The sequence below is a fragment of the Gobio gobio genome (assembly GCF_949357685.1).
Source record: "Gobio gobio genome assembly, chromosome: 19".
In the NCBI taxonomy this organism is placed as follows: domain Eukaryota; kingdom Metazoa; phylum Chordata; class Actinopteri; order Cypriniformes; family Gobionidae; genus Gobio; species Gobio gobio.
In genome coordinates this window covers 47,473,437-47,617,615 of record NC_137112.1, presented here as the reverse complement: position 1 = coordinate 47,617,615, position 144,179 = coordinate 47,473,437, and the positions used below count along the sequence as shown (strand labels likewise).

At 38.3% G+C, this 144,179-nt stretch overlaps 2 protein-coding genes across 3 annotated transcripts; one reads left to right on the top strand and one right to left on the bottom strand.

Moving 5' to 3' along the window:
* Window positions 1-33,068: 33,068 nt before the first annotated feature.
* mrps16 (mitochondrial ribosomal protein S16) lies at window positions 33,069-37,867 on the bottom strand. Its single transcript, XM_079843841.1, has 4 exons — window positions 37,669-37,867; window positions 37,498-37,518; window positions 35,397-35,657; window positions 33,069-34,167 (listed from the first exon to the last, which is right to left on the bottom strand). Exons 2-4 carry the CDS (start codon window positions 37,508-37,510, stop codon window positions 34,055-34,057), a joined length of 387 nt encoding a protein of 128 aa, XP_079699967.1. The 5' UTR covers window positions 37,511-37,518; window positions 37,669-37,867; the 3' UTR covers window positions 33,069-34,054.
* Window positions 37,868-56,336: 18,469 nt separating this feature from the next.
* Window positions 56,337-140,620, top strand: pax7a (paired box 7a). Of its 2 annotated transcripts, none has more exons than XM_079843728.1 (9): window positions 56,337-56,780; window positions 57,738-57,973; window positions 58,152-58,281; window positions 58,497-58,625; window positions 82,747-82,946; window positions 97,404-97,569; window positions 101,052-101,248; window positions 132,628-132,877; window positions 138,196-140,620. In XM_079843728.1, the coding sequence occupies exons 1-9, from the start codon at window positions 56,696-56,698 to the stop codon at window positions 138,309-138,311; spliced, it is 1,509 nt and encodes a 502-aa protein (XP_079699854.1). In that variant the 5' UTR covers window positions 56,337-56,695; the 3' UTR covers window positions 138,312-140,620. The 2 variants fall into 2 exon arrangements, with proteins under 2 accessions (XP_079699854.1, XP_079699853.1); XM_079843727.1 differs by having other exon boundaries at window positions 58,152-58,296.
* The last annotated feature ends 3,559 nt before the right edge of the window (window positions 140,621-144,179 follow it).

Below are 144,179 nucleotides of genomic sequence, written 5' to 3'. Positions count from 1 at the left end.
TGTCTGCTGGCTTGTTGTTTGTTCTACACTTGTTGAAGAGACTTCTGTTGTAGATGTAAATTCTGATGTACTTTCTGTTGTAGAGGATGGTGAAGATGGAGAGGTAACTGTTGTGAATAATGTAGTTTCCAGTGTTGAACCACTTTCACTTGTAGATGATTCTAATGCGGTTGTAGTCATAGGGGATATAGCTGTTGTAAATGTTGAGTGATCTGTCATTGTAGATTCTGTTTCTGTGCTGGAAATAACTGGAGTGGTTTCTGTTTGCTGGCTTGTTGTTTGTTCTACACTTGTTGACGAGACTTCTGTTGTAGAACTAAATTCGGATGTACTTTCTGTTGAAGAGGATGGCAAAGATGAAGAGGTACTTGTTGTGAATAATGTAGTTTCCAGTGTTGAACCACTTTCACTTGTAGATGAGTCTAATGTGGTTGTGCTCATAGGGGACATAGCTGTTGTAAATGTTGAGTGATCTGTCATTGTAGATTCTGTTTCTGTGTTAGAAGTATCTGGAGTGGTTTGTGTCTGCTGGCTTGTTGTTTTTTCTACACTTGTTAAAGAGACTTCTGTTGTAGATGTATATTCTGATGTACTTTCTTTTGTAGAGGATGGTGAAGATGGAGAGGAACCTGTCGTGAATAATGTAGTTTCCAGTGTGGAACCACTTTCACTTGTAGATGATTCTAATGTGGTTGTGCTCATAGGGGACATAGCTGTTGTAAATGTTGAGTGATCTGTCATTGTAGATTCTGTTTCCGTGCTGGAAGTAACTGGAGTGGTTTGTGTCTGCTGGCTTGTTGTTTGTTCTACACTTGTTGAGGAGACTTCTGCTGTAGGTGAAGTCACTTCTGATGTACTTTCTATCGTAGAAAACGATAAAGATGGAGAGGTACCTGTCGTGAATAATGTAGTTTCCAGTGTTGAACCACTTTCACTTGTAGATGATTCTAATGTGGTTGTGCTCATAGGGGACATAGCTGTTGTAAATGTTGAGTGATCTGTCATTGTAGATTCTGTTTCTGTGCTAGAAGTATCTGGAGTGGTTTGTGTCTGCTGGCTTGTTTTTTGTTCTACACTTGCTGAAGAGACTTCTGTTGTAGAACTAAATTCGGATGTACTTTCTGTTGTAGAAGAAGGTGAAGATGGAGAGGTAACTGTTGTGAATAATGTAGTTTCCAGTGTTGAACCACTTTCACTTGTAGATGATTCTAATGTGGTTGTGCTCATAGGGGATATAGCTGTTGTAAATGTTGAGTGATCTGTCATTGTAGATTCTGTTTCTGTGCTAGAAGTAACTAGAGTGGTTTGTGTCTGCTGGCTTGTTGTTTGTTCTACACTTGTTGAAGAGACTTCTGTTGTAGATGTATATTCTGATGTACTTTCTTTTGTAGAGGATGGTGAAGATGGAGAGGGACCTGTCGTAAATAATGTAGTTTCCAGTGTTGAACCACTTTCACTTGTAGATGATTCTAATGTGGTTGTGCTTATAGGGGACATAGCTGTTGTAAATGTTGAGTGATCTGTCATTGTAGATTCTGTTTCCGTGCTGGAAGTAACTGGAGTGGTTTGTGTCTGCTGGCTTGTTGTTTGTTCTACACTTGTTGAGGAGACTTCTGCTGTAGGTGAAGTCACTTCTGATGTACTTTCTATCGTAGAAAACGATAAAGATGGAGAGGTACCTGTCGTGAATAATGTCGTTTCCATTGTTGAACCACTTTCACTTGTAAATGATTCTAATGTGGTTGTGCTCATAGGGGACATAGCTGTTGTAAATGTTGAGTGATCTGTCATTGTAGATTCTGTTTCCGTGCTGGAAGTAACTGGAGTGGTTTGTGTCTGCTGGCTTGTTGTTTGTTCTACACTTGTTGAGGAGACTTCAGCTGTAGGTGAAGTCACTTCTGATGTACTTTCTGTCGTAGAGGATGGTGAAGATGGAGAGGTACCTGTCGTGAATAATGTAGTTTCCAGTGTTGAACCACTTTCACTTGTAGATGATTCTAATGTGGTTGTGCTCATAGGGGATATAGCTGTTGTAAATGTTGAGTGATCTGTCATTGTAGATTCTGTTTCTGTGCTGGAAGTAACTGGAGTGGTTTGTGTCTGCTGGCTTGTTGTTTGTTCTACACTTGTTGAAGAGACTTCTGTTGTAGATGTAAATTCTGATGTACTTTCTGTTGTAGAGGATGGTGAAGATGGAGAGGTACCTGTCGTGAATAATGTAGTTTCCAGTGTTGAACCACTTTCACTTGTAGATGATTCTAATGTGGTTGTGCTCATAGGGGACATAGCTGTTTTAAATGTTGAGTGATCTGTCATTGTAGATTCTGTTTCTGTGCTAGAAGTAACTGGAGTGGTTTGTGTCTGCTGGCTTGTTGTTTGTTCCACACTTGTTGAAGAGATTTCTGTTGTAGATGTAAATTCTGATGTACTTTCTTTTGTAGAGAATGGTGAAGATGGAGAGGTACCTGTCGTGAATAATGTAGTTTCCATTGTTGAACCACTTTCACTTGTAGATGATTCTAATGTGGTTGTGCTCATAGGGTATATTGCTGTTGTAAATGTTGAGTGATCTGCCATTGTAGATTCTGTTTCTGTGCTGGAAGTAACTGGAGTGGTTTGTGTCTGCTGGCTTGTTGTTTGTTCTACACTTGTTGAAGAGACTTCAGCTGTAGGTGAAGTCACTTCTGATGTACTTTCTGTCGTAGAGGATGGTGAAGATGGAGAGGTACCTGTCGTGAATAATGTAGTTTCCAGTGTTGAACCACTTTCACTAGTAGATGATTCTAATGTGGTTGTGCTTATAGGGGACATAGCTGTTGTAAATGTTGAGTGATCTGTCATTGTAGATTCTGTTTCTGTGCTGAAAGTAACTGGAGTGGTTTGTGTCTGCTGGCTTGTTGTTTGTTCTACACTTGTTGAAGAGACTTCTGTTGTAGATGTAAATTCTGATGTACTTTCTGTTGTAGAGGATGGTGAAGATGGAGAGGTAACTGTTGTGAATAATGTAGTTTCCAGTGTTGAACCACTTTCACTTGTAGATGATTCTAATGTGGTTGTGCTTATAGGGGACATAGCTGTTGTAAATGTTGATTGAGCTGTCATTGTAGATTCTGTTTCTGTGCTAGAAGTATCTGGAGTGGTTTGTGTCTGCTGGCTTGTTGTTTGTTCTACACTTGTTGAAGAGACTTCTGTTGTAGATGTAAATTCTGATGTACTTTCTGTTGTAGAGGATGGTGAAGATGGAGAGGTAACTGTTGTGAATAATGTAGTTTCCAGTGTTGAACCACTTTCACTTGTAGATGATTCTAATGCGGTTGTAGTCATAGGGGATATAGCTGTTGTAAATGTTGAGTGATCTGTCATTGTAGATTCTGTTTCTGTGCTTGACGTAACTGGAGTGGTTTGTGTTTGCTGGCTTGTTGTTTGTTCTACACTTGTTGAAGAGACTTCAGCTGTAGGTGAAGTCACTTCTGATGTACTTTCTGTCGTAGCGGATGGTGAAGATGGAGAGGTACCTGTCGTGAATAATGTCGTTTCCATTGTTGAACCACTTTCACTTGTAGATGATTCTAATGCGGTTGTAGTCATAGGGGATATAGCTGTTGTAAATGTTGAGTGATCTGTCATTGTAGATTCTGTTTCTGTGCTTGACGTAACTGGAGTGGTTTGTGTCTGCTGGCTTGTTGTTTGTTCTACACTTGCTGAAGAGACTTCTGTTGTAGAACTAAATTCGGATGTACTTTCTGTTGTAGAAGAAGGTGAAGATGGAGAGGTAGCTGTCATGAATAATGTAGTTTCCAGTGTTGAACCACTTTCACTTGTAGATGAGTCTAATGTGGTTGTGCTCATAGGGGACATAGCTGTTGTAAATGTTGAGTGATCTGTCATTGTAGATTCTGTTTCTGTGCTAGAAGTATCTGGAGTGGTTTGTGTCTGCTGGCTTGTTGTTTCTTCTACACTTGTTAAAGAGACTTCTGTTGTAGATGTATATTCTGATGTACTTTCTTTTGTAGAGGATGGTGAAGATGGAGAGGTACCTGTCGTGAATAATGTAGTTTCCAGTGTTGAACCACTTTCACTTGTAGATGATTCTAATGTGGTTGTGCTTATAGGGGACATAGCTGTTGTAAATGTTGAGTGATCTGTCATTGTAGATTCTGTTTCCGTGCTGGAAGTAACTGGAGTGGTTTGTGTTTGCTGGCTTGTTGTTTGTTCTACACTTGTTGAGGACACTTCTGCTGTAGGTGAAGTCACTTCTGATGTACTTTCTATCGTAGAAAACGATAAAGATGGAGAGGTACCTGTCGTGAATAATGTAGTTTCCAGTGTTGAGCCACTTTCACTAGTAGATGATTCTAATGTGGTTGTGCTCATAGGGGACATAGCTGTTGTAAATGTTGAGTGATCTGTCATTGTAGATTCTGTTTCTGTGCTAGAAGTAACTGGAGTGGTTTGTGTTTGCTGGCTTGTTGTTTGTTCTACACTTGTTGAAGAGACTTCTGTTGTAGATGTAAATTCTGATGTACTTTCTTTTGTAGAGGATGGTGAAGATGGAGAGGTACCTGTCGTGAATAATGTAGTTTCCAGTGTTGAACCACTTTCACTTGTAGATGATTCTAATGTGGTTGTGCTTATAGGGGACATAGCTGTTGTAAATGTTGAGTGATCTGTCATTGTAGATTCTGTTTCCGTGCTGGAAGTAACTGGAGTGGTTTGTGTCTGCTGGCTTGTTGTTTGTTCTACACTTGTTGAGGAGACTTCTGCTGTAGGTGAAGTCACTTCTGATGTACTTTCTATCGTAGAAAATGATAACGATGAAGAGGCACCTGTCATGAATAATGTAGTTTCCTTTGTTAAACCACTTTCACTTGTAGATGAGTTGACGATAGTTGACAATATTTCTGTTGTAGATGAAGGAAGATAATTATTTGGATTAGTTATCTGAACTAGACTTTGAACAACTTTTAGTTCGAAGTGGTTGTATCAAGGTTGCTTTCATGAAAAACATATATCATCTTTAATTTGTTTGTATTAATACTAAAGTGGGAATCAGATAGAAAGTGCATTTCATTGTCGTTATTGAAACTGGGTCTTTAATATTTAAATATTATTTTCCTATTATGTTTTCCATAGTTTGTAACTATTGTCTTTCATAATCTTAGTGTTTCAATGGTTTGATTTCATTTTCTAACATTACCATAATATACATGTATAATAAATTCACATTATAGAGCTTTGTCAATAAATACATTATTTTCATACCACTGTAAGAAAATATGTAGCATGTGTGCTATGAATATACATTAACGGTGTGATTCTCACGAAATCTTAGTTTCAAAGATCTCAAACAAGAAAATTTTAAAAATGTTTGAATCATTTGAAGTGTTTGTGATCATTCATTTTAAAATCTTTACTGACAATTTCACACCTTTTTGAACATATTTTCCAAGAAAAGTCCATAACAATCTCATTACCGCAACAGTCTGAAAATGTCAATACCATTAGGGAAGCTAATACATTTTCACATGTTTAAACAATGATTATTAACAGTCATGCACAACTACTTGAAGCTCTGAAATAATATTTATATATATATATATATATATATATATATATATATATATATATATATATATATATATATATATATATATATATATATATATCTTTTTTTCTAATTAACATTTTTGTTTAATTTTGACTGATTTTTCGCATTGCAGCAACACCTGCCGTTTCTATGAGAGTTGCATTAAAGAAAAGAGAAAATATCAGCTCAATATAAAAAAAATATGCCTGTGGAAAGTATTCATAATGATAGATGTGCCAACGTGTGTGTGAGCATCCACATTTGTGTAGACTTCCCAACACTGTATTTTTGGAAAAAAAATATGAAATGACCTTTTCTCTGAAATTTGTCACCCTAGCTTTTGCTAATGCTTTCCAACAGTTAGTAAATAATATTTAAATGAATAACTCATAATATATATTAAAAGTAGCCTGTATGATTACATTTTCATTACCGAAACAGAATTTTTTACTCAATGTACATAATTGGAAATTAATGAAGTAAATTTTTACAAAACAAATTGGTAATCTAGAGTTTTACATGCCTGGACGCATTGCGGTTATAAGAATTTCAGCTGAAAATGCAGCAAAATACAAAATTAATTCATTTCTATGTTGGAATTACCCTTTGTTCAATGTAGAGAACACTATTGCCTTTATTATATATATTTTTATATTACCAAAATGTTTAATATGTTTTAATGGTGTTTTAACATCAGCCTGCTGCCTTAATTTTTTAATTATATTAAACTGACTTAAAAAGTAGAATCTTGTATAACTTATTTTTAAAAAGTTGAAAATTGCTTATTTTGATGAGTTCAAGTAATGTAAAAACATATGTTGTCATGTCTTATTGATCATATAATTTTTCAACGGTGTTAATTTGGAGACATGGGAAAATTTGTTGTTAACTACTACTCATAAAACCTGTATTTGTGATAATTGTATATAATACAAATTCACTTCAGTCAACAATGGAAGCTTTATGGAAGCTTGTTTCTGCCTTTTTTTCACAATTGCAAGTTTACATTACACAATGAAATTTTTTAAGAATGAGGGATATAAACTCACAGTTGCGAGTTAAAAAGTCATAATTGTGAGATATAAACTTGAAATTGTGAGTTATAAAGTCAGAATATCATGATATAAACTTGAAATTACGAGTTATGTCAGAATATCGTGATATAAACTTGAAATTACGAGTTATGTCAGAATATCGTGATATAAACTTGAAATTGCAAGTTATAATGTCAGAATATCGTGATATAAACTTGAAATTGCGAGTTATAAAGTCAGAATTGCGAGATATAAACTTGAGATTGCGAGTTATAAAGTCAGAATATCGTTATATAAACTTGAGATTGCGAGTTATAAAGTCAGAATATCGTTATATAAACTTGAAATTGCGAGTTTTAAAGTCAGAATATCATGATATGAACTTGAAATTGTGAGTTATAATGTCAGAATTGCGAGATATAAACTTAAAATTGCGAGTTAAAAAGTCAGAATATCCTGATATAAACTTGAAATTGCAAGTTATAAAGTCAGAAATGTGTCATATAAAGTCACAATTTCGTTTTATATATATTGCAATTCTGAACTTTTTTCTCTCTCAAAATTGCGAGTTTATATCTTGCAATTTACTTTTTTTATACAATTGTGAGTTCTAACTTGCAAAGTTCTGTCACAATCTCACAATGTTTCACTATTCACTCACAAAAGTCAGTCTTTTTTTCTGAGAATTGGACTTTATAACTCGCAATTGTGAGTTTGTTAGAATGGAAACAGAATTGTGAGATATAAACTCGTAATTTTGAGAAAAAAAGTTGGAATTGTGAGAATGTCAGAATTGCGAAATATAAACTTGCGAGGAGGAAAAAAGTCAGAATTGCGAGATAAAAAGTCACAATTATCTTTTAAATCTGTGGCAGGAACAAGCTCCAATCTATTGGCATAATTTTTTTCACTAAAATTACATTTTGGTTTGAATTAATAAATTAGTAATAGTTGTGGGATAGAAAGAGTGCACTCAAAGTCCACTATGGTTTCAGACACCGCTACAAATGACTCTCAAATAGTGCCCTACACTGTACAAAAAAAAAAAAAATCAGATCTCCAATTGAAAATTTTCTAGTGATTGATCACATAAAATTTTTTTAGTTGGCCAAATTGAATTTCTGTTAATTAAATTGCATCAATTCATTTTGGCCAACTGAAAAATGTAGAAGTGATCAGTCACTGGAAAATTTTCAATTGGATACCTGATTTTTTTTTTTTTTACAGTGTATTTAAGGTCATAGGGAGCAATTTCAGACACAGCATAAAATAAATTAAATAATGATGATAATAATAATAATAATAGTGAGAGGCTTTTGAAACGTACCTGATTTTGTTCCAAGGCTCAAAAATACCAGCAGGATTGAGGCAATAAAGAACTTTCTTTTCAAGAAATACATGTTGAGATGGTTGTTTGTTTAAAATGAATAAATATTTATGAAATCTCTGCTTTGAGGTTTGCTTTATCCAGCAAAATTCATGTGCAAATAGTCAGCCGAATGCACCTGCCATCAGTCTCCTCAGTTAAACTTCAACACCAACCTGATGAAGATGATGTGTGCGTGTTCCCTGTAACCAATAAATGTAATCAGGTATGGGCACTTTCATGTAAAAAAAAAGGTAAGTTCACGCCTTGTGTAAACTAAACCGATTAGGAGCGCGTGGGCTTTTGAAATGCCCAAACAGCCATATGACCTTCACCTGCCGATCCCTTCCCAAGAAATTCTCAGTAGGACCTATTGCAATAAAAACAAGAGAGGAAAAACGAAACTTACTCCCTTTCATTTGTGTATCTTTTGACATATTGCATTTTGTTCTCAATTTTACTTGTTCTCTTTTTATAGGTATTTAAAGACAAGGGGAACTATGAAATATATCATTTCTGGTAATAATAATAATGTGTTTTATTTATATAGTGGCGCCTTTCCGTTGATCTAAGTACGCTTTACAAAGTAGATACAATAAGAAAAAGATAACAGACAATAGATAATTATAGACAATAGGATGCAGAGAAGAATATTACAAGATAGTAAAAGGGCATTTGCACACACAGCAGCATTGAATCACGTACAAACAAAAGAATGGTAACATTCAGAAAATACATTTGGGATTTGAATTCAGAAATAGTGTAGGTGTAGGTATAGTTTCAAGTTCATTGGCTATTCCAGTTCATACATTGCAATTAGAAAAAAAAAAAAAAACACTAACATTTTGTCTGTTTTAAGGTGAATAATAAATAAAGTGAATAGGTAGTTTATCACTCTAAACAAAGTCAAAGATTACCTGAAAGATTGGCCTTCTTAGATCCAAATCAAGTGGACTGGAAGCTTTGTTTTAAGTTGATGCTTTGTTATACTTTCAAAAATTTGTGTTATAGCCTAATAGGCGACAGAGTGTTAAATGACAGTTTCACACTATCATGTTACTCTCTTCGGAAACTCACAAGTTAACTTTTGATGTTGATATATGGTTGCTAGGCTGTGTTAAATATGACTTGCGTCACTCCTTCTAGTGTAGTGCTAGATTTTTACACCTTATCGTCTGTCTAAAGAGAAAAAAAGTCATAAAACAGCAATTGAGGAGAGTCATCTCACATTATTTGAGATATCATTATCTTTTCTGGTGTGATATCATATTTATTACACCAGAAATAAAGGACGGGTTATGTGTGAAATGTAATGCTTGATGTTAGTAACGCTGGTTGCTTCTTCCTTGTGACATTCTATAAAAAGCTACAGTCACGTTGTGTTAATCAATTTCATATGGCAACCACATGCAGGAAAACAATGACTCTAGGTGTATGTTCTTGACCTATGCTCATGTTCTCCACACCTACTATTTGCTATGTCTAAAAATGTTTTTGAGTCATAGATAATATCCTTTGTCATGTACTGCATAAAACCAAAGGGCATTACCACGGAAATCTCAAGCATATACAGTCGGGGAGACTCTGTATAACTCTTTGAAAGACATTGCATTGTTTATCCATCAGACGGGAGGTGAGCTCAAACAATGCATTAAAGCGCTCCGTATTCTCCGTCAATTAAAATTTTCAAGAACATACCAGTCTAAGGTGGATTGCTGGACTTAGCCGATTTAAAGAGGTCCTTGATTATGCTTTCACTTTTTTAACTTAATTTAGCACGTAATGTTGCTGTTTGAGCATAAACAACATCTGCAAAGTTCAATGCAAAGGGAGATAGGTTAGGTTTATAGAAATCACTTTTTAAGAGACGGCTGGTAGGGACTATTTTTCTTCTTTTTTTTATTATGCAAAAGAAGAACAACAAGTACACTTACAAAGAACAAAAAAATAATGAGGGTTACAAACAATACTCCAAAAGCAAACTATGTTAGCTTAAAGGACTTACACCATGAAAGAGTCTTACATGCAATAGAATTATTCGAGTTTCTTAACGAGTTTACATACATACATATCAAAATCTTTCCTGAAAATAAAAAAGTAGGGAGTTTTCTTTGAAAATGTACATTTATGAATGTAAAATTTAGCACAATAAAGCAGTAAATTAATAATAAATGTACAATGAGAAGGGTCTAAATTTAAAATTTTGGGGGTTATACAAAAGTTTGGATATAAATATTTTTTGAAAAATCAATCCAGAAGACTTTACAGTAAGTACAGTCCCAAAATAAGTGATTAATCGTCTCTTCATACTGAAGGCAAAAAGAGCAATTGGGTGAAATACTTTTGTTAAATTTAGCAAGTTTATCATTTATCGTATAACAATTATGGATCATTTTAATAGAAACTTCAACAACTTTATTAGATGAGAAGAATTTTTGTTGAAGAAGCCAAAACTCTTCCCATTCTATATCACTAAATATGTTATTCCAAAAACTCACACAAGCAGGTAAAGAAATTTGAGATCTATTAATAACTGAACGAATGTCTTTGTTTGACATGGTATTGAAAAGACTTTGGTCAACAAATACACTCACCTAAAGGATTATTAGGAACACCTGTTCAATTTCTCATTAATGCAATTATCTAATCAACCAATCACATGGCAGTTGATTCAATGCATTTAGGGGTGTGGTCCTGGTCAAGACAATCTCCTGAACTCCACACTGAATGTCGGAATGGGAAAGAAAGGTGATTTAAGCAATTTTGAGCGTGGCATGGTTGTTGGTGCCTTACGGGCCGGTCTGAGTATTTCACAACCTGCTCAGTTACTGGGATTTTCACACACAACCATTTCTAGGGGTTACAAAGAATGGCGTGAAAAGGGAAAAACATCCAGTATGTGGCAGTCCTGTGGGAGAAAATGCCTTGTTGATGCTAGAGGTCAGAGGAGAATGGGCCGACTGATTCAAGCTGATAGAAGAGCAACTTTGACTGAAATAACCACTCGTTACAACCGAGGTATGCAGCAAAGCATTTGTGAAGCCACAACACGCACAATCTTGAGGCGGATGGGCTACAACAGCAGAAGACCCCACCGGTACCACTCATCTCCACTACAAATAGGAAAAAGAACCGACAATTTGCACGAGCTCACCAAAATTGGACAGTTAAAGACTGGAAAAATGTTGCCAGGTCTGATGAGTCTCGATTTCTGTTGAGACATTCAGATGGTAGAGTCAGAATTTGGCGTAAACAGAATGAGAACATGGATCCATCATGCCTTGTTACCACTGTGCAGGCTGGTGGTGGCGGTGTAATGGTGTGGGGGATGTTTTCTTGGCACACTTTAGGCCCCTTAGGAACACACAATAAAGGGGGTGAGGCCTTGTTGCTTTAGAGAAGAGGAGTTGTTGTAGTCGAGCACATTTGAGAGTCTGCTCAAGCTGTCGCATCCGTCTTTTCACATTTATTGCGATACAGTACGAACACAAATGCAATAGCACGTCATAAAATCAAGATGACAACATAAGTTATAGCCGTAATTAAACTAAACTATACCTGTTCTCTCTTCATGCAGCAGATATTCTCTGGCTCTGTGCATCTCACAACAGTTCCAACATGAGCGGTTTATAGATTATCATGACAGAACATGCTAATCTATGACATGAAGATTGTTAAATCATTCAGAAACGTCTCATTCTACACGAGTCTCTATCATTGTCTGGTTTGAACATAAAAGGCTGAACAGTTTGACATTTTCAGTGCGTGTCTGTGTGAGGTAATCAGAGATGCTAACATAAGCTCCTGAAGCTCCGCCCTCTTCCTAAAAGGGGGCGGGGAGCTGCAGCTCATTTGCATTTAAAGGGAGGCACACACAAACAGCGCATTTTTGCTCACCCTCAAAGTGACAATTTTAACATGCTATAAAAATGATCTGTGGGGTATTTTGAGCTAAAACTTCACATACACACTCTGGGGACACCAGAGACTTATTTTACATCTTGTAAAAAGGGGCATACAGGACCCCTTTAAGATGTTCTCCCAGCCTGGCCAAACTGGTGTTTAGCTGAGCAGTCAACTGGTTCCCAGTCCAACCTGCCAACAGACCAGTCTGAGAAACTAGCTAAGGCCTGGTTTAAAGGATTAGTTTGCTTCAAAATGAACATTTCCTGATAATTTACTTACCCCAATGTCATCCAAGATGTTTATGTCTTTCTTTCTTCAGTCGAAAAGAAATTAAGTTTTTTGAGGAAAACATTTCAGGATTTTTCTCCATATAATGTATTTCAATGGCAACCGAAGGGCTTCAAAGGCTCTGCTTATCTAGCCTATTCCTCATCTGGGATTGTGCAGAGCACTTTAAAGCCTGCATGCAGCGCAACAGACTTTAGAATTCTTCATTTTTAATACCTTGTATTTTCTTTCTCATTTTTATGTAAAGCACTTCATTACTAGCCTGGATGCCAGCCGAACTTAGCCCGCCCACAACATTTTAGTTTGGGAAGTTTGGTCTGGACTTGATCCGTTGTGGAGCAACTATGCCCGAACAGAAGCTGTTCGGACCAATCAAATTGTCAGGGCTGGCTTTAGATGATGATGGTCAGATGATAAACAGTAGGCCTAACGTAAGCATAAACGTCACCAAAGAACGCTTGGGTTGAATTTGTTCTAATCCTAAACGGAGAACTTGTTTGTATGTGCATTCACCTTTACTATTTCTCTGTGTATCCTTAAATTCTTTTTTACAACACCGGCAAACATTGTTTACACTCACTTCTTCCAGCGTGCGTGCACAGGGTTGCCAAGTTTTCACAACAAAACCCGCCCAATTGCTACTCAAAACTAGCCCAATAGCTTTCCGCGGGGAAAAAATTGTATTTGGGAGGTAAAATGTGTTTTTTTGGCAGGGTTGCCTAGATTCCTGGGTCTAAACATCACATAATTGGGGTCGCTTCAACCCGCGGACATGGAAAAAGATCCCGCGGAAAAACTGCAGACTTGGAAACACTGTGTGCAGTTGAGTTCTGTTGACATTTGACAACTAACATTATGCGTCGCTCCGTTGCTCTGATTGGTTGTAGGTCTATCCAATTGAGGTCTTTCCTGGTTTGTGTCAGGCTACTTAATTACCATTGGGTATCTCAAACCCCGTTGCACACCGTTGTACACCATTTCCAGGAAACATGTCGTTCAACCCGGAAACCGTAGCAAAACATTGCGCACCGGTTTCAGCTTGAACGTACCCCAGATGTATGCTCAGCGGCTAGATAATGGCCATAATGCACTGCGCGAGTCGCGCGTAGGGGTGTTGAAATGAATCGTTTCTTCAATCCATCGCGATGCAGGCGAGGACGATTCGGTATCGGTTCAGTAATAGACCATAACCGATTATAAAGTATTGATTCTTTTCTGACGTCATTTGTCGCGGACATGCTTTGTAACGGTAGTAGGGCTGTAATGATACACTCAGCTTACGATTCGATGTGTATCACGATACTGGGCTCACGATACGATATGTATCACGATATTTTGAATAGTGTCATTCGCGGTGCCGCATTTGCGCGAATCGTGCCGCATAATGTCTATTCGTGTCTTTGCATTGACTTACCATGTAAATCACTCGTGTGCATCAATTAAAAAAAACATCAATTCTGGTACTACTACTGCTGCATTCGACACTGTTGACCACAACATACTTCTTGACGGGCTAGAAAATTGGGTTGGGCTTTCTGGAATGGTCCTCAAATGGTTCAGGTCATACTTAGAAGGGAGAGGCTATTATGTGAGTATAGGTGACCACAAGTCTGAGTGGACATCCATGACATGCGGAGTCCCACAAGGGTCAATTCTTGCACCACTCCTATTCAACCTGTATATGCTGCCACTCAGCCATATAATGAAAAATAACAAAATGGCTTACCACAGCTATGCTGATGACACCCAGATCTACTTAGCCCTATCACCTAATGACTACATTCCCATTGACTCTCTATGTAAATGCATTGATGAAGTTAACAGTTGGATGTGCCAAAACTTTCTTCAGTTAAACAAAGACAAAACTGAAATTACTACATATGGAAACAAAGATGAAATTCTCAAGGTGAACGCATATCTTGAGGCTAAAGGTCTGAAATCAAAAAATCAAGTCAGGAATCTTGGTGTGATTTTGGAGTCAGACCTGAGTTTCAGCAGTCATGTCAAAGCAATAACTAAATCAGCTGTGCTCCAACAGTAGCCACTTTCAAATCCAGACTCAAAACACATCTTTTTAGCTGTGCATTTACTGAATGAGCACTGTGCCACTGTACATGCTTTGTCCGAACTGCTTGCATTTTAATTTATATGTTTCAATTTAACCCTGTTTTTATTTTTAGTTTAAATTATACTCTTTATTTTTATCTTTCTATATTTTTATTTTGTAAAGGCTATCTGGGTGGAAGATGTTGAGAGACGGGGAGCGATAAATAAGTGGGGTGGATAAACCATAGGTGGATGACTGATTCTGTGGTAAATGCAATGTGATTTAAATTTTGTTTGAGATATCACGTGGGCAAGGAGGCCGTGCTGTGAGCCGGTTAAGACCACAGAAGCAGACAGCCAATATGGGGAAGTCCCAAAGTAAACCTGACTCTCCATTTTCTTCCACCACAGATAGGGGTTTTCATCTTTATTTTTTATTTATTTTCATTCCTATTATAACTGTTTTAATTCTCTTACGAATATTTTTATTTCATTTCTGTGTAAAGAACTTTGAATTGCCACTGTGTATGAAATGTGCTATACAAATAAACTTGCCTTGCCTTGCCTTGCGTGAAACGCTTAATTCGCGTCCGGTGTGAATGCACCATAAAAGAGAAATTCTTTAAGCAGTAAAAGTGCAACAACAACAAAAAACAAGTAGTGTTCTGTTCAAGTAAGTTCAACACAAACAGCTTTATGGTTTGCTTAGGTTACTTACAGTTTTTTTGCACGAAAAAAAAAACAGCACGTCTACATTTTATGGCAGTAGCTGGGATATTTGTGCATTTACAATACCCCCTGCAGTTGATAAAACGCGTTCACTGGGAACAGAAGTGGCTGGAACTGTGAGGTAAGCCTTAGGAAGAGGGGAAAGAAAGGGGTACATATGAGCAATTTCTTTCCAACATTTCAGTGGACAGTTAGTGGGTCTTTTTTGTACATGCAATCTCTAATTCTATCCTACTTCTGGACTGGGTGACTGGTGGTTCTCAAAGAGATCTTCCAGTGCTGTCTTTTTGCTAGGTGGCTGTTCTTGCTCAACTCTGTGTGCTGTATCTCTCTGATGGGCTGCATCACTGGCACCTCCCTCCCTCTTTTCTGTTTGCTCCACAGTGGCAGCCTTCGAAATATCCATCCCATCCATCCATCCATCTTCTTCCGCTTATCCGGGGCCGGGTCGCGGGGGCAGCAGTCTAAGCAGAGATGCCCAGACTTCCCTCTCCCTAGACACTTCCTCTAGCTCTTCCGGGGGGACACCGAGGCGTTCCAAGGCCAGCCGGGAGACATAGTCCCTCCAGCGTGTCCTTGGTCTTCCCCGGGGCCTCCTCCCGGTTGGACATGCCCGAAACACCTTCCCGGGAAGGCGTTCAGGAGGCATCCGGAACAGATGCCCGAGCCACCTCAGCTGTCCCCTCTCGATGTGGAGGAGCAGCGGCTCTACTCCGAGTTCCTCCCGAGTGACTGAGCTTCTCACCCTATCTCTAAGGGAGCGCCCAGCCACCCTGCGGAGAAAGCTCATTTCGGCCGCCTGTATCCGGGATCTTGTCCTTTCGGTCATGACCCAAAGCTCATGACCATAGGTGAGAGTAGGAACGTAGATTGACCGGTAAATCGAGAGCTTCGCCTTACGGCTTAGCTCTTTCTTCACCACGACAGACCGGTACATCGACCGCATTACTGCAGAAGCTGCACCGATCCGTCTGTCAATCTCCCGTTCCATCCTCCCCTCACTCGTGAACAAGACCCCTAGATACTTAAACTCCTCCACTTGGGGCAGGAACTCTCCACCAACCTGGAGTGGGCAAGCCACCCTTTTCCGACTGAGGACCATGGCCTCGGATTTGGAGGTGCTGATCCCCATCCCAGCCGCTTCACACTCGGCTGCAAACCGCCCCAATGCATGCTGAAGGTCCTGGTTAGAAGGGGCCAACACGACAACGTCATCCGCAAAGAGCAGAGACGAAACCGTGTGGTCCCCAAACCTGACACCCTCCGGCCCTTGGCTGCGCCTAGAAATTCTGTCCATAAAAATTATGAACAGAACCGGCGACAAAGGGCAGCCCTGCCGGAGTCCAACATGCACCGGGAACAAGTCTGACTTACTGCCGGCAATGCGGACCAAACTCCTGCTTCGGTCATACAGGGACCGGACAGCCCTCAGTAAAGGACCCCGGACCCCATATTCCCCCAGCACCCTCCACAGGACGCCGCGAGGGACACAGTCGAATGCCTTCTCCAAATCCACAAAACAAATGTGGACTGGTTGGGCAAACTCCCATGAACCCTCCAGCACCCTGTAGAGGGTATAGAGCTGGTCCAGTGTTCCGCGACCAGGACGAAAACCACACTGTTCCTCCTGAATCCGAGGTTCCACTATCGGCCGGATTCTCCTCTCCAGTACCCTGGCATAGACTTTCCCGGGGAGGCTGAGAAGTGTGATCCCCCTATAGTTGGAACACACCCTCCGGTCCCCCTTCTTAAAAAGAGGGACCACCACCCCGGTCTGCCATCCCAGAGGCACTGTCCCCGACCGCCACGCGATGCTGCAGAGGCGTGTCAGCCAAGACAGCCCCACAACATCCAGAGACTTGAGGTACTCAGGGCGGATCTCATCCACCCCCGGTGCCTTGCCACCGAGGAGTTTCTTGACCACCTCGGTGACTTCAGCCCGGGTGATGGACGAGTCCTCCTCTGAGCCCCCAGCCTCTGCTTCCTCAATGGAAGACGTGACGGCGGGATTGAGGAGATCCTCGAAGTATTCCTTCCACCGTCCGACAACATCCCCAGTCGAGGTCAACAGCCGCCCATCGCCACTGTAAACAGCGTTGGTAGGGCACTGCTTCCCCCTCCTGAGGCGCCGGACGATTTGCCAGAATCTCTTCGAGGCCAGCCGATAGTCTTTTTCCATGGCCTCACCGAACTCCTCCCAGGCCCGAGTTTTTGCCTCCACGACCACCCGGGCTGCAGTCCGTTTAGCCTGTCGGTACCTGTCAGCTGCCTCAGGAGTCCCACAAGCCAGCCAGGCCCGATAGGACTCCTTCTTCAGCTTGACAGCATCCCTTACTTCCGGTGTCCACCACCGGGTTCGGGGATTGCCGCCTCGACAGGCACCGGAGACCTTGCGTCCACAGCTCCGAGCAGCCGCTTTGACAATGGAGGTGGAGAACATGGTCCACTCGGACTCAATATCTCCAGCCTCCCTCGGGATCCGGTCGAAGCTCTGCCGGAGGCAGGAGTTGAAGATCTCTCTGACAGGAGACTCGGCCAAACGTTCCCAGCAGACCCTCACAGTACGTTTGGGTCTACCGAGTCTATCCAGCTTCCTCCCCCGCCATCGGATCCAACTCACCACCAGGTGGTGATCAGTTGACAGCTCCGCCCCTCTCTTCACCCGAGTGTCCAAGACATACGGCCGCAGATCAGATGAAACGACCACAAAGTCGATCATTGACCTACGACCTAGGGTGTCCTGGTGCCATGTGCACTGATGGACACCCTTATGCTTGAACATGGTGTTCGTTATGGACAACGAACTATAATAAAACTATAGGCCTTCGAAATATAATAAAATAAATAATCAAGGTATAGTAAATGTAATTTAAGTTACACACATAAAGGTCTGCACAAAGTAGGTTACACAAACAAACATGCAAATGGAGTGACAAACACACACAATGCAAATACACAGATTCTCACACAATTATTAATGCTGACATACCTGCTGTAACTGGTTTGATTTGTGCTTCAACCGGTGGAAAACCTCTTCACGTGTTCAGGGAATAACGACTGAAATTTGGGGTTAAGAGGGCTTCCGTTATAGCAGCTTGTTGCTTGAGATAGTGTTCCAGCATCTCCATTGAGCTGTTCCATCGTGTAACAACATCCATGATAAGCTTATGTGATGCAAGCATCTTTTGCTTTGTCACGAGCACAGCTGTTGCTGTCAGGCCCGGATTAAGAACATGTAGGGCCCTGGGGCTATGACAAACCCAAGGGCCCCCATTGTAGCCGATCTTGGTGCCACAACGTTTTCTACCACAGAAATAATTAGTTTTTTTTTTTTAACTAAATCTTCAAAGCACAGAGATACAATGAGTATATACTGTCTGAATTTTCCATTTTAATATTAAGTAGGCCTATATATAAATATTCCAGGCTGCAACATATTAACAGCATAAACGCATTAACTCCAGAAAAATTTGATTTCTCTGATCTATATATGTGCATTAAGATGTTTGAAGGCTAAAAAAAATTAAATAATAAATAGCTTTCAAAACCATGTTAGTGGGCAGTAGATTATCTTTCATTCCTGCTCTCTCCTCATTTCATCACTCTATCATTCTCATTTCCATCACTCTTTCACTCTTTCTTTCTCTCAGTCTCCTTCTCTTGCCCTGTCTCTTCCTCCTAAAGCTGAGCTCTGGCTGATAGTCTTCTCATTGTTTAACATTTCTATCCTAGAACAGCTGTCAAATATGAAATCTTTAGTTTAGCTACTTACATCTCACACCGTTGTTACTGAAGCGTCGCGCAACTCACGCAGCAGCTTCTGTGTACATAAAGCACTCTATTGGTCAATTATTTCACAACATTTATCATGTACACCTCGGAAAAATACAGAGGTCCGGACCTCAGAGACCTCATAGCTGACTACGGCCATCGTGTAGGCAGCCTATAGTTTACCTCAACACTTCAGTTGGTTGGAGCTTTTCAGTCTGGTTCAGCTAGTTTCGCCACAGAGCCTTTACTATACACATGTTGGGCTTGTATCAAATTAAAATGGATAAAGCGACTGCCTGGTGCTCGTTATGACTTCAATAGAGTGGCGAAACCACCGAACGAGTTCGTCAGCGCTGTGTGTGAGACGATCCAGCTGCTCTCGTGCTGCTACTGCTGGATGCGCGCGCGGTTTAATCAGGTAGTACCGTTTCTTCACCTGGCTTTTGATTTTCCCATGCACTCGCAGCACTCCAGTAGCGTAAATAACGCTGCTTAAAGCTACACTGTGTGATATTTTCCCCCATCTAGCGGTGAAAAGGTATATGACCATCCAGTGAATATTAATTTCTGTTCCTCTCAATTCCGATTTCGTTTTAACTCCTACGGTGGCCGATTTAGTCCAAGATTAACATGGCTTCCAGTTCGACCTCGTCCACATTCGACACGGTGCCATCGAGTGTTAAAACGCGAAAGGCGAAGCTTGAATTTACGGGTATGTCCCTCTTTGGCTAATGTACTTTCAAGATGGAGGGGCAACATGGCGACCCGCATTCAAACCCCTCACCGTATGTATTTTCAATGGCATATTACAAACTTACGAGAATACTTTATTACTTGAAAGAAGTAAATATACATTAATGAGCACATATATTTTTGAAAGAACTAAGTGTTTTTAAATAAGAATAAACTAAAAAAGTTACACAGTGTAGCTTTAAAGGAACACTCCACCGTTTTTAGAAATAGAGCTTATTCAACTTCTTTCTTACATTTAGATATGTTGGCAAATGCGGCTGCAGTTACTCCTATTCTTAAAAAAACTAATCTGGACCCAACTGAATACGCTAACTACCGCCCAATCTCCAATTTACCGTATGTCTCAAAAATCATGGAAAAGGTTGTCGCCACTCAATTGCAGTCATATCTATCTCTCAACAATAGTTTTGATTTATTTCAGTCTGGTTTTCGCCAAAACCACAGTACTGAAACTGCATTAGCAAGGGTTATCAACGACCTCTTACTCGCTGGTGACTCGGGAAACATTTCCTTACTTCTACTACTCGACCTCAGCTCAGCTTTTGACACTGTCTGTCATAAAGTCCTACTCATGCGCCTATCAGAGATTGGTATCTCAGGGGCCGCATTATCCTGGTTTTCCTCCTATCTAACAGATAGGAAATACTACATCACTATGCACAATTACAAATCTCCCACTGTCACTCTCAAACAAGGTGTTCCACAGGGTTCAGTTCTTGGCCCGTTACTATTTATTATTTACATTTTGCCTCTCGGACAAATTATTCGCCGCCATGGTTTTCAATATCACTGCTATGCCGACGATATCCAGATATATACTGCTTGCCGACCGGATTATATTTACCAGACCACATCACTATCATCATGTGTTAATGAGTTAAAGACCTGGCTCAACTCCAACTTTCTCAGTCTGAATCTGACTAAAACAAAAATATTAATCATTGGCCCTCCATCTCTAACAAAGAATGTAAGTGATATTCCCAGACTTGACCTTGAAGCTACATCAATAATTCCATCTGCCACTGTCAAAAATTTGGGTATCATTCTTGATCCTTCACTGACGTTCGACGCTTACATTAGTCAACTTTGTAAAGCGTCCTTTTTTCATCTGCGCCGTATTGCCAAACTCCGCCCCTATGTCAGCCCAAAAGACGCTGAAGCACTAGTCCACGCGTTCATCACATCTCGCCTCGACTACTGTAATGTTCTTTTTTCTGGACTACCAGCACACTCTATCTCACGTTTGCAATATATCCAAAACTCAGCCGCAAGACTACTAACTCACACTAAAAAAACTGCCCATATCACTCCAATTCTGTTCAAACTGCACTGGCTACCCGTGTTATCCCGTATCACTTACAAAATTCTTCTGCTTACCTTTAAGTCACTCAATGGTCTTGCTCCAGCCTATCTCTCTGAATTACTTTCTCCTTATATTCCCCCTCGAACTCTCCGATCTTCTGGCTGTGAACTCCTCTGTGAGCGGAGATTTCGCTTATCATCTATGGGTGGCAGGTCTTTCTTTGTTACAGCCCCTAAGCTATGGAACTCTCTCCCCCTGGCTCTCAGGACAACAACCACGTTAAATGAATTTAAAAGTAAACTCAAAACACATTTGTTTAATCAGTATTATCAGTCATGACAATGTTAACTTGACATAACACAATCACAATGTTAACTGACTACAAATAATCTGTTGCATCTTTACTCTAACTGCCCACCATGCTGTCTGTAATTAATGTTTGTTGCCTTTGTTTTTCATGTTGTATTGCAAATGTAGTGCGATTTGCAACTGCAATCGCTCATTACTTGGACTGGGCAAATGTCCACTGTCCGTCTATGTGTAAACTGCTTGTTATTTACTGTTATTGTGAAGCGTCCTTGAGCTTGGGAAAGGCGCTATATAAATTAAACTTATTATTATTATTATTATTATTATTATTATTAAATGCATTTTTGTCTCAGTGCATGCATTGTTAGTTTGGCACGGTCGAGTGTGCGACAACAGCACTGGGAAGATCATTCAGTTTCTTTACTTTTAATGAATATGATTGTATGTTGAGCACCTATGACTTTACTTTCGGTAGTTTGTGCGTTGGCTTGATGAAGAGATACGCAGCTGCTTGTCTGTGGCGATGTGTGCTTCAGTAGTGTGCTGTCATATCTGACTACAACACGTCACATAGCCCATAACACTCTCACATATAAATTTTTTTGCATTGTTGCGAGGATTAAAAATGTGGTTTCAACAACCAGATGATTTAGACTTTAGTTTTGAGTGTAATGCGGCCCAGACCACCTCCTGAAGTGGCTTTTAGTATTTTGTGTATTTGTTCTAAATGCTCCTGTTGTCTTCTGTGCCCAGACTTGAGTTTTGTTTGATACATTCAAGAAGCGCGTTTTCTTTGAGCAGGTAAAATTAAAGGTTCAGTTCAAAATTGTATACATGAGGATGCAGTGCATCGGCAATTAGGGGTGTAACGGTACACAAAACTGACGGTTGGGTACGTACCTCGGTTTTGAAGTCTCGGTTCGGTACAGCAGTTTCACAAAATTGCTTTTTATTTATTTTTATTAAACAGGGGTTTACTGAAAAAAAGTGTCTGTCCTTAAATGAACAAATAAATATTAAAGGTTAACAACAGAGCCCAAACTATTAGCAAATTTCAGTTGCTATTTATTTTTAGGTATAATTATCAACACTTAAATAACACAAAGTACGCAAACATGTAAACTTCACATAAGGCAATTTTTGCACTTCTAATGACAGGTTTATTTAAACATACATGTAATCAAGACATCAGTAACAGGTTAGGTAGAATATATAGGCTAATATAGTGCATATATTTAGTGAAAGAGTTGATTTCTCTAGTCAATAAAATGCTGTGGACACTGAATGACTGCCTGAGGTAAATGTGATGCTACATGACATTGTTTAGTTTACAGCAGTTATATTGACGTCTTTCCGCCGTTGAAACACTAATTGAGTGATTACACCACATATGATACGTGACAGTAAGATGTAATGTATCCTCAACATACCTTCAGATGTTCATTCATGTTTATTCTTTAGGAAGAGATGATCAATCGCCTTCACAGATGATCACGGCCGCTTGAACTGATCCGTCTATACAGTGATCAGTCACGCAACATTAAAGAGCGTCAAAACGGCATTTATTGTTTGAATTTCTTGATAAAATGGACTGAATACTTCAAATGTTCATGTGGGAACTCGGATTGATATGTTCCGCGCTTAAAACAAGCTGACTAACGGTTAAAGATTGTATTCGGGATTGTACACGCGTGCACCGAACCGAAAGCCCCGTACCGAAACGGTTCCGTACAAATACGTGTACCGTCACACCCCTATAGGCAGTGATGGGAATAATGGCGTTATAGATAAACGGCGTTACTAACGGAATTATTTTTTTCAGTAACGAGTAATCAAACTAATTACTGTTTCTCCCATTACAACGCCGTTAGCGTTACTGAGAATAAAATACGGCGTTACTATAATTGAGCTCACTGAAGCGGGTTTCATCCGAACAGGCTCTCTGTCAGTCGGACCTGCAATGTTTTTTTTTTCTCTGGTGTGTGTGTGTGTGTGTGTGTGTGTGGTTTGGTACTCATAACTGATGATGATTGGTGGGTGGGAGACAAGGTTGAGGTTGATAGGTTGAGTTCACACACACACACACACACACACACACACACACACACACACACACACACACACACACACACACACACACACACACATATGCACAGTCACACACACCAAGTCCAACGACTTCAAAGGTAGCTTTCGCTTACTGGAAGTATAAGTGCTTCTTTTTCCTCGTTGAGGTGAAAGGTCAGAATGTTTATGTAACGTGCAACTTATGCCCAGGAAGAAAGAGTCTCTCCTCGTCTGTGGCAAGTATTTCTAATCTAATGAAGCCTCACATCATCACATGCCGCCACAAAATTAGTGGCTATAAACCCAGGTGATAACGTGAGCTCCACTACCAAAGGAGTAGTATAGCCTCCTGGGACCCACGAATAGACTTTTGTCCACTGCAGTGGACGATATATTTTAGGGAATTTCTCTGACATTATACATGTCACAGTCTGGATGTCCTTTAAAGAGCACATTCGGGGCTTTGCAGAGATAATAAATGTTTGGAGGTTTCACCGCAACATGACATCATGACTTTGCGTAAACATACACGCCACTTTCTAAAGCCAAATGGCGTGTTATCTGTACGCATTTTGAGCTATCCGCATGTATGTGTACGCCGTGTGATTCCGCATGTATGTGTACGCCGTGTGATTCCGCATGTATGTGTACGCCGTGTGATTCCGCATGTATGTGTAAATGGATTTATAAACATACTAAATTATGCTTTTTTGAAAATGTAAAAATGCAGAATGTTTCTTGTGATGGGTAGGTTTAGGGGCAGGGGCAGTGTAGGTAGGATGAAACGGCGTTGATAAACACGCTAAAAAGCGATTATGCGTCTTGATAGCACGCCAATTGGCGAATTGGCGTGTCATACATACGCTATTTCATGAGATCAGTCTGTTCACCAGGACAACAACTTATTGATTTTTTAAAAATGGCTGACATTAATGTTTAGCACTCTTATGGAAATATGATAATATTTTTTAATTATAATTTACATCTGATTAATTTTCAAATTGTTTGTTATAAATCAACATCTCAGAAAAAAGTTATGGGGTTTCTGATCAAAATGTGACTTTCTGTTACAAAACAGGGCATTGATTTCATAAATGACCACTGTAGTGGACGCCAGGACTCAAATCATGTTTATCAGGGATTTTGGAGACACAACAAGTCAATAGGGAAAGAAATTACATAGCAATATTCCTATGAAATATTAGATATTATTATGAAAATGTTGCTAATTATTACTCCCATTATTACACTTCTATTTTCATTACATGTTGCACCAAAAACACATTAATATGCAAATTAGATGCAGCGTATAGATACATTGTATTGAATGGGAAAATCCAAGTATGGTCATTTTACCCTCAAATTTCATAAAGTATAATGGTATATAAATGCATTTCATTATATCTTTCATAACATAGTTCAGAATCATCTTTAAACCAAGTTTGTTTAAAAAAAAAACCCTGAAACCTAAAAATTGATTGGTGAATTAAAAATAAATGCCATTGTTTTTGCCTATACATGCAATTTCATGTCATTTTATTTTTTAAACAACTCAGTCCTGGTGTCAACTACAGAGGACATATCATAACATATGAATAAAATATAATTTTTCAAAATGTTTTTTTTTTTCCATTTGTTTCTTATGCTCTAAACCAGTGTTTCCCAACCACGATCCTGGAGGCACACCAACACTGCACATTTTGCATGTCTCCTTTATCTGCCACGCCCATTTCAGGTCTTTGAGTCTCCACTAATATGATGATCATTTGAATCAGGTGTGTTTGATTATAGGGACACATGCAAAATGTGCAGTGTTGGTGTGCCTCCAGGATCGTGGTTGGGAAACACTGCTCTAAACAATGTAATGACATGAAAAAATACTAAATTCAAAACAATTTTTTTTCTGGGTCCCAGGAGGATAGTACTGATAATATTTACACTATAGTAGGCCTACTGATAATATTTACAATAATGTATTGAATTTGATAGGTGTCTCTCACATTGTCCCACAGCAACATTACAATGGTGTCCATTAATGTACAATGTTTTATAATATTAATTTATTCTATTTAGTGTCCAATTCATTCATTTAACATATTTAATATTGGGGGCAACTTTTGAAAAAAAAAAAAAAAAAAAGTAACTCGGTACTTTCCCTGGTAATTAGTTACTTTTATAATGATGTAACTCAGTTACTATTTGTAAGAAGTAACTATAACTAATTACTTTTTTAAAGTAACGTGCCCAACACTGCCTATCGGCAATGCATCATGATATCGAATTGAACCGAATCGATGGCATGATAATCGTAATCGAACCGAACCGTGAGACCAGTGGGTTCACACCCTTTGTCGTACGCTAAATGAATTCCCGAGTCTCGCCAGGAGATAGCGCCCGCAACTGAATCAATCGCCTATTTTCCACGCTGATCCAGTGTAATATCATACAGGTATAAATTCCTTTATAATTATTAAATTGTTTAATTACAGTTTATACATTCTAGTTTCCATGGCAGAGTTCAAGATTGCTACTGGAGCTGCCAGATTGCTGAAGTGCATAAGTGGCTGCCCTTCCGGTTACTCAGTGTCAGAATTCACTCACTTGTTTTGATTTCGAACACGGCATAGGTTTTCTCTTTTTACCTCTAGTTAATGATTATACATATGAATAGTTTGATACACTAGTATTTATTACTTTTAATTTCACATTTCACGCGAAGTCAAGTCTTGCTTATATCTTTCAATAATTCCCAACCATTTTTTTCTTAAGGTATTTTTTGAAGTAGTGCAATTCATTTCATTTCTAGTTTCTATGTGACTGATAGAGATTTGTTATGACTTTCAATTGTCATTTACGAGATATTTATATTGAAGTCTGTAGCAATAAGTGACACAATTATGTAGCCTATAAATATTAATACAAGCTGACATCAATGGCTGTAAAAAAAACACAAAAAAAACAAAAAAAAAACAAGTTGATGCAGTTGTAATGTAGTGTAGTGTAATCTGATTCATGTTTCCTCATTCCATGTGATTATGTGGTCTATTTTAGGGTGTGGATTGACCTTATTGCTTCATGCTTTTTGAAGACCAGCTTTAGTAGGGGTTCTCATCGCTTTGCATGTTTGGCCAATACCAGTGTTATATTAAAATGATATATATATATATATATATATATATATATACATACAGCATAAACTCACAGTGCACAGCTTAAATGAGTACACCCCCTATGAAACATAACAAAGTCAGCAATTACTCTTTACTAAGAACACATGTTAGAGTTATTTAGAGATATAAGGTTCCAGGAAATCTGCTTGACCAATTACCAAAGAAGCATATTAAAATTATTCTGGAAAAAAGGATTTTCTTATCAAAGTGATAAAATGTTGTGTTGCAAAAATTAGTACACCCTCCTGAAAGTTAATAAATAAAAGTAAATATTTTTTCCTGGTGTAAGTTTAAAGGAACACTTTAAACACTCATTTTCCAGCTCCCTATATATATATATATATATATATATATATATATATATATATATATATATATATATATATATATATATATATATATATATATATATATATATATATATATATATATATTATATATATATATATATAATATTTTTATTTTATTTATTTTTTTATTATTATTATTTTTTTTTTGTTATCAATTTCTAAAGAGAACATTCTGATTCATTTGTGTTAGGCCAGGGGTTTTCAAACTTTATGATGCCAAGGACCACCAAATATGATGAACCTTTTTATGAGGGACCCCCTTCCGAAAATACATCCATATATTTTTATGTATGAAAAAAACATTTAAACTGTAGATAAATAGTAAGTGTGACATTATAAATACAACATATTTTTGTTCCAAACTTAAATCGGATATACTTAATGTTGGATGTATAAACCCGAAGAAGAACATTTTCAATTTAAAATTATTTGTATAAGCAACTTTCACAATAAATGTATGTAAGCAGTTTACATACTGTGTTAAGAAAACTGCCTTACAACCCCAGTGAGCGAGACAAAGGGGACTTTAGAGAGAAAAACTCACTAGAAAGATACAAAGCAAACAATTCTGGAAAGTATGTATACGGCAAGAAAGGAGAGAAAAATGTAGAATGTTCAGTAGACTTTAACCATTTTTGCTTTTGTCTTTTTATTCTCAGAAATTTTCTGGGGACCCCTTAAAACATCCTGGAGGACCCCTGGGGATCCCCAGACTCAAGTTTGAAAACCCCTGATGTAGGCCTACTATGTGTGTATTCTGGCTTGCCATCACGAGTAGAGCATCTGAAACGTCTCAGGTTATGACTATAACCATAGTTCCCTGAGAAGGGAACAAAACACTGCGTCCACTAGGGACAGCTCTGGGAACGCCCACAGCGTGATAGCGTCTGATGCACTATGTCAATTCAGCCAATGGCGAGAGTGAGCGTCACCGGCGGGTGATGTCATGTCCAGGAAAGGATAAATATACATCCGGTCCGATCGCACTTCAGCTAAACTGCCGAAACAAGGGATCACAGGGATGCAGGAAGTATGGCAAAGGGACGCAGTGTTTCCTTCCCTTCTCAGGGAACTATGGTTATAGTCATAACCTGAGACGTTCCCTTTCGAGGGAACTTCACACTGTGTCAAGTCCACTAGGGACAGCTCTGGGAACGAAATACCAAAACGCCATAATACCAAATACCTGTCGTGTGAAACTGTGGCACATTCAAGACAGGAGCACTGAAGAACCTGGAGCACATTCCAGGTCAAGATCATAGTATCTCACAAACGTAAGAGGCGAGGACCAACCGGCCGCATCGCAGACTTCTTTGAGGGAAACCCCCGATACCAAGGCCTTAGAGGCTGCCATACTCCTAGTAGAGTGGGCTCTGACAGCTAAGGGACACTGCTGACCAGAAGACCCATAAGCCAGTGAGATAGCCTTGACTATCCACTTGCTCATTGTATGTTTGGACTCAGGGAGACCCCTGTTCTGAGGTCCAAAACAAACAAACAATTGATCCGCTTTCCTCCACAGGGCAGCTCTGTGGACATAAGCATCCAATGCTTGCACTGGACATACAAGGTTCAATCTTTCCTGGTCTGGATTAACAAATGGAGGAGGACAGAGAGCTTGCAGCACTATAGGCCGTGGAACATTGGTTAACACCTACGGAACATACCCTAATCTAGGGTAAAGGAAAGCTTTAACCATCCCTGGTGCAAACTCCAAGCATGAAGGGGATATTGATAAGGCCTGAAGGTCTCCTACTCTCTTAATAGAAGAGATGGCAAGAAGTAAGATGGTTTTCAGAGTCAGAAACTTTTCTGAGATGATGTCAAGTGGCTCGAACGGAGCCGCAGATAAACCTTCCAACACTATAGCCAAATCCCAAGTAGGAACTCTAGTGCGCACCGCAGGCCTCAGCCTCCTAGTGCCATGAAGGAAACGAGTTACCAACGGGTTCCTCCCCACAGTAATACCATCCACATGGGCATGGTAAGCAGAAATAGCTGAAACATACAACTTTAGTGTAGCAGGGGACAACCCAGAAGAGAAACGCTCTTGTAGAAAATCTAGCACTGAACCAACAGGGCAGTTGACTGGATCTAACTGTCGTTCTTGACACCAAGAAGTGAACAACCTCCACTTCAGGGCATATAGTCTCCTCGTGGACGAAGCTCTGGAGCTGAGAATGGTCTCCCGCCTCGCCGCCTCAGCCACGTCTGTACCATGGCATCCAGTCCCAGAGGAGCTGGATGTGTCAACGAGAACCAGAGAACAAACGAGACAGTGCGTCGTATTCTGAGACGCAAACAGATCCACTTCCGCCTGGCCGTAAATCTCCCAAATGAGCTTCACCACCTCGGGGTGAAGTCTCCTTTCTCCTGGCCTTAGCCTCTGTCTTGACAGGATGTCCGCTCCTATTTTCTGGGCCCCCGGAATAAAGATTGCTCTCAAGGAGAGTAACTTCCCCAGAGACCACAGGAGGATCTGGTGCGCTAGCTTGAACAATGGGCGCGAACGCAGACCCCCCTGGCGATTTACATAGGAGACCACCGATGTTTTGTCCATATGGACCAACACATGATGGCCCCTCAGGTCCGGGAGGAAAAATGTCAATGCTTTGAAAACTGCCATCTCCAGGCAATTGATGTGCCACGAAAGATGATGGTCCCCCCACAGACCCTGAGCTGAGCGGCCTTCCATTACCGCTCCACAGCCCGTGAGAGAGGTATCTGTCGTCAGGGTGACTCGACGACATTGTGCACCCAACACAGGACCTTGGGACAGGAACCAGGCTTTCTTCCATATGACCAAGGCGCGGAGACACCGCCGCGTGATCTTGATCATACGAAAAGGGTTCCACCTCGGGGAAAACCCTCTGGTCCTGAGCCACCACTGTAAGGGTCTCATGTACAGCAGGCCAAAAGGAATCACGTTGGACGCCGCTGCCATTAACCCCAGCAACTTTTGAATTTGCTTCACAGTGAATGACTGGCCTATTTTCACTCTCTTTACAGCTGACAGAATCGCAGCAATGCGCGTGGGTGAAAGCACTGCCCGCATTGCTACGGAATCCCAAACTACGCCTAGAAAAGTGGTCCTCTGTACTGGAGAAAGCACACTCTTTTTCGCGTTCAGCCTCAACCCCAACTTTTAAATATGAGCGAGGACGACATCTCGATGCCGAACTGCCATCTCCTGCAACTGTGCCAGGATCAGCCAGTCTTCTATATAGTTCAGAATGCGTATGCCCTGCAGCCTGAGCGGGGCCAGAGCTGCATCTATGCATTTCGTGAACGTGCGGGGTGAAAGAGCTAGACCAAAATGGAAGAACCCGATACTGGTACGCTTTGCCCCCGAAAGCGAACCTCAGGAACTTCCTGTGTTGTGGAAGGATGGAGACATGGAAGTATGCGTCCTTCAGATCTATTGTGACAAACCAATCCTCGGATCTGATTTGGGTCACAATCTGACTTAGCATCAGCATCTTGAATTTTAGTTTTCTGACTGTACAATTCAGACGACGAAGATCTAATATAGGGCGCAACCCTTCATCCTATTTTGGAACTAAGAAGTACCGGCTGTAAAAACCTGACTCTCTGTTCTGTACAGGGACCTGTTCTATAGCCTCCTTTTTTAACAAGGTTTCCACTTCCTGTTCCATTATCAGAGCCTGCTCGGGACATACTGATGTTAACAGCACTCCGTTGAATCGAGGTGGGTGGAACCCAAACTGAATTCTCTACCCCTTTTCTACTGTCTGCAGGACCCATAGCGATATATTTGGTAGACGTTTCCATTCTGCCAGAAAATCTACTAAGGGAACCAGCCTCTTGAGGCTGGTCTCTGATATTTCCACTGCAACCATCTCTGTGGCCTGAAGCATACTGGCCGCACCTAACCAATCTGGCTGCATTTCTAACCTCCTTGGAGACTGCGAGTGTGACACCTTGTCCTGTGGACGCCGAGTCACAAGCTCGCTGGAAACCGCTGCGCCCCGAAGCACCAAGGGTGGCGGGGTTGGCAGAACGGTCCCCTGAGGGCAACGAAGTGGAGTGGGCACCGTATACTGAGGTGAACACCAATCCACCCCGCAGGGGGGCGCCCTCGGAGAGCTGACGCTGCTGGCATCAGGACCTCTTTTGGCCTGAAGCCTCACCGCCATCCAAATCCCCCAGCAGTTCAGCCTGGTACGCTTGCAAAATACTAATTGTATGCAAACACGCACCAGCCTGCCCTGCTGCCATATACGCTTTCCCCACCAGCCCTGATGTTGTTTTTAACGGCTTAGTGGGGAGCGTGGGGGCCTTCAGGGACGATGCCGAAGCAGGGGACAGATAACTCGCAAGTGTCTGATCTACTTTAGGCATCGCCCCATAACCATATTCCTTCAGCCCCCTTATATCACTATGGCCTGGTTACACAGACAAGACTTAGACTAAGCCAGGATTAGGCCTTAGTTCAATTAGGATATTTAAGTAACTTATATAAACGTGCCCAAGAAAAAAAACATTACTGGTGTGCATCTTGAGACAAAACAATGCCACTGACATATTTTAAGATTTGTCAGTGCAAGATTCTTTCAGTTAAAATAGCTCAAACACGCATTTTTGTCTAGGATTAGCTTAAGCATTGTCTGTGAAACCGGGGGTGTATGTTTTAACTTGAGGGCTGAAGAGACGTGATGAATATGGTTTCTTCCATGATCTACACAGCTCGCTTTTCGCGGGCAGCGCGGGCTTTCGACACCAGAGATTGAGCGACAGATCTCTCGGGTGAAGGCAGAGAAAGGGCGCTCGTGCCCGTCTCAAACCCCGCCGAGAGATCCACCTGCGATCCCCATGATGTCCTTCTCCGCTGTGCCTCGGCAGCAGCGGGTCCAGAACCAGAGGGAACGCGATCCTGATCACCCTTCTCGAAGAGTGACAGGCGGGAGCGGAGCATGCGAAGCGGCAGCTTCTCACAATGCTCACACTCAGCCCCCTCGAAGGCTGATAGAGCATGCTCCACTCCCAAACACATCACACACAAATCATGAGTATCTCCACCCGTAAGTAAACGGGGACACGGAGGAGTACACTGTTTGAATACTGATGTGTTCGCCATTTTTAAACGGAGACTTATTGTGCTTTTGACGGACAACAATAAATAGACAGAGTCAGTTTTCACACAGATCGCTTAAGCTTCGGCAGTTTAGCTGAAGTGTGATCGGACCGGATGTATATTTATCCTTTCCTGGACGTGACGTCACCCGCCCGTGACACTCACTTTCGCCATTGGCTGAGTTGACATACGTGCATCAGACGCTATCACGCTGTGGGCGTTCCCAGAGCTGTCCCTAGTGGACGCAGTGTGAAGTTCCCTCGAAAGAGAACAATAGTGTTTTATAGAGTCTTATATAAAGCTATTGTATTTCAGACTCTATGAGACACTATTTTATTTAATCTGGGGTCCGTTCTTCGTACCTCGCTTAATACATCTGAGATGATTTGACAGATCCCATATCTTGACAGAACCAACATAAAAGTTATAATAGATAAATGAAATGTGCATTTTTTTAAGCACGATTCCCAATTATTTATATCCACGATTGTATAGTATTTGTACACCCTTTACATTTTTATTTCAATGTCAGCAATTCATTTAATATTTTAATTCAATTTGAAGCAGATTTGTTACATGACAGTATTAAAGTTTCTTAACCCCTTAAAAGGCCTGCCGCTCTTTTTTTGATCGCCTTTTTTCATATCGTATATTTTAGTAATTATCATAAATTAGGTATCAATCGAAAGCTTACAAACTCAAAATTCATCCTGTGAAACCCGTTTTGAAATCAGACGTTGCGTTACCATGGAAACGGTACTCTAAATTTTTCAACCGGGCTCTTCCCCCTAGTGGGCGGCGTCATGTTTCATATTACAAAATGTATTTTAACTACTTATAATCAAAATTTTGACCAAAAAAAAGTCTCAAGGTTCCATATTTGGTGATGGAAGTGATATTTGGACAGAAATTTATAGGAAAATGCATACATTTTTTAAGACACCCGGTGGCTATTTTTGGTATAGCGCTTGGTTCGGTTTTGTTTTTGTAGTAATTTTATATAAAACAAAAAACATTTAGGACAGTATTTTTCATTTACAGTAAATTTAAACTTCCATAACTTTCATATTTTGAAATAATCTGCTGAGTTTCTTCTTTAAAACGAGACCAAACTTAGGTATATATTCCAAAGCATTCTTGAATTACAGCTCTTTAAATTTGGATAGTGCATTTTCATGACTATTCTCAAAAAGAGGGTGACGGTTAAGATCAATGTAGCTGCATCAAGCATCCCATAATATACGTCATCTCTCAAGTTGTTGCAGGGCTCAGAGTAACTGTAGAACATGTGTGTAAACCTCCAAAAACATTATAAAGTACATTTTCCATCACAAATAAATCTTTCAATTAAGTCTATAGTACACAACATTATATTATTATTTTCAAATACATTTTTATTATTATTTAAAATTATTATTGCCCTTGGTTCAGTAATGAACTCTTGTAATATAGTAGCAGTGGCTAACTTGAGTTAATAACGTACGAAGAACGGACCCCAGATCCACTCATGCCGACAAGCCAGAATACACAGCCATTGGCACACCATTGACAAATTGAATAAAGCTATACATCCGCTTTACAACCCTCATAAAAGATTTCACAATGCTTGCGCAAACAATATCGCAACTACTATCAGATTCACTAGATTTACATTCAAACGTCATTAGTCTTAACAGTATGTTCTTCTAAAACATTTACATATAAAGTCATTGGCATGTCATTTATAAATCGAGCAAAATCAATAATTTTCACTAACATATGACAAAATAAGCTTGCTACTTCAGATGACAATGCGTATTTCATTAGCTGACCTCAGAAAGAATTTGACCCTCTTGACAAATTATAAAAATGATTTAATACCAGAACATGGGTGTATGCAGTTAGATGCATCAATACACTGTTTGCTATAAAGGAGTTACACCATTGGGTGTAGACGTTTATAGGTTCAGATCAGTTCAAGGAAGAATGTTCATCTTGACTTTCAGTGCAGGTTCCCCAGGCCGGCTCATTGATTCTTTTCTTTTGTTAGCCAATCATTGGTTCTCAGCGACAAGAGAGAGTTTACAGTAGTTAAATGATTACAGAATTCACTTTCAGTCTCCCAAACACTTTTCTATTTTATTGGATCATAAGATTTAAATCTTGTCTGGACTTTAAACCTGTACTGAAGCTTGTTGTCAAAACCTTTAAAATATCACAAGCTCAGTGCAAGATATCACTATTGAGATGCAAACAAAAATCATTAACACTTTATTTTGCCTTTCCAGTGCCCGTTTGGTTTCACTGCTCCACGAGGTCTTGACTGTCTGTTTTAACTTCTGTCGAAGCGGCTCTCCGACTCCTCTCTGCTTCTGTTATTGTCATTGGATGCAGTGGGAAAAATCCAGCCAATCCTACTCAGAGGGTGGGAAAAGAATCAGTGAAAGTAGGGAATGTGCTTCATGGGTAACTTGCCTTTTGTTGTTATTTAGTAGGGCTGCACGATTTGGGGAAAATTTATAATTGCGATTATTCTGGTTAAAATTGCGATTGCGATTTAAAATGCTATTATTATTTTTTTTTTTACAAATGAAAAGTGTATATAACATTGTTTATATATTAATATGGCTAATACTTATTATTATGATTATTATTATTGCTAAATAAAAAGAAGAAATATTACTATTACAATAACATTTTCATTAATACAAATTTAAAATAGCATTTAAAAATATATAACAGCATAATAGTAATAATAATTATATTTTACAGAAAACTTATTCTACAAAAAAAAAATTGGGGTTACCTGTTAGTATGGAGACAGCCTATGACTCAAAATAATTAGAAAGGTCTAAGGATTTATTGTAAAAAATATATACATTATAAAGATCTGTGATATCAATTTCTTAAAGTCTGTCTTTAATATGAAATATGAGCCTCTTATGCATCCACTGTGGGGATTAAAACTCCTGTACATTGAAGAAAAACATATAGATTGTCATATACATTTATTTAGAAGTATTATTTTTTCTTATTTTCTACCCAAAAGTTTCATTCATACTGGAGGCCAGAGGGCGCCCTCGAGCAGAAACTCATTTTTCTCAGAGAAGTAATCGGTTTCAGGAAATCCCTAATGTGAACTCGCTGAATAAAACGAAGATAGAAACGCTTTGACTGATTAAACATGAAGATAATACTTCTGCAACAAGATATGGTGTATTGAGTTCTTCAAGCCTTCTTGGGTATTTTCATAATAACAAAGTATTCAGGGCTGATTGACATTCTGTGATAAGAAGCCACATCAGCTCGACTGACGATATGAAGTGAGTTAAAACATGTTATTAAACGTATTTAGTTGGACAACAGGTTTATGAACGCTTCGCTTTACTAGTTTGTGAAGATGTTTGACGCGTGTTGCTTTTACAAACGCACGTTATAAGCGACTCAAACTCGCAGTCTTTCAGACGGAGCAGCGTTTACTGATCACAGATCAGCTCTTCACTGACACGCTGGGCATTTATTTATTACATTAAAATCGCAGCCTTTGCACTTTCATAACCCAAATCGCGATTGCGGTTCGATTAATCGTGCAGCCCTAGTCATCACTAAGCATTATTTCAGATGAAATGAGAATTCAACTTACCTAGAAGTTTTGCCACCGGATTTGTCGTATGGGCACCGCATCCGATCCAGTACTTGATTCTTTCGTAATTGAAGGCAACAAGTTTTTCATTGTGAATGTTCGGGAGAGGGTCATATGAGCCCAGCTGCTCGATATATTTACCGTCTCTCGCCCGTTTGTTATAAGCAGCCACAATTCGGTAGAAGGGTCTGTTAGTGACGCCTCCTAATGCCAGCCTGATGACCACATGCCCACCGTGATATGTCTTGAGCAGGAAAGATGCTAAGACAAAGACATAATGCATAAACATCCTGTGGCAGATGCTGTTTTATGTCACAAACATGAGGCTTTAATTCTTCAAGCGAGTTCACCCAAAAATGAAAATTCTAGAGTTCCGATACTAGCCCATAAGAACCCGGACCAATTTATCCTTATAGGAAAATTATGGGGCATATAAAAAAGGCTTAATGGACACTTGTAACATGTTTCTGCAGTTGTTTTTGAAATACAACCCCTCCTTGTGAAAGATCTGTAATGTTACTACACATGTGACATTGGGCGTTTATGATACATTTTTTATGTTACATATATGGCACATTGGGCATTTATTTCTCAGATTAAAAAAAAAAAAAAATTATATTTTTTTTGCTAAATAGCAGTTTTTTCTGTTTCTTTTCTTTTCCACAACATTTATCAGAATTATGCATATTATTAAAAAATTATTAACAAAACATATCAAGCCATAGACGGATCTTCCAACACTTATCCCCTGCTTGCTGATTTTAAGAATCATTGTTTTCAGTGAAATGTAGAGATGCTAGTAGAGTCTGAAAACAGTTGCGTAACATTGTCATTGATTACTGAACTAAGTAGTCGTCTTACTGCACTAATAATGTCAAATACACACAAAGTAAACATAAACACAGTCGGTTATGTCTAAAGTGAAAGTAAAATCGGCGTGTGTCTGTATATTAGATGCACGCAGGTCTTAAATTGACAGCAGCGCAGCCTATAGTGAACACGCTGTCCTTAAAGGGACAGTTCACCTCTAAAATTATGTCATTATTTACTCACTCTAATATTGTTTCAAACCTGTATTCATTTCTCGATGACAGAATTTTCATTTTTGAGTGAACTATCCCTTTAATGTTAATACAACAACAAAAGACAAAGAGAAAATCACTCGCTGCTCTTGACTGAAAAACTAATACAGTAGCTTTAATAAGAATCAGTGTATATTTTATAGAGAAGTCTATGTAGTGTTTTAGTTTTACATTTATTCATTAAATTAGTAAATATTTATATACATTTATTTTATATTATACAGTACACTAGGAATGTGTACAAGGTTTTTTTTTAAGTAAAGTTAAGTTTAAGTAAGGTTTTTCAATTCTTTTAAGTAAAATAGAGTATTGCAATAAAAAGTATTTTTTCTCCTTAACCTCTTGCTGTTCCTGTCGCCTAAGAATAGAATAGCAAAAAACTGATGTGATAAGCCATCAGAACCGAACCGAACCGAAAACCGTGGTTAAAAACCGAGGTATGTATTGAACCATGGACTAACTGTATTGTTGCATCCCTACTTTATACAGATAAACACACAGGTATCGGATCAGTACTCGGTATCGGAATCGCTATCGGGAAGGGAAAAAGGGTATCGGAACATCTCTAGAAAATTCTGTCATTTACTCACCCTCAAGTCGTTCCAAACTTGTATGAATTTCTTTGTTCCGCTGGGGGAAAAAAGCTGATGGACCCCATTGACTTCCATAGTAAGGAAGAAAAAAAACACTATGGAAGTCATTGGGGTCCATCAACTGTTTGGTTACCGACGTTCTTAAAAATATCTTCTTTTGTGTTCAGCAGAAAAAGGAAACTCATACAGGTTTGGAATGACTTGAGCGTGAGTAAATGACAGCATTTTCATTTTTGGGTGAAATATCCCTTTAATTAAGCAGTAAGACTCCCGGAGGCCACATTTTAGGCATCTTTTGTACTTGTCACGCATTTCAGAATATGGAGTTGTGTTAAATCTTGTGTGTTATATTAGGGAAACATCCCAAATGTGCATTACTTTGAGTCTCCAGGACCCAAATAGTCAGAGAGCCAAGAGTATACTTACATAAATGGACCATGATTGATTCTGTTGACAACAAAAGATAGCACGTAAATAGAACATATCTATAAAGCACTATGTAATAACATATGAACAACTTGCCATACAAATAAGGTCGTTACAATAATTGAGAGCATGCGCTATATGAACACATTTTCACGTAAAACCCACACATACCTTATAAATCCGGTTACTGTATGCAGGAACGTCTGTAATATTATGAAATATAAGCTTAACGTGTTTGTAGTAGCGCTCAAACACACATACTATACAAAGACAGCTAACAACATGACATTCGCAAGGGCGCCGACATGTTTTTCTACCCGACCGGAAGCGTGTTTCTCCTCGACCCTACTATGGCGAAGGGTTTGCTCATGAATAATAAGTATGTTACGTCAGTACGTTCTAGGAATGCAGCGAAACGTAGTTAATATTCATGTTCCTACGCCTCGCAGGTGTAATGTGATAAGTTCTGACACTAGGTGGCGGTTTTGTTCTGCTTTTTGAAGACACGAATGAGCAAATAGTTTATTTATTCAGACGTAGGCTTTATAATGTTCACACTTTTTGGGCTGTCAAACAACTAAAGTAGCATCACATCTGTTTAGACCAGAAAAGACCAGCTCTAAGTTGGTCTATTATGATGGTGTTGCTATTTTACCTTAACCCTCTATGGTATGCAATGCATTATTGTTCTAACCATGAAATATTGTTTTTTAAAATACGTTTAGTACATGAAAAATCGCTTCCGTTCATAAAAAAAATAATAATAATAATAATAATAATATTTAAGGACTTGGAAACGTTTCCACAACGGAAAATTAGCAGGAAATTTGTCATGCCCAGGAGTAAAACAAAAAGACATGAACTTTCCTTTATCCCACTTGCTCTTAAACTGCTTTACAAATAACTTTTAGGTGTTTGATTGTATGAAGTCTGTTTCTGCTGTTTATTTCTGTGGATTTGTGCTGTAGCTTCTACCTCACAGAAGTTAACGATAATATTATTATCATGTCAGAATTATTTAATTTTACTTGCTTTTTAGCTTTTTTAAACCAGGTATATAATTTTTCTGAGTATGTGTTATGTTTGACACATTTCAGGGTTTTGTGCTGCAACATCCTGCATTGTCAAACCTTAAATAAACCTAAACCTATCCTTTAACCTTCAAAATGTCTATGGCAAAATGTCATCACCTGGAAGAGCTAAATCTGCACGCTTCCTATTGCCCTTTTCATATTAGTTTATTCATTTTCTGAAAAGAAGACATCATTTACATACATACAACTAAACACTTCAAATAAATAACTGCAATGATATTATTGATGCTTCTATCTAAAAAAATCCCAATGGGGAAATACATTACTGCAACTTTCTCAATTTACAGTAAAAAAATATGTTAGTCAAAGTTGATTTGTGAATACAAATATCTAATTTACTTTCCAAAGATGCTGCAAAAAAAATCCCCCTGGAGATCATATATGTTTGGAAATTCGTTTTTTTAGCATTAGCATTTCAACAGATGTCTTCTGTGTGAGGGCAAAAATGCTGGGTTAAAAATAACCCAAGTTGGGTTGAAAATGGACTAACCCAGCAATTGGGTTGTTTTAACCCAACAGTTGGGTAAAATGTTTGCTTAAAACAACCCAATTGCTGGGTTAAAACAACCCAATTGCTGGGTTAAAACAACTCAATTGCTGGGTTAGTCCATTTTCAACCCAACTTGGGTTATTTTTAAGCCAGCACGTGGGAAAGAGAGTTTTGAAGGGACATTCAAATGTCATTTGACTTAAAAACAGCACATCATTGGCTATCTTAAGGTCTTCCCTTTTACAATATACTGGACATTTTTCTTAATAATGATACGTTGGATTTACTTAATTTTTTTTATGTCAACAGGTTCCACGTAATTGGGTTATGTTGAATTTAATTAACATTGTTTATCTCAGTAAACTTAAGTTTTTTACGTTAGGTTAATTCAATGCCATTTAGTTAAATCAGGTTAACCTTCTTAATTTTGTCCAAAACTATTAAATTGAATTATTCTAAAATGAATATAAAAAACAAACCAAAACAAGTAATCCAGTTTAATTGATTCTTTTTACTTAGTGAAATAGGCCTACTATTTTTTACAACATTTACAAAACCTTTTACAAGGTCTTATTGGCTTCACTCAAAAAAATTATTTGTTGAATTTACTTTAAAAAGCTGCGTCAAGTGGATCCACACAACTATATTGAGTCATTTTTACAAATAACAATTTAGTTAACAAAAGTAAGTCAAGTAAAGCTGACAAAACGTATTTATGTAAATACAAACCATTTGAATTTGTCACTGTTACATAATATTTATATTTGCAGTTTACTTAATAATGTTACATTTATAAAGGTTTATTATGTTAGGTGAATACATTTATTGATTTAATTTACCTTATTAAATTAACTACTTCCTCTACAAGTGTAAGTGGAAAACTATTAAATATTAAAAAAAGCATATTTTTAGAAACAAAATTCAAAAATAACTTAATTGAGTCCAATAAATGAGTGAATGAGTGCCCGCCACCTTAATACAGACACTCTTCTGCATGGAAACCACAAAATTACAGAAACTCCTCTAAATGTCCAACATAACTGCACATAACACTAACATAAACTAACAACATCTTTCCCTTTACACTGAAAAACATAAAATAACACTTTAATCCCTAAATGTACTCTCCTAATGCAGTCCCTTGCAAAGCATGCTGGGAACTACAGATCCACTGCCCAGTTTGTTCGTTTCACTCAGCGATGTTAAGTTGACTGAACAAACACTTATTAAGTAAATCTGACAATACTCATTTTTAGTAGAAACAACTCAGTAAATCTAAGTAAATTTAGTTACATGAGTCTTTTAAGTAATGTGAACAAGGATGATTTAAGTGCAACTAACAACAGTGAAAGTTCATTTTTTGGAGGTTTTGTTACATCCATGGCATGCCCAAAGTGGTTGTTTTTTTATTATTAAAACAACTTTAATTGTTATTAGCAGGTCCTCACCCCAAGCACATGCTCTACACCACAATGGTAACCTCCAAAACACTAACATAACACAAACTTTTTAACATTAAGCAAAATTCTCCATTTCTCATCTTGTTAAAAATGCATCAAATAGCACTTTATTTAAACATTTACTCTCTGAATTCAGCCCCTTTGCAAAGCATGATGGGAAGTGAAAGTCTTGTTTGATTGGGTTACTTGATTGAAACGAATGAAAACATCGTCATGTCAAAGAGTAACGGTTTTAAGTCAGTGTAACATGAATAAATTACATTTGAACCAGAAACCTGATATAATTGTGTTAAATCAAGATTTGTGAACAGCATCATAAAATCATTTTTTGAGTGTAGAAATGAATTCTTGCCATATGGCAATTCCATACCATAAAGGGTTAATGGAGTACTGAACATCACTGTTTTCTAAAGTTTATCATTATTAAACTTGCCCAGGAAAGTTAAAGCAAGTATTGAAATGAATAAATAGTGAATGAACAGATTCAGATGCAGAGCAAACCAAATGCATCTTCTATGGTGGATCAGCAGAGAAAGTTGAGCTGAAAACTCTCATTCTTTTGACTTGTGGCTGATGCTCTTGTGAAGATCTCATGCTCCTGTGGACCATAAGGCAAGCTTTTAAGGCCGTAATCACCCATGACTGTCCTTTCCAGCTTGTTCGGATGACCAGATAACGCACCAGAAAAAAGAGAATTCCTCACTTAAGGACAAGGTCTGTTTAAAACAGCAAGCAGGAAACAAGATTTTCATATTCCCTCTACTACTGTAGTATGTTTATACACGACAAGGGTTAAGTGGTTGAGCCAGTGTCAAATCATTTACATGTTTTGTAATGATTTGTTTAAGATGATAATCTTAGTTATTTGATAGTGAGACCCCAGCGGAGATAGAAAGTGTACCGGCTGATATTGTCTGAATAAACGCTTTTTAGTTTTCAAGTTTTCAACTGCACTTTTAATCCTATGTTTCTGTACCAAATATCAATTTAATATTTATTCATTTAATCATGTAAATATTAAAAAAATTAATATAAAATAACCAAATCAGTAATATTGATTTATATGCCATAATTTTACCATACCGTGTGGTGCAAGCTGGTTATGGATTATATTTTGGAAACTATAAGATTTTGACTTAAGCGCAACAATGCACAAATGTTTTGTTGTTTTCAGAAGTGCTTTTGTGTGTTGGATTCAAACACCTACTTCAAAACTGTTTTAAATGAGTATCATCATGTTATACACTCAAAAAATAACAAACTCATATGTGTAGCCCCAACTCATTAAAAAACGAATTCACATAAACACATTAAATCATAGCCTGGTCTTACCAGACACACATTTCATTTGTACAGAGAGTCTCGCTGCTCTCCATTGACAAGTGTTTACTTCCTTGAAGTTCCTCTGTTGAAGTTTAAAACTATTGGATCTGCCCAGAGCCGCTCTGGATCTGCCATAATCGATAACATTGGTCGTGACGTATGTCATGTGCTGTTCGCCTTTTGTTTCTCACATGGAAGTCCGTAAAAATAAATGTGCAGATTCTGCACGACAACAGGACCTTGGTGTTTGTCTAAAACAGTCGGTCATTCGGCCAGGGATTTTTACACAGGTGGTGGGAGACGGACGGAAATAAAATCACTGACTAGCCCCTGTAAATGATGACAATACCTTCCGACCGCACAAGAGACAATTACCGGGGCTTCAGCCACTCCTCCACCAATAACGGAGCGAGCTGGAAAATCAAACTTTTCCCGGGACACAACATCATGGCCACCAACAAAACTCAGCAAAGATTGTTCTTGCTCTGTCTATAACTTCTGGATATTTGGCAGCGGTGCCACAACAGAATGAATGGCTTCACTCGCATCTTTCTCCGCCGCCATTTCTGAACTACAACTCAAACTAGCGCACAACATCGTTCTCAGCTACTCCCTCTGTTCGCTGATTGGACCGGTTAAAATTTGTTCTGAGAAAACCTAAGAATATACCACAGTCTCAGACGGAGTACTGAAGGAAAATGAAAATTGAGCGGAAGTACGTAGGAGGGCGGAGCCAGGCTAATAAAATAACATATTAATCCCTAAATTTACTCTCCTAATGGAGAGCATGCTGGGAACTACAGATCAGTTAGTTATGTCAACACAAATATTGAATTTAGTTTTGCAACCCCAAATCAGAAAAAGTTGGGACAGTATGGAAAACGCAAAAAAAAAAAAGAAGTGATTTTTAAATTTACTTTGACTAGTATTTCATTGCAGACAATATGAACAAAAAATATTTCATGTTTTGTCTGGTCAACTTCATGTCATTTGTAAATATGCATCCTTTCCTGTCATTCAGACCTGCACCACATTTCAAAAAAAGTTGGGACAGGAAAGCATTTACCACTTTGTAATGTTGCCATTCCTTTTCACAACACTTAAAAGACGTTTAGGGACTGAAGACACCAAGTGATGAAGTGTTTCAGGTGTAATTTTGTCCCATTCTTCCTGCAAACAAGTCTTAAGGTGGGCAACAGTACGGGGTCTTCGTTGTCCACATTCTCTATTGGAGACAGGTCGGGACTGAGGCAGGCCAGTCAAGTACCCGAACCCTCTTCCTCCACAGCCAGGACTTTGTAATGTGTGCAGAATGTGGTTTTGCATTGTCTTGTTGAAATATGCATGGACGTCCCTGGAAAAGATGTCTTCTTGAAGGCAGCATATTATGCTCCAAAATCTCTATGTACTTTTCAGCATTAATAGTGCCTTCACAGAAGTGCAAGTTACCTTTGCCAAGGGCACTGACACAACCCCATACCATGACAGACCCTGGCTTCTGGACTTGTTGCTGGTAACAGTCTGGATGATCCTTTTCTTTTTTGGTCCGGAGCACACGGCGTCCATTCCTCCCAAAAAATACCTGAAATACTGATTCATCTGACCACAGTACACGTTTCCACTGTGTGATGGTCCATCCCAGACGCCTCCGAGCCCAGAGAAGTCGACGGCGCTTCTGGACACTGTTAACATAGGGCTTCCTTTTGGCACAGTACAGTTTTAACTGGCATTTGTGGATGTAACTACGTATTGTGGAACTTGACAAAGGTTTGCCAATGTAGTCCTGAGCCCATGTGGTGATATCGCTTCTAGATGAATGACGATTCTTGATGCAGTGCCGCCTGAGGGATCGGAGATCACGGTTGTTCAGCTTAGGCTTGCGCCCTTGTCCTTTACGCACTGAAATTCCTCCAGATTCCTTGAATCTTTTAATTATGTTACGCACTGTTGAATGTGAAATATCCAAATCTCTTCCTATCTTTCTTTGAGGAACATTGTTTTTAAACATTTCAATAATTTTCTCACGTATTTGTTGGCAAACTGGCGATCCTCGGCCCATCTTTGCTCCTAAAGGATTAGACCTTTCTTGGATGCTGCTTTTGTACCAAATCATAATTACAATCACCTGTTGACATCACCTGTTTCAAATCACATCATTATTTAACCATTTTACCTCATTACTAGCCCTAAATTGCTCCTGTCCCAACTTTTTTGTAAATGTGTTGCAGGTCTGAATGACAGGAAAGGATGCATATTTACAAATGACATGAAGTTGACCAGACAAAACATGAAATATTTTGTGTTCATATTGTCTGCAATGAAATACAAGTCAAAGTAAATTTAGAAATCACTTCTTTTTTTTTTTTTTGCGTTTTCCATACTGTCCCAACTTTTTCTGATTTGGGGTTGTAACACAACTAAAGTAAGTAAACTTCTTTTAAATATATTAGGTTGATTGAAAACAATTAGATTAAGTTGTGACAAAATTATAGATGTTTAAGTAAAGTGAACAGAATTTAAATGTCATATACACTCTAAAAAAGTTGCAAAAGTGCGAAGTTGGGTTGAAAATGGACTAACCCGGCAATTGGGTTGTTTTAACCCAGCGATTAGGTTGTTTTAACCCAGTGGTTGGGTTAAATGTTTTCTTAAAACAACCCAATTGTTGGGTTAAAAAAACAATAGCTGGGTTAGTCCATTTTCAACCCAACTTGGGTTATTTTTAACCCAGCATTTTTTTTTAGAGTGTATGAAGGCCCTGAATCATTTTTTGAGTGTAAAGCAAGTGAATTCAATAAATCCACAGTGACATATATACATTAAATCAATGTACTGTATGATTGAACTGACAAGGTCTGGTTGGGGCAAGTTGTCACTTGTGTTTTTCTTGTAATTGTTGTACTTACAATATCTTAGTTTTATAATAGTTTTTGTGTTTCATAATTGTGTTCTCATCATTTAATATAGATCCTACACAAGATTCTATTTTGGGCCAAGTTTTCACACATGTTCAGTAGCTTGACTGTGTCTATACCATAGACTGTAAAAAAATACACTTATACACTTATTTTGAAGGTCTTCTTTTAACCTTTGCTTTGATGACTCGAACCTGGAATAAGAATATCCAGTTAAGGGAACTGTTGTGGCGCTCCTCATGAGTCTAACTGATAATATATACCTGCATTCACTGTCTGTTTTAAGTGTGTGAGCATGTATCTTATAGGGTGAAGAGAGTTTAGATTCACGTGTCATGGATCAAATGATCTGTTTTATCTGTCATGGGCTTGTGGTCGGATTCACTGAAACTAATTCGGACTGCATGCAAAATGGATCCTGCCACTTTCATCATGGGCAAACAGAGAGTCGCCTTCATTCTGGTGAAAAGAGGGATGTCTTAACTGATTGAGACATGTCGGTATGTTTATCACATGTTATCAAGGTTTGTAAGAGTCTCATGACTCTTTTGTTTGAGAGCAAAACTTGATAAACTTACACGTTTAATGTTTGTAACCTTTTTTCGATTTCTTCAATATCCTTCTATATTTTCACACCAACTCTTGCTCTTATTGGTTGAAATATGCATTAATGTCATGTAAACCAAGCATTGGCATCGACTGAAATGCTCATGATATTACATTTTACAGCATAGCAAGTTTATTTAACAAACCAATTATTGCAATTATAAGTAAAATAATCTAGGTTAATCTAAAATCATTCAATCACAATAATGGCAACAAGAGTTGCATTGCAACCATTTTATATGTAATCTTACATTTATCTTAACATAAACTTTAGCAAATGGCCTTCATCAAGCAATTTGCATGTGAATGTGACAACCGTAAATGTTACAGTTATACAAAAAGATGATCAGATCAGTCTGAGTGGTCTGATATACGTAGATTTGTCCTGAAGGATGATGTAAAAATCATTCCCATTGACTATGGATGTAAAAGCCTTTTTTTTTTTTAGTTAGGCAGATTGGATGAGCTCTCCACTCCTCTTCATAACGTGCCTTTAGCTGAGGGGGCGGTCAGGCCAGACAGTGGCAGCGCAGGATAGTCACACTTCATTAAAGATAAGAGCTCTCACCCATTCGTTTAAGAAGGATACTTAACTCACTGTGACCTCCCTGCTGGGTCGCGACCTGATCACACTCTGGAGTGTCCAGACCCTGTTTGAGAGCGCAAGTTCAAGAGGTCAGGCTTCAGTTTGCAGGACGCAAGAGGATACGGCCCTATAGCCTGTCTGATCGTCTGAAGTTTCCGTGAGACCACAAAGACAGTTTTGTAGAAAACCAAGGTCGTATTCTTCAAAAACATTCATAAATCTGGCGAATGGAGTGCAATACATCTGAGGCATACTTCACATTTAAATGACAAATAAACTACCATGATAAAACGCTGAAAAAATAAAGGTTCTTTATCGCCATTGATGAACGTTCAACATCCATTCCACAAAAGGTTCTTTTTATAAATGTTCTTTGAGGAACCAAAACATTGTCTAAAAATCCAAAAAGGGAAAACCACCTTTAGGAACCTTTATTTATTTATTACCTTGTATAAGCGTCTAAATGCACAAATGTTTTGTTGTTTTAGGAGTGATTTTGTGTGTTGGAATCAAACACCAAGTTCAAAACTGTTTTAAATTTGTATCATCAAATTATAGTTCATGTTAGTTAAAAAACTGAATTCAGTAAATCCACAGTGACATACATTAAATCAATGTGCTGTATATAACAGGATTGAACTGACAAGGGCTGGTTGGGGCAAGTTGTCAAATGCGTTTTTCTTGTAATTTTATACACTTGGTTACTTACAATATCGGTTGTCCAAAACATTGGATTACATTTTTTTTGCTGTTTTGTGAATTGTTTTGTGTTTCATAAATGTGTTCTGATCATTTAATATAGATCCTACACAAGATTCTATTGGGGAAAGTTGTCACACGTGTTCAGTAGCTTGATTTTCCCAAAAAGGGAAAACCACCTTTATTTATTTATTTATTACCTTTAAGCGTGTATATGGTTATGGATTCAGAAGTCTCATTCTGCTTGTGAAAATGCTCATGTTTTTCTTCTTTGTTTAGTAGTAACCTTGAAATACAACAAGATGTTTTTTTCTTTTAAAAATGTCTTACTCATTTTATACTATAACATTTCTTGTTTAGGGATCATAAAATTTGACTAGATTTTAAATCTTTGTATATATCTGACACAACGGTGTTCTTATCAGACTACTTTTTTTGTTTGTTAAAAGATATACTGAATAGAATGGGTTCATTTTTAAGAAAATTGCAATTTTATCCCACCGCAAGGATGTCAAAAGGGGTAATCAGGAACACAGCAGGGTCTTAATTTGGGTCAATAGATCTTGATATCAGTTTAATTTCCATGGTGTTCTGGGCAGAGCAACGACTCCTTTACAGACGATTTGCCTGCAGCAATATGGTATATTTTGCAATCCTAAAGACCAACTTTGGATGGATTTAGATTTAGATTCAACTTGCCTCACAGCAAGAAGGTCCCTGGTTCGAGGAGCCCTTTCCCTGTGTCTGTGTGGTGCTCTGGTTTCCTGCACAATCCAAAGACATGTGGTATAGGTGAATTGGAGACGCTAAATTGTCTGTAGGTGTTTATGTCTGTGTGTGAGTCCCAAGTAATGGGGAGGGTCAGGAATCATCGCCCAGAAAATCATGGATGGCCCATAGAATCACCAAGAGTCAGATGTGACTGAAATGGTTGAATAAAACTGAACCAAATGTTTCATGCTTTTCATATTGTTTCATGTGTTTGATAGAATTCATAATTGGCACTTCATTTGCAAGATAAAATGCAATTAAAATATTCATGAGCATGTGGAAATGGAAACATGTACTTGGGTTGATCTCAGGTCATTTGAGTTGGTATAAATATTACTTAAAAAAAACCCTGATGAGTGATATTACTAAAAAAAAAAAACAAGCAAAGCTAAATTGTTCTTCTGTTGGGCACTTCTGGTAATGGAAGTTGCTTTTGATAGAGTTTAATATTGCCTTGGGCCGATAGGTCAATATCTGCGCTTCATGTCTTTGCGCATTTTGAGGATTATTAGTGCAGGGCATTGCCTTCATGACTTTTTAAAGCTATATTGGATTCTGCGGGTGAATTGCTACAATCACTTATAGCAAAATATATCATTGCTCACTCTAATCATGGTCTCAAGAAGCGCCCTGACGTTCCATTCAGATTTATACATATTAAAGCAAGATTCGTTTGAAATATCTTTGTATTTAAATGACAAAGACAGGTGACACGTCTGCTTTTAGATGATAAGGCATTTTGGCAATGCAGAGGACTATCTTTTCAACTGCTGTTTACCAATAAGTGTGTAAGACGTCTGCAGCTCGCCTTGATCGGCCCCCACATTCCTGTGTTCCTTAAGGAGTCCCCTTAAACACGAGGGGTTCTTCTCCTCTACTCCAATCCATCTCTCCAATCCAGCAGGCCTCCTACTGCGCCTCTCTAAAGCCTGTCAGAGGGCGGAGTCTCCAGCTGCATGTGCTTCCAGGCATGTGAGTATATAGTGCCTGCCTTTGCTTAGAAATTGCAACATCTACTTTTCAAAACTGCACTTGAGAAAAGTGAAACTGCAAAACAATGTGAGCATGATGAGATGTGATAATGCATGTTGCAACACAAATGGCTTCACTTTCATAGTTTTGTTTTCACAAACTGAAAATCTGATCATGGAGGGAGGGGCTTATCAAGATACCCTAAACAATATGTGACAGAAGAAGTATGTCCGAATTCACACTGAAAAAAAAGGTGTGTTGGATTTACATGATTTAATCATGTACATGGGTTCCACATGAATCCATTAAGTTAATCAAACATAATTTGTTCATATAATTTCAACATCATAGAATCAAGTATTTTTTAAGTAACTGAATTGAGTAATCTCGCAATGATTTTAATATGGCTCCCTAACAACAGCGAGGCACATGGGGGCTTGAGATCCTGCCTCTTTAACCAAATCACTAAACACAAGTTTAGTTTTGTATATTTTTGTTGTTACTTGACTGATTTATTAGAGTACTACATAGTGTCCATTCTATTAGCCAGCAATAATGAACATGCCAAGTGTTAAGTATGAAATGCTCTTTAATGACAGTCCACATCTTAAGTCATTTCTCCGCTCTTCTCCACTATGGTAACCCAGTGTAATTTAAATGGTTCTAATTCCAACATAATTAAACATTAAACACTAATAAACAATATAAAGTTTCCCCCTTTTTTCATTTTGCACCAAAAACACATAAAATAACACTTAATTTCAACACTTTTACTGTAGTCGTCAAGTCCTAAGCAAAGCATGCTGGGAACTACAGTTTCAGCAAAAATCATTTTCAAGCACTTAATTGGTTCACATTCACCCTAAATAATGTAATCTAGTAGATTGCACATTTTAGAGAATTACATTAATCGAAAGCAAAGAAATCATGTTTAGAAGAGAAACACAATTTTGTTGCATAAATCACAAATAATATGATTAAGTAAATTGGACAATATGTGTTTTCCTGTTTTTTCAGTGATGACCTAATAGATTCTGAGTGTGCACACAATGGACATTTTACTATCCCATGCAGCCACGGGAGAGTATTTTTGAAAGGCAGTGGCTGCATCCGAAATCACACTTCCCAACACTCAAAAAAATAACTCATTGGACAAACTCAGGGGTGGTAAAAGTACTCAAATGTTATACACAAGTAAAAGTATGTATACCTAAATAAAAAATGACTCCAGTAAAAGTAGAAAGTCCTCCATTCAAACATCACTTGAGTAAAAGTACAAAAGTATCCAATTTAAAACGTACAAGTACCGAAAGTAAAAAGTAAATATTCAAATTAACTGTAAATATCAATAATTAAGCAGATCAATTATTTTGGGAGTGATATGCAATGCTTTAATTGAACAAATGATAAGATTAGATACTGCAATTAAGAATTTGTTAGATTTGCAATCATAAGAGACAATGAAGTACCTTAACACAGTATAGGGGTTGAACTTAAAATAGACATGCTCCATAACATTAGCTGCATCAAACAGAAGATGTGCAAGATACTATTAACTCATTTAAAATTAATTCAAAAGCCATAACCACAATGACATATTACTTAACAATGAGTTAATAGTGATGTGCCTCAACAAGTAAAGTCATCATGACATAATGAAACCTTTGCAAATCATTATCGAATGATTCATTAAAGCAGACAACTGGAAGTTGAAATGCATGGCTTTGACTCATTGTGATAATTAACAGATTAATTTACATATTAGTTAATATAATATGTTATTAGGGAATTAATACATTGTCATATTTAATTAATAGAAATTCATGTACTTAATCTATTAATCATAGAATGTTCATTAGTTGCTGATGCAGTGATCATTAATAAATGATTTAGTTCTTCATGAGTCATACATTAACTCTTGATTATCTGTGCATTAGTTAAGCATTAATTAATGCATATTAGTGCACACGTATAGTAAAGTGCTACCGATGCTTTCATAGTAAATAGTGTGCCGCGAAAGAAACAAGTTTGGGAAACACTGAGCTAACGTTAGTGTGGCAAACCTAGTCAGCTTTTCCAAGTCTAGCCCCGACTGGATCATCCATGACCGATTGACAGCATGGAGGGAGACCAGCTTACTAGCTTGATTCTCTCCTGCACCCACGTTTTTTGTTGGTTTGGAAAGCAAGTGTAATAAATACTTGGAGTGGGCATGGGGAAATGTATTGGAGTAGAAACTTTATCTGTACTATTGTAGTGGAGTAAGAGTGAAAGTAGATGCAAACAAAACATACTCAAGTAAAGTACAGATCCCCGAAAAAAATACTTAAGTAAAGTAACAAAGTATTTTTACTTCATTACTTACCACCACTGGACAAACTCAATTTAATTGAGGGCAGGTTTTCCATCCAATAAATATGTGTAGCTCTAACAATAATTCATGCAATGACATGTAATTGAGCTGGTCCAACTCAATTTGATCAAATACAATTTAAATGATATTTATTATACTTATAACATGACTTTTTCTATACTTGTCAAATTTAAATTAAAACATTTAATTGGAAAATCAATTATAAGCAGTTTCATTCATCATTATTCACAATGTATATAATGAAAATGTAAGAAAAGAGGTGTCACTCCTGACATTAGCATAGATCACTGAGTGCCCACAGACTAAGCACAGACGCCACTCTTCAGCATAACGGTAACCACAAAATTAAAAAACATTACAGAAACTCCTTTAAATGTCCAACATAACTGAACACTAAAAACTACCATTAACTAACAACATCATTCCCTTTACAGAAAAACACATAAAATAACACTTGAATCCCTAAATTTACTCTCCTAATGGAGTCCCTTGTAAAGCATGCTGGGAACTACATATCCACTACCCAGTTAGTTATGTCAACACAAATATTGAATGTAGTTTTAACAGAACTTAATTAAGTAAATTTCAGTTTTAAATATATTAGGTTGATTGAACACAATTAAATTAAATTGTGACAAAATTAGATATGTTTAAGTAAAGTGAACATAATTTAAATGTCATATCTATGAAGGGCCTGAATAATTATTTTGAGTGTTCTATATAGTAGGCGAAAAACAGCATGTGACGGAAGAAGGATGTCCGAATTCACAGTACTCATAAAAGAGTAAGAAAAAAGTACCCAGACGTCCTACTTCTTCCTGTGAGATTCTGAAGTGTGCATACGATGGACACTTTACTATGAGGCCACGGGAGAGGAATTGTGAATGGAGGTGAAGTGACATAACTGACTCTGGTATAGGTCACATGTTAATGGCAGATTGCATTCATAATATATAGAACATACTTTTTTAGCAGCCATGAAATCATTATTAGTGCATATTCGAGCGGATGCGATTTCGGACACAGCCCATATCACCATAAATTAGCACTGTTTTGCATGCACTGATAAAAATGATTTTGTGGTGAAGTAAATACTACAGAAAAAACAAATGTAATTTCTACATGAAAAAGTTAGTTCAGGAAAGTAAAAAGTTCAGGAAATACACCTGATATTTGCAATATGGAATAGAAAAAATTAAGTTGGATTCAATCAAAAATACACATTTGGAACTCGTAAAGTTATGTAGATCACACACACAAAAAAATGTGTTTACTTTTTGCAAATTATCTTTGAACAGATAGAAAAATTAAAGAATTTGCATCATTTGATCTACATAATAAAAGTATGCAACAATCATATTTTTTTAGTAAATCAAGCAGAATTTTTTTATCAGTGTATCAGCATTATAAAATTAAGTAAAATTACTCTGATTTCTGATACTGGTGTTCCCATCATGCACTGGGGTTTGAATAATCAATTAGGTTGATTTTTTTGCTGTTTTCCAGCTGTATTTACTCCGTTTTATCATTGCTTTTTTGAAAGTTTTAGTAAAAGTTGCCATTTTGTGACATTTGGAGTTCATTTACTACTCAAAATGACACGTTCATACTCAAAAACGATCCGTTAAATGTTGCCGTCACTGTGTATTGTGTTACTTCTCATACGGCATCTACACAATATCTATTGTGTTATTCACTTAGATATTTCTAATTATAATTCAATGTTATATTTTTGACTTCAACTATATGTAGAAATTACTCAAACTTTTACTGGCCAAGTTAAAATGACTTATTTTCTTTATAAATTGTACTTAGTTAAGTAGAGTTTACTTAATTCCAAATGTGTGCACCAAATGTGTGCAAAAACTTGCCAAAGAAAAATTAAGTAAATCTTACTTATTGTTTTTTTTTTTCAGTGTGGACAAACACTTTTTCAGGTTATTCATTATCAACTAAAGCAAATGTTTAGTGTTTAAATTGTGGTTTATCATAACTTTTTGGTCCAATCTCTCTCTCTCTCTCTCTGTTTTTTCAACATTGGGTCAACACTTTAGATCCAATTCTCACTATTAACGACTTTTGCCTCAATTAACTCCTATTTACTGCTTATTAATAGTTGGTAAGGTAGTACTAATAAACAGCCAATGATATGCATGCTAATAAGCAATAGTGAGAATTGGACCCTAAACTAAAGTGTTATCCAATGTTGGCACTATCTGTAAATCTACAGTATAAAATCCAAGCTGAAATAGCTGTTTTTGAATCACTGGAGTAGGGTGGCTATCAAAAGTTGAATTTAAATGTAGTTTTTTTATATATAGTTTTCTCTGTAAGATTTTAATATTTCCTTATGTTTGATCTCTGTGCATGTCACGTGTCATTTCTCACATGGAGAGACAGCGGCGACCCTGTTCACACACAACTCAACACACTTTCACTCTCTTCGTCTGATAAAATAATTCTGCTAGGGAAGCAATAACACATTGTGATAATTCTCAGCAGATGTGAGCATGCCTTAGCAAGTTAACAAGAGTCCGTGGGGAGTGTGGACAGCGTGAAGGAGAGAGGAAGAGGCCTAGCAGGCTGCGGTTTGTGCAGGGTTCCCCAGCGTCTGGAGCTCGTCCAGTGGCTACACACACACACACACACACACACACACACACACACAACAGATCCAGCACAGGTTACCTACCTTTAAAACCAAAGATTCTTGGAGATGAGAAAATGACCACAAAACATTTTACACCCGAAGGAAAGTAATGTTCTGGTTTGATTTCAGGACTCAGAAATGCAAGTGGAAGGAATTAAAGATCAGGAAGGGGGAAGCATTTCATCCCCCAATGCGTTTGCCTTTAAAGGGATGGTTCATCCAAAGAGGACGATTTTGTCATCACTTAAACTCAATGGCTGCCGTCAACTGTCTGCTTATCTTCAAAATATCTTCTTTTGTGTTCAACAGAAGAAAGAAACTCACGCAGGTTTGGAACAACATGAGGGTGAGTAAATGATGACAAAACTGTCATTTTTCGGGTGAACTATCCCTTTAAGAAAGCTGCTTCATGGTCAAGGAACATCTAATGCACCAGTAACCAGGTGAACAAATAGTATGTGTTGTTCTCATCAAATGTTTCCATTGCAAGAAGGATGTAAAAACCGATGAGCAACAACATGTGACATATTTAACCTATATCGCCTGCTAGTGGACACACATTCATTTACACATGAAGTGAATTCCTCTTACTGTCAAGAGCGGTAAGAATATTGTGCAGGTGTTTTTTTGAATACTTAAATAATTAATGCAAAAATAATCCATATATTTTAGGCTTTATATTGGTAGTTCTAGTGGCGACACTCTCCATGCGATTAATGAGATGTGTTGGATATTCACTCTAGAACCTGCTGGGTTGCTTTAACCAAAATTTGGGTCAAATATGGATAAACCCAACCTTTGGGTTAAAAATGTAATGTGAAAATGTAACCCAACGGTTGGGTTTGTCCACATTTGACCTAAATTTGTGTTCAAATAACCCAGCATTTCTTAGAGTGTTCTTTCATTTTTCATGCATTGGGACTTTAGTTGCAATGGTGTTTCCATTTTTTTATGCCAGTTTACACACTCTTTAAATTGTGTAATGTTTAGATAGACAAAAAACTTTTTTTTTTGCACACTTTTAATCGAACAATTTTTTTTGGACAATATTCCAGGATGGTAATACGTTTAAATAAAAAACAGACATATAACGCCGAAATGTATTCTCTATAAATATATGTAACCTATAAATTATCCACGCTCAAGTCAACCGGATATTAACTTTAAAGTTTCATGTTTTCATAACGTTATCCATGACATCACTTTTGAGTGTCTCTGGAAAGAAATCTGAGCATTTTTACCTGCATATCGTTGCGTTTACTTATTCTAACTGGACGAACTAAAGATCTACAGTGTAAAGTTACAGAAATAAATGAAAAAGATGCTTATAACAAATGTGAGCACACACGCAATAATCATTATTTTATGATCATATTTCATTACATCAAAACGAGACGTGCGCTTTGGAGAGTCAAGTAGCCTATAATGTTGTAACAAAATGATGCAGGTAGTTTTTGTGATTTGTGAAATTTTGAAATTGTCTGACTAAATCCTAAAGTTGTGTTCTGATATTTATCGATATGCTGCGTCTCTGACCCCCGCGCGCGCAGCTCACCAGCCCCGGACACTGAGGGTTAGCGCTCCGCTGCCGGGCACCAGGTCCTTTCCTACCGGAACATCTGCATGTGAAATCGCCATTTCACCCCGCCACACTCCCTAATTGTTGTAAAAATTATTTGTGAAATTGCTTTCCACCAGGAGTGTTCGCCACGGCAATTTCCACACAATCTCCGCGCGCGGCGGTCCCACAGAGCTGAACACGCGCACAGCCATTCAACCTAAAGATTCTGCAGGATGGGTATCATATGTGCTGTTACGACTCCCACAAAACAGGTGAAGCACTCTTAGAATGAAGTTTCAGCTAGAGCTATCATAATGAACATTAGTTGTTCAGAAAAAGCATCTGAGGTTTTTCAAAGTAAACACTGACCCGAAGAGCCTCTGAAACATTCACTTTTCAAACCATACAGTCAACTCAACGACTCGATCAACGGAAAAGTTATTCTCTACATTCAAAAACCTTTATATTTTGTATATCAGATGTATATTATTATTATGAACTGTCTATGAACTATATTGAATATGTCAAATGTGTCTTCATCTCCATCAGCTCGTGTGCATCATCATGACCTCAGGTAAGGATGCTGAAGTTTTTAATGCACTCTTGTTCCTTCTGTTATTTATTTACTAAAAACACTGCAAATTGATGCATATCCGTCGTGTTTCTACTCAAAATCGCGCCCTCTAATTTAATAATGATAATAAACGTAATCCCACAATATTATACTAAAAATAGTAAGTTATGATAAAAGCAGAAATATGCACAATCGTTTTCCTGTATGTAATGCACACATAGATCACACAGAATTTTCCAACGATGGCATACAAATCTGTCCGTTTTTTTTATTTCTAGCCTTTTCTAAATAATAAGAGAGAGAGAGAGTGTGTGTGTGTGTGTGTGTGTGTGTGTGTGTGTGTGTGTGTGTGTGTGTGTGTGTGTGTGTGTGTGTGTGTGTCCCTATACAGAGAGAGTCCAGCGCATTAAACTGACGTTTCAGTTCAAATGAGAGATGAATGAAAACTCATTGTAACATTTCCTGTGTTGATTTAGAGAGAGAGTGGGAGGGTTGTGTGTGTGTGTGTGTGTGTGTGTGTGTGTGTGTGTGTGTGTGTGTGTGTGTGTGTGTGTGTGTGTGTGTGTGTGTGTGTGTGTGTGTGTGTGTGTGTGTGTGTGTGTGTGTGTGTGTGTGTGTGTGTGTGTGTGTGTGTGTGTGTGTGTGTGTGTGTGTGTGTGTGTGTGTGTGTTTTCTGCAAAGTTTCTCCCGATTGGACGGCATGTCTTGGGCATTACCCTTTCTCTCCATGCTGAATAAAAGAGTGCCGAAGAGCCTATCGCAGCGCGCGCTTCCTCCTCCCACTATGTGCGCCAAAGTTGGCCACTTAAACTCCTCTCAGGCTCCAAACAGCAGCTGTAATCAAAACTAGCAGATCCTCTCACTAATATTTACTCACAGTTGCTTCAGAGCACATTTCATGCTTTGCTCTGCTCTTGTTTTGGGGTATTCACTGTAAGAACAAATCTGACTTTTTCTCCTGCACACTGGGCATTGTCCACTGGTGTGTGTGTGTTTGTGTGTGTGTGTTTGGAATTCTTTGGATCCGTTACAGTTTCCACGGCGCAAACAACACTGGAGCTTTCTGTGTGATTGATTTCTTTCATTTATTAGTGCGAGTTTCAATAGTTTGGGAGTAGCTGGAATGGCTACTTTACCAGGAACAGTTCCTCGAATGATGCGGCCAGCTCCAGGCCAGAACTACCCCAGAACCGGATTCCCATTAGAAGGTACGAAAACTTCTTCTTATTATTAAAATACATTATTTATAAATCACATGTTTAAAAAATACTGCGTTTTTAATCATTTAAAACATAACTATTTTTTAAAACAAGTTAATGATGTCAAATGCGCTTTTACGCCATAGTTAAAAAGGAACGAAATTGTCGACTTGAATCGAATTCGCTTAGTAATAGCTAAAAAATAAAATCAATGATTTAATAATTGACAACAAAGAGTTTTTTGGCAGCATTACGAGTAGCCTAAAATGTTCCCTGGACGTATTATTTCCATACGCGTCTCGCGCGTGTAATGGGAACGTCTTTCCTAGATCGAGCGAATTCGTGCTTAAGAGCAGTTTGACGAAAGCCTTCCGACCCACGATTCCTGCAATCTGTGGGATTTACAGAAGTATCTCGCAGCAGCGAAGGGAAATAAAACTGGCTCAAAGCATCACACTAATATTTGTGTTGCATGACTGGGAATAATCGAGGTTTAAAGTGGCACATCTTTAGTGCCTCTTGAATGGCAATTAGTGTCCTCAAGTGTTACACACCAGATAGGCGGATGGCATAGAAGGATTCTTTCAGGGAAGAAAAAAAATCGTTTTATTGGGTTGATCCTGCAGGCTTTGATTAATCGTTATTCGCGTCTTCCAATAAACGCGAGGCATTACGCATGATAAATGATATCAGCCGATATGACATGATTCATCAGAATAGATGTTTTTGCGATAAGTTCTGTGCCTGGAGGACTCACCCCTCCAAACTCAGATAAATAAAAGTAAAGCGCTGTCGCACAACCAATGCGTAATTGCAAGCTGTTCAACAAAATGTATGTTTAATTTCACCAAATGAATTGCACAGTTAACATGATTATTTTAAAGTGTCACTTTCTTTATCTTGCAGAGTATGATGTTGCTTCCTTTTTTCAATCTCCTTTTTTTGGGCCTGAATGTTTTCCCGCAGTCTCGACGCCTTTGGGTCAAGGTCGCGTGAACCAGCTCGGTGGAGTTTTCATCAACGGAAGGCCACTGCCAAATCATATCCGACACAAAATAGTAGAAATGGCCCATCACGGCATCCGACCCTGCGTGATCTCCAGACAGCTGCGGGTCTCGCACGGCTGCGTGTCCAAAATCCTCTGCCGGTACCAGGAGACCGGTTCCATTCGCCCCGGAGCAATAGGTGGAAGCAAACCCAGGGTGAGCGAACCATTTCACTCAAACACACGCGTCTCTCGCACGTTTCGCAACGGGAAGTGTGTTTCCAAAAAGTTCTTACCTCTTTCTGGACTGTGAATGTTTTATATTAAACGAAATTTCCCCTGTGTTTTCTCCCCCCTCCACATGTTTTTGTTGTTGTTGCTGTTCTATACTAAAGCAAGTCGCAACACCCGACGTTGAAAAGAGAATCGAGGAATACAAACGCGAGAATCCAGGGATGTTCAGCTGGGAGATCCGGGATAAGTTGCTGAAGGACGGGGTGTGTGACAGAGGCACGGTTCCTTCAGGTGAGGCCTCTTCCGGTAAGCAGCATTTCTTTCTTACTGACATTTAGAGGACGTTACGCACGGCGTCTGTTTAAAAACATATGGAACATTCTCGGTTCTAATTACATTTTGGATTTCGAATTTCAGTGCGCTTTGATTTGTCTAAATGAAACAATCACATTACTGGTGTTCTGATTGTTACTGGGCGTTACAGTGATTATTATCTCTCTTTATAGTTAGCTCCATTAGTCGGGTTTTGAGAGCTCGTTTTGGCAAGAAAGATGACGATGACGACTGTGATAAAAAAGACGAAGACGGAGAAAAGAAAACCAAGCACAGCATCGATGGGATTCTCGGGGACAAAGGTCAGAGGCCTTTCAATTTCTCATTGTGTGCGAACAGATGCGAGGAAACGTGGCGCGTAAAAGTTGTGTGTTAAAACTCGAACTCTGCTTCTCGAGGTGTGGATCAGCCGCGCTGACAGATCATGATGGACTGGTGCTATAATTGCTGCTGTTGTTGCAATTGATATTTCATTAAGTAGTTATTTGAAAGGGACAGATGCTGCAGTCCTTCATTCTCGCCAGGGGGAATCTGTGCGCCCCCTTGGAGAAAGAAAAAAAAATGGCACAAATAGCTCTCATTATTCATGCTGCTAGCTGTTCGGTACTTACTCAATTATTTATGTGAGCCTTGACGTCAGGTATTTAGCCTGGTAAATTAATTTGTGTGGCACATTCCATTTCCCTCGCGTTTTAACGAGCCCCTAAACGACAACTGACAGTTTGACCCGTTTGAGAATCGATGTCAGTTTAAGCAACTGCATTACGCGCGACATGTGGATTCGCTTGTATTTATACGTATTATATTTTTGGAAAATATTTTATTATTAGCAACTTATTATAGGCTTTATATATTAGGGCAAAAATGTAATTTATTACATTTATGTTTGATTTTTAGGCCACATATTTAATATATGTACTATGTACCCATTTAAGCCTACTATTTTAATTTATAATTATTTTATATATACAACAGGTCACAATACCTTTTTTTCTAAACGTGGTTATGAGCAATCTCGTTTTAAGCCTTTGTAACCTTTAGACTGAGATACAAAAAGAGAAAAGGCACTGGAGCCGGGCAGCAAAAAGAGTAACTGGACCGGTGACCCCCCATTCAAAGAGCCCAGAAAAGAGGGGAAAACTTTGTACAAAGGGCAGCAAGAAAAGAAAGGCAGATAAATTATTCAGTGCTCCCTGCTGCTAGATAGTTTTGTAATATGAAGGAGCGTTTAGAATTGTAAGCTCAACATTTCATGGTGCAAAACGGCGTCTTTTGTGCGGGGTTAGTTGCGCGTAACTGCGCAGTTGGTTTAAAGCTTCTGCGTTTGCGCGTATCTGACAGATTGAGTTTCTTTAATTGCTCTAAAATGCTATTGATACATGCATTAATTCGTTCAATCAAATATCTGTGTTTCTGTTTTTGCTTGTCGTGAATACGCGCAGATTCATAAATATGCATTGAAACGCGGGGTCTCAAAACTGATATGCGTTATTAAACAAACGCATGCAAACTAACTCGATCTTTCCATGTTGCTGTCCGCTGGTTGTGGTTGTTAATTTGTTAGGAATGTTACGAGTGCGTCATCTCTGGGTTAATGATTCCATAAATCTGTCATATTCGGTGTCTCATCTTCGGCGCAAACACTGAACTCGCTGTTCAATTCTTTGAAGGGATTCTTTAAGTTTACCATCCGGATAACATTTAATAATGTTAAGACTTATTAGAGCTGCGGCGTGTTGAATGGGCGTCTGTGTCGCCGAGGAGTGTAACAGCTCGGAGGCACCGGTGAGAAACACACTGATCCTCCAGCAGCTCTTCGCGCACAAACCTAATGTAGAAGAGCTTTTAAGCCCTGATTAAACTGAGCCCCTTTATTTCTTTTCACTTTCATCTCTAAACGGCTCACAGTGACTCGCCCAGGGCGGAAATTCACGAGATTTGCTGTTTATTTTATTTGAATGTTATTTATTTATTCATTTATTTATTTATTTAAACTTTTTGGGGGTTATTTATTTATTGCTTGTGTTTATAAGGTGGCAGTCTAAATAAAAAAAGGGTCCGACCTCATCTTTTTAATATTTGTTGACATTTTTGGCATAAAGAAATACATGCAAACATTTATTTATTTATGTTTAGTTTCATGTTTACATCGATAGATTCTTGTTAACTTTTTTTGGGGATACAAAAAACATGATTTATTAATTTATTGCATGTGTTTATAAAGTGTTAAATTGATTAAATTAAAAAAGTCAGACCTCACTTTTTTCATTTTTGTTGATATTTTTGGCATATAAAACACATGCAAACATTTATTTATTTATGTTGAATTTCATGTTTACATTGATATATTCTTGTAAACATTTTTGGGTATACAAAATACATGATTTATTAATTTATTGCATGTGTTTATAAAGTCTTAAATTGATTACATAGACTAAATAAAAATGTCTGACCTCACTTTGTTCATTTTTGTTGATATTTTTGGTTGTATTGATAAAATACATGCAAATATTAGTTATTTATGTTTAATTTCATGTTTACATTGATAGATTCTTATTTTTGGATATACAAAATACAGTATTTATTTATTTATTGCGTAAGGTGTTAAATTGATTAGACTAAATTATTCCTATACATTTTTGTTGACATTTTTGGCATACAAAATACATGGAAACATTATTTATTACATAGATGGAATCTCGTAAACATGTTGGTGTATATATACACTATTTATTTTTTTATTCATGTGTTAAGAGTTAAATCAGACTTCACATTTTTTTTTATTTTGTTGACTTTTTGAGGCATATACAACGCATGCCAACATTTTATTTTAAAGTTAAAAAATGGCACACCACATAAACCTTTTTTAAAACGAACAAACAAACCACATAAACGTTGTCTATATCGCCTCCACCCTGAGCAGATCTCCAAGTGCCTGACCTTAATAGCCTTAACTATGACTTCCACATTTGGTTTAGTGGCCATTACAATAATAATAATCTTGTGCACCTGCCATCCTCGTTACGGAAATAAAAAATATGATGAGCGACAGCAGAGTTAGCACAAACCTGCCAAGCTTAATTAGTCTTTAATGGGTTCCGGCCCCGCGTCTGACAGTCACCTGGTGCTCTTTTTGTCTGGAGGAGCGTCAGTTCAACGCGAGCGCGCGTCCGTTCGTGAGAGTGGCACTGGACACTTCAGCAAATCTGCGGATTACCTGAGGTTTTCAGACTAATCAAACAGATTCAGTCAGGGGGTTAGGAGTGTTGTTACGGGGGAACGGCGGGATGGCTGTGAGCGTTGCGCGGCAGTGTTCACGAACTCAGCGATATTTAAAAGAAAACAGAAATAGATATGTTTAAAACGCAATATTTTCCTATGATATAGCACGACGAAAAGAGCGATATTCTGGAAAAGAGCGCCCTAGACGCGCACTAGCAGGGCTTTTTCACTCATTTATATGAAAATAAAGCAGATGCTTTCGAGCCTAAAGCCGCACTGAAAGAGAAGCATAGGGAGACATTTTAAACAAATCCATCTGGAATAGAATATGTTACAGCGACACAGAGAGAGAGAGAGGGGGGGGGGGGAGATTAAGTGAAAGTAAGGGGAAGTTATTTAGCTATTAATATTTTTTCTCCTCAGGCGTCGAGAGTGACTCCATCTGCACTTTCTTGCAGCTATTTTGGCTGGGCTGAAATTGTAGGAGACCCAAATGTTGGGCAGAGATAACATAACCATCAGAGTGTGGACCATCACTGCATTAAACACGGATTAACCTCTTCTCTCCCGTCACCCTGTCTCAACACAGCTCGAGAATTTGACTGGCGAGGGATTTTCTTTAGTGTATAGACTCCAGGGTTTCATGCGTAAAGGAACACTGTGTGTGTGTGTGTGTGTGTGTGTGTGCGTGCATGTATGTGTGCATGTATGTTTTGTGATTTTTTTTTCTGTTACTATTAGCCATTTTTTTGTTGACAGGCGTATTAATAAGAACAGATATAAGCTCATAATAATATTACACTGCAGTTAGTGATTATCGACGCTTGCGTCCGTTTGGCCATTACAGTGCTCATTACTTAAAATCCTGATAAAAGCTGTTCTAATTCCTAGAACCAATCAAATTTACCGAACCAGATGCAATTGACCATGAATCGGATTCAAGCATTAAAATAAAGCCAGAACAACTTGCTACAAGGTTTTTTCCCAAAGGCATTAGATGTTTGAATTGTATTATTTATAGTTATTTATTTAACATACTACTACTACTAATAATAAATATTCTGTTAAATAATAATATGATTATTGTATATAGCCTGTTGTTTCTTAATATATTATTTGGTTGCACTTTATTTTAAGGTGTAATTGTTACAGTATAATTATATATTTGTAATATTTTTAACAACATGTACTTACTATAGGGTTAGTTGCATGTACTTATGCATAATTTACTGTTATTACTATGGTAAGTACATGTAACATATGTAACAAGGACACTGTAAAATAAAGTGTTTATTATTTGTAATGGTTTTTAACGCTTTGACTTGATTGGACAGTATTTGGGAACATCTTACAAGCCCTTCAGAACAATGACCTTATCACCGGCATGACCATAAATGTAATGATATGTGAGGAAATGAACAATATTAATAATTCTTGCTTGCCTACTGTTGAATAAGTTGCAATCATGGCTGGTATTTTAATGATGCTTTTATTGACTATAGGGAGTCCAGTTAACAATGGCTGCTGGTGACCTGTGCACTCCAGACAGGGCTTGAATTTGTTCAAATGTGAGTTTTGATGTGTTGCAGAGATGTTTAAAAATAACCAAAAAGGGGTAAAGATTATGTGAATGAGGGCTCAGCCAGTTAAAGGAAATTGAGGAGCTTATGATCTTTGATCCGTGGATGTCTTTTGCTTATCAGAAACACTTGAGACTAGCGCAGTACAAAGCGACTTCTTATTAGCGCTTGACAAGTCTGCCTGACTCTTCATTAAATGCGGTTTGCCATCTGGGACGGTGCAAATCTCTGCACAGATGTTACGGAGAATATCACTCTCTTATATCTGAGAGAAGTCTTGTAATGGTGCGGGTTTCACACAATCCTGCAGCGCGCAGAAGACTTTTACGCGCATTATCTGCTCGTGCTAATAACCAGAGAGGATTTCATTTTTCAACTTTTGAAGTGCTTTGAACCCCGAATGTAATAGGTCTACACGAGTCGCACATAAAACTATTTATCTGCTTGGGTCTTTGTGCGTAATTCCGTCTCCGTTCGAGCAATTCTAATGGATATTGTATTCGGTGCGTTCGTATCTGGTTAATGTTTGTAATGGGGGCTTAAATACACAATTGATTCCGACATGTAAATTGTCATTTCCGTTTTAGCCATTTGATTTGCGAGGGCGGGTCACACTTGACACACACAAGCTGCGATACGGATGAGAACAGGCCTCGTTAAAATGTGTGTGTGTTTGAGGAGGGGGTCTGAAAATTAATCTAAAACATAAAGCACGCAATCGTGGTCATTTTGCTGTCGTTTTGAACAAATGAACCTTTAATATTTCGCAGATATATTTGTATTGAATAGCACATGGATATTATATGGATTGTGCTTCGGATCACACATTAGTTTTGTGTTCCAGAATCAGAGCGCAACATGTGCAGTGTACAAATTCTTAATTATGTGATAACAAAATCATAATGCCCATATCGAAGAAAGGCATGTTAGTTTTAGAATTATCATCAAAACATTTATTATGTTTGTGTTCGTGCATTCCAGAATATACAGTAGTATATTGACTGGATTAATAGTCAATATGGCAGAATTGTATTCGCAATCCGTTGTATTTTACGCATTTGTCTTAGCAATCATTTACGCACTCTTTTCCAGCGCGCGCGTGTGGATTTAACTAATGGAGCGTTTCAGTCCCGATGGTCGGTGTTTTAGAGATCCGTTCAAGTGGCTTTTAGGAACAATAGAGGATCCCGGGATGCGGTAAATGGCAGTGACCGGTAACCTCTCTCACACTTGGGCAGCTCCTCGCGCTTCAGTGCGCGCGGCTCATAGAGCTCAGAATCACCTCTGAGAAAGTCATCTCAGCAACAAGTGATATTGCAGAACGATTATTGAATAACAGCTAGGTTTAAATGAAGCCGCAGCAACATATAAATCCAATTAAACAAGAACAAAATCACAGTAATACAAATGCTTGATTAGCTATGATTAATTGTAACTATTGCAATGAAATTATTTACTGGCTATGTAGATAGTTATTATTATTATTAGGCTATTATTATTATTATTATTTGATAAACTGAGGTCGGCACTCAGAGCTCAAAACTTGACCAGGCTTTCAGAGACCGAGACAAACGCGTTGAACTTGTCAAATCGAATTAAACGCTTCCTTCAGCGATTATGTATTTGAGTATTTTCTTTTCTCTCCTGCATTGTTATTATTATATGGGTATTTATTGTATATACTACTTTAACGGCATTTTATTAAAAATATGAATTATTAATATGATTTTTTAATATTATATATATTTTAGATTAATATGAAGTATTATTATGAATGAATATAATAGTTGATTTGACTCCAGGAGCACGACAGGCGGAGTAGACTGCAGTTTTGGGCCTCGTATTTCATGGGTGCGCGCCCTGTTCATTTAGCAAGTTTGTGAATTTTTTGGAGTCGTTCCGGACCCCACAGGCGAAAAGGCGAGACGCAACTTGGACTCTGGCGATCCGTTCTAATTGGGGATGAAATTCATTAGAGAAGACACCCATTTAAGACCTTTAAGTTTTCCACACATTTTCAAGGTATGAGAATGGATTAATGGCTTATAGCCAATACTGAAATGTATTGCCTCTTTGAAATTTGTCCTGCCTGTCTAACGGGTGTCACAGGAAGCACTTATAAAAACGAACACAAATAAATAAATACAGATTCCTCGAGCGTAGAATGAAATCAAGCAGGTGATGGTTTATGCATCCTTACCCTAATACAATTTAAAACGATCTCTTTTTTTGTGCATTGTGAACATATTTACTCTCTGTTTGCATTCTCACGCGTTGTGTGCATTTGAATGTGTGTGTTTTTCTCTTTTGGAATAAGATATGAAGTGATGCTCGGATCATCCTCTCACTTTTGAATGGAGGAGAAATCAATTGTCTCCTTCCCCTTTATGGAAAGCATTTTGTTCTTTTAATTGAATGCTGCCTTTTTTTCTTGTGTTGGGCCTAAGACTCCTCTGAAGTCTAACAGCCTTCTCTCTCCATTGTCAGAGAAACTGCTCCTAAAAAGGAAAGAAAGAAAGAAAAGAGCAGGAGAAAAAAGATCTCTGTTATTTTCGGTCTTGAGATTCAGTGCACAGGCTATTCAGGCCAGTTGATGAACTCCTTCAAAAAGTTTATTAAGTGTATGAAAACAATGCGGACTAAAGCTTTTGGGCTCGCGGGCAGACAGTTTATAAACTAGCGGCCATTGTGCCTCGAAGGCAGATGCATGAATACTTTTGAATGGGGGCTTCAAACTGACACGATGGGGCTGGACAGCAGCCTGTTTGGTGAAGAGGGCTTGAGGAAGAGACGGGCTCAGTGTGTTGTCTGCATTAATGTACATCTGGGGGTGAATCCCCGCTCCAACACACGGAGATTATTTCAGTGTGAGTGAAGTCAGCTGTCCTAAAAGTCGGAGATGTTTTCTGGTGGTTGTACTGATCAATCATGGTTCATGTTAATTTTTTTAATGAGCAATCGTTTGGCAAAACTCCAAAAAATTGAGGTAATCAGTCGCAGAACTTGCATACTTTTTAAATGCTCTTAAAAGCTAATTCATATATTTAACTTAAAATTATCATGTAGCCTCGACTTAAATATTTTGGCTTGCTTTAAATGCTAACACTTTGCTGAATACAGCTATATAAAACATTGAACATGCATCTGTTCTCAAATGAAGCTCATGCCACTCGTCAGATGATGGTAACCCTACAAAAACAAACATAACAGAAACTCTTCTATAACAAACTAAATCTCTCACTTGACCTTAATCTAGCACCAAAAACATTGTATAACCCTTAATTTGAGCATTTACTCTCACTTTTGAGTATCATGCTGGGAAATAGAAATCCCAGTTTCAGTCTAAATTAAAAGGAACAAGTTCATAAAACTCAAAACAATGAAACCATTCGGGTTACTTAAAATGTGTCAGTTTTGTGAACTCAAAAGAAAAGAAAGTTCTAAACACTCATAAAATTTAAGTTGATTTAAACTAATTGGTTTAATTTGAGTTGGCTCTACTCAAACCAATGACTTAGTTTGAACGTTAGGGTTTACAGTGAACAGAAACTCTTCCAGACTAGCATAACAAACTAAATCTCTCACTTGACATTAATCTAGCACCGAAAATATTGTATGACCCTTAATTTGAGCATTTACTCTCACTTTTGAGTATCATAGCAAAGCGGAAATAGAAATCCCAGCCCAGTTTCAGTTCAATTTAAGTCAGTCATTTATTTAAAAGTCATTGGTTTAATTTGAGTTGGCTCTACTCAAACCAATGACTCATTTTGAGCGTTAGGGTTTACACCAAAAACATTATATAACACTTAATTTGAGCATTTACTATCCCTTATGAGTGTCATGGCAAAGAATGCTGGGAAATAGAAATCCCAGGACAGTTTTAGTTAAATTTAAAGTTAGTCTAAATGAAAAGAAACAAGTTTATAAAACTTGAAACAATGAAACCATTCGGATGACTGAAAATGTGTCAGTTTTGTGACAGTAAAAGAAAAGAAAGTTCTAAACACTCATAAAAGTTAAGTAACTAATTTGTTTAATTTGAGTTGGTTCTACTCAAACCAATGAATTATTTGAATTATAATTCAAATATTATAATTTGAATTAAAATTAAAATTATAATTTTGAATTAGAAAGAAAGTTACATGTGGTGGGTTACAACATTTTTACTTAGTATTTCCTGTGACAGAATTCACAGCGTCAGCGTATGTCCTCCACACTGTAAACAAAAAGGTGCTGCCTTAAATTTTTAAGTACAATCACGTCATTTAAACTTAAATTACATTAAACTGACTTAAAAATTAGTTGAATCTTTTATAACATAAAAAAGGGGCAAATCGCTTAACTTATTTTGATGAGTTAAAGGAACACGCCACTTTTTGTGAAAATAGGCTCAGAGTTAAACTGTTGAGTTTGACCATTTTCGAATCCATTCAGCCGATCTCCGGGTCTGGTGGTAGCACTTTTAGCATAGCTAAGCATAGATCATTGAATCTGATTAGACCGTTAGCATCTCGCTCAAAAAATGACCAAAGATATTTTTCCTATTTAAAACTTGACTCTTCTGTAGTTACATTGTGTACCAAGGGTGCGTTCAAACCGGACGCGAATGAAGCAAATAAATCGCAATATTCGCGCGAAGTTGGACGCTTGAACATTTTAAGTTTACTCGCTTCATACGCGCGTGACATTCACTTCACAACAGACGCGAAATTGCCTCATCGGAGGGGCTTCTGCCAGGCGGTTTGACTCGTTGAGAAATGGCTGACATGGGCTGTGTTTACACGTCTTTTTTGTTAAAATCTACTGTTAATGTGTGACAAAACGTAGTTTGAAGACTTTTTCAGGCGATAATGTAGTTGTTTAAAGCTCAAATCTGTGGTTTATTTATAAAGAGAGCGCCTATTTGAACATTTGATCTGGCGTTTTCGGAGTTGTGAGCTCCAGTGGATCAGCGGCGCTCATTAACCCCGGCGAGAGCAGCCTTTCCTCGGCCAGTCCTTCTGCCGTCTGCCACTGGCTCTGATGGCCTGTGGCGTCTCGAGCTATAATTCGTCTTGTGTAGATGTAACGGCCGATCTTTGCTCTCATGGATCTATAATTTGTTCCCTGGCAAATCGTTTATGCTGAGGGCAAAGTGAAGTTTCATTACTTTTTTATTTTTAGGCTATAACTTTATGTTGCCGTTGTAGCGGACTAGCACTGACTTTGAATGTTTAACTGCATTGTTTGCTTTATTTCATGTATAGCTTATTTTACCTTTTACTTATACTTTTGTATTATTGATCAAACATAAACTTGCATTTAACAAAAAGAGACTGGGTTGTGTTTCATGTCATTTAATGTTATCACAGTGATAATCATATTGTCTGAACCAGATATTCATATACAGATTTTCTCCTCATTGTTGTTACTACTAGAGCAAGCTCCTGATTGGTTAACGCGGCGCGAATATCCACCAAAATTCAACTCCATTCGCGTGAATCACGCGTCAAATGCTCAAAACGCTCAATTTGCACAGTTTCATTCGCACGAATCGTGCCACAGAATGTCTATTTGCGTCTTTGCATTGACTTAACATGTAAATCACTCGCGCAAAATGCTTCATTCGCGTCCGGTGTGAACGCACCATAGGACCGACGGAAAATTAAAAGTTGTGATTTTCTAGGCCGATATGGTTAGGAACTATTCTCTCATTCCTGCGTAATAATCAAGAGCTTTGAGCCGTCCCATGAGTACAACGGCGCAATGATATTACAGCGCCTGAAATTAGGCTAACTTCCGTCAACCAACGTGACAACCTGCTTGCAAAGGAGCGTGCTGGGGACTATTTTCAGAAAATCGCAACTTTTCATGTTCCTTTAAAGCAATGTAAAAACATATGCTGTCATAACTTATTGATCATATGTATTTTTTACAGTGCAGTATTATTAGAGATGTTCCGAAGAGCATCTTGCGCTTATACAGAGTCGCATGTTACTCATATGCTTATTTGATTAAAGACATATAAATAGCACACAATGTTAAATGTACTTAATTTCACGTCATTTCCCCCGCTTGCAAAATCCTAAAACTCCCTGTGCATTTCCAGGTTTAAATATTCTCAGTCTGTATATGGATGTCAAATAACTTTTTAGTGATAACATTTAGTGATATCGTCAGGTTTGCAACCCCACAATCTGATAGTCCGTCCAACTTTTCTTCCCCTGTCTTCCTTCTCTACCCGACTGTCGAGTAAAGCGTGTGGTTGGTGACCATAAAGCACTGGTAATCTTCCTGAAGAGAGCCCAGTTTAGAGATGATCTGCATCAGGCTGCAGTGAAGCACAAACAGCCCTCGCTCTGCTCCGCTCTGGCAGGTGTCAACATTAGCAACACAATTGGCTCTTGGAGCCTCACCGCAGAGAGGCGGCTAACTTTAACTGTGTGAGATGCCATGAAAAGAGGACCGTGAAGAGGTGGGGAGGGAGATTATGCTTTGAGACAGCTATTAGTGGGGATGAGGCTTTTCTAAACAAACAGCGGAGAGAAAGAAACCCGAGAAAAGATCAATAATGTGTTAGTTTTCTAGGCTAAGCCATGATGGATCTCAAGTACCCATTTTTCTTTTTCTTTTTTATTATTATTTTTTTTCATTCTCCTTAGAGATTCTGTTCTTGCTGATATTATATATATTGGCAATCCAATTTGGGGCGCAAATCACATTTGATATATTCAGCTGATTATTGACACCTGTAGGGCGAATACATTTTTTTTTTTTTTTAGAGTTTGCTCTTTCATAGCTCAGAAACATTCTGAGTTAACTTTGTTTACCCTCAAATATACACAAAGAAGTTCATTTTTGAGTAAGAGAGCTATAAAACAAATGTAATGTAGAAAAAAGCGTGATGAGAAATTAGTTCATACTGAAATTGCAACCAATACTCCAATAGGTCGTTTGTCACTTCCTTGAAATACGACCCATTGGAGCGTTTACTAAAGTTGCGCCCCTATCGACAAGAGGGCGCTTTCATTTTAATGCTTTGTTTCCTTTTATTTGCATCATATTTCGGGTTTTGCGTAGCTCAATTGGTAGAGCATTGCAAAATACAACATCATGTGATCATGGGTTCGATCCCAGGGAACACATGTGCTCATAAAGTGTGTATGCACTATAAATCATTGGGTGTAGTTGTTAATAAAAAAGGATTTTTGCTAAATGGAAATATGACAAATGGTGATTAAAAAGTCCACACATTGCATTTAAATGAACACGTAGTTAATAGTGAGATATGGACCCGATATGGATATGGAGATCTCATATTTTTCTTATTCCTATTGTGTATTCACCCACAGCAATGCCTTTTTGTACAGTGCAGGACTTTAAGGTTGGACAAATTCTGTAATCATAGGGCTAATCGGTCTTGGTCGGTGTCAAGAAAGTGTTCTTTCATTTTACAAAGGTTTTACTCAAAGGCGAGAGGAGATATCGGTAGAGGAATGAGTTGACATCAGGGTTGCATTCTCGTGTAAGTGCTTGTGTTGACAAGGCTTCCAAAAGCCATTTATCTATCTTTCTATCTATCCGTGCTCGTCTGGTCGATCTTGACCGTGCCATTGGAAAGGACAAGAGTGCTCAGGGCTCTATAGCAGTTCCCATGGGATTTTCACTCAATGTTTTTCCTAGAGAGAAGGCAATTTTGCTTTAATTGGTTGTTTTAGACTCCTTTCTTGTCAGGATAGCTCTCCAAAAACAAATAGAAAGGAAAAGTGTCTCTTGTTTTCTCCAGGGTTTTATGTGAAGCACATCATGAGGATTTTGATCGCAATGCTTCTTGTTGGATAGCAGAGCTACAGTATAAATATTCATCACAACACAGATCAAACGCAATGCATGATGGGCTTTGTTTTCACATGATTAGAAAAAGAGACTTTTCTCTTTGTTTTGTAATTTAGCTTCATTTTCAGCACATTTTAGACCTTATGAGACTGCATTGGTAAAACGGAGAAAGTTTGGTCCTCATGCTAAATAGCAGAATTAGAGTTATATCTGTGATATCCTCACTGTTCTACGAAGCTAAAACATCGGAAGATCTTTTCGCCCATCCTCCATCTGTCAACATCAGACGGTTTTTACCCTTATAAACAAAGCAGCATCTTTAAATATCTGGCTTTGTTTTGATTGGATCTGGTGTCTCTTCAGATCTGTGTGGTCTATTATATTTGTGGTTTATTTATATTCAACCACTGCTTGTGAAAACGTTGTTTTCTCGACAGATATATCAGTGGGGATTGGCTTGAAATGCATGCCATGTTCAGTGACAGACATAACATTGGGTGGGGGGATTGTGTGTTAAAGAGTTTCTGTTTCCTTCACTACCCATGTTAGAAGAAAACACAGGATCATAATAGCTAAATGTCTAACAAATGTCTAAATCCCCCCCTGCGTCTCTCCCCGTCTGCCATAGATGTCAAAGTTTTTGACAGTTGGCACGGACACTGGCGGATTATTGTCATCCCCCGTTACAGCAAGGCGTGTTAGAAAGTACAGCAAGCATTCTCTCTAATTTTATTACAATGGAGAAAATGCCCCACATAATGTGCAACACTAATTAAGTTTGGAGCCGTGTGCCCAGTCGCAGAGCTGATGAATTAGAGCCATTCACACCATGCTCGACTGCTTTAAAATCACCATTAGCCCATGCTACTTACGGCCATAACATCGCCCATTTTATGCTTTTGACCTGCTTTGCAAATGGAGCCTTCATTATTTTCGTGTAACGTGCGGCCGCTCGTTTTTAAGGCTGTGCAGAAAGACAATAAACACGTTCCTAGAGTGTTGCAAATCAGAAATGTGTTTCTTCTTTCCACCGAGTTAAAAAATACGCAAGTGTCGACCGGTGAGCTTGGAGACGGCGAGCGGCGAAGAGGAGCAATCCCTGTAACTTCAAAGGAAAAAGCCAAGCCTTCCATTTTTAACTAATGGGTTTATTTAAGGCGTCCCCTGTCGGACCCTCCCTAGGGGAATGCATGCTCTCATTTTGAAATGCCCTCACCGTCTAAAGACACAATATGGAGCGCTGATCTCTGACTTTACCGTCAGCTGCTGTGACTGTTCGCTGATGTAAACTCAAAAAACAGGAAATATTAAAGACCTCCTTATGTCCTGGAGAATGTCTTGGGAATTTCATGTAGTAGCGATATCCACTGAATCAAAGCGGAAAACTTTATAGTGAGGGATTGATGTTTGAAAAAAGTGAGACCTTTGCTGCAGTCTCCTGCTTCTCAGATGTTTTAAGTATGAAATCAAATGCGAAAGATCTCAATATGAACATTTCTCATTAAGTTCGTCTGCTATGCACGAGATACCACAGGCAAAACCATTGTTTTTTGTTCATGCACGGTCAAATTTGAGATTTTAGGCTTCCATAACATGTCTTATTTCAGGCTACTGGAAAGAAAACATCTAAAATAAACACATAAAGGGATAGTTCACCCAAAACATTTTAATTGGTGGTCCATGAAACTCATACAGGTTTGGAACAACTTAAGGGTTAGTAAATGATGACAGAATTCAAATTTTGGGAGTGAAATATCCCTTTGTTTATTGTATTACACATTATACATTTGCGGCAGTAGATTTAAAATACAATACATATTTTTAAAGGCGGTCAGAAATCTCCACTTCACTTTACATGCACTAAACCTTAGTTTTATTCCTATCTATATTCTTCTTTTTACGGAGGGGTTTGCTCATATAACATTTTATAGTAATACTTAAGTTTAGGGCCCGATTCTCATTATTAACTTTTGCTTATTAGCATGCATATTACTAGGATATTGGCTGTTTACTAATACCTGTAAAACACATATTAATGCCTTATTTTTCTACATCCCTTAATCCGACCCAATACCCAAATTTACTATACTAAGTAATAAACAGTAATTTATTGAGACAAAAGTTAATAGCTGAAAGTGAGAATTGGACCCTAATCAAAAGTGTGACCCATTTTATTTTTTGAAAAATGTGGTTAAAATGTGATTTTTTTTAGCATACGTAACAGAGATCTCCAGTACATCTCCTGAGCTTTGAAAGAGCAACCAATGGGTCATCCATGCAAGTTTATACCTTTCAGGAATAGCATCTTTCGATAAGGATAGATTAATAATTTTTTTTTTTTTCATAATATCTTTTTTTTATGGCGATATCCTCCTCCAGAGTGAACTCAAACTGAGTTTGACTGTACTATATAACCGCTTTATGATGAAAGAATTATATGCCTTGACTCCGAAGCCGTCCTTCAGGCACATATCTCAGTCCTTGAGTGCATTCTGTCTCCTACCTAAACTCCATCCTTTTACATTCTGGATAAAATAAACAGGCGCTTCTTAGAGCTCAGAGTTAGTATTTGATTTCCTGCATTGCTTTTTCCTTTCACAGCCCTCTGAAGGGGCTTCTGCGCTATTGGAACGCACCCCTTGGGTTCCCTTTTTCTCTTTGTGGTCCTTCTTAATTTCATTACTTTAGCTGTGACCTTAATTAGCAGGGACCTAACCCCAGGAAACGAAATCCCATTTTGGCAAAAAAGGAAGGATGTAGAGAAAACTAAGCCTCGCTCCCTCGGAACAGAGGTAGGTAGGGTGACCCTCAAGAAAGCGGCTCGGCGAAGCATCCTCCATTTCTCATTTCTCTCGCTCCCTGTGGTGACGGGAATTCAAAAGGAAATATTCCTGCTCGGACTGTGTGCACTGAAAAAAAAAAGGATTGGTCGAGGAACCCTAAAAATTCTATGCAGCCTCAGATTTTTAGGTTCTCTCGACTATTGTCTTAAAAATTGTTCTACTTCGTTTTATCCAGTTGAATTTGTTCATTCGCTAAATGCAAAAGGCCTCACTCAGCCAATACATTCATCAAGGAGAATACAGATTACATTACAAGTCAGCAAACAACAAAAAAATAATCGTATATTATTGGGATTATGCTCCGATGCATGCTGGGAACATTTGAGCAATATTGTTCAGTTTAATCTTTAGTTTGCTCAGACAATTGTTTGACTATTAGAGGAATTCTGTGTCTCGTAAACTGGAAAATATCTAGTTGCTTTCTTTATATGAAAAATGGCTTTGAATTTTCCTCCCCACTGCTGAAGTGAATCAAAATGGGAATCAAAATGCGATTACGACGTCAACCACTAAATAATGTGGAAACTATCACTTTTTTGTTTAAAATAGGGGTAACGACAGTATTTAGGAAGTTTTAGGAAAGTTTCTAAAACTGAGAAAAGTTGTTTTAAAGAAGAAATTCTACACTACACTGAAAAAATAATGGTGTAGGATGAACCTACACCATTGAAACTTCAGAAATTGCTAGTCATTTTCACAAATAATTACTTAAAGGGGTGGTTCCGTGCTTTTTTTCTAGGCTTGGTTGTGTTTATGGGGCGCAGTATAAATTTTTTTTAAAACGCCGTATTTTTCTTATATTTGACCTTTATTCCACACCGCTGTCTCCACTGTCGTTTGAACGGCTCGTTTGCTTCCTGCTTCTGTGAAGCCCATCCCTCGAAAAACTCAATGGTCTTAGATTGGTTAGATGGCCAAATGTAGTTTGTAGTTGTGCAACAGCTCTCTCTCTTTTGTAATGACTGCGACGTGGCCTCACACACTTTGTTGTGTGTTCGCGGGGGCAGTGTTTATGTTAATAGCAGGTGTTTATGATGTCACCAACCCGGGAAGAAGCTTGTTGTAGTCCAAACCGGCCGTTTTTGTAGGCAATAAACTGCCATAACTTTAAAAGACAATATCTCCGTTTGCATTGAACTTTCAGCGCGCTAACTTTGCAGATACTGTTTATGCTCAAGCAGCAACATTACTCACTAACTAAAGTTAAAAAAGTGAAATCGCATGCAACCACCCCTTTAAAATATTTGAATAATAGCATTTTATTGTAAAAAATACTCTACTAATCATTGCTTAAACCCAAGTCACTAATCCAATAGTCAAAGTTCATTTGTAAAACTGATGATGTGACACTGAAATTGTTATGCTTTCGGACCCCACTGTATATTTGTATCCATGTTTATGTATAAAATCCCGCCATTCAAGTCCTTCACGCTCATATTTTGGCACGCCTGTCCCCTGGCACTGGGGCATAGGGAGTCAATATGTCAGCATTTATCGATACCCCGCTGAGCTACGCGGGGTTGTCAGGGCCCTATTCAGGCTCTAATGGCCCCCTGAGGTGCAGCGTCTATGCAGGCTGAAAGCGCAAAGGGGCCCGGGGCCCAGCCTGTTGTTGGACGTTAGGCGTGTGTTCCTATGGCCGCCCTGCGCCTTCACCCACATGACAAGAGCTATAAAAGACCAACGCCTTAGCCGCTTCTTCTGCGCCTCTCTTAAACCTCTTTTTTCAACCTCTCTGAAAGAAAAAAAGGTCTAATTGTTTGTTGTGGGAGCCAAAGATTATAGACCCTCCCCTCCTTTTGCTCTTTTTCTTTGGACTCGTCTTTCTCTCCGCCGCTCTCGTCATTTCTAAAGGATGTGATTTTTATCCCGAATGTTGTGAAAAGGGAAGCAAAAGAGGAACGTTCCTGTGAGACCGCTTTTGACAATGGCAATGAGACACAAGAGACCGTTCAACTGAAGCTCAAAGTGGAATCTTTGACTTTCATAGGCCGTACCTTGCATAAATATGAACTTTTAACTCTGATTGCAGAAGTTTCGACTGCCTGAAAAAGTATAAATTGACTAGCATAACGGAAAAATTGATTGTTAACAAGCGCTTTTGGGTTGCAGGCTTATATTTATTTGGCTTAATAATGCAATGGAGTTACTTTTTTGAGTAGTCAAATAGTTATATTTTAAAAGCAAGTGCACAACGTCAACATTATCTAGGTCAGTCAATCATGACATTTTAAAATACTTTGTTGTTTTTATCCCAGCTAAAAAAGCATGTAAACGCCCTTGACTGGCATTGTTTCTTCCCAGTATCTCACATACGTATATATATTTAGTATCTGAATTGTTGAAAAGATGCAAATGTAGACGTCTCCTGCTTCTCAGACAGTTCTACTGGAGAAAAGTTTTAGAAGAATCAAATTTTACAAGTAGTCAGAGAGCTCGATATGAGCCTTTTTCATTCATTTTCCCAAGGCCAAATGATCTGAGCTGATCTTTTTTTAAGACATGCATTTCGGCAGAAACTTGAGGTGATTGATAACTGAACTAAGAATGAGCAACCTTCCTTTAGGGGTTCCCTTTTTATTGTGAGCGTGCAATATTGCATCATATTGTAAAATGATATGTATTTGTTAATCTTTTCATGGACTTTTTAAAGATGTTGCTGTTTGAACGTTTCGTCAGATTGCCTTAACCCTGTGGGGGCAGGACCGGAAAAGTACGTTCAAGCTCCGTCTTCGACAATGCAAATTTTTCTGTCAGTTATTTGATCTCGCTGCTTCTCCACCTCCCTCTCCCACCGTAGGCACACCAGTATCAAAGGTTCAATCCCTAAACAGACCTGAGGAAACACGCAGAGTTTTATATTCAGGCCGCCAGCCAGAGAGATTGCAAAGAGAGGCAGATGGATGTCAGAGATATCAAATCAGATCGCACTGCGAAAACTCGGCTCATTACGGGCTGGTTCGGCATTATGATTCCCCTCTCCTCCTCCTGGAGTGACAAAAAGTATAATTGCTCCAGTGGCTCTCACAAAGGCATGTACAAAATAAACATGTAAACAAAAAATTAAGCAGGGACGCTGTTATTTTTGTCCTGTGGGAATGTGGGGGGTTTAGGAAGATGCTGAAGGAAAAAAAAGGGGGAAGATGTGTTGTCAGTTACACTCAACTGGTGTCATTTGCAGCTCCGAGGCTGGTCCTATTGAATGCCTGTAAAATAGCAAGCGTAAGACTTGATTGTAATTATGCTGGAACTAATATGCTTTTCAAAATGAGCCATTATGAGCTAATGCCGCACTGCAAAAAGCCCTGTCTGTTTTTGTCACTCTGTCTTGGGTAGTTTGCAAGGTACAGCTGATATTGAGGACATTGGTTACGGTATGAAAAAAAAAGGCTGCATAGAATTTTGCCGTAATGTTGAGCTAATACTGATTCAAAGGCAATCTTAGCAGATGAGGTTGGAGACGCCTCTACCTCCTTCTCACTGTGTCATGGAGGCTTTTTATTATCCGCCATCCCTGACTAATTCCTGGGATTCTGATGATGTCAAAAGCTGCACTTTGAATTCTGGCTCAATCGTGCTTTTCAATTGTCTTTTTTTTCCCCCTATAAGGATCTTTGACATCCTTTTAGGATCTTAGGATTGGTAATGATGTATCGTACTCTATTTTCAGATGAGCTGCGCAAATCACTTTTGATGCTGTTGGGTGATATAATTAAAACCATATAGATAGATCATGAGGACAAAGAGACTGTTTTTAGCTGAGATTTAGTTACCCATGAATGTGTTTTGCTTACAAAAAAGTACTGTGGCATATAACATGGACCATGCTTAACATGGTACTTTTTTGTTAGTGTCATATCTCTTTTAGTAGCCGTTTGACCATATGAACTGTTTTCTCTTTGCAACCTCGCTGTTGGTCAGGTCTCTATTAAAGGGATAGTTCACCCAAAAATGCGAATTTTGTCATAATTTACTCACCCTTATTTTGTTCCAAGCCTGTTTGAGTTTCTTTGTTCTGTTGAACACAAAATAAGATATCAGATCTGACTTCCATAGTATTTTATCCTCAAAGTCAATGGCTACCGTCAACTGTTTGATTACCAACATTCGTTAAAATATCTCTTGTGTACTATCCCTTTAACTCACTGATCACTATTTTAAAAGCCATTAGAGAAGGGAAGGAATTCCGTCTTATGGCTATTTAACACTGAGGTTCTTTATTGGCATTGGTACACTCTCAAAAAGGCTGGGTTAAAAATAACTCAAGTTGGGTTGAAAATGGACTAACCCAGCAATTGGGTTGTTTTAACCCAGCATTTTGGGTTGTTTTAACCCAGTGGTTGGGATCAATGTTTGCTTAAAACAACCCAATTGCTGGGTTAGTCCATTTTCAACCCAACTTGGGTTATTTTTAACTCAGCATTTTTTAGAGTGTACTTTCATGATGAACCTTTAACATTCATGGAAGCTTTCCATTGGACAAAAGGTTCTTCATAGTGGAAAATGGTTCTTTTAAGAACTGTTAATTGAAAGATTCTTTGAGGAACCCAAAATGCTTCTTCTAATGCATTGATGCGAAAACCTCCTTATGCACTTTTGTTTTTAAAAGCGTATGTAAACTCCTTAAAATGGGAAATATAATACACAAGATAGTAATTCAACAGTTAAATAGATAGGACTTTTGTGATATGTCCACATTTCCGTGGACCCAATGTTCTTTAAAATATCTTTTGCGTTCCTCAGAAGAAAGAAATGCATACTTGTTTGGAACATGAGGGTTAGTAAATGACAGTATTTTAATTCTTGGGTGAATTATCCCTTTAAGCCAACGCAAGCTAACGTAAACGGTTGAGCTAAATGTGTATGTTGGCTTGACTGTTGCAGATAATGGGCCTTAAATGGATAATATTTGGCTTTAGTGATTCATCTATCCAAGAAGCAGAGAACCTTCTCGTAATGGTTTATCTGCTTCTAGCCCTCTGCTCCATAAGGGGTTGGTTTTTAAATGAAATACGATCTAAAATTCGCCAGAGCAATCTGTACGCACCTGATTTTGTTGCAAATTAAATACTCGGCACAAAGTCAACATTTCGTTAAAGATCACGTTGGGCCCTGGAGGAAAAACATTCAGGCTGTAGCACAGAATGAATGGAACATAATTAGGCTTTAATTGGCTGATAAATGAGCGGAGGACTTTATCAATATCCCCAGAACCCTCAAATAGAATTACAGCTCGGTTATTGTGTGGCGGATTAGTCAGGATGTACCTTATTGTTTTAAAACAGGGAAGAGTTCTTGTGAATTGACCTCACATCTTCTTGGGCTTAATTGTGTTTAAAGTGCAAATGAACTGCTGCTTTTTTTGTCCCCTGATTACGGTGGTTAAATGTAGTGCATTTCAAAGGAATGAAGCCGTATATATTACGAATGAATGGCGATAATTTCGTTTACTTTTTATATACTTTCAGCTCATTTTACACTTAAACCGTCAGCCTCCACGCTCACATTAGCAGCTAGCAGAGACCATATGCTTGTAGTACATTACATGACTGCCATAACCTATCTGAACCCATTTGGGGCTTCTGTTCCCTTGATAAAAGCTAGCATCCCAATCAGTGGATCTCTTCGGGACAGAGATGAGGCCTGTATCACTGCTCTATCTCTGCCAGCATCTGTTTCATTACCATAATCCTTGCTGTTGTCAGGGGGCCTGTTGACCTTCAGTCTTGGGCTCGTAAGACGGCTGAGCTAGAGCTTGTGAGACGGCAACAACAACCTGAGTTTTGTTCCTGAGTTTTGCCCATTGATTACATGTGTTTTGCACAAGTATTTCAGTACAAAAGACGTGCGGTGGGATTGGATACGGTTACAGTATGTTTGTGAGTAAAAGCGAAAAGTCTTTGATGTGTCCAACGTGTGGACAGAAAGAAAACAAAGAGACGCGAGGGCAGGGTACGCTGACAGAATCTTGCCTCATGAATCATGTGGCGAAACTGTGCAATGAAACAAAAATCACAGCGGCACGTCTCTCCCTCCCCCTCAGGATGCCGAGGTGACTTTGGAAAGTGATCCGTAGACCACTGCGCCAGTCTCAAGTGTTGTCATGGTGTGTTAGCAACAAATCGCTCTGGCGCATCCTCATGAAAACCAACAAAGGGATATCCGGGATATGTACATATTCAACTTTGTATATTCAAGATTTTTTTTTTTTTGTGCGCTGGAGTGCCAGGCAGCATTGTAAAAAAATCAATCTTTATTAAATGGGGGAAGATGGAGGAATTGATTTAATGAATGCGGACTCATGTCCTGCGGTCGCATGTAATCCATTGAGAATCATTGAGCCAGAGCTCGGGGAGACAAAAAGACATTCTGTGAAGACTGCTCGAGTGGTCTGTAATGATAGTCTCCATATAATCCGCTAATTCCTTGTTTAATTAAACTCCAGAGCCGGTCTGGAGACTGCAGCAGTTTGGTTCGTCTTGAAGCGGTTGCATCGCGGAAGGGTTTTTTTCTTTTATTGTTGGTGAAGTTGCACCAAATGCTTGCACATGCACCAAGAAGAATGCATGTGTGAATGCACAAAACCCTAGTTTGTTTTGTCTTTTATATTTATAATTTTCATGTACGTCCACATGACGTATGCACTAACATTGATAATTAGCAATTATGCTTCTTCTGCTATGCAAGTATTTGGTGCACTTAAACTTACACAAACCAGGACCATATTGCACAGAATGACTTGTACGCCTGCAGTTAGGTTCTTGATACACAAGTATGCACTAACATACTTGTAGGACCAGAGTTTGGTTCTTCTATTGTGCAAGTATTTGGTGCACCTAAACTTACATGCGCCAAGAATAATGCATGCATGGAGACCCAAGCATGCACAGAATTACCTGTACGCCTACAGTTTGGTTCTTTTTATTGTTATGGTTGCATTGTGTTAGGGGGTTGTTTTTCCTCTACTGTCCGTTTCAAGTGCACCCAATACTTGCACATGCACCGAGATGAATGCATGTGTAAATGCACAAAACCCTAGTTTGTTTTGTCTTTTATATTTATAATTCCCATGTATGTCCACATGTACCAGGAGGAATGTATTTCTTGATACACAAGTATGCATTAAGGTACAGTACTTGTAGGACCAGAGTTTGGTTCTTCTATTGTGCAAGTATTTGGTGCACCTAAACTTGCATGGGCCAAGAAGAATGCATGCATGGATACACACGCATGCACAGAATTACCTGTACGCCTGCAGTTTGGTTCTTTTTATTGTTATGGTTGCGTTGTGTTAGGGGGTTGTTTTTCCTCTACTGTCAGTTTCAAGTGCACCCAATACTTGCACATGCACTGAGACAAATGCATGTGTAAATGCACAAAACCCTAGTTTTATATTATAGTCTTTTCAATTTATAATTTCCATGTATGTCCACATGTACCTGGAAGAATGCATTTCTTGATATACAAGTATGCACTAACGTACATTACTTGTAGGACCAGAGTTTGGTTCTTCGATTGTGCAAGTATTTAGTGCACCTAGACGCACATGCACCAAGAAGAATGCATGCATGGATGCGCAAACATGCACAGAATTACTCGTACGCCTGCAGTTTGGTTCTTTTTATTGTTATGGTTGCGTTAGGGTTTGTTTTTCCTCTGTTGTTTCAAGTGCACCCGATACTCGCACATGCACCGTGAAGAATGCATTCGCGATACGCACGGACACACTCGCACGCCCATGCACATACTAATATACACACACTTTCGCACTCCCACAGGCCTTTTTGTAACCTCTTTTCCTGGCAGCCTATCAGCCACAGAAGAGGCCTGGCAGATGGGGGTTTGAGAGAGATGATCAGGCTCTGGTCTGGCAGAAGGAAACAGAGATGCAGGAGAACTCGTGTGAAGTGGTCCAGGGTGCAGGAACCTGCTGATCAGCAGTGGGCAGAGAGCGCGCACGATGGCTCAAAGGAGATTTGTCTCCGCCGTGGCAGCTGTGGCGTTGCGGGGGAAGGAGCTCGGAGCCCTTCTTTCTGTCTTTCCCCCGTGGATGATGCAAGACCAAAGGGCCTGGAGCAAGACTCACGCTACGCTGCTTGTTAGCACTCATGCGTTTTAAGAAAGCAAATGTAGAAGTGTGATTTTTGTGACAGGACCTTTCACGAGCTTTCTGCTGCCGTGAATAGATATACAGAGGTGGCTCACAAATAAAGTATGATGCAATTTTGGAATCAATTATCATGGTAATGTATTTCAGTAATATATCTTAACACACTCCATATCTCTCCTTACAAACGCTTCTCTTGGCTCGGTCGTAGTGGTGTTCGTCTTTGTGCCGGGGAAATGCTCCTCTGGCTAAAATGCAAACTGCCAACTGCGATCTGCACTTGTCTTTGACTGCATGCCTGGAAAAAAAGTAATGTAAAATATGTTGTAATATATTTTGAACACTAGCTTGAAACACAAAGGGAGGGATTCAATGGCCCAGAAGTCTCATACATTCTTATTTCAAACACTTGCTCTTAGGAGCTAGCCCCGGGCCACTACAGAGAGAATAAGGCGGACGTGCAAGAGCAAGGTGTCTGGTGTAGATTACCCTAACCCTCACAGTTACGTCCCCCAGGCCTCTCCAGGGCTCAGTGGCAGGATTATGTGTCTGAAGACTTCTCACATATGAATAAGACCCAATAAAACGGTATCTAGCACTCCATTGACACGTCGAGATAACGGAAGCATTAATATCGTCGTGATAGCCGGTCTTCGGCTTTCAGGATCGTTTTTTCCGTTGACAAATTTGGGGTATGCCGCTATACTGCCGCTTAACGATGACAGCTGAGATTTTCAATTGCTGTATGTATCAAATTTCTTTTTAAATAACGTGCCATTTTTTTTAAAGCCTCTGAAACTCGGTGCTGAGGTTCGAAGGCACTCAAAGACTTATTTCCAAACTGTGCACGCAGGTAACCGTACGGATGAAGGTTCAGATGTGGAGTCGGAACCGGACCTGCCCCTGAAGAGGAAACAGAGGCGCAGCCGTACCACCTTCACGGCAGAGCAGCTGGAGGAGCTCGAGAAGGCCTTCGAGAGGACGCACTACCCAGACATCTACACCAGAGAGGAGCTCGCACAGAGGACCAAACTGACCGAGGCTCGCGTACAGGTGAGCTTGCACAGATAGTTGTATTTCCCCTGGACTTGACTGGATTATGTTTGAGTACACATCTGATCGACTTGAGTCGTTTCGTCTCTTGTCATCCAGACACCTGTGTTTATTGCCGGTGTTTGTTATATTTATTTGCTCAGCAGAGACTAATTGTTTGACCTTCGGGAGTACATCACTCTTGGTCAGATGTCAGTTGGAGCCCTATTACTTTCACCCCAAGGCTTTCTGACGCTTCCTGACAGTTTGTGAACCCTGTAGTTTTATGTAACATCGCAAAGCAAATACAGTAGAATTATAGCAGCAGCTGCACTCCGAGCTAGTGGGAGACAAAAAGAGGGATGGGGGGGGAAAAGAGAAGGGAAGAAAGAAGAACAGACAAAATGCATTCCTGATGGATTTCTCATCTCTTCCCTTGGCTGGCGATCGCTTCCCAGCACTTGAAAGCTGGCCGCTACTTGTAAATCCCTCTACATATCAGAAAGGATCCCTCTTGTTCTCTCTGGGGACTCTGTTCCCTGACAACAACATTAATCAATCAAGCACTTGTAAAAGACTCTGCAAGGTGGGGGTAGGGAGTCTAGGTTTCTCCAAACTCTCATCCCTGTGTCGTCCTCCGTAGATCTCGACAATCTATACTTAGGTTCCTCACCAGAACGTACACCTAGGCAGGGTAACTGATTCAACATATGTCTTTGTCTGTCTCTTAGCATTCAAGGAAGAAGACATATGTGTCTAAATGGTTGCTTCCACACTCTTGGGAGAATGTTGAGAGATTTATGCTATGCCTGTTTTCTTGCAATATTTCACGCATGATGTATTTAGGGGACCGATTTGCATTGATTGTAGGTTTATGTCTGCTAAGCTCTAGTGTATGTAAAAGCATTCATTATTACTTAAACAGCATTGCAAAAGATAGCTGCGTCTTGGGGATTTCGAAAGGCTGAAAGGGAAAGTCCCGAGGTAAAAAACTAGAACTCTTGGTAGATCCATATTAGCAGTGATTGATAATGAGCGTAAGATTAAGAGTGTGAAAAAACACCTCTAATTGGTCAATGAAAAGCCACATGGTTGTCAAAGACAGGCGTCTTCTGTTCCAGCATGTTATGGCAAAGAATGAGCCATATTTGTAGGTCAATTGTGCATTTCTTGGCCCGCAAGAGTCCCCGGGGGTGCTTGGTGTATTTATGGTAACTGATGTAGATTACCAGAGATAGGACCAGAAGAAAACCTTGAACAAGACTGAGTAACGAAAAGGACACATCTCCTCCCTCTCACATAATAGGGCTAAAGGGATATCATGTGAAAAGCTGAGGTATTCGAGTCATGGATATAATTTGTTAATGCAATTTTTCTCATAATCTAATTCTGGAACACTTTGAAAATCTCCAAAGGTCAACTCAAACTGAATCTTCCGGAAAGGTCACCCTAAGAAAGTGACTCTGGTTAAGCGCAGTAAATAAAGTCCATGGGTCTTCAATGTTGTTCAGTGCTTGGTCCAGTGTTGAGAGGGGATTGTGCCATTTCTCTGTGGAGTCTATTGTGAAAGTTTTCCCCCTCCCCAAATCTGCCCCCCCCCCCCCCCCCTCCCAAAGGGGATTTCATGTGGTTTTGCCATTGACGTTTAACTGTTAAAGTCTGGTGGAGTACTCATGTAGATTTACTCAAGAAAGTGCAGTTCATCATTGCTCACACTTTGACCTCCCATTGGACTGACATTAAAGGGCGCTTGATGCGTTTAACCCACCCAAAACACTAATTCACCGAGGTGTGTGAGTTTGGCACGAGACCCGACAAGACATTCCCTGACTCGTACATGGCAAGTTATGGCAGCTGCATTGGCAGAGACTTTTTTAAGTGTTCTAATAAAATATGATGTGCTGTTTCATGGCAAGAATGTGGTCTTCTTCATGCAGTTACCATTAGGGGTGTTTCACAGAAGTTCCCACTGGTTTGGCTTCGGGTATGTCGGCAGGTTTCTGTGTAGAGATTCCTCCCAGGCCAGAGCGAGATCAGACCTTTGGCCCGGCTGGTGACCTGCTCCGCCACAGCTGTGCAGACCCATCCGGCAGATGTCAGTGTAGTGGGGAGTGGAGAAGAGGGCACTGGGGTGAGACAGGGGCCAAAAGAGGGGCCTCTCCACCCCTGGATCATCAACTCCAGAGCGTGTTAGAAAGCCCTCCTTCTGCAGTCTTGGGGGATGATATGCATGGCAAATAAAACTAGAAAAGTAAAGTTTGTTAACAAACTTTAAGTTGGCTTGAGAAAGCCTGACCAGAAAGTTTGAAGAGGTTTAATGTTAGATTGATAGATTAGTTGAAAGAATGATAGATAGATTAGTTTGAAAGAAAGGTAGATTACTTAGAAAGAGATAGATAAATAGATAGAAGATAGTTAGAAAGAAAGAAAAAAGAATGAAAGATAGATTAGTTCAAAAGAAAGAAAGAAAGATAGATTACTTAGAAATAGATAAAGTTTGAAGATAGATAGATAGATAGATAGATAGATAGATAGATAGATAGATAGATAGATAGATAGATAGATAGATAGATAGATAGATAGATAGATAGATAGATAGATAGATAGATAGATAGATAGATAGATAGATAGATAGATAGATAGATAGATAGATAGATAGATAGATAGATAGATAGATAGATAGATAGATAGATAGATAGATAGAGTTTGAAGATAGATAGATAGATAGAGTTTGAAGATAGATAGATAGATAGATAGATAGATAGATAGATAGATAGATAGATAGATAGATAGATAGATAGATAGATAGATAGATAGATAGATAGATAGATAGATAGATAGATAGATAGATAGATAGATAGATAGATAGATAGATAGATAGATAGATAGATAGATAGATAGATAGATAGATAGATAGATAGATAGAGTTTGAAGATAGATAGATAGATAGATAGATAGATAGATAGATAGATAGATAGATAGATAGATAGATAGATAGATAGATAGATAGATAGATAGATAGATAGATAGATAGATAGATAGATAGATAGATAGATAGATAGATAGATAGATAGATAGATAGATAGATAGATAGATAGATAGATAGATAGATATGTAGTTTAAAGCTTAATTGAGTATCAATGGCTTCTAGCAGTTTAAGTTAAACAGTTCAAACAGTCATGAACCTTTGGTCAATGAAAGTCTATGGGATTTTTATGATTTTGAATATTAATTTTTAAGAAAACCATTATTCAAATCAGTCTGAAAAGATATAGCACACCGAGTCAGACTAGTCCGAAGGTCTGTGCCAAGTTTGGAGTTTGTAGAGTTAAAGCTCTAGGAGGAGTAGCAGTTGGAAATTTGAGCATGGTTGCTGGGTTGTTTCAAAAATGGACACACCCAACTGTTGGTTGAATTTTTTTAATTACATTTTTAAATTAGGGGTTGCATCGACTAGTCGACTAATCGACTAGTCGACTTTAATGCTCTGCCATGACGCTTAAAGCTTGACGTCGACTAGTCGCTGGCCTGTAGAGGGCGCGACAGGATAAGCCATTTCCTGACATGCAGGCTGCCAAGCTCTGTTTCCAACAGTTAAAAATGACAAATAAATACATACTCAGAGAGCTCTCCACAAGACATGTTTGATTATACCATCTGGAAGCTCAAAATTGATCGGGAGAATGCACGCTTATTGTACAGGTCAGTTAATCACCGTTCTAAATGCGAGCTGCATTGTAACACACACACACACACATAGCTCGCACATCACACGGAGATCGCGCGAAACCATTCAGTAGCACATAAATGTATCAACACTGTTCTGTGATGTATCACTAAAATAGCTTAGAAACTGAAAAAAGTTATAACATATATTTCTTAGTAACTAAAACTCACAGCTTATTAGTAGAGAGACGCTGGCAAGTAGAATGAATTCACACGCAATCGCTCTCTCCACTAATGCATTCATATAGCCTACATAATCTTTATTGTGCAACTTTATCTGTATCTGATTCAGAACGAGCAGAAATCTGTGAGAAATATAACGACCCAAAGACAAAAGAACTAATACAGCTAGAACTAGCTGTTGTAGTGGTCGGCGTCGACTCGACTTCCATCACATAAATGTCGACTTGAAAAAATTGGAAGTCGTTCAACCCCTATTTTAAATCCAATGGTTGGGTTTGTCCATATTTGATCCAAACATGAATTTAAACAACCCAGCGTTTTTAGAGTTTATGCACCATTCAGAAGTAAACTAAAGGCCTGTTCACACCAAGGACGATAACTATAAAGATAACAATAAAGATATAGTTCTAAAAATCGTTCTCAATATGAATGAATGGCAGAGTTCACACCACAGCTGTAATGATAATGATATAGAGCAGTGGTTCCCAACCTTTTTTACTCGAAGGCCCCCCTCCTCTCCAAATCAAAACTGCAAGGACCACCAAAAGTCCCCCCACCTGCCGTTTATTTTGTTAAAACAAAACAAATTCAAGCTATATTAACCTTCAGTGTTCTTTTTTGCAAACATACTTTGCAGACATTCTTTACAACTGGGAAGTACTTAGTCTGCTCTGTTATACAGTACAATAAGTACAAATAAGCACAAGTCAACCCACCATACCAAACAAGAACACAGGGAGAAAGGACCGCATAAAACTACTATGCGGAGCCATTCATAATTAATAAACAGAACACACTGAAATACAAATGAAAAATAAAATCATTCTGAATGTGTGGAAACTTATCCATCTGAAGTCGATGTCATCAGTGAACATCCTCTGTTAGAACAAGCAATCACGTCTATGGAGCTGATGCCCATGTGTAAACCCCACTGATACTCACAAACTTCTCCAAAACACACTTTTTCGGCGAGAATCTGTTATAAAACACTCACAGTACATTCATTTTGACAACTACGTGAATATATTGAACTGTGTTCATGCAGAAATACGACGTTATAGCGATCAGTGAGGCGATTGTGGTTTGTTTGGTCATCAATAATAACACACTCGCTCATGCCTATAATGGATGACTCCTACATGCCACTGCAATCGTCTTTACCTTCATTACAACCGTCATCCATCAAAACTTTTTAGCAACAAAAACGTTTTGCTTTATCCAACTGAAATGTGTAGTTTGTGTATGCTGTGTTCATGAAGCGGTTGGGTGTTTTGAGAAGCCGTTCAGTCTGTATTTCACACAGCTCGATTAGAAACGCCTTGGGCTGCTCCGAATCCAAAACAATCATTTTGATTATCATATTCAAATTAATTTTAAGCGGCCCACCCGGAGGATCACTGAGGCTCCCTCATGGGCCGCGGCCCACAGGTTGGGAACCACTGATATAGAGAAACGATATCGTTGGAATCACATTCAGAATGATTTTATCCAGCTGATGAACGATAAAAACCTTGTCAGCCAATCAGAATCCATCCTGCTGTAATGAGCTTGAGCATTTAAAGCGGCAGACAAGAACGCGCTTAGAATATACAAACAATATCGTCCGCTGGTGTTGACGCTAATATAGTTATCTTTATAGTTATCGTTGTAGGTGTGAACGGGCCTTAAGATTGAAAGTTTTGAAAAAGGTTAAAATGCCTTGAATTTTGTCATTCCAACTTCCAGTGCCCAATTCAATTCAAATGCACACTCATGAATTTAAAGGAAGCCAATTCTTCAGTCCCCAATTTGGCACAACTCTTTAAAAGAGAATATGAACTGATCATGTTTTAGCTAACATGTTTGTTGTATTGGTGTGAATGTCATGAAGTTATTCCAAAAGCCGACAACAGATAATCAGAAATAACTGCACCGAATGAGATTTTCCAGTGATTTGAAGATCTCCATCCTGTCCATCTTCATCAAGACCTTAGCACATCCAGCTACCCAACCTTTCCTCAGATCCTCTGTGGTTTTATCTGTCAAATCAGGTAAACCAAACCCTATCTCATCTGGATCCGTTTCAGTTTGGTGTGGGGATGTTAAAGGGTTGTGACAGGGTTATGTAGCCGAGCAGAGTCTTCCTCCCTGTGGCTTCTCAGTCCTGCTGCTTTACTTCCATGAGGTGAATGAGCACCACATAAATGTCATGTGACATCTGAGGAAGCCAAGCCACTGCTCGGACCATTAGCAGAAGGAGACAATTTTGCAGGCCATTCTAAGCTAGGTTGGAGACTTTTCAACCATCAATAAAAACAAATGGAAGCGAGGCAGAAAGATTGTTATAAATCCTCTACGATTAAGTGAATTACATTCTGTTCTAATTCAGTCTGAAGTTTTTAAGAGTTAGCAGTCATAAGCTGGCTCCTGCTTCCTGACATAGATCTCCTTTCACAAGCAGTGCGCATTTTCCGTCCAGCCATTATAGTTAGTAGAATCTAATAAGGTGTAAGCATTCCTTTTATGAAGCGTAGAAATCAATTTGGCAGGAAGTTAGATGTTCTCTACCTGGGAGTTGTTGGTTTTAATGCTAGCATTTAATGCTAATGTGTTGAAGATATTTAGCATGTAAAGTGCATAGAATGTATTTATTGTAAAGGCATTATGTTTTGATGTTGTCTCTATATGGTTCCTCTACAGTTTTTATACATGCTGCATGCAAACTTCAGCATGAGACCCTGAGACTAGGAAAATACCAGCAATAAAATCCCATCCAGCCCAACAGGCAACTCTGTTTCTGAGAGTCTTAGCTCGTGCACCATAAAAGAATAAATAGGATTTATGAAGACTGTAGAGAGCAAAATTGTTGTGAGAATGTAGTGAGAATGTTCTAACAGTTTCGCATTATTAGAATTTAAATGACTTTCTTTTAGCCGCTTTGTGTTCGTTGATTCTTATCTAAGTAATCCCAGTCTCCTTTTTGCAATTCGCGTTCCCAGTAATGTTAATTAGCATAGCGCCAGACGGAGAGAAAGAGAGCGAGAGAATTCAAGCAGGCCACAGAAGAAAGAGAAAAAAGCGATTGCATGATGTAGTCAACACATTGCTTGTTAGACTCAATCGCATTTGTTGGTATAAAAACAGATGTCGCCCTTGTTTAATGTTTATTCCTTTGAAACACGAGGTGGACGGCCTGAAACCCTTTGAAAGTATCCCTTAACAACATTTTCCCAAAGAAGAAATTTCAGAGGAGACTGTTGTTGTATCCGAGTCTATCCTGGATTTACGGGCGACTGTTTGCGGTGACTTATTGAGCGCGCAGGTGTTTGTGTGTGTTTTGGTGGACAAACAAGGGAAACATCCTGTAAAAGACAGGAATATGAAACATTGTGCGTGTGCACACAGGTTGATCCCGTTTATCCGTGACAGGTGTGTGCAGTTAACACAAATCTCCACAGACACCCTCATTGGACACAGGGACAGTGTTGAGCCCAGACGCAGCTCTGTCTTTGGGTTTATAGACCGGAATGATTGAAACAAATGTGCACATGATCAGCCAGACACACACTTTAGCTTCTCACACACTTCACGATTTGAGGTGATTGATTGATTGAAGGGGTAGTGCTCTCAAAAATATAAATTCTGTCATCATTTACTCGCCCACATGTCATTTCAAACCTCTATTATTTACCTGCTGATATTGACTTTTATTGACATTAGGGTTTAAAAGACAATTAGGGCCAGATTTACTAAACAGAGAGCACAATCCCAAAGTGCAGATGGGAGTGGAAAACTCTGCGCTTGATCTACTGACAACGAACAAATGAAAGAACACAGACGCAGCCGGATCATTTCCATAATGACCAACACAATCTACCAATTAGCGTCTGGTTTTTGCTCTTTTGGGTGGTATATAATGGCACAAATACCAGTTGACGAGCGCAAACCTTAGCAGATCACCCTGCAGGATTCATTTAAATACTCTCCTCCCATGAATTTTGCATCTGAAAGGGAAACTCCAACAAATGCATATGGGCGGTTGACATGACATGGCCTTTTTTTGGTCCAATGCGTCAAAGATAAAAAAATGTCAAAAACTTTGGTGATATTGTTCCGAAAGTGCTGTTATATATGAACATACAGAGCATTCATGGGATGAATCGTAAATTTTTTTCACAATTTTCAGCCAAACCAGTAAAAGCTCATATGGCGTGACTGTCCCAAGCACATTTCACAAATTTTGATTTTGAATAAAAACAAGAAAATGAATTAATTAAATCATATATTGATAACCCACACTGTAAAAAAATCCAACTTATGTTTTGTATGACAAATTCAGCTTTTAAAGTTTATTCAACTATTTAACATGAAAAAAGTTTGTACAACTAATTGACCCTAAGTTGAGAAAACTCAAAAATGTTCTGCAGCTGGTTGCCTTAAACTTTTAAGTTTTCTCAACTTTTTTTTTTTTACAGTGCAGATGTCTACTTGTGAGTCTGCTTGACTAAAAGTTTAGGCATAATATTTGGAAGCCACCCTTAACTAAAACATTTTGTCCCAAAAATGTATATCATATGGTGTGACGCCATATTCCTATAATAAGTTCAGCCGCAAAAAAATTGTATCCACTAATTCTTCACTGTGTGTCTTTAGTAAATCCTGACGGTAGTTTTTAACGCCAAAAGAGGGTTTGTGCTGGCCATTAAATCTGGCCCTCAATATTCAGTAATATTATAACTGCATTAATGCTATCAGATGAGAACAAACCTGGATTGAACTGGATAGTGACAATAACGTTGCAACATTGGTTGAACTGAACTGAATCAACATTGATCTGACTTGAGCTGAATGCTGACACCATTGCCGTCTGTAGAGCTGCTTTACAGCTGAAATTGAATTTGTTTCATAATTTTGGGTAACTACTGAATATACTGAATTGAACTTTCATGAATTCATAATTAATGAACTTTGCATCACTTGAGACCAAGACGAGACCGAGTCCAGACCAGCACTCCTTAAATTCATAAAGATCCACATTACCGCCTGAGAAATGACTTATTTTTAATCAATAAATATAATTAGAAGACCTGTTACCAATCAAATGAAATTACCCAATTACATTAATGATGTTAATTAATAAATCAGACAATGCACTGGCAGTTTATTAATATCCCAGCAATTGTGGTCTTGACCGGTCTTGAAACAAAGACTAAGACTTGAGACTAAGACAAGACCAAGACCTTCAAAAAATGGTCTTAAGGCCGGTCTCGAGTACTACAACACTAACTGACAATGTTATTGAACTGAACTGAAACAACACTAACTAAATTGAGCAGAATTTTGTGTTCTGTAGAGCTGCTTTACAGCTGAATTTTACAACATTAACACTATTATTTTCCTGCTTATTCATGTGAAGCTGCTTTGAAATGATCTGTAGTATTGTATAAAGCGCTATATGAGACATTATTTTTAAATATTCATAGAATAAAAGTCATCCGTCATTAGATTTAAATAAGTATGAATACAATTTTTGGGGTGAAATATCCTTATAAATCAGATAAACCAAACTTTTTCATTTATTTATCATTATTTGAAGCGGTTTATCCTGCATCAGGCGAGAGTGTCATCACATCAGTGGACGCGGCTGAAGTCCTTCCTCATGTGGTTTTGTTGTGGGCTGGATGAAGACCGTCTCAGTGGAGGAATTAGGCTGGATTGCAGACAGCGAGAGGGGGAATCTGGGACTGTTCAAGGTGACTTTGTGATTGGGTTCCAAATCCAGCTCAGAGGGTCCGACTGGAGCAACCCAGAAAACACACTGGCACATAATCTCGGGTCAGCCACTATGCATGATGACGCATCTCTCCGTGCTATAAAACAGAACTGTATTTATTTAGGCATATTGGGCTCGATGTTTAACTTGATAAGAGATGACTTGTGTTACCTCTGTGACGCCACGCCGCTTTCAAAAGCAGCAAATTCACTTAGACAGATATGCTTCACAGGCTGCTGGTGTGATTAAGGCAGACGGGAGTCTTTGCCGAGCACATGGTAAAGCCACAAGATCTGCTGGCTGCGTCGCGAGTGCTCTGACCACTGGGATGCAGGCGGCTCGCATCCCAAATCTCTTTATGAACTGTCAAAGCATTATGCATCTTACAGATTGTGTGGTCTTGCATGTGCAGAGATTAGTTTGTGTGTGAGGATGAACGTAAAGCCAGAGAAAGAAGCAAGCCACTGTTTAAGCTTGCTTTTACATATTCCTGCAGAAAACAAAACCTCTCCGACTTTGATGAGATTAAATGACCTTTTGCTTAAAGTCTACGTGATTGAATTGACTTTCTCAGTAGATGTTCCTGGGGCTGGATTCATGAAAATCTTCTTAAGAAAGAATCTTTTTAGGCCAAGGCAAAACAGGCCTGGTCAAATTTGAGATTTTGGTAACATTTAAGTTTAGGGTCCAGTTCTCACGATTAACTAGTTGCTTATTAGCATGCATATTACTAGGATATTGGCTGTTTATTAGTACTTATAAAGCCTTATTCTGCATGACCATATTCTACATCCCTTAATCCTACACTGTAAAAACTAATATGATCAATAAGTTATTACAGCATATGTTTTTACATTGTTTTAACTCATCAAAATTTCAAAAGTCAGTTTAGCGTAAATTAAGCTGAAATTACTTAAACATCCAAGTTGATTGTACTCAAAAATGTCATGTGGTAACTTTTTTTTTTTTTTTACAGTGAACACAATACCTAAACTTATCAACTACCTTACTAACTATTAATAAGCAAAAATAAGGCGTTTATTGAGGCAATTTGTAGTGAATAGTTATTTAATAGTGAGAATTGGACCCTAATCTAAAGTGTGACTGAGATTTTGCTTGACTCTTTTGCTTCCATAACAAAGAAAACATCCAAAATACACATTTAAGTTTTATATTTAAAAATATATAACTAATAGATATCACCATACTTTAATCTCAGCGCATTTAGATAATTGCTTTGTATTACACTTTTTTTTGAAATGGTACGTTTAAATATGTACAAATGAGGCATTATCTAATTAAAAATGCACTCATTTTCATACATTTCCAGACCAGAAATCTGCACTCTAAAAAATGCTGTGTTAAAAATAACCCAAGTTGGGTTGAAAATAGACTAACCCAGCAATTGGGTTGTTTTAAGCAAACTTTTAACCCAACCGCTGGGTTAAAACAACCCAATTGCTGGGTTAGTCCATTTTCAACCTAACTTGGGTTGTTTTTAACCCAGCATTTTTTAGAGTGTGATCATTGGATAGTAATTCTTGCTAGAAAAATCATGTTTTTACTGGAATAAAAAAAAAAGTGATTAATTTAGAGAAAACAGCCTTGAAAGATATGTAATGTAATTTTAATCTACACACTCTAAAAAACTCTGGGATAAAAACAACCCAAATTGGGTTGAAAATGGACTAACCCAGCAATTGGGTTGTTTTAACTCAAAGCTTGGGTTGTTTTAACCCGGCAATTGGGATGTTTTATCCAAACATTTAACCCTACCGCTGGGTTAAAACAACCCATTTACTGGGTTAAAACAACTCAATTGCTGGGTTAGTCCCTTTTCAACCCAACTTGGGTTGTTTTTAACCCAGCGTTTTTTAGAGTGCAGATGCAAATAGTTAGTGTAATAAAATAAACACATAAAATGTACATTTGGATGTTTTCGTTCCACTAGTCTGATGTTAAGGATGCAAAATAGCCCAAATTTGACTAGCGCCTGACAAAACCAACGATAAAATGTTCCTTGCTGAAGTCAAAAAAGAAAGTGTCTGCACTTTGCGGCAGAAGAAAGAAGGTATAGAGGGATGAATCAAAGGATGAAGGGCTGGAGTGTGGGGTTCAGAGGTCATGGGTCAGGAGGCACAGCAGAACGGGACACTTGTGGGGGAAGGACACAGCGTTCTTCCATTCTCCGTAAACCGTTCGTCCGATTCCCAGTAGAAGAACCAAGTTTCTTCAGGACCGGCTCGTCCTTTATCTGTCTGGAACACCAGGTTTAGGCTCAAGACAGACGGACGGGGGTGAAGCGTCTCCTCCTAAACCCCTTGAGAGGATGACGGTCGGGTGGGGGCTTCACTTTCTGAGAGCGTAAAAAAGAAAGATTCGAATCCGACGCATGACAGATGGGTAAGAGTCATCTTTAGTGGCATCAAACGTTGGCGAGCCATTGAAGTCATCTGAATGAGATGCTAGCTGTTTCTGGCCTGACAGTTTTGCACATGGACAATGTAAGCAACGCTTTGTAAGAAAGAGCCAGTGTGTTTTGTAGAGTGTGTCTACGGTGTCGTTGCATCAGAATAGAGTGTGTCCTTGTGTGCGTACCATGAAAGTAGAGCTCTTAAAGGCACGTTTAAAAAGGGACGCCCACTCTTTGTGGACACTTTTCAGCCTGGTGTATTGAGAGGCCTTTGTCCCCACCTTTCATCTGGACGCACAATGGACCGGCCCGTTTTAAACACAACGGTAGATGAACTGCCCTGACAGTGTATTAAACGCGGATGAATTGCCAGTGCATGGCGTAGATCAATGTCCTCCAACCTTTCACATACGCAGGGCCGCGGTCTTGTTCCTGTGAAATAGAGCGGGCTGCTTTCAGAGACGCTAATTATATTCATGTTTTGATGGAGGAGAAGCTGTTTAAAATGTGCAAATTGTCTGAAGTCAGTCTGGTTTGAATGGAACTTTATTTTGGTCTGACTTAATGGTAAAGTGTGTCATTTTTTTCTTTCAATGTTAAAATAATATCTTGTTGTAAACCATTTGAAGACTGACTTCCTGAAACACTGTGACTCTTGGTGCTTTATAAACATTTGTTTGGATCTGTTGGATCGGCCCACATTTTCTTCTGCAAAAAAAGCTTTTTTATAGCCATTTTAGTGGCTCTGGGGATAAAATAGATCCTCCGTTTGCGTTCAAATTGACTGCAAATTATAAAATATGGATTTCATATTTGGCAAGCTACAATAAAGTCACGTCAATCAAGTCAGATTTAAATATCGCTTTTCACAATACGCATTGTTTCAAAGCTTTACGGAAAATAATCTGATTTATAGTCACATTTTTGCAAATCTATAATCGATAATATATTTTACATTTTGCAACGATACAAGCAATCAAGCAGTTGAGATATGCAATATTGTATATACACAAAAAACGGTAAAATTCCCAAAAAATCCCCATAAAATTTACGGTAAAATCCGGCTTTACTGTAAAAAATACAGTAGCAAAATTTTAGTTTTTAGAGATTTAAGCTAAATTTATAGTAAATAACCGTATTTCATTAACTGAAATAATGTTAAATGACCAACCTATTGAAATGCTAATATCTGTTATGTACCTTTGATTTATACGGACAACCACCAATCACAGTGGAGATGAGAGTCACATGATCAATCAAAGCTTTGAGGAGGACAGTACTAATATATAGAAGGTACACAGCGTCATTCACACAAACACTAAACACCATCATAGGAACACACATTAAATGTTAAAAACGCAATAAACATTAATTTAACAACATTAAATGTAACATATAACCATAATGTGGATAACTGATCAGAAAAAAAATAAGAAAAACTGTTATTTCAACGAAAATACATCAAATGCAAAGTGTCATGCAGGGAATTTACACAATTACACTTATATTTTTTAATATAAGGTTATATCTACAGTTATTCACCGTATATAGTACAGAAACTTTCTGTTAACCAGTTAACTGTTTTTCACCGTAGCATTTTTACAGTCTTTTACCGTTAAAATCACAATCATTTTTTTACAGTTACTAGATATATTCTATATAATATATCCAACTTTATGAAGTGTTGGTTTTTGGTAAATTTCCCGGAAACCAATTTGACGCCATCATAGGCAGAAAATGTGCTTTTTCCAAAATACACTGATGTGTCAAAACTTTGCAAGCACGTTCATGACAATAAATGTCTCGTCCTTTCAACACCAAATAAATAGTTTAACCAGTTTCAGTGAGGGTCAAATTGACCCCAAACACAAAAGGAAGTTCAATGTTTTTGTCCATAAAGTGCTTTCTAGGGAAGCTCATAACCACTTGATTTTTATCAGTTGTTAATTGACTTTATCTACATTAATTTAGTAAAGCCAAAACAAGTCGCTTAATAGCTTGATGTGAAGCAGTACTTGGTTAAATGTGAAATATGTGTTTGTTTGTGTGTGCTTTTCCATGTGTGTCTCAGATACACTGCTGCAAGAAAAGACTTTAAAGTGTCCGGCAGGTAGATAAACACACTCAAGATGTCTGTGGAGGAGATGTGTGGGCTACCTCTGACCTGTTTACGACCTCTGGTCTCTGATGGCAGCTCAAAGCGGCCTGTTTATACAGATCACAGCTTTAGCCACTTAACTAGAACAACAGGGACCTCGCCATGAGCTGAGAGACGCTTTCCCATGAGGATGCCACACACATGCCCATCAACCTGTCTGGAAGACTGCATGAAATCTAGTTTAACACAATTATCAGTCTAACTTGTTTATTTTTTCTAAAATGTACTTCCATTTTCTTTCATCAGGTCTGGTTCAGTAACCGAAGAGCAAGGTGGCGCAAACAAGCAGGAGCAAATCAGCTGGCAGCATTTAACCACTTGTTGCCCGGAGGGTTTCCGCCAACCGGCATGCCAACCTTACCCACCTATCAGCTTCCAGAGTCATCGTATCCCAGCACCACTCTCTCGCAAGGTAATGCGCAATAATCCACAACCCGCTATAGATACACGCCACAACGTTTGTGATCTGGAAGATTTTTATTGATCGGCTATTTTCTAATTGATCAAAAAGTGGCAGCAAAGAAATTGTTCCAAAAGATTTTTGATTCCAATAAATCCTGTTCTTTTGAACCTTCAAATAAAAGAAATAAATCCTGAAAATAATGTATCACTGCTTACAAATATTCATAAATGTTTCTTGAGCATCAAATCATCATATCAGAGAATGAGTTCTGAAGGATCATGTGACACTGAAGACTGGAGTAATGACAATAATGTTTTATTTGTTAACATGAATTAATGTATTAACTAACATGAACTAACAATGATCAATACATTTGTTACAGTATTTATTAATCTTTTCCTTAACTAATGTTAACTTTTGAGTTTAATAATGTATGAGTAAATGTTGAAATTACCATTAACAAAGATTAATAAATGCTGTAGTAATTCATCATAATAATATAATATAATTAAAAAGTTAAATATAACCTTTTTTGTTCAAATAAATAGAGACTTCTTTTAAAATCACTGAAAAACTCTTTTGAACAGTGGTGCAAAAACAACATGCTTACAAAAATGTATTACCGCTCTATTGGTATTATTATGGTATCAGATTATACTTAATGTTTACCATATTCATTGCAATACCAAAATAATATGGTTTTACCACAGTGGTCCAAAAATATTCTTGGTCCGTAATGTTAGATGATAACACAAATAACGGCAGCACTTTATTTTACAGTCCTGTTCCCCATGTACATACTATATGTTCAATGTTCAATTTATTTATAAAGCACATCATAATACAGCAAAAGTTGACCACTGTGCTGTACAAGGGCCAAAGACTACATAATTATAAAATCAGTTTCATAATTATAAAACAAAGCATATACACACTAGCACACACTCATGTATGATCGAACACCAAATAAAAAATAAAAAAAATATGATTTTAACTGTCGTTTAAACTCTCTAAGACTGGAGCACTATATACTATACACTTTTTATAGTAATTACAATAACTGAGTACCCTGAACTACCCCTAAACCTAACCGGTAACACTTTATTTTACAGTGTCCTTGTTACGTTACATTTACTTACAAGTAAGAACAGTAAAGTATGCATAATTACACGCAACTAACCCTCAACCAAACCCAAACCCTATGGTAAGTAGGGGAGAGCGGGTCACAACCTAACACTTTTTGACTTTCTCAGTTTCTGTAAATCCACTTGAGGTTCAGAGTATTTATTGTTTCCCACATTAATTGCACACGTCTAGTATAATTATGTGGTTTTGTTTCATTAATACAGTGTTTACTTTTTTCTTGATTTACCCCGAAAGAATGGAAGTGAAATGTGACAACATGCCCCATAGGTGGACCAAACATGACCAAATAACAGCTTAAAATGTCATCTGATATAATCAAACAAATATCCAAGACAAACTAAAATATTTTGTCAACAAAATACAATTATTAACTAAAATAAAATAATGGCATTTTTTAATCATTAAAAATATAAGCATTTTTGAGTTTTGATTTCTGTCATTATTCACCCTTTTCTCATGGTTTCTCAAAAGAATTCATAAAAGTATAGAATATAATGGCATATTTCTAATAGGGGCTGATTGTAACGCAGTGTTAACACACACACCATCTGCACAACTGGGATGTAACCCGCGGCTCGTGTCTTCTGATGGTTAGACCAGCATTAAAGAACCATCTCAACTGTTAAATAACAGATAAGATTACAATAATATCGGATTTGTCCAACCCGATCTCACAGCAATGCGTACATATTTTACGAGGTGGCTAATTCGTACGAATTTGTACAACCTCACTTGTACGAATGTGTACCATTTTTGCTAATTCGTACGTATTTGAAGAGTTGCCAAGAGTTGGCAAATTCGTATGAATTCATACGAATGACCTTCCTCAAACCCGCCCCTAAACCTACCCGTCACTGGGGTTTAGACAAATGTACAAATTCGTACGAGTGAGGTCGTACAAATTCGTACGAATTAGCCACCTCGTAAAATATGTACGAATTGGTCGTGAGATAGCGTTGCTCACGGTAATTCGTACATATTTTACGAGGTGGCTAATTCGTACGAATTTGTATGACCTCACTCGTACGAATGTGTACAATTTTTGCTAATTCGTACGTATTTGACGAGTTGCCAAGATTTGTCTTATTTTAAATAAACACTAAAAACAGAGATGAAAACTAAACTTAAGTAAGAAATGTACTTTTGCTATGGTTAAATACATGTTCAGTAATATCTTCCAGAGATTTTTTAATTTTGGGGCTATTTTTTTCTCTAAATAATGTTGAAATGGCAACTAGTAAGAGTTTCGTCATTCTGGCATGTGTGGAAAGGGTTAAAATATGCGTGTTATAACCAGTGTTGGGGGTAACGCATTACAAGTAACTTGAGTTACGTAATAATATTACTTTTTCAAGTAACTAGTAAAGTAACACATTACTTTTCAAATTTACAACAAAATATCTGAGTTACTTTTTCAAAAAAGTAACGCAAGTTACTTTTTCACATTTATTTGACTGACAGCTCTCCTGCCCCCATGTTGTGAAAAATAAGTGGAAAGGCGTGTGTGTGTAAACATGATGGTTATTGTAGTTCTAGACTAACTCGCACAATAAAGATTCTGTACTCCTCAAAATGAATAAAATCAGTCAAATGCAAAATCAGAGTACTCAAACCTCAAATATATAAATGTTAAATAGAACAAATATTTTTATGCATTTAATCTACCTTTATTGACCAATGTCGTGCTGCTGACCTTTGATGATTCAGTTAAGCCATGAGCAAAAATTACTAGATTTTTTGTTTTTATTGGTAAAACGTTTTTCTCCTGCGTCCTATTCTTCCATTATCCAGAATGGCAGCACATTTATACCTCAGCCTGAGGCCTATTATTTCAATTTTGGTATGAAGAGGTCTTTACATTAGCACAAAAAAGGACTTTTTTTGCTATTAAAAAACAAAACTAAAAAGCAAGCCCAGCCCAGGTGAGAAAAAGTAACGCAAAAGTAACGCAAAAGTAACGTAACGCATTACTTTTCTTAAAAAGTAACTAAGTAACTCAATTGGTTACTTTTTAAGGGAGTAACGCAATATTGTAATGCATTACTTTTCAAAGAAACTTTCCCCAACACTGGTTATAACTAACCCCGCGTTAGGTTGTGCCCCGCGCTCCCCTACATGTTGTTAATTACTCAGTACTTTGTAAATTTAAACAATAACACCCTATAATAATAAAGTGTAACCACCTAACCTTAACTCGTGTAGCAACCTTATATTACCCTGTACTTGCTCAGGTAAGTACACAGTTACTACATGTACTGTAAAATAAAGAGCAACCCAAATAGCTCTTCCAGTCTGATGGTGTGTGTGTGTGTGTGTGTGTGTGTGTGTGTGTGTGTGTGTGTCAGATGGCAGCAGTACGTTGCACCGGCCCCAGCCTCTGCCGCCCTCCTCCATGCATCAGGGCGGGCTTTCAGCCGACAGCAGCTCTGCCTACGGCCTCTCATCCAACCGCCACACCTTCTCCAGCTACTCCGAAACCTTCATGAGCCCGTCAGCTTCCAGCAACCACATGAATCCCGTGAGCAACGGCCTTTCGCCACAGGTTAGTGCAGACCATCAAGAACCTTGTTGAGTAAAGCTAGCTCATCATCAGCTCTTGTGAGGAATCATTTTGCACTGATAGGGAGAAACGAAAGCACAAACCCAGTTGAGTTTGCTTAGTTTCTTTAAACTTAATTAAATTTAAAGTCAGCTTTTAAATAGAGCTCACCTGCTTCATGCATGAAAACGTTATTATAATCATTCCCAAATCTTTCTATCAGGACCTAGGCTTCAAAGTCAGCATGAAATGACTTGTACTTTCGATATGGCTGATGGGAATCATCAAAAGTGTGATAAAACAATGTCTAAATAGCCATTTTATCACTGTGCGGCTTATGTGAGAAAAAGCCAGTAAATACGGTCATGTCCAAGTTGACTTTAAGATCAGATAAGGGTTTTGGGCTCTCCAGAAAATTGCCTTTCTCTCCAAAAATGTTTCTCTCCTTTCTTGCTGTACATACTTTCCAGAATTGTATATGTTTGCTTTGTGTCTGTTTTTCTCTCTGTAGTGCCCTTTATCTTGCTCACTAGGGTTTTCTTAACGCAGTGCGTGAGCTGCTTACATATATTTATTGTGAAAGTTGCTTATACAAATCATTTTTCATGGATAATTGACTTCTTGAGGTTTATACATCCAACGTTAAGTATAGCCGATTTAAGTTTGTATTTATAATGTCACACTTAGAGTAAATTCAGGGTATTTGGGACACTTTTTCCAAGTCATCTTAATGGCAAAAGGTGTCCCAATCACCCATACTATTTATCATACAAATATATAGATGGATTTTAGGAAGGGGGTCACTCATATTTGGGGGTCCTTGGCATCATAAAGTTTGAAAGCCCCTGAGAACGTCTGTGTATGTTTAAATCTAAAGACGTTGTTTGGGTTCTTCCTGTAAAGCATTGGAGAGTGTGTGTTTTTGCGGATCTCTTGTTGTGTCATGTCTGGATTGTTGTTGCTGTGGTTCTTTTTTTCGCAATCATTTCCCAGTTATCCTCTTTGGTTCCCATTAATGAGCATTTAGGGTGACTTTCTCCAGAAATGGTTCTGCCTTTAATACCCAGCATTAAAAAAAAGAATGCGTATTGATGCAAATCGCATGTAAGGAGTGAATTATACACAATTATCCATCAATACTGGGCAGTCTTGCCGACCCTCACCAACAAGATGTGGCTAACAAGCATAAAATAAGATTGAAATGGTGTGTAAAGAGTTGAAAATGAATTTCAATGCTGCATTTGTCCACAATTACCCTTTCGTTCACACATGTTTTATTGGGGGTTTCCTTTTCTCTTCCCCGCTCTCTCAAAGCAGATTGAGAAACATTCTCTGTATTACCCTCTCTTTTTTTTCCCAGAGAAGAAAGAATTAAGGATTTGGTGACAAAAAAGAGCTTTTCCCCTCGTAACTACAACGTCGGAAGGATAACATGGGCGTCTTACAGTGAGAGAGATTGTTAATCGTGGCACAGGGGCTTTGAGCACTAATGCCTTCGCTCCAAACCTCCGTCAATACCAGCAGACATGGAGGTCTTTTTCTATTAATGGGAGCGTTTAACACAGGCGCTTGCCTCTCGCTTCCTTCTCAGCTGCGATTAAACACTTGCTCTAAATAGTAAATGTTTCTTGTCTAATGCTGCGGATCAGGGCGGCAGGATTTAAATGGAGGAACAAAATAGATTTCAATTTTCTACAATGGCAATGTTTGGAATATTTCTAACACTCAAAAGTTTGATCGGTTGGTAACACTTCACAATAAGGTTTCTATTGGTGACATTAGTTAACTACATTAGTTATCATAAACTGAACAAGAACATTTTCATTATCTAACATTAATAAATGCTGTGAAACTATATTGCTGATTAGTTAATGCATGTTAACCGGTTAGACCTTATTGTGAAGTGTTACTGATCGTTTTATAGATTAATATAAATTGGACCTATATGATTATTTTTTTCTTTTTAAAATGGATAGTTCATTAGATACCTTTCAAAAGATAGCTTTCTTAGTTTAAATAACTATATATATATTTATGTTTTTTAATGAAACAACAATGTTGTTTTTAATATAATTTACATTATTTTAATGTAAAATAATTAAGAATGAGTCGAGTGTTCAAATGTTTAAATATATTAAAATATTTTTAAGGATGCCCTTCATACATTTTTAAAACACAAAAAATATATCATGTCATATATATAGGTGCAATTTATACAGCCAATTAGCTTTCTTAATTTTGATAACTATTATTTTATAAAATAATAATAATAATAATGATATCAATAATGTTGTTTTTAATACACTTTCCATTAATTTACTGTACAATAGTGAAGTCGATGTGTTCAAATTGTAAACTTTCAAAAGTAGTGTATATTATAATATTTTTAAGGATGCCCTTCATAAATACATACCTTTTTAAAACAAAACAAAAATCATATTTAGATTGCCAATTAGCTTTCTTAGTTTTAATAACTTTTTTTTATATTATAATGATGATATTTTGTAAATATATAATTATTATTAATAACAATAATAATGTTTTAACATATTTCCCTTATTTTAATGTAAAATAATTAAGAATGAGTCGATGTGTTCAAATGTTTGAATAATAGTGTATATTATAATATTTTTATGGATGCCCTTCATACATTTTTAAAACAAAAAAATATAGCCAATTAGCTTTCTTAATTTTAATAACTTAATAACTAATGATATTTTGTAAATATATTATATATTGTTATTATTATTAATAATAATATCAATAATGTTGTTTTCAATATAATTTCCATTAATTTAATTACTAAGTCGATGTGTTCAAACTTTAAACTTTCAATAGTAGTGTATATTATAATATTTTTAAGGATGCCCTTCATACATTCATACCTTTTTAAAACAAACGAAAATTAATATTTAGATGCAATTTATTTGTATACAGCCAATTAGCTTTCTTAGTTTTAATAATGATTTTTTATATAATAATGATGATGATGATATTTTGTGAATATATTATTATTATTAAGAACAATAATAATGTTTTAACATAAAAATAATGTAAAATAATTAAGAATGAGTCGATGTGTTCAAATGTTCGAATAATAGTGTATATTATAATATTTTTAAGGATGCCCTCATTTGTACATGTCAGTGTTTCTTATCAAGTATTAGAACCATTGACAAAAAGTGGATTTGAGCTATTTTTAATTTAATTATTCACTTTAAATTTCGTAATTTTTCTGATCTAGGATCCCTCTTTCTCTCTCTATGCGTCTCTCGTCCATATGGGAGAGCCATCAAGCTCTCATTGTGAGGAGATAAATGCAGTTTCTGACAGAGAGACAGAGTTCAGGCACAACTCAAACTGTCATGGCAGCTTCCACATGGAAAATCCTCATCTCTGTTTCACAAGAGCATCTGCTGAGGTCCTATCAGACATCACTTAACCTCATTGATACTCATTTCGGCGTATACGTTATATATTATATAGGTAACACTTTACTATAAGGTCCCATTAGTTAATGCATTGACTAACAATAAGCAATGCATTTTTAAAGTGATACCAATATTCAGACTTCAACATTTTCTCACATTATCACAGTTTGTTCGCTATAGTTTACAAAATAAAACATGACAAGAACTCAGAGTTAAACTCAGAACAAATGCAACTTTGATAGAATGGACTGCAATCAACCAATCAGCTGTTAAATTTGAGTACACAATTAGATAAAAGCCATTTAGCTCAACCAATGACCAAGCAATGCTTCATGGTGCAAAAGGTCACATTAGCAATTAAAGAAAAAACACTGAAGCAAAACATGATCAGCTCATTTGTATCAATTTTACTGGTGGTCACTGTATGAAGAATATTTGGGGAATATGTCACATTTGACTTTATTTTGCTATCTGCCCTTACATAAATGAACTATAGTGTCCTGCACACACTAGTGAAAAATGATATCTGAATCAGTTTTGGTTTGACTGTATTTATTGCTCTTGCGACACGTTTTTAAAGCACTAAGGCACTTGAGGTCGAATGCCAGTAGTTGTTTATTAAAATAAAGCAGTTTTTTCAATAAAAAAGAAAGTGGATGTGTTACTGCGGTAACCTTTTCCCTTTCAAAAACATCAGATGTCACCTTGCCTCCTGTGACAATGTCATAAATGCATTTATTTTTTAGATGAAAGATAACTCCCTCATATTGGAAGTTTGCAGACAACACCTGTCTGGCGGAGATAGGCGCATGTGCTCAGACGAAAGACCTATTTCTCCTAACGTCTGCTTTTGATGGGCTACTGGTTGCTGGTACAGATTGACCAAAATGTGGCGATTGGCTGTAAATGGGTTGCGGTGGCCGGTAATGGACCCCTGCTGATCTCAGCACAGGTCTTGGTGTAACCCATCCAGACAGCGCACATTTTCCCATTACAGGCCAGAGGAAAAGCCATCCACCAGCGGTTGTTGTTGTCGTAGTCCTTGATTAGAAGTTTAGGCTGCTCCGGGAGCGATGCGGTGTCAGATGGGCTCTATTAGGCATTAGTTGGCTGGTCCACAGGTAGGCTTTTGGGTTGAGGTGAGCCATATCGCCCCGTTTCATTTTGTCGCACAGCAGGCGGTGGATAAGAACATGTGCTCTTTTTCCTTTTCTTCCTTCGGGTAGAGGACATCTGAAACTATGTGGGAAAAATAAATCTCCAGCTGTGTTTATTTTACAAACAAATTGAATAATTTTATATTTTGTTCCGATGACCCTTCAAATATCCATAGTGATGTAGCTAATATGCCTCAATTGTCCAATAACCAAGCAGAAAATCTCTAATTGATGTTATCTAGAGAAAATAAGGCAGGAGTTTCCTGTTTTCCTGAACAGAGAACGGTAGCGCCAGAGATCGGCCTAGAGCTGAACATCATGTCAGATGCTCACTCTGGATATTATCCCTCTCTAAATGGGTTTTTAAGAGTGGTCCTGCGAGATGTGTTCCTTGGCAGAGCGGTTTGAGGTGGATTCCGCTTTTCTGCCTGACAGGGACACCTGCTGGGAGAGAGAGGAAAACGGCTCCACAGACCCAGCTGGGAAATGTTTATTTCCCTGTGAAAATGTACATTGAATTTCAATATTTATTTGGGTTTTATAAGATAAGCTTACAAAACAAAAAATGTACCATGGTAACCACAGGCTTTCTTTGAATTAATTTCACCCAGAATAACCATATTCAAATAGAATGGTATTTATATCCAACCAAAAACACCATGGCATTGTCATAATACTAGTTCAAAATACATGGTATTACTTTTATACACAACTACATTGTGTTTAAAGTGTTGCGATCAAATCATAAGTATAATATTTGTGGGTAAGTTTAAGGGTAAGGTTAGGGACAGGTGTGGTGGTGTGGGTAAGTTTAAGGGTAAAGTTAGGGACAGGTGTGGTGGTATGGGTAAGTTTAAGGGTAAAGTTAGGGACAGGTGTGGTGGTGTGGGTAAGTTTAAGGGTAAAGTTAGGGACAGGTGTGGTGGTGTGGGTAAGTTTAAGGGTAAAGTTAGGGACAGGTGTGGTGGTGTGGGTAAGTTTAAGGGTAAAGTTAGGGACAGGTGTGGTGGTGTGGGTAAGTTTAAGGGTAAAGTTAGGGACAGGTGTGGTGGTGTGGGTAAGTTTAAGGGTAAAGTTAGGGACAGGTGTGGTGGTGTGGGTAAGTTTAAGGGTAAAGTTAGGGACAGGTGTGGTGGTGTGGGTAAGTTTAAGGGTAAAGTTATGGACAGGTGTGTGGTATGGGTAAGTTTAAGGGTAAAGTTATGGACAGGTGTGTGGTGTGGGTAAGTTTAAGGGTAAAGTTAGGGACAGGTGTGATAGTATGAGTAAGTTTAAGGGTAAAGTTAGGGACAGGTGTGTGGTATGGGTAAGTTTAAGGGTAAAGTTAGGGAAAGGTGTGGTGGTATGGGTAAGTTTAAGGGTAAAGTTAGGGACAGGTGTGGTGGTGTGGGTAAGTTTAAGGGTAAAGTTAGGGACAGGTGTGGTGGTGTGGGTAAGTTTAAGGGTAGGGTTAGGGACAGGTGTGGTGGTGTGGGTAAGTTTAAGGGTAAAGTTATGGACAGGTGTGGTGGTGTGGGTAAGTTTAAGGGTAAAGTAAGGGACAGGTGTGGTGGTATGGGTAAGTTTAAGGGTAAAGTTATGGACAGGTGTTGTGGTATGAGTAAGTTAAAGGTAAAGTTAGGGACAGGTGTGGTGGTGTGGGTAAGTTTAAGGGTAAAGTTAGGGACAGGTGTGGTGTATGGGTAAGTTTAAGGGTAAAGTTGGGGACAGGTGTGGTGGTGTGGGTAAGTTTAAGGGTAAAGTTATGGACAGGTGTGGTGGTGTGGGTAAGTTTAAGGGTAAAGTTAGGGACAGGTGTGGTGGTGTGGGTAAGTTTAAGGGTAAAGTTATGGACAGGTGTGGTGGTGTGGGTAAGTTTAAGGGTAAAGTTAGGGACAGGTGTGGTGGTATGGGTAAGTTTAAGGGTAAAGTTAGGGACAGGTGTGATAGTATGAGTAAGTTTAAGGGTAAAGTTAGGGACAGGTGTGGTGGTGTGGGTAAGTTTAAGGGTAAAGTTATGGACAGGTGTGATAGTATGAGTAAGTTTAAGGGTAAAGTTAGGGACAGGTGTGGTGGTGTGGGTAAGTTTAAGGGTAAAGTTATGGACAGGTGTGTGGTATGGGTAAGTTTAAGGGTAAAGTTAGGGACAGGTGTGGTTGTATGGGTAAGTTTAAGGGTAAAGTTAGGGACAGGTGTGGTGGTGTGGGTAAGTTTAAGGGTAGGGTTAGGGACAGGTGTGGTGGTGTGGGTAAGTTTAAGGGTAAAGTTATGGACAGGTGTGGTGGTGTGGGTAAGTTTAAGGGTAAAGTAAGGGACAGGTGTGGTGGTATGGGTAAGTTTAAGGGTAAAGTTAGGGACAGGTGTGGTGGTGTGGGTAAGTTTAAGGGTAAAGTTAGGGACAGGTGTGGTGGTGTGGGTAAGTTTAAGGGTAGGGTTAGGGACAGGTGTGGTGTATGGGTAAGTTTAAGGGTAAAGTTGGGGACAGGTGTGGTGGTGTGGGTAAGTTTAAGGGTAAAGTTAGGGACAGGTGTGGTGGTATGGGTAAGTTTAAGGGTAGGGTTAGGTGTAAGGGAAGTGTCAATTGTGTAATTACAAATGTAACTACAGAAATTAATTACAGACGTAATTACATGCAGGTATTTTTTAAAATAAGTTTTTTGTACAATGTACAAAAAACGGGTGTGGTAGTATGAGTAAGTTTAAGGGTAAAGTTAGGGACAGGTGTGGTGGTATGAGTAAGTTTAAGGGTAAAGTTAGGGACAGGTGTGGTGGTGTGGGTAAGTTTAAGGGTAAAGTTAGGGACAGGTGTGGTGGTATGAGTAAGTTTAAGGGTAGGGTTAGGGACAGGTGTGGTGGTATGAGTAAGTTTAAGGGTAAAGTTAGGGACAGGTGTTGTGGTATGAGTAAGTTTAAGGGTAAAGTTAGGGACAGGTGTGGTGGTGTGGGTAAGTTTAAGGGTAAAGTTAGGGACAGGTGTGGTGTATGGGTAAGTTTAAGGGTAAAGTTGGGGACAGGTGTGGTGGTGTGGGTAAGTTTAAGGGTAAAGTTATGGACAGGTGTGGTGGTGTGGGTAAGTTTAAGGGTAAAGTTAGGGACAGGTGTGGTGGTATGGGTATGTTTAAGGGTAAAGTTAGGGACAGGTGTGGTGGTGTGGGTAAGTTTAAGGGTAAAGTTATGGACAGGTGTGTTGGTATGGGTAAGTTTAAGGGTAAAGTTAGGGACAGGTGTGGTAGTATGAGTAAGTTTAAGGGTAAAGTTAGGGACGGGTGTGGTAGTATGAGTAAGTTTAAGGGTAAAGTTAGGGACAGGTGTGGTGGTGTGGGTAAGTTTAAGGGTAAAGTTAGGGACAGGTGTGGTGGTGTGGGTAAGTTTAAGGGTAAAGTTAGGGACAGGTGTGATAGTATGAGTAAGTTTAAGGGTAAAGTTATGAACAGGTGTGGTGGTATGGGTAATGTTGGTAAAGTTGTGTGTGTGTGTGTGTGTGTGTGTGTGTGTGTGTGTGTGTGTGTGTGTGTGTGTGTGTGTGTGTGTGTGTGTGTGTGTGTGTGTGTGTGTGTGTGTGTGTGTGTGTGTGTGTGTGTGTGTGTGTGTGTGTGTGTGTGTGTGTGTGTGATGGCTAGGTTTAGGGGCAGGGGCAGTGTAAGGGGATAGAAAATACGGTTTGTACGGTATAAAAACCATTACGCCTATGGAATGTCCTCACATTTCACAAAAACAAACGTGTGTGTGTGTGTGTGTGTGTGTGTGTGTGCGTGCGTGCGTGCGTGCGTGCGTGCGTGCGTGCGTGCGTGCGTGTGTGTGTGTGTGTGTGTGTGTGGACTGGTAATCCCTACGTTATGGGGACAAAATGTCCCCACAAAGATGGCAATATCCGAAATCCTCGTCCTTGTGGGGACATTTTTAGGTCCCCATGAGGAAAACTACTTATAAATCAGACTAAGTGATGTTTTTTTTTTGAAAATGTAAAAATGCAGAATGTCTCCTGTTATGGGTAGGTTTAGGGGCAGGGGCAGTGTGTGTGTGTGTGTGTGTGTGTGTGTGTGTGTGTGTGTGTGTGTGTGTGTGTGTGTGTGTGTGTGTGTGTGTGTGTGTGTGTGTGTGTGTGTGTGTGTGTGTGTGTGTATGTGTTTGTGTGTGTGATGGGTAGGTTTAGGGGCAGGGGCAGTGTAGGGGGAGAATATACAGTTTATACAGTATAAAAACCATTACGCCTATGGAAAGTCCCCATAAAACATGAAAACCCAACATGTGTGTGTGCGTGTGTATGTGCGTGTGTAAACGAGAGCCGTGGGAGTGTGTTTGCGCTGTGGAATGAGGCTCTGCTCACGGACGGACGGACGGACGGGTGGGTGAGTGCGCACGGCAGCGCACGAGCGGGGTTGAGTCTCGCCACCGCAGGGATCAGAGAGAAAAACGGCGCTCACCCGAGCCTCCCTTTGATCCCTGTCCCCGGGCCTGCTCGCCTGCACCGCACCGCACAGCATCGCGCGCTAACACCAGCCCTCGCCAACCGCTGCTTGCGACTGTCAGACAGAGATAAGCGCGGAGAAGCTTCAACCCTCTCCCTCTTCCATTAGTCCTTCTCGGAAAAAGGGGATGAATTACGTCTAAGAACCCTGTGCTGGCGTTGACTAAAAAGGAAAGGAAACCTACCTCAGAAATTTAAAGTGCTCGCTTCTCTTGCCGTCTCCCTCGCCTCGCGGTTTTGACAAGACATTAGGCACGTGAATATCAATGAGCCGCGGAGAGGCATGTAGTCCCACACATTATTAAAAACTTGTGCATTAAGCCTCAGACTGGGCACCGTGTCAGCTGGCACGCTCTCCCGACGAACGAATCAAAGCGGATGAGCGCGCAGCATTCATCCGCACCCCGCGCGCGCTCGCTCGCTCGCTGCGAGAGGGGGGGAATTGATACTTAATAATTAGAAACCATATTAAAACAGATACTGTTTATATTTGGCAGTAATGGAAAATACCCATAAGAGGCTTTCCAAAAAAAAAAAAAAAGACCTGTTTGGCAGCTGCCAAGAACATCAGACAGCCAAAATCGTCGCCATGGGCAAAACAAAACTGTATTTTTGGTGTAAGGCTTACGGGTTCAGTGAGTGTGTAAGTATAGTCTTAGACCTGATGACAATGAAAGTGATTGTGCCAGTGTCAATCCTACCTGATTGAAGCCTAATATCTGTTCTTAACCTTTTGTTGGAGACTAGTTTGAGGGCCCTTGAACCCTTATGCATCTTTAGAAATACTGTAAACCGAAATTCTTCAGGTCGGTCTGATGATTTATGGGAAAGCATCATTGTTCTCTATAAAGTACTAACAAGTTTGGTAGCACTTTATTTTACAGTGTCCTTATGCATAATTACATGCAACTAACCCTCAACCAAACCCTACTCCTACCACAACCCTATAGTGTATGTAGTTCATTAATAATACTCAGTACTTAAATATATAATTACACTGTATCAATGACACCGGAAAATAAAGTGCAATCGTAATAATTATAAATAAAGCAATTAAGCCTCAACCAAACCCTATTCCTAATCCTAAACCTGTAGTAAGAACATGGAGTTAATTAGTACTCAAATGTATAATCACACTGTAACACGGACACCTAACCTAAAATAAAGTGTAACCAAAAGCTCTTTGTGGAAGCTAAAAGGGTTCTAGAGTGCAGAAAAACTCTTTTAGGTTCCAAATGTAACGTTTTTCTAAGATTAGCATCACTTATTCTGTTTCTCAAACGTAGCACTGATTTGTTCAGATCAATCATTTTAAGTTCAACTTTGGCACTGCCGTTCAACAGTTTGGGGTCACACTTTAGATTAGGGTCCAATTCTCGCTATTAACTATGACTTTTGCCTCAATAAACTCCTAATTACTGCTTATTAATAGTTTAGGTATAAGGGATGTAGAATATGATCATGCAGAATAAGGCATTAATATGTGCTTTATAAGTAATAAACAGCCAATATCCTAGTAATGCGCAAGGTAATAAGCTAAACTAAGCTAAAAAAAAATGTTACCAGTTATTTATTTATTTAAAGAAAATAATAATTTGATTCATCAAGGATGCATTAGATTGATCATAAGTGATTTCTATTTCGCATAAATGCTGTTCTTTTGAACTTTCTATTCGTCAAATAATCCTGATAGATTCAGTTTCCACAAACAAATTAAGCAGCACAACTGTTTTTTAACATTGATAATAATAATAAATGTTTCATGAGCATCAAATCCTCATATCAGAATGATTTCTGAAGGATCATGTGACACTGAAGATGATAAATTCAGCTTTACATCACAGGAATAAATTACTGTTTAAATGATATTCAAATAGAAAACAATTTTAAATTGTAAAAATATGTCAATGTTTATTGTGTTTTTGATCAAATAAATGCAGCTTTGGTGAGCATGAAAAAAAAAGCATTTTAAAAATCATATTATTGATTCAATAATTATAAATTATATTTAATTTGAATATTTGCTTGTCGGATGATTAAAAATCCCCATTAGATTCACACTGAAGGATAGACCTGAATGTCATGAGACCAGAAAGAACTCTTGCACAGACAAAACCACTCGCATTTACTATATATAGAGTGCAAAAAAAAAGAGTTTAAAGGTGTTTAATTCAAGATTCTAGTTCAGAAAATATGGCTTTGTATGATGCAACACACACACACTCACACACACACACCAGAGACGGTCCGGCGTTTTCAGAGCTGGTCATTCTCATGAGTTCAGGTCATGGATGCTCCACGCCTGTCTGTGTTCTTTAACCTCCATCTTTGGCTTCCCAGCAGTCGCCCGTCGAGTCCAATACTGACATACTCTCTCATCTCAAAGAAGAATTATTTATTTCTTTCGCTGCACTTTTCCTCCCCGACCGCTTCCTTTAAGGCTGCTCAAGACGACTCTGTGTTGGTCTCTCTGTTTCCCTCCCTCTCCTTCCCCTGGAGAGGAAGATGCTTTTCCCGCCGTTCAGATGAAAGGCTACGGCGGACAATAAAAATGCTATTTAAATGCAAGGCTGTTTGTATGCGGGTGAGAGATATTTTCCCCTGCCGAAAGTGAGCTGCCGCATCCTGATAAATAGCAAATATAAGGGAATGCGATTTACATTTATCTTGCAGAGGCAGCCAATATAAATTTCAGCAAATCCTAGGAGATAGGGATTTAAAGGAGGGAACGACTGAGACCAATTCATATGCCGTGTGTCCCACGCAACTGGAAATGCCCATAATATGGAGAATGGAGAGCGTATAGCCACATATACTCACACACACACACACCGATCGGATCTTATATGTCAATTACTTAGAGACTATAACATGCTGAACGACTTATTGTTTTGGCGCAGGCCAAATCTGTTATTTCATATAGCGTAATTGAAGTTTTCTATTTAAACAGAATTGTTAGTTGTAGCTTTTGAACACCTAAATCAATGTGTGAATGTCATTGCATTAGATAATATATCAAGGCCTGGTTTCACAGACAGGGCTTAGATTAAGTCAGGATTAGGCCTTAGTTCAATTTGGACATTTAAGTAGCTTTTATAAACATGCATTTGAGAAAAGAAAAAAAAACATTTCTGGGATGCATCTTGAGACAAAGTAATGGCACTGACATATAGAAAGATGCTTTCATTTGAACATGCTTTGAGTCTGGGACTCTAGACTTGAGCCTTGTCTGTGAAACCAGGAGCAAGTCTTTTATTTTAAAATTGGCTTGATCTGAAATGCTAAAACATCTGATGTAGTGTTGAAAATGAAGACATTGTGTTTGTTTGTGGATCATGTTGTGATGAACTTGAGGAGAACTGACTTCATCCATCCACTAAAAATAACCAAAACATCAGATGATTAGACATTATGCACATGTTTCTGCTACATAATAGAAATAAAAAAGGTAATTGCTACTTTCTCACAATTCCGACTTTATATCTCACAATTCCGACTTTATATCTCACAACTCTGACTATATATCTCACAACTCTGACTTTATATCTCACAATTCCGACTTTATATCTCACAACTCTGACTTTATATCTCACAACTCTGACTTTATATCTCACAATTCCGACTTTATATCACACAACTCCGACTTTATATCTCACAATTCCGACTTTATATCACACAATTCCGACTTTATATCTCACAATTCTGACTTTATATCTCACAATTCTGACTTTATATCTCACAATTCTGACTTTATATCTCACAATTCTGACTTTATATCTCACAAATCTCACAATTCCGACTTTATATCACACAACTCCGACTTTATATCTCACAATTCTGACTTTATATCACACAATTCCGACTTTATATCTCACAATTCTGACTTTATATCTCACAACTCTGACTTTATATCTCACAAATCTCACAATTCCGACTTTATATCACACAACTCCGACTTTATATCTCACAATTCCGACTTTATATCACACAATTCCGACTTTATATCTCACAATTCTGACTTTATATCTCACAATTCCGACTTTATATCTCACAATTCTGACTTTATGTCTCACAATTCCGACTTTATATCTCACAATTCCGACTTTATATCACACAACTCAGACTTTATATCTCACAAATCTCACAATTCCGACTTTATAACACACAACTCCGACTTTATATCTCACAATTCCGACTTTATATCTCAAAATTCCGACTTTATATCTCACAATTCTGACTTTATATCTCACAATTCCGACTTTATATCTCACAATTCCGACTTTATATCTCACAACTCTGACTTTATATCACACAACTCCGACTTTATATCTCACAAATCAAATCACTCAATTCCGACTTTATATCTCACAACTCTGACTTTATATCGCACAATTCCGACTTTATATCTAACATTTCCGACTTTATATCTCACAATTCTGACTTTATATCTCACAATTCTGACTTTATATCACACAACTCTGACTTTATATCACACAACTCTGACTTTATATCTCACAATTCCGACTTTATATCTCACAACTCAGACTTTATATCTCACAAATTTCACAATTCCGACTTTATATCTCACAATTTTGACTTTATATCTCACGATTCCGACTTTATATCACACAATTGTGAGAAAAAAAAGTCAGAATTGCGAGATGTAAACTCACATTTGTGAGATAAAAAGTCGCAATTATCTTTTAAAATGTTTTATTCTGTGACAGAAACTAGCCTCCATATTTAAGGGTGACTTAAGTGTCCAAAAAGTTTTGTAGCTACAAGTAAAACACTATTTACGATGCAGAGGCGTATCGAGTTCAGAGGCATGTTCGGTATCTTTTTGGTTGATGCCGCTGCAATTTATTGCCACTGTTGTAAAAGTGGATTTTAACACCTATTAGCAGGTGGAGGCGTTTTTTGCCAGGTAACCTTTGCCCGGAGAGGTTCTGCAGGGTCACCGTGGGGTCAAACGGACATAGATAAGCCTCCCTCGGTATCCCTTGGCTTTTTGTATGTCGTCTTTGTGAAATGTGCGTCCTGTTAGTTCCACATGCCGCTCTGACAGGTGCACTGATGTGATTAATACTCCAATGAGCAGCGCTGCTCTAACTTTCCCCAACTCAAACCCCCATCCGCCATGCCAACACCCGAACGCCGGCAGCCTGCGGTCTGAGGTCTCGGGTTGCCTTCGGACTGACCCTCGCTGGCTGAGCCGGGCAGCATCAGGGCACAGCTGTCGTCTCGGTCTCATGTGCGCTTCTGCTCTCACTCATTCAATGCAAGTTGTTTCTCATCCACTTTCTCATCCGCCAGATGAAAGGTGTGCGTGCGATCTTAAAAAGTAAACTATAATCATGTGTGTATAGCACAAACAGTTACACACCAAAGTTTAACCTTCTAAAACGTGAAATGAGTGATCTTTTTTTCTTTTCTTTTTTTTTAAAGGAACAGTTTTTTGAAGTATTAGACAAAATATATATATATTTTTAAAGTCTGCATATGTTGCCAATCATGTTTGATACATCAAGTCAAGTCAGGTCAACTTTATTTATATAGCGCTTTTAACAATGTAGATTGTTTCAAAGCAGCTTTATTTAGTGTTAAACAGAAAAATAATGCAGCACAATTTGATTCAGCCGTATAGCCATTCTGGAGAAAACGGTGATGTCATCAGTTCATTTCAATTATCATACAGTGACGATGTGGGCTTTAGATCAATAATTAGATCAGTAATTTAGTTTATATGGTTAATTTAGTTTAATAATCAGATTTATTTGGATATTTAGTTGAAAAATTTAGGAAAATGTAGTGTCCCCAGCTGAGCAAGCCAAGCCAGAGGCATCAGGCTTTTCACTCTAAAAAATAATGTGTTGGCTCAACAAAAAAATTTATGCAATAGTTTGCATATTGAGTTATTACAACTTTGAGTGAATTTACTTTGAACTAAAAAGCTACATTGAGTTAGAGGACCTTAAAAATGTGTGTTTATGCTGCAAATTATTAAAGGGTTAGTTCACCCAAAAATGTAAATTCTGTAATTAATATCTTACCCTCATGTCGTTCGACACCCTAAAGACCTCCGTTCATCTTCAGACACAAATGAAGATATTTTAGTGTAAATCCGATGGCTCAGAAAGGCCTCCATTGGCACAATGCACTTTACACTCAAGACACATAAAAGCTACTAAAGACGTTGTTACAAAGTCCATCTCACTACAGCGGCTCTGCAATAACTTTATGAAGTGGCGAGAATAGTTTTTGTGCGCCAAAAAACCCCTAAATAACGACTTATATAGCGATGACCGATTTCAAAACACAGCATCATGAAGCTTCGAAGCGTTATGAATCAGTGTGTCAATTCAGCGGTTTGGATCGCCAAAGTCACGTGATTTCAGCAGTTTGCCGGTTTGACACATAGATATCCATAATAAAGGCTAGATGTCTTAAGGCGGAATCTCTAACATCATCACCGGCGGCCATTTTGTCACTGGCGGGCTCTGGGGTTCCTGATGTAAGGCGAGTGATCTGAACACAAATACTCTTATCTCGCTGAAATCTTGACGGTTTTACAAATGGTTTGGTTTCTTACAAACGTTATTAACGTGGCTATAATTATGGATGTTTGAACAAATTATGAATAATTTTTGCAGTGTACGCAGTGTCAGAACTACATCTCTGACGTTTATAACAAACCAAACAGTTTGAAAATCGGTAGAAAATTGACAAGTTATGGTTATTTAAAAAGTGCAAGCACCCATGAAAATAATGTTACGAGTGAGCGAGCTGCCTGTGACAAGATGGCCGCCAGGTGTGGACGTCGACCTCCATTGGCCAGCAGCGCGGACGAGACATCTAGACTTTATTATGGATATCTATGGTTTGACACGCGATCCAAATCACTGATTCACTCGCTGATTCATAACGCTTCAAAGCTTCATGATGCTGTGTTTTGAAATCGGACATCGCTATATAAGTCGTTATTTCGTTTTTTTTTTTGCCCACAAAAACTATTCTCGTCGCTTTATAAAGTTATTGTAGAACCACTGTAGTGAGATTTTGTAACGTCTTTAGTGCCTTTTATGGGTCTTGAGAGTGTAAAGTGGGCTGAGTTTATATAGCCTGAGGTAATGAGGTAAATGAGACACAGGTGTAAACAATGAGTTCTGATGAGTCCGGGCAAAGGATTATGGGTAATGAAGTCTTTGATGGAATGACAGTCTGGAGTGGAGTGGCCTCTGGTGGTAATCAGGGACACTTTCACTGGTGAATCGTGACAAATACTCTTTGTGAAGTTATTAAACGTAATTTCGGGAGGAGTACGCCCATCTAATCTTCCAATTAATACCAAGGTATAAAACCAGCAGCTTGCCTCTTTCCGTTGTTAGTTCTTGCAGCATCCCTCCTCCTCCCCTGCTCTTCCCTTTTTATACAATTTGGCCTGTTATAGGGGGGCAATTGGAGCTGGGGTATAATATCCTCTCCGAGCCCCTTTATAGTAGACAGCAAACCAAATCTGTTTACCACTTTCACTAAGAGTATATGGGAACACAAACTCAAGAAAGCATAATGATAAAAAACTTCAACATTATAGAAACTCTTTTAAATGTCAAACATAACAGCACTAACAGATCTTTCCCTTCACTAAAAACAAATAAATGAACACTTAATTTCAACATTTATTCTCCTAATCCAGTCCTATGCAAAGCATGCTGGGAAATAGAAATCCACTGCCTGATTTCTGAAGTTATCAAGACAATTTCATCAAGTTCCTACAACCTTTTTTTTTTTTAATAAAAAGCCAATTAATGCAGAAATTTGAGTTTCAATTACGGACGATATTAAGTTGATGTAATTATTATGACAACAGAACTCTACAAAAAAATGTAAATGTTTAATGAGCAACCATGCGTTTATTGAAGGTGTGTTAACATGTCCCCTGAATTACAAGTGATAGTGAGAATGTTGAGCTCATCGTCGAGGAGGAAAATATGACAGAAATACAGGCGGAAAATATGAAATTTGGTGCAGATACTGTTATTTTTATGGCCGGAAAGTAAGATGAAATTTCAATAGCTTGTAAATCAGTGAGATCTTTATAATAAACTTAAATAATCCATATAAATGTCGTCACTCATATACCAAAAATTGTTTTATGATCAAGGCTTGGCAAAACATAATATTATAATCAAGTAAACCTAAGTTGCTTCAGTCCAGTAGGTGAAGTATTAGAAACAGTATAAAAGATATTCTTTCGTTTACTTTATTAAAATCAGTATTTCAAAGACACGAGCCGAAAGGGGATGTTTTTCAAATAAAGGCCTTTTACTTGCTAAAAATGTGTATCAGATGACAAAAGGCATGTAGGAGATTGTGTGCAACAGGTTTTGCAGCAACGTTTTGATCATGTTGGCCTTAGAACTTCACATATCACATATGATGTAGGCTTTATAGGGTTAATATTTAGTAACTCTGAGTATAAGCAGTTGACCTTCATGTGGTCCGGCTGGATCTTGCAAATGGGTCTGTTCCCCACCAACTTATCAGTTTTGCTCTCGACTTCTTCCATGTCCCCCCAAGTATCCGGAGCCTTATTAATAATGGCTACTTCAACAACTTCTGTCTTCTACACATCCATGGAAATTTCAACTGCATCGGCAATGGGGCGTTCTATCTCCCGCATCCTTTTCACAGTAGCCTTTGAAATGATCCTCATCGGTGGAAGACAGATGGTCAGAAGCTCAGTCATAATAGTGATGCCTGTCTTGGCAAACCCTCAGTTGAGTTGAGTTTCTCTATTTTTCCTCTGTTGTTTGTTGACTTTCTGTAAGATGAGCCTGTGCACGTGGTTGGAGTCTCAGCTGGCTATCTCACACGAGCAGTTCTTTCCTCTTAGACTCCAGCTGAGCTTTATTTCGCTATTTATTTACATGTAATTATTGCTGTGAGGTGCAGATATTAACACTGTCAAGAACAATTTGACCTGACATTTTTCACTGTGCTGATCCCCTGCTGATTTTAGCAAACAAACCTCCTCTCCCTCCCTCCTTCTCCCTCCCTCCTTCTCCCTCCCTCCCTCCCTCTCTCTCTCTCTCTCTCTCTCTCTCTCTGCACAGTGCAAAGTGAGAGGAGCTTTGGTGCGTGATCCTGTGTGTGTGTGTGTGTGTGTGTGTGTGTGCGTGTGTGTGTGTGGTTTGGCTTGTTCCTGGTGGCTGAATCCATCCCATACTCACTCAAGCATATCAGTGGAGAAGAATAGAGGATTGTGACTCCACACGTTGCAGTGCAATCGAACAGAAAGCATATTAACCTTCAGTTAGCTGAGAGACTGCGGCCGTGATCTGTGGGAATCAGGGTAAAGTCATCGCTAATGCCATCGAATGTGAACTTCACCAGCAAACAGACACAATTCTACCATCTGTCCCAATCTGACATTCTATCAATTATTATTGTGATCAAAAGCTCCCTAATATAAAAAACACACACACACTCAAATAGAAATTTTGGGTGATATAATGTGTAAAAATTATTATTATTGATGATGGTGATAAATATATATTTTTTATATTATAAATATAAAAGTCTCTTGTTTTTATAAATATAAAAATCTCTTATTCTTATAATCTCTTATGGACACAATGCATAGAAATATAGAAATTATTGGCTATACAATATGCAATATATATATATATATATATATATATATATATATATATATATATATATATATATATATATATATATATATATATATATATATATATATATATATATTAGGGCTGTCAAAAGATTAATCTCGATGTTTGTGTAAAAAGTTTGTGTTTACATAATATATGTGTGTGTACTGTGTATAATTATTATATTATTATGTACATATAAATACACACACATTCATGTATATATTTAAGAAAAGTGTATTATATTTATATATAAAATATTTATATTTATATATAATATAAATTATATAAATGTATATACAGTATATACATGCAAATATTTCTTAAATATATACATGAATGTGTGTGTATTTATATATACATAATAATACAATAATTATACACAGTACACACACATATATTAAGTAAACACAAACTTTTATTTTGGATGAGATTAATCGCGATTAATCTTTTGACAGCCCTAATAAATATATATATATATATATATATATATATATATATATATATATATATATATATATATATATATATATATATATATATATATATATATATATATATATATATATATATATATATATATATATATATATATAAAAATAAAAAATAACATTTTGTATGATCTCTTTTATTTAGTTAAATTTACTCACATTTTCAAGTGGTTCACATACGTTTTCTTACCGCTGTGTATATATATATATAGTTTGCCAAATATTACACAAGTTTATATTATTAGTTATTGATTTTTTTGTATTTATCTGACCATCAGAGATATAGAAATGATATGATGTAACGATAACCAATATTGATGATCAACTTACTCTGTTGTGTCTGTACACTCTAAAAAATGCTGGGTTAAAAATAACCCAAGTTGGGTTGAAAATGGACTAACCCAGCAACTGGGTTGTTTTAACCCAGCGGTTGGGTTAAATGTTTGCTTAAAACAACCCAATTGCTGGGTTAGTCCATTTTCAAAACAACTTGGGTTATTTTTAACCCAGCATTTTTTAGAGTGTGTATGGACACTAAAGATCCTAATCCAATCTAGAATTGGACTGCTTTACATTAGGTATCAAAATATAATAATGTAGAGAAAATAAATCATGCTTGTGTATGTTTAGATACAGTGCTGACTGAAATGAGTCCTGATGTTGTGTGCTGGTCCAGTGCTCATTTTAAAACCCTAATCCTGGCCTGGTCGATGTGATCGATGCCTTTTTGAGAAGCGTTTGTCTGCGGCTGTCAGTGTGTTTGCTGACGTGAGGTGTGACTGACCAGAGGAGAGAGGTAGGGAGCATATGCACACTATTTAGTACAGTAAACATCCTCTGAGGAGTGACAGCTTGTTTCAGCGGCTGATAATGGCTTTCATCTGTGTCCTGTATGTCAGTGCCCAGATTCTGTCAGTGTCAATCAGAATCTAATTGAGCACGATTATCACACGCTCCCTTCTCCTCCAGAGCACCTACTGCCTGCTTCAGTTCCAGCCATCTGAAGGAATCATGAGCACACTCACTTCCAAAAGATTCAAAGGCAGCAATCCCAGAATGCACTGTTGAAACAGTCATCCAAGGTGCGAACAATGAATTCATCATCACTCATTAACCATTTCAGTCGCATCCGACTTTTGGTGATTCTATGGGCCATCCATGAGTTTTCCTGGCAATGATTTTTCCGGGGTTGGTCGCCAGGTCTTTCCCCAAACCCACGACTTGGGGCTCTCTCTCACACACACACACACACGCATTCACCTACGGACAATTTAGTGTCTATAATTCAGCTGTTTTTGGATTGTGTGGGATAACGGAAAGGCCTCCTGGCTCAGCCGGGACTTGAACCAGAGACCTTCTTGCTGTTTTTTAACAGTCTATCCATCCATTATATATGTGTATAACTCCATTCAAAAAATCAATTGTAGGGTTTTCCAAATCAGTCACTTATTACCTTCCATTTTGATTATGCTGTCTTTGACTATCGTCACATGCGTGGTTTATTGTAACAGGAGTGCAGTCATATTGCATGTCTGTGTTCTTCTCCTTCATTTTCTCACCTCTCTCTGTCCATCATTTCACTTTCACCCCCACTCCCCAATTTCTGTCACCCTTTTCTCTTCCTCATCTCTCTCTCTCTCTCTTCTTCTCTTCTCTATTCGGAAGCCTCTTTTCAGTTTTGATTAATGTGCTTTGGCCAATTAGGGCTGTGACACAGCGAGCGGCCCCCGTCATCTGTTCTGTGTCAGCAGTCAGGCTGGCTCTGGGCTCCCAGGCTGGTTAATTGGCCCTCGCTCCCCTTCCACCGTGACCAAAAGCCTCTAATTGAATTTATGCAACCACTGTTATTTTTAAATAGTCATTTTGTCTCAGATGAGCACCACTATGGGAAGTGTATAGGAGAGCGGTTAAGCCATAGTCTTGTTTGAAAAGCATCTGATTACCAGCCAATCCGTGTGGATTATATATATATATATATTTCCCCCAAATAATTTAAAATAAATCGTTTTTAAATATCTATAAAGCAGGCTGGCCAATAAAAATATTATTTTAATATTTCATATTAACAAATGTTTTGTTAACATTGTTAGACACTTTTTTAAAACAATGTTAATGTCTTTTAACCCAATAAAAGTATTATTTATTTCTCAGTATTTATTATTTTAAATACATGTTACTCAATATTTATTTACAATATTAAAGTATTAAATATTTACTTTAATAAAGTATTAAATATAAAAACATTGATTACAAATAATATTCAAATGTAATATTTAGAATATAAAATATATAATTAATTAACAATAAATATTACTCAATATATATTTAAACATGTTAATGTCTTTTAACCCAATAAAAGTATTATTTATTTCTCAGTATTTATTATTTTAAATACATGTTATGTATTTGTACATGTTATGTACTTATACATGTTATGTATGTATGTGTATATATATATATATATTATATTTAAATACATACACACAATCAATATTACTAAATATTTATTTTAACATATTAATGTCTTTAATTTCTCAGTATTTATTATTTTAAATACATGTTTCTTAATTTTTATTTACAATAATAAAGTATAAAATATTTACTATAATAAAGTATTAAATATAAAAAATATATTCATTTTATATTTAGAATATATATATATATATATATATATATATATATATATATATATATATATATATATATATATATATATATATATATATATATATATATATATATATATATATATATATATATATATATATATATATATATATATATATATATATATATATATATATATTAGGGCTGTCAAAAGATTAATTGCAATTAATCGCATCCAAAATAAAAGTTTGTGTTTACATAATATATGTGTGTGTACTCTGTTAATTATTATTTATATATAAATACACACACAAGCATGTATATATTTAAGAAGAAAATATTATTTTTATATATAAAACATTTATATTTATATATATTATAGATTATATAAATGTATATACAGTTTATACATGCAAATATTTCTTAAATATATACATGAATGTGTGTGTATTTATATATAAATAATAATTAACAGAGTACACACACATATATTATGTAAACACAAACTTTTATTTTGGATGCGATTAATCGCGATTAATCTTTTGACAGCCCTAATATATATATATAAATACACAATCGTTATCACTCAATATTTATTTAAACATGTTAATGTCTTTTAACTCAATAAAAGTACTATTTATTTCTTTATTTCTCATTATTTATTATTTTAAATACATGTTACTAAGTATTAAATATTTACTATAGTAAAGTATTAAATTTAAAAAAAACATTAATTAAAAATAATATTAAAAATATAATATTTAGAATATAAAAACATATATTTATTATCAATAAATACTACTCAAAAAATATTTTAAAACAATTTTTTAATTATTATTTGATACGGCTCTTGGTGAATTTGACACAATTAAGAATGAACATTTCTGTTAAATGGGCCAATGATGAAAATATCAAAATTGCCAAATATTGGTCAATGAATAGGTCCAAAACAATTGCGGTATTAAACCAAATATGGACGTTTGGTGTGCCTGAAATATTGATTGCTGAATAGATTCTCTATTTTACATTACTCTGCAGTAATCCTGGATGGGTGTCAGTCGAAGGGGTTGATAAATTGCAGAAAGCGTTATTTGCCATAATCTTGGCCCCGGGACTGTCCTTTGAAACACAGACAAACAATCGACAGCAGGAGTGTGAAAAAGCGCTCACAATTTCCAGTGCAGGCGACTATCAGTCGCACAGATCTGTGAAGGGATGAGATGATATTCTGTCAGTCTCAGATAACTTACACACACTGAGTGGGCTTATTCCCCTCCATCTGCCCTCCTGACCTGCACTAAACTTGAAGGTACCACTGGAGGGCATTAGGGTTTGGGGGAAGTTAGTGGTGAGAGGAACTCTCTAATCCACTCTGGGCTAGATTAAGAGTAGTGTGTGTGTGTGTGTGTGTGTGTGTGTGTGTGTGTGTGTGTGTGTGTGTGTTGGCCGAGAGCCTGGCGAGGGTGCAGAGGCCTGTGCTATCTGCTCTGTTGGCAGGCTGGCCCTAAGGCAAACTCAGTCCTACTGGAGTCTTTGTACTCTTAAAAACCCCTGTCTCTCGCACTCTCTGCACCCGAACCCCCTCCTCAAATCCTCTCTGTCTGTCTGCCATCGCTGCATTTCTCTCTTTGGATCTGCTGCTTCATTTATCTTTAGTATATTTAGTATGTTTCATGTTGAAATCTCATCTAGCTCCGTGTTCAGATGCCAGATTTAATTCGACTCCAGGTGAAAAATACGTATAATTAAATGCATTAAAAATGTACTTGAGTACAATGCAAATGTACTATAAAGCACACATGTAAGCTCTTGAAAGAGCATAAGGCATATTTGTAATAAAGAATAACTTACACAACAGAGGTCAGAACGAGACACTAAAAGATATGTTATATTTTAAACATGACAAATTCTTTGAGTTATTGTCGGATGTGGAAGTGCAAATGTGTGTAGGGTTTTAAACTTTAGTGTTCTAGACTACACTTCATGCCAAAAAGGTTCTATATAATGTTTTTTTTAATACTTAATATAGAGGAAGTAAGAGTCACGTTTTCCAATACAAATTTGTTTCCGGTGCCATTTCTTTTCTTCTGGCGAACACGTAAAATGGAGTGCATGTGCAGTTGTAGTGCAAGCTTAATGTTTGGCTTTTGGGAAAATGCTGGGTTAAAAATAACCCAAGTTGGGTTGAAAATGGACTAACCCAGCAATTGGGTTGTTTTAAGCAAACATTTAACCCAACCACTGAGTTAAAATAACACAATTGCTGGGTTAGTCCATTTTCAACCCAACTTGGGTTATTTTTAACCCAGCATTTTTTAGAGTGCAGTATTCTAGACTAGAGTTTTAAAGAACACTTCATGCCAAAAAGGCTCTGTATAATGTTATTTTTAATACAGAGGAAATAAGAGTCACGTTTTCCAATACAAATTTGTTTCCGCTGCCATTTCTTTTCTTCTGGCGAACACGTAAAATGAAGTGCATGTGCAGTTGTAGCTTGAGCTTAATGTTTGGCTTTTGGGAAAATTGCCTCTTGAAACATTGTCATCTGCACCAGACAGATTCCTTTTAGCTCCGCAGTTGTCGAGCCGTTTCTCCAGAGCTTGACTAAACACGAAAGGGCTCGTCGTACATTTAAGCAGACAAAAAAAAAGTATAATTTGACTGTTAAGGAAATTAGAGTGGTATGAAAGAATCCCTTTTAGTGTGTTGCACATGCACTATTTGTTTATCTGAAAGGATGCACATTGTATCAATTTACAATTCTGGGTTTGCGCCGCCTCGGGCTGGAGGGTCTCAGAAGTTGGAGAATTAATTAGTTTTTTATTATTATTTATGGAGTAATCTATTTGGAGAGAGGAAGGCATTGCCTGTGGGCTGTGTCCTTTAAACACTGGTGCCCTGACTTCCATTATCTACCACGCACACCACGCACAACAAACAAGAAAAGCACTGCGGAAGATAGAGTCGAAACAAAGGAAAGGAATGTGTAGTCGACTCAATGGGGGAAGGTTTTTTTAGTTGGTGAACTACAGGCTGTGTTTGCCGGAGGTGCTTGTTTTGCCATGGAGTCTGATATGTCACACACTCCCGTATCAGATGAATAGTCTGAATGATATTGATTTTTGTTTATTTAGCTGCGTTAATGTTCTGGGTTGGGTAGATTTGTAATACAATCTCGGCTGAGCTTAATCTTTCCCCTGCAGCGAAGTTCAGCGGTTACGCCTCTTCTGGTCAAGGTGCGTCAAGGTCATGTGTAGCTATAACAGTTGAAAAAGCTGCGGAAATGTTATTGGTCAGTTTAATAAATGCATGCAATGTGCCTTAATTGGCCCTTGTATGAATCCCATAGAGGTCAAGGTTTGGCTTGTTTGCACAGTCCCAACATGGCCTTTCCTCATAGATGTCCATTCAAAAGTAGCCTAAATAAACTGTGAATATTTCATTGTTATACTAAATGTTTTGCCAGTGACTTTGTTGAAGGGCTCTTAGATAAAGATAAAGACAAAATATAACTTTTTGCAGTTTTTAGTATAGGGTGACCAAACGCCCTGTTTTCCCATGACATGTCCTGTTTTCAAGTCCTGTCCTGACCCTAATATAACAATTTTCTATCCATACAGAGGGGGCATACTTTAAATGTATTGAAATTAATAAGGAATCTTTGAGTAAACTTTGAGTATCATTTGAGTATCTCATTGCCGGGCAGAGTGTCCTGGTTTTCGGTATGGTCACCCTAGTATAACATATAACTTACACAAAAAATGATCGCCTTTTTCCAAATCCTACTGAGCTTATGACAGCATTTTAAGTCATTATAGTTGAGAAGACTTTTCTAAAAGTTAAGTAGTCGTGCTATTCTGCTTTCTAAGATATTGATCAGTTCAAAGTATTGCGCTGTCTGCTTAGCGATATGCTAATGTTTGTGTTCTCCTATGGAATCAAGTATAAAGCCGTTTTTTCTGCTATTTTGTGTAGCATGCCTGTTGCACAATGTTTCTGTGTAACGTTCCAAACTTATGAGCTTCTTTGAAGATAAGTTCAGTTTACTTGTAATTGAGTCATATTTACTAAACAGGGCAAATTAGCATGAGTGACAAATCCCCAAAAAAGCACAGATGGCAGTGGAAAGTTCTGCGCGTGATCTACTGACAACACGCAAATGAATGAACACAGACGCAGCCGGATCATTTCCAACACAATCCACCAAGAGCAGCGCAAATCAGCGTCTGGTTTAAGACATGCTTTTATTGGGGTGGTAAATAATGGAGCAAACACCAGGGAATTGATGTAAATCACATTGCGGGATTCATTTAAATACTCTCCTACCATAAATATTGCGTCCGAAAGGGAAACTCCTACAAATGCATATGCAATAAAGTCAGCTGCAAAAATAACTGTACTGACTGTAGTTTTTTAATGCTAAAAGAGGGTTTGTGCTGGCGCAAGCTGTTAGTAAATCTGGCCCTATAGCTAAGGGGGGGAAAGTTCGGACAATTCTAAGGGCCCCCGCACTTTTGGGGCCCCCAGAGATTGGTTTTATTAGTAGTAACAGTACTAGTAGTAATGTAATAGAAATTATAAATGAATAATCTACCAAAGAGTTACAAATATAACAAAATGACGTCTTATTTCTGCATTTCCGGCAGCAAAACGCTCCACTCATGAACCGCTTAAATCCCACTCCAACATGAATTTGTCTGTACTGTAGGCTACTATACTTGTTTTAGGCATTAAGAAAAGGTATAAAAAGTTAAAGGTGTAAAGTTATTTTTATGTCTATCTATGTTGATTATGAAAAGTGAACAGCATGAGTGAGAAAGGACACATCATAAGATGCGCAATGCCAGGAGAGTGGGAATGAGTCAGACATTATTTTGACAACTTCATTAAGTTTTGTAGAAAGCCTTTCTTTAAAGTAAATGTTGTATAAAGTGTATCTAAATTTTAATCAATGTTTCATCAGCCAATTGGGGCATTCTGGGTTGAGCAAGCGGAGCTTATTGGTCAGTATTACTAAATTGCAGATAAAGATTTTGGATAGCTAGGTTGTTGCGGTATGGGCTCCAACATCATATTCTTTCATAGGGCCCGAAATTGCTAGCCTTTAACTGCAAAAGTTTCAATACTTCAGACAGACTTCTATTCTTTTTGAAATATGGTTACAGTATGTATTGACAAGCATTTATGGTCAACTATAAGTGTCCTGAAGTCATGATGTGCTCTCTTTAAATACACTGAATTGCCTTTTATTTCATTAATATTATATTACCCAGCAAACATTTGGATGTTTAATGACCGTTGAAAAGCCGTCCCTCCGACACATCCCGTCATGGTTGAAAAATAGTTCCAAAATAAAAGTTGGAAATGTTCAGTGTTACATATTTTTACAGATTTATGCCATCCTATCGCGTCCTATCTTTTTGCTCAGGGACAAGACGTTGCCGTTGGACCAATGTTTGCTGGGTATCTGTGTTTTTTTTTCTTTCAGATACACCTAAATATACATGGATTTTAAGTCCTGTACACCACAGTATATAAACTGAAACAGTAATTTAATTGAGAAAGCATGTACCCCTCATTATATTATGAGCCGTTTAGCATAGTTTCTACAACATGATGTGAACGAAGCACTACACCAGTATTTTATCTCAAAGAAATGAGGAGTGTAACATTACAAAATGTGATTTTTTTTAAAAACAACAGCTCTATCTTTCCAGCAAAGGTCCGTGGATTTCCCTTCGTTCCCTCTCCAAAGGAGGTCAATGCGGCTCTGTCGAGGAAGCGCTGCTGGAATTTCGTGCTTTATAATTAGAAGCGCTGATAGAGGAGTCAGTCCTGATTGTCTGCCGCTCTAATTTAATGTGCATATAAAGAAGGAAGCAGTGTAATCAAGCTTCAATTAACCGATGACTAAATCTCTCCCACCCCTGCAGCTGCCATCACGGCCCCCTCGTGTGGCCACCAACAAGGGCTACTTGTGCTTTCCGTTCGCTAATCTGCTATAATCAGGAAACGTATGAATCTTCCAGCCATATGGCCGCATCTCATGTGTCTCTTATAAAGACACGGCAATGAATCTCCCACTTATGTGGATGCATGTCACATGTGCGTGGAAGGGGCTTCCATACTGATAGAATTAGCATGAGGAAACCACTAACCAGAGTTATGTGTCCGATGTGCCTCAAGTGTTCCATATTTCCTGCAAGACATTTAGGGAATGTTTATCGTAATATGATTAATTTTGCCCGTCGCGTCGTCACCGAGCACAAGTTGTTGTTTCGCAGGTTGATTTTATTGGTGTGCTGATTTGTGAACTGCTTTTAAACTCACACGGGTATGGGTTTGTGTGTGTCGCGTCGCGTCTGTGTGTGTTTAACCAGCTCCGCGATGGTCTAATTGGTTTAGCAGCCAAAGGGAGTCAAAGGGCAGCGTAGCGTATCGAGACGCAACGTGAACCTGATGCTGGGAAGGATGCTTTCTGTCGCCATGTGTGGGGCTTCCCGGAAAACACTTCTCCAGCCCCAAACACTATTTTTCATCTTTCTCTCTCATGCTTTTTTTTTTTACATGATACGTTTTCTTGCATGACCTTTTGACCAGATCTTTTTCTCTATGTTTTAGAGCAATTTAGCTGGAATATAGTTGACACAATTGACCGCTTTGCAATTGAATACTAGTTTACTTCATGTTGTATGTGTAACAGAGGCCAGCTAGTAGTCACTGTGCGAGTAAATCTCACTCGTCTGATCCCGAGACGCTCTAGTGACTGACACTAGAGGTTGTTGCCTTTAGCCTCATTGTTAGAGCGCCCGATTCTCATGCCGGCGGACCCGGGTTCGAGTCCCGCTTGGAGCGGGCGGTCCGAACGGAAGGGGTTACATATGCAGCATAATATATATTTTTTAAATGATATATTTAAATTGAAAAAACAAGGTGTGTATATATTATAATATAATTTAAAATATACTATAATATAACATTATTTTAAATGGATATTATGTTATAATTATTTATAAAAACCTAAAACAAAATTGTATTTTTTTATAATGTTATGTGATAATTGGTCATAAAATCATTCCTGTGTAAATTGGTTTTTATGTAAAGCAATTTATGTGCCGATTTAAAATTTGGTTTGTGTTTTGCTGTCCATTGTGTAAAATTGTGCAACGATAAATGTTTCAAATAGTAGTTGTTGTCACTTGATCTTACTAAGTTGAATGTTTAATTAATGCCATTTGGAAGTGTAATAGTAAGTCTAAAGAAATATTAAATCATGGTTGTTATTGATTCCGCTTCATTCCTCACACTAGGAATGAAGGGTCAAGTCCCGTGCATTGCATTGTGGGATACAGTACACTGCAAAAAATGCTTTTCTTACTTAGTATTTTTGTCTTGTTTTCCGTCCAAATATCTAAAAAAAATCTTACATTAAGAAGCATTTACTAGACAAGCAAAAGTTTTTGACTTATTTTGGGGGATAAAAACTCAAACTTAAGGAAGTTTTTGCTTAAAATAAGCAAAATAATCTGCCAATGGGGTAAACAAAATACTCTTGTTTTCTATTTGAATTAAGATTATTTTGCTTACCCCATTGGCAGATTATTTTGCTTATTTTAAGCAAAAACTTCCTTAAGTTTGAGTTTTTATCCCCCAAAATAAGACAAACACTTTTGCTTGTCTAGTAAATGCTTGTTAATGTAAGATTTTTTTAGATATTTGGACTGAAAACAAGACAAAAATACTAAGTAAGAAAAGCATTTTTTGCAGTGTATGAACAGTATATTCTGATTGAATACACATTTTGATGAATTTAGTAGGTCTTTCAGTGCATACTGAAAACTAGCAGATTGTGCACAGTAGTGTTTGCCAATGAATAATACACTTTAAAAATGCTGGGTTGTTTCAATCCATGTTTGGGTCAAATCTGGACAAACCAATCAGTTGGGTTTAAAATGTAAGTAAACATTTTAAACCAGTGGTTGAGTTTGTCCATTTTTGACCCAAAAATGGGTTGAAACAACCCAGCATTTTTTAGAGTCTAAAAACTGTGAATGTAAATGTATTGTTTCTCAATTCACAAACCGATAAACAAGCAGCTTGAGCTCACATTAATGTTAGATTAAGAGCCGGGCCTGTGTGTTAGGGATGGGAGATCACGTACTTGGCTCTGTTCAGGCCGCTGCTCATTATTATTCATGAGCGTGGGGGTGTTTCTGGAGCCTGGGGGCGGGATTATCTTCTCCCTCAGTGCTTGTTGTGCTGGAGGCCTCGGGACAGGGGTCTGTTTGGCACTGCCGTCGGGGTCTGATGGGTCTGGCCCCGCTCCCCTGTCCCTTTCTTTTGCTGTATCACTCTCTCTGGCCGTTTCGAATCGCTCTGGGACGCTGGCTGTGCTCTGTGCCTGGCACGAGTTCATTCTCTGTCCCTTCCCTCCGTTGCATTGAGAGAAAGGATATTCTGCTGTCTAATGGTTTCAGACAAGCTAACTGTGGTTTATTGGTCAATTTACATGAGGGGGAATGTTTTCAAGGTTCCTATAACTACTAGAAGAATACCCGCTCTTTGGCACCTTTTGGGGGGAATAAATTAGCTCTTAGGGTCTAACCAGTGACCTAAGTCTACATTGATTGCACCTGCCATTTTTAAAAACTGTGTAAACAGAAAACAGTGTTAGATGCCCCGAAATTGACGTTGTTGAATGTTGTGCTTAAATGACGTAGTTGTCGGCAGGCTTACATCACTTCATAGTTCCAACTGATGGTGTGAATGCAACCAGGGAAATGGTGTCTTAAAAAAGAAGGTGTCTTAGGGTCATCTGTTCCCTCCCTATCCTCGCTGTGTCCAAAACGTAGTATTTCAGGCACTTTTGGGGATTTTTCGCCTCTTCATGACGGATCGCTTCCTCAGTTGTAAGTCGCTTTGGATAAAAGCGTCTGCTTAATGAATAAATGTAAATGGCCCAACACTTAGCTTTTCTTAGTATGAAGAATATTAATCATCTAATGTAACCATCGATGACAATGTTGGGCAGAATTCATAGACTGTAAAAAAATATGGACGTAGTGTCCGTGACGTCACCCATAGGATTCTGAAGAGCCGTTTTGAAGCGTAAAGTAGGGTTGCCATCTTGTCAGCGCAGAAAATGAGCAAAAGGGCGGGACGTGGGCGGAGCTGAGGTGACGTGATGACTAACAGACAGCAGACAAACGGCAATCCACCTGTCACTCAAAGTGGCCACGCCCTTAATTATGCAGAACTTTAAGGCTTTCTATAATGTAAATGAATGCGTTATAAAAAAATTCACCCACCTCACAGTCGTCACAAAGGGCAAAATTAGACTAAACATGTGTTCTTCTGCTGTAAAGTTGGGCATTTTAACATGAGCTCAATGAGATTCTGCTCCTTCTGGAGTCTGTCTCTAGTGGCCAGTCCATGAACTGCAGTTTAAGTCACTTCCATATCGGCTTCAAGAGAAACTGGGGGAGGTTGCCGCTTGGCAGAATTAGATGCAAAGTGGACCAAACCTGCAAATCCGTCTCTAAACGCCTGCCTCTGTCTCTGTGTCTCTCTAGGTGATGAGCATTTTGAGTAACCCCAGTGCCGTCCCGTCCCAGCCTCAGCACGATTTCTCCATCTCTCCTCTCCACGGCAGTCTGGAGGCGTCTAACCCCATCTCAGCGAGCTGCAGCCAGCGTTCAGACCCCATCAAGAGTGTGGACAGCCTGGCGTCCTCTCAGTCCTACTGTCCCCCCACATACAGCGCCACCAGCTACAGCGTGGACCCCGTCACTGCAGGATACCAGTACAGCCAGTACGGCCAGAGTACGTACTGTCCCGCCGCCATCAAACACTCTGTATGAATGAAAGTATATATCTTTTTGAAAGTCTTTTCTGCTCACCAAGGCTGCATCACCACATACAGCAAAAACAGTAATGTTGTGAACTATTATTACCATTTAAAACAACTGTCTTCCATGGAAGCATGTTTAAAAAAAAAGGTAATTGCAACTTTTTTTCACACAATTCTAACTTTATAGAGACAGAGCGACACGCGTCATAATCTGAAGGCCACGCCCACCGGGGGGGACAATCGAACGCTCTCCATTGACTTTGCATTGCGTGAAGGGGCATCCTTGTCATTTCGGACTTATAACAAAAAACAGAACAATGTCTAAAAGCTGAAATGTGACAAAGTGTACAGCAAACAAGCTAAGCAAAACCCACAACCAAAAACCCAGACGTTTTTATAAGCTATTGACCCAAAAAACGAGCATTTAAGGACAAAAAAGTGGACACAGGCCATTGAGACACGTTATATTACACTGAGAACTACACACACTAGAGGAGAACGTCATCAGCGACAGGAAATATCATATACAAAACGGACATTTGGATATTTGACTTAAGTGACAACATATTTACTGCACACATAGATATACTGAGACATACTGAGTGTCAGGATCCCAAAATGTCCCCATTCTTCAGCTGAAGCGTCACGTTTTACTGCCTTTATCCACTTTTGTCTCCTTAAACTCTCGTTTTTTTGGGTCGACAGCTTATAAAAACTTATTTCTGTGTTTTTTAGCTTGTTTGCTGTACACTTTGTCACATATCAGCTTTGACATTGTTCTGTTTTTTATATAAGTCCGAAATGACAAGGATGCAGCCTCACGCAATGCACAGTCAATGGAGAGCGTTGGATTGTCCCCCCCCCGGTGGGCGTGGCCTAAATACGCTCTGTCTCTATATCTTGCAAAATACCTGCAAGATAGAATGTCGCAATTACAGAAACAAGCTTCCATAGTCTTCTATTCTAAATATATAGTCAAATGCAATTTTTTCCTGTGATCAAAGCTGAATTTATCATCATTACTCCAGTCTTCAGTGTCACATGATCAAATCATTCTGATATGAAGAAACATTTATAATTGTTATTATTAATGTTGAAAACACTTGTGCTGCTTAATATTTTATTGGATCCGTGATAACATTTGTTTTTCTTAGACGAATAGAAAGTTCAAAAGAACAGCATTTATTTGAAATAGAAATCTTTTGAAACATTATAATTGATTTTGATCAATTTGTTAACTGTCACTGTCCTGGCACATCTGGCACTCTTTTTTTGATCGCCTTTTTTTCATATCATATATTTTAGTAATTATCATAAATTAGGTATCATTCGAAAGCTTACAAACTCAAAATTCATCCTGTGAAAACCATTTTGAAATTGGATGTTGCGTTACCATGGAAATGGTACTTTAAATTCTTTTAGCAGGCTCCTCCCCTAGTGGGCGGCGTCATGTTTCATATTACAACATTTATTTTAACTACTTTATAATCAAAATCTTTTCTAATCTTGACAAAACACATATCATCGGAAAGGTCTGAGTCTCAAGGGTCCATATTTGGTGACCGTTTTGTGATGGAAGTGACATTTGGACAGAAAATTACAGGAAAATGCATAAATAAACAATCAATGGAATTGAAATGACACCCGGTGGCTGTTTTTGGTACAGCGCCTAAACAACATCTCATGGGGACTTCAATTTTTGTGATATCACCTTCAAATTTGGAACACAACTTGGTTACACATATGGATTTGATTTTATAGTAATTTTAGATTAAAACATTTTTGTAAAATATATATTTTATATAAAATAAAAAATATTTAGTACAGTATTTTTTATTTACAGTATATTTAAACTTCCATAACTTTTTCATACTTTCATATTTTGAATTGCTTTCACTTCAGCAATAAACTTGAATTACAGCCCTTTAAGTTTGGATAGTGCATTTTCATGTGTATTCTCAAAAAGGGGTTAATGAGTAAACGTATGAATTTCTTGAAATAAAATTGCTCAAACATGACCACAAAGACACTTTTAATGTTTCTTGAGCAGCAAATCCTCATATTAGAATGATTTGTGAAGGATCATGTGACACTGAAGACTGGAGTAATGATGATAAATTAATCTTTGATCACAGGATATAAATTACACTTTACTATATATTCCCATAGAAAACAGTTATTTGAGATTGTAATAATATTTCACAATATTACTGTTTATGTTGGAGCACAACACATGCTGATATTTTTAAGAAGGGAAGCCATTATTGCCCATCTGAGTTAAAGTCCATTTCCTCTCTGCCGCTGAGGGTGAGCATTGCCCATCGCTGACCATCTCAGGACAGTCTGACCCCTCTGCCCATCAGACACATGCTCCTGATAAAGACCCCAGCATCGGCCCCGGGCTCCTCTGTTAGTCACAGTGCTCTTCCCTTGACTGGGAAACGGGCACTTCAAAGCCCACTTTACACCCCTAGGGTCCTAATGTCCTTTTAGTCACCTCACTCACACACACATGAGCTTCAGGACAGGAAAGAATTGATTGATTAAATTAACATAATCAGAGGCTGATGTTGTCACAGAAGTCACTGGCTTCTATCTACCTCCATTAGGTGTGTGTTTGTGTGTTTCGTTAAGAATATGTCTAAGAGTAATTGTGTTCAAACTTTTCAATGGTAGTGTGGAGGTTCAAAAGTGGAGGTGAAAAGTTGTTCAAAATGTCTAAAGAAATGCACAACGTGTTCTTTTTAGGTGTAGGTTGCTAGTTTGGGTTAGTCTGTACACTGTAAAAAAAATCCCTGTAAAATTTACGGTAAAAAACTGGCAGCTGTGGTTGCCAGAACTTTACCGTAAAAAATACGGCAGTAGCGTTTTAGGTTTTTAGGGACAGCACCATATAATTTAAAGGTTTATAATGTAATAATTACGGTTAAAAATATATATATTTTACAGTTCAAAACCGTATAATTGAAAGGTTTATATTGTAATGATTATGTTTACACTGTAAACATTTAACATTTTACGGTTCATTAACTGAAATAATGTTAAATGACCAACCTATTGAAATACTAATATCTGTTATGTACCTTTGATATATACGGACAACCACCAATCAAAGTGGAGATGAGAATCACGTGATGAATCAAAGCTCATCACAAGCAGCTTTTAAGAGGACAATACTAATATATAGAAGGTGCTCAGTGTCATTCACACACACACTAAACACCATCATGGTAAAACACGACATTTAAAAAATGCAATAAACATTAATTTAACAACATCAGATGTAACATACAACCCTAATGTACATAACTGATTAGAAAAAACAAAGAACAAACATAGTTATTGCAATGAAAATACATCAAATGCGAAGGGAATTCTGGAAATTTAATTTTTACGGGTTTTCACTGTAAATTACACAATGACTGGTTCTTTTTCACTTCCAAAAACTGTAAATTTAACAGTATTTTACTGTAAGGTTAGATCTATTACAGTTATTCACCGTATATAGTATGGAAACTTTCTGTTAACCAATTAACTGTTTTTCACTGTAGCATTTTTACAGTAAAATACCACTAAAATCACAAGTGTAGTCAATGAGACAAACACTAGAGGTGTATGGTTTGCCTGCAGTGAGTAAACGTGTGGGTGTGTGAAGGAGTGTCAGGTCCATCAGAAGGTGCAGGAGGCTTGATTGAAGAGATCTGACGAGCGAATGTCAGGTTAATTATGAGTGAGATTGAGAGGACTGATCTGTTTAATGAGTCAGTCGAGAGAGCTGCTGAAAATGAGGCGAGGATGAAGCATGAAATCTCAAACGCTTAGTGTAATAAAGACTGACACACACACACACACACACATACGCATACAGAGCTGAATGAATGACACCAGGCGTTCGCTGTCTCTCTGGCCCTTGAATGACTAAATGGCCACTTTAGCGCATGCATTATCTTTCATATGTGTGAACACTCTGGTCAGAAGTTTAAAAAAGTGACCGATGACCAGTGTCCGCGATTGTCCAGTGGAATTGGGCTACTTTAACACTGTTGCCCCGGGCTGTTTCTCATGTCCGCAGGTTGAAGCGACCCCAATAATACGATATTTAGCCGCGGTAATGCACATTTTAGCAGGAGAACCCCGCCCAAAAATGCAGATTTTACCCCCCGGAACACGATTGGGCTTGATTTGGGGCTAGTTTTGAGTAGCAATTGTGTGGGTTTTGCTGTCGATGACTGTATTAAACGTGTAATGTTGTACTACATGTGTGGATTGTGACAAAAGAATCATTCATACAGTACGAGTCTTTTTGAATGATTCAGTGTTGCTATTAACTAAAACTATTCAAATAGCTTTCAATAATAGAAATAAAGCTGAAACTAAATCAAATCAAATATAAATATTAAATGAAAAACTTAAACTTAAAAAACTTGCACTTTGACTAACTGAAATAAGTCTAAAACAAATAAAAAATAAAGCTAAATAGAAATCTAAAAACTAAGGCAAGACAAAATTACTAAAATTTTAACTAAAATAAAAAATAAAAGCTAGTAAATAAACTGTGTCTGTGTTTGGGATTGAAATATGTTGAATACACTCTAAAAAATGCTGGGTTAAAAATAACCCAATTTGGGTTGAAAATGAACTAACCCAGCAATTGGGTTGTTTTATCCCAGCAATTAAGTTGTTTTAAGCAAACATTTAACCCAACCGCTGGGTTAAAACAACCCATTTTTTAGAGTGTAACATACTTTGGCACTGTTGTTTTTTTATTTTGTGAGCATAATTAGGTCTTTTTACTGAAAAAAAAGAAAAACTACCAATATATAACAAAAAAGGAAAAGCATTGTGATTTTGTGTGTTTGTGTGATTTTGTCTGTCCCTTTTATGAAACAACAGTACACTCGTGCTGGGTTATAAACAACCCGAGTTGGGTTGAAAATGGACTAACCTAGCAATTGGGTTGTTTTAACCCAGTGAACGGGTCATTTTAACCCAGCGGTTGGGTTAAATGTTTGCTTAAAACAAACCAACCGCTGGGTTAAAACAACCCAATTGCTGGGTTAGTCCATTTTCAACCACAACTTGGGTTGTTTTTAACCCAGCATTTTTTAGAGTGTACATGTATTATTTATCTGGACATTTGAATCAGTTTTTGAACCGGCTCATCGAAACCAACCATTTAAACGAACCAGAATGAAGGCCTTCCGTATGCTGTGGTGTTTTACTAATGCGTAAATTGGTGTGAGATTGCTTTTATGTGGAACTTCCTGCTCATGTGTTCTGTTTCCTACAGCCGCTGTGGACTATCTGGCCAAGAATGTGAGTCTGTCGACCCAGAGAAGGATGAAGCTGGGCGATCATTCGGCGGTGCTGGGACTTCTGCAGGTGGAGACGGGACAGGCCTACTGAGTCAAACACACCTTCCCGTGCTCTCAGATGCACACACACACACCTCCTTCGACCAGGTGGAGCTCTTTACCGCATCAGCCGGCACAAGCGTGCGAGAGGTTTTCCTCTGATTTTCAAGACAAAACTCTTGCCATTCCATTTCTGGGCTCGTCCTGGACCTCTAACCGGACGAGAGGACCACGTCGACGGACGGCGAGAACGCTTTCCGAGCCATTTCCAAAACGTACTTTCACCTTGCTGTGCATAGTCGTGTGTATGAATCTCAGTGTCATTACAACGGATAATCTCGCTTGTTTTCTATCGGTATTGTTACTACGATTGCCCTTACAGTTGTTGTAATTATGATTATCGTAACTATTGTTTCGTTTCGTTGTTTAAAGATCCACACGTAGCATTTTTTACTCATTCGAACCTGAAGTTTTTTTTTTTTACGTGAAATGCTAGCAGTGGGCTAGTGTGTGTGTTGAAAGTGTGACTGCTGGTTTTCCGCTTTCCAGGTTCCCCTGACCCCAAGAGCCGTAACGTTCCCGAGCGGTTTGACCTTCTCCGCCTTCATTTTTCACTTGACATTCCATGCAAAGCTGGCCACTCTGTGGGAAGTCTGGCTTTAGACGTTCTGCTGGGAATTAGCAGGCGTTTTTCTCTTGCTCAAATGCCCGTTTTGTCCATATAGCGGTCATCATGGGGGGAGGAAAACAGCATTGTTTGGGAATACAGTTGTGAATTTTATTCTTGAATTTTCTAGAGTGAAGCAACACTTTGATTAAAAAAATCAAGTCAAGAGATACTGTTTCAAACATGCATATGATTTCCCAGACAGCAACATAGCGTCGGCCCACATCTGGGCAATGCAAACATTTTCTTAACTCTGACATTTTTTATGCACAAGTGGTTTTTAGACCAAGTACACTACCGTTCAAAAGTTTGGGCTCTTCTGCTCACCAAAGATGCATTTATGTGATCAAAAATACAGCAAAAGCAGTAAATATTAATGCAATTTCTATTTTTAATTGTAATTTATTCCTGCGATCAAAGCTGAATTTTCAGCATCATTACTTCAGTCTCACATGATCCTTCACAAATCATTCTAATATGATGTTTTATTATTACATCAATGTTTTGCTACTTCATATTTTTGTGGAAACCATTATACATTTTGTTGATGAATAGAAAGCTCAAAAACATCTTTTGTGACATTATAAATAGCACTTTTGATCAGTTTATCGCATCTTTGCTGAATGATTTGCCCATCTAACTGTCCCCAAAGTTTTGAATGGTAGTGTAAAATATTGACAACATTCCTCAACCTCGCTTTCTTTTTTCCTCTTTTTTTTATTTACAAACGGACACAAAAACACACCAGGTCTCCTGTACTTAAGATCTCTTGCATTCACAAGTTTGTACAAAAAAAAGTTGTGAAATTTTCGACATTTGTGTAGCACTCGCAGGTGACATTTTGACGCGTAAATGGAATTGTACAGTAGATGAAGCAGATCGTTTATTGTTTGTTTATAAAGAATATGTTTTATACTAAAACAGAAAAGGTGTTGTGTGGTAGATGAAGCAGGGGATATCTGTAAGTCTTATATTGTAATTTTGTGTTTATATTTACTGCTTTGGTTTCTTTGCTTTCGATAGTTATTATGTATCATTTCTCTTAGGATTCAAAGTGTGTGTGAGAAGCTCTTGATAAAAGACGTTCACGCTTAAACCTGAATGGAACGGGAATCGTATCGCTTATGATTCTCTGCTTCAGATTTGAGGAAGAGCACATTTGTGGATCCATAGTGAAGATGAAATATTGACAATGAGCCGTTTGGAAGCTGAAACGTTGCAATGGAAGTGACTGACAGCTGTGGGAAACACAGCAGTGTTTGGTGCTAACTGACTGAATCCCTCAATGAGCGAACACGAAACTCTTAATGAAACCACCTGACCCAAACCCCGCCCCCTTCACTTCCAGCTGTCGATATCTTCATCAAACGAGCAATGAAGTGACTTCTAGTGTAGAGCATCCACGGCTAACCCCTTTGTTAATCGACATTTGGATATTAAAACTATTATCCGTCATGCCCCTCTGGGACGTCAAACTGGGGACCTGCTTTCGTTAGCATTTGTGTTTATGCTTTCCTCCCATTTCCTTTCAGCATGTGTGTACGTTACCATGGTATAATTTATTCTGCTGTATGAAGTAGTAGCTTTAGTGGGAACCTTGTATTTGGTATTTACTACCTTCAGCCTGTTGGTGTCTTTACTGTAACACTGGCGTAAATGTTATCAATTAAAGATCTAAAACTGACATAAGGATCAAATGTTCTGTTTCCAGAGTTTGTCTTTTATCTCAAATGACCGTTTATTGATTTTGCTTGAGAAAATGTTGATTATGAAAGCTGTGCTAGAGTATATTTTAATGCATATTGCCATGTTTTTGACATGAAATGACTTTAAACATTGTGTATTTATATGCTAAGGTTCTTAGTATATCGTCCCGGTGAATAGTATATGAATGTAATAATGATCAACTTTGATACCGAGACAGGAAGTAATCATAGTTTTCAGTCACATGACTTCATTTCCATCCGTTTCAAGCCAGGAATATTTAGGAGAATATTCCTCTAAAAATCAAAATCCAACTTCCGGTCACTTTTGATATATGTGCATCACCTGCTGCCATATTTCAATCACTAAAAAATCAGTTATTAAAAAAATAAAAAGGCATGAGAGAAGAATTTTTTTTAACATTTTTCACCAAACTTCGTATAACAATGATTTTCTACTGTTATATAAGATACAACAAAATTATATGATATACTATTTTACTTTATACAATATGGGCATAAATGGGTGGTCCTATAAAAAAAATTGTTTCTACTTAAAAAAAAAAAAAATTCGTTCTGCATTAAAATGTTAAGTTTAGTCAACTTAAATATCCAAGTTGTCAAATCCACTTTTTAATTTGACTAAACTTAACATTTTAAGGCAGCATGAAAACGTATTTTGGTATTTTGGTAACACTTCATAATAAGGTTGTATTAGTTAACATTAGTTAACATGAACTAAGCATGAACAACACCTCTGTTCAGCATATAGTTCATCTTTGTTAACGTTAGTTCATAAAAATCCAGCTGTTCATGGTTTGTTCATGTTAGTTCACAGTGCATTATCTAATGTTAGCAAGATTTTAATAATGCGTTAGTAAATGTTGAAATTAACATTAACAAAGATAAATAACTGCTTTATAAGTGGAGTTCATTATTAGTTCATGTTAACTAATGTAGTTAACTAATGTTAACTAATGAACCTTATTGTAAAGTGTTACCACAATTTTTTTACAATTGCATATTAATGTGTTCTTGAGACATCATGTAATGAAAAAAGAAGAGTAATAACTTGGCAACATTTGGTAACACTTTATTGTACAGTGTCCGTTACGTATGTTACATAATAACAACTAACCCTCAACCAAACCCTAACCCTATAGTAAGTAGTGTACATGTTGTTAATTAATATTACTCAGTACTTAAATATGTAATTACACAGTAACAATGACACCTTAAAATAAAGTGTAACCCAACATTTTTATAGGACTATCTCAAATTTCATATAAGTATTGATGTATAATTTCTAAAACTTAGTTCTAAATGTGATCATTTGGTCAATGTCAGTCATTTTTAAAGACCAAAGAGCGGGAGCTGTCATGATGAAACCTCCAAACATTTATAGTACACCCAGACTTAAAACTGTCTCAAAGAAATTCGCTAAAATATAATGTCCTCTACTGAGGACAAAAGTCTGCCTGGATCTCAGGTTATAATGGTTTTCTATGGGAAAACTCGTGACATGAAACTCTGTCGCTTATAGTTTTCCATCAGTGAATGGCATTACGTCTTCTGCACCTATTCTTATATATTATTAATTGGTAAAAATAAAGTATCATGTACCATTTGCAAAAGCATGTGCATCAAGATCGGTCAGCCATAACATTATGACCACCTTCCTAATATTGTGTTGGTCCCCATTTTGCTGCCAAAACAGCCCTGACCCGTCGAGGCATGGACTCCACTAGACCTCTGAAGGTGTGCTGTGGTATCTGGCACCAAGATGTTAGCAGCAGATCCTTTAAGTCCTGTAAGTTGCGAGGCGGGGCCTCAATGGATCGGACTTGTTTGTTTAGCACATCCCACAGATGCTCGATTGGATTGAGATCTGGGGAATTTGGAGGCCAAGTCAACACCTCAAACTCGTTGTTGTGCTCCTCAAACCATTCCTGAGACATTTGTGCTTTGTGGCGGCGCATTATCTGCTGAAAGATGCCAGCAGGGAATACCGTTTCCATGACATGGTACATGGTCGGCAACAATGCTTAGGTAGGTGGGACGTGTCAAAGTAACATCCACATGGATGGAGGACCCAAGGTTTCCCAGCAGAACATTGCCCAAAGCATCACTGCCTCCGCCGGCTCGCCTTCTTCCCATAGTGCACCTGGTGCCATGTGTTCCCCAGGTAAGCCACACACACGCACCCGTTCATCCAAGTGATGTAAAGAACACGTGATCATCAGACCAGGCCACCTTCTTCCATTGCTCCGTGGTCCAGTTCTGATGCTCATGTGCCACTGTTGGTGCTTTCGACGGTAAACAGGGGTCAGCATGGGCACCCTGACTGCCCATGCACTGAGATGCTCTGTGTATTCTGACACCTTTCTATCAGAACTAGCATTAACTTCTTCAGCAACATGAGCTCCAGTACCTCGTCTGTTTGATCGGACCTCACAGGCCAGCCTTCGCTCCTCATGTACATTAATGAGCCTTGGCCGCCCATGACCCTGTGGCCGGTTCTCCACTGGTCCTCCATGACCCTGTGGCCGGTTCTCCACTGGTCCTTCATGACCCTGTGGCCGGTTCTCCACTGGTCCTTCATGACCCTGTGGCCGGTTCTCCACTGGTCCTCCATGACCCTGTGGCCGGTTCTCCACTGGTCCTCCATGACCCTGTGGCCGGTTCTCCACTGGTCCTCCATGACCCTGTGGCCGGTTCTCCACTGGTCCTCCATGACCCTGTGGCCGGTTCTCCACTGGTCCTCCATGACCCTGTGGCCGGTTCTCCACTGGTCCTTCATGACCCTGTGGCCGGTTCTCCACGGGTCCTTCATGACCCTGTGGCCGGTTCTCCACTGGTCCTTCATGACCCTGTGGCCGGTTCTCCACTGGTCCTTCCTTGGAGCACTTTTGACAGAAACTGACCACTGCAGACCGGGAACACCCCACAAGAGCTGCAGTTTTGGAGATGCTCTGACCCGTCACAATCTGGCCCGTGTCAAACTCGCTCAAATCCTTACGCTTGCCCATTTTTCCTGCTTCTAACACATCAACTCTGAGGACAAAATGTTCACTTGCTGACTAATATATCCCACCCACTAACAGGTCCCATGATGAAGAGATAATTCATGTTATTATTTTCACCTGTCATAATGTTATGCCTGTTCGGTGTACATTAAAATGACTTAAAAATCCTTTTTCTCAATAGCTTCTTTGTGCACATGAATAGACTCTGGAACTTGAGTTACAGTATATGCACAGCTGTGGGAAGTCATTCATTCTACCATTGTCCGGTTATGACATTCCTCCTGAACGTCTGTCTGTCTGTCTGTCTGTCTGTCTGTCTGTCTGTCTGTCTGTCTGTCTGTCTGTCTGTCTGTCTGTCTGTCTGTCTGTCTGTCTGTCTGTCTGTCTGTCTGTCTGTCTGTCTGTCTGTCTGTCTGTCTGTAGCCTGGTTTGGCCTGGACTCATGTGGCAGGTCCTAAAGAATGACTGCCGGAGACGCTGTCACAGAGGAACTGCTGGTATGCTGATGGCATGGATGCAGATTC

Bases quoted from the DNA above. Each gene is read 5' to 3' on its own strand.
- mrps16 (XM_079843841.1), bottom strand. The intron at 34,168-35,396 runs GTAAGTTGAATT...CCCTCTGAGTAG, and splicing joins TCCGGTGGCAAAACTTCTAG to GATTGGCTGGATTTTTCCCA.
- pax7a (XM_079843727.1), top strand. From the start codon at position 56,696: ATGGCTACTTTACCAGGAACAGTTCCTCGAATGATGCGGCCAGCTCCA. The intron at 82,947-97,403 runs GTGAGCTTGCAC...TTCTTTCATCAG, and splicing joins TGACCGAGGCTCGCGTACAG to GTCTGGTTCAGTAACCGAAG. The intron at 97,570-101,051 runs GTAATGCGCAAT...TGTGTGTGTCAG, and splicing joins CAGCACCACTCTCTCGCAAG to ATGGCAGCAGTACGTTGCAC.